This window comes from Euprymna scolopes, chromosome 1 (assembly GCF_053919585.1).
Source record: "Euprymna scolopes isolate OS-2025 chromosome 1, ASM5391958v1, whole genome shotgun sequence".
In the NCBI taxonomy this organism is placed as follows: domain Eukaryota; kingdom Metazoa; phylum Mollusca; class Cephalopoda; order Sepiida; family Sepiolidae; genus Euprymna; species Euprymna scolopes.
The window spans coordinates 199,974,933-200,119,111 of NC_136482.1; the positions used below are offsets into that span (position 1 = coordinate 199,974,933).

Sequence of the window (144,179 nt, forward strand, 5' to 3'; positions counted from 1 at the left end):
CCCGGTACTTGTAGTTTTAGTAGCAGCCTCTGCTTCCGATTTCTCTTCCGTTTGCGACGTGTTGTTGCCGGTCGAGATCTGACTGGTTTACTTGGCTGCTTGTTTACCGTCGTTGCCCTCTTGGGGAGTGTTCGAGGGTGACGGATCCACCATGTCCTCCTCGAATAATGACTGTAAGGAGGCGATGGTTGCACTGAACAGCTCTTCTTCAGTATCCTTAGAGGAGTTGTTCTTTCCCTTTTCTCCTTTGGTTGTTGGGGAGTCCCTCTTTTGGGGAGCGGAGGGGCATTGTTCTGGTGTTGCCACCATTGCTTTTGGGCTCTGGGGTGTCACTTGTCAGTGCCCCTCTTCCTTTTCTCCAACTGGCAAGCTTGAGCCCGCTTTCATATTCAGGTTGCCCTCGTGGGGAGCCGTCTGCTCCTTCTTGGTTGTTTCACTGGGGGTCGCCGCGGGCTGCGGCCCTACCCCGCTGCTTCCATCCAAGGTCGCCGCGGGCTGCGGCCCTACCTTGGCACCATCATCCAATTTGCTCTCCATCTCTCCACTATCCCGGGGCCGGGATTTGGCTCCCTTTTCCGGGGATTTCGTAGGGGGAGCGATGTCACGCATTTGGGGTGGTGTGCCCCGCCTGCTTGGCATCGTGGTGGGGGAGTTGGCCGCTTACGCAGACCAGGCCTCGGAGGGAGGAAAAATAAAAACAGTATGAGGGCCAGAGGGATGGAGGGGGTGGCCAGGGGCGAAAAGAGACAGAGGTTTGACCTCCCCTTGCGGGGAAGTCGGGTTAGTCAGCAGAGAAGATAGACAAAAGTGTTGGCTAGCGGGTCTGAGTGCCGCGTCACAATTAAGGAAGGAGAGGGAAAGGCATCTCTGCCCAGAGAGAAGGCAAAAACGAAGGTATGAACCCCAAAACCCTTCCCTCAAACAACCCCAACAGGAAGCGACAAAGAGACCCGGTCTGCTCGATCCAACAGGAGAGCAGCGAAGGAAGACAAAGACTAGCGGGTCAGAGTGCCGCTAGTTAATTAAGAGGGAGAAGTAGACATTCCTCCCAGAGAGAGGGAGAAAAGAAGAAACCTTATAACTAAAACTTAAAACTAAAACTTAGTCTAAGCTGAAGGTCCTGACTCCCCAAAGGAGGGGGTCTGGTCCTTGCAGATGTGAAAAAATGCCTTGAACCTGGCTCAAGAGCCCGGTGGCAGATCCCCTCTCAGACAATTGCAAGAGCAGAAGTTTCGTATGCTGAAAGAACAGATGGTATTTATTTGCTCCCCCACCGAGCAAATTAGGCACAAGGCCGATTTTTAAAGTGAGGAGTGAAGGGGAAATGGGGACCAACTCCCCGGGGAGTAGGGAAGCTGGATAGTGACAATTGGTATGAAGGGTTGCCCCTACATTGACCAAGGTCTTATATGTGGTGTCGCCCCCACATATGGTCTTTGCTTGCAGTATCTGCCGGAACAGATGGTATTTATTTGCTCCCCCACCGAGCAAATTAGGCACAAGGCCAATTTTTAATGTGAGGAGTGAAGGGAGGGGGAAGGGAAAAAGGGGACCAGCTCCCGAGAGGTGGGAAATGGGAGCTGGTTAAAGGTCAGGCATGTGGGGTTGCCCCCACATCTGGTCTTTGCTAGTCATAGCTAGTCATAGCTTGCAGCATCTGCCGGAACAGATACTACACTTTGATCTTGACCAAAAGGCCAAGAAAGACAAATCATTTTTATTTGCTTTGCCTCAACAGCGACACCAATTTTTGTTTTATATTTCAACTTTCTTTTCAAGGGTGACAAGTGAAACTTCCACTTTCCGGACGGAGCGATAAGCGTAAATAATGATAACACAAATAATAATTTGAACATTTTGAGACTTAAACGATAATAATCCGAAGAGTTTTAATAAAAAAAAAAAAAATGAAGTTAGACAAGTGACGTTCGGCTCGACTAGAGATTTTTATCCTGTGTCCCCAAAATTTTTATCCTGTGTCCCCAAAATCAATAGCGATTAAATCATTCCTATAATGATTATTATTGTTGTTATTATTATTATTATATTATTATTATTGTTGTTATTATTATTATTATTATTATTATTATTATTATTATTATTATTATTATTATTATTATAATAAGAGAGAAAGACAATTTTTAAGATCAGATCTTTTCGATTTTCGATAATTATCGGATGAATTTCTGCACGCAACATATCTACGAACACTGTCAGACATATAAATTACATTTGTGTGAAATTTGCAAAAGATAGACTCAGCCATTTCGGAGTCTATGAAAAAGGAACTCACACACATACAAAGTGACTTTTTATAGAATAGTAGAAATATTTAGATTATTCGAACTATTGTTCTCACCTTGAGTGTTAATCGCACAACGTTTCGTCCGATGTAACCTCCGACCTTAAAGTGTTGTAACGTTGCAGTTACAAAGGAAATAAATAAAAGAATCCGGTCGACATTGCCGTTATTTTCTCGCCTCGTCACCACTTAAGTGTCTCACCATCGTCCATCTCACCTGGATACACTTTCCTCCTCCATAAGCCAGTCCTCACCTTTGCATTTACACGTCCAGTTTCTTCGGCGTCGGCTTTTTACTTATGCCCGACCACGTGGGGCATTTTTCTCCTTTTTTTCCTTTTTCTCCTCGCGTATACTTCCTAATTTGCATATGCCTTTTTTCCGGCTACTGCTGCTGCTAATCTCTTCGCAAGACAGCCATCCTTTGCGGCTGCTGATATTTTCTCACGTGCTTGTATGCACAATGCTATTTTTTTTTTTTTTATTACATTTTCACCTCAAACAAGGCAAATTGCCACTTTGGTGTAGGGGGCTACTATCAGGGGCAACAACTACTGGGGTACTATGTAGGGATTTGGGCAGCAAGATGTCGGTTCACATTACACTTGAACTTCTGCACGTCAGTACTGTTGGGGAAGCAGGGACCTGGAATGGAATTCCAGAGTCTAGCGGTTCTGGAACAGAAACTATTGGAGTAAAAAGATCTTTTACATCTAGGTATCTCTACAGTGTGGGGGTGGGATTTAGCAGCCTGTCAGGTTTGTCGAGGGTGCTCACGTCGTGGGGGCACAAGTGATTGCAGTTCGTCAGAGCATTCACCACTAAAATACTTGTAGAAAAGGCAGAGGGATGCAACATTTCGTCGATGGGACAGAGGCTGAAGCTTAGATGCCAGTTCAGGGTCTATAAGGTTTGTGACTCTCTTTTGAACCTTGTCAAGGAGCGAGAGACTAGTAGCAGATGCACCAGCCCAGATGTGGCAGCAATACTCCATACATGGGCGAATGGTGGCCTTATAGAGGTACAGGATACTTTCGGGTGTTAGTAGTTTTCTAGCACGGTAGAGAGAGCCCACTTTTCTTGCAGCGGCCCTGGCAATGCCTTCAATGTAATTGTTCCAACTCATGTTTCCTGTGAACGTTAGGCCAAGGAGTTTGAAAGATGGACTCTCAGATAAAGAGTCGTTGGCCATTGCTATGGGTGGTAGAGAGGGTTTCTTGTAATTATTGAATGAAACTAGTTTAGTCTTGGCAGCATTGAACGCGACCAACCACTTTTGTCCCCATTCCACTGCAGATTGTGTATCTTATCAAACTCGGGACTTCGAACAGAATTCCAAACAGAACCTTTTATTTATTTCACGGGGGTAGCATGTTCTCGTTCCATCAGCCCTAACCTAGTAGACGTCATAATAATAATAATTGTAGTCTTCATATCGCCCGCGCTGAAGAGTGTCACAATTGAATTTTACCTAGTTATTTTCTCCATTTCATCACGGGTCTTTGCGGGTTCGACAAGATGCATCCGAAGAAGACCGGAGATTACATCGGTGGAAATAAGATTCAAGATGAGAACCTTAGTCCGTATAATCCAAATATACACAACTTTGTTACAATTTGTCGAAAAATAATCAAAGAAAATTTCTTCGACCGACATTGTAGGAATGCGTTTAGGAATCACATCCAGTTTTTATCAAAGTCTGTAGCCAAAGTGCGGCTCACGGTTCAATGAAGGTCGTCTGCAACAACCAGACCTGAAAACAAGGCATGGATCTGCAAAATACAGTGAAATAAAGATCGTGAACACAAAGTAAAACGAATTAAGATGTTAAAAATACGTCAGAAAACAATAATCGTCACGGATATGTTAATTACTGTATTATTCAACCACATTACAACGACAACATAAGGGGAAGTCTAATACCACATGTCCCCCTCCCACAGCCAACCTCAACGTTGTTTCCATGGTCTTTTCCTTCATCTTCTTTTCTGACCGTGTCATCGTCTCTCACATTAGCAACTGTTGCGAGGGTGCAGGTTAGGGTTCACAAGTATAAAACAAAATAAAATAAAGCAGAACACCCAATTTATTTTTATTTTTATTTCTTTACTTTTCAAATCACTGCTATATATTGGGTACAATATAATAATAATTGACTTCATAATAATAAACACGAAATTTGTATAAATTAAAATATCATATTTTATGATCTTTACGATCAGACAACGCCGGCCGCCTTTGCTAGTTAAATAAAGAAAATCATTAAAATTTAAAAATTCTTTAATTAAATGTTATTTCCGAAGCCAAAATTATTTTCTTTCGAAGTAGACTAACCTGGGTGCCCGGCGTTGCCCAGGTGTTTGGAGGTGAGTGTTGAGCAAAAAAAAAAAGTGGTAGTAGGCAGGCAGGCTCGAATCCGTACCGCAAAGGAGGAAAAGAACGTGAAAAAAAACGTGACGTCTTTGCTGTTGTGCTCATCGTCAAACCGGAATTGATGTAGGTTAGTCAATCGAAAGAGGGGATGACTTTCGAAAATATCGGCGAAAACAGCGATCCCTCCCTGTAGAAAAGTGCCCAGTTGAGGGTGAAGAAATTAATGTTTTTGGCCAATTTTTCGATATTTGTCGTCCGAAGGATCGAGCTTCAAAACGATACCGATCTTGTGAAAATCCGTCACCTCTGTCGAAATTCTTAGGTAAACATACATACATTTAAACAGACAGATGAGATTTATATTATAGACCGTATAAACAATGAAAAAACAAAAGCAGATATTGAAAATATGTTTTATTCTTAGGGGAGAGGAATCTTTCATCTCAAGTTTTAGCGTTACAAACAAACATTTGTCTTTTATATATATAGATAATGACAGGTTTTTTTGGGCCCCCCCCCCTCGAAGATAACTGATCAGTTGACCAACTTCTAGCGGTCCGTTTGACGTGAAATTTCGATATTTGTCATCCGGGTGATGGGGCTTCGATATGATACCAAATTTGTCAAGTTTGGTTCCGTCTTTCAAAAGTTTTAGCGTTACAAACAAACATACATACATACACACAGACGTTTGGCTTTTATATATATAGATGAGGCAGCTTTATCATTTTAAAAAAATCAGCCAATCAACAAGTAGCATTTAAAACCTGTTTGGGGTGGCACCTCTACAGATTCTGACAATGGACGTCACTTCCGGTGACCAGGTTCTGCTTTTTCAGCTGTCTGAAACCAATACTCAGAGTGAGACAGTCGTAACTTTACTTTGTCCTTCAGCTTTCACTCAACTAATATCATTTCTGTATTTTCTGTTTGATATATTATTCATTTCACTGTTTCCGAGTCTTCACGTTATTTTTTCCAACATTTACACCATAGAAAAACCATAGAAAGTATTTTGAGTTCGGAACAATTAAAAGAAATGTCTGAGTTGATCAATTATGCACCACTGACCCATTATTTCCGACCCGTTTTTCAAATGAAGGGAGAACACAAAAAAAATAAGAAACTGTGAAACGATTATGTTGGTAAGAATTTCTTTGTATCGTTTTGGATCGTTCAAGTTTGCGCATGAAATTTCTTGATTAAATCTCCTGATACAAGTCAGTTAGTATCATTATATTTTGATATGCTATCTTTATATTCGGTTCATAAGGCTGGAAATAAACAAAAATACCATAAAGTGAGACTTGTACTGGATTCGAACCTCTGTCACAAGCATCGTCTTAGACCACTTGAACGTCTTGAGAATCCGTTATTTCCTAACTTTCACAAAAAGAAATGAGATACGTGTAGGAGAAAATATTAGATCTGTGTAAACGTTTTTGCTGATTTAAAATTTCATCTTGAAAATGAAAAAGTGTTTTTGAAAATCTTTATTCATAGCAATGTTGTCCCCGTAATTAGTGATAATCGGGGGGGGGGGGTAAGGTCAGGAGAATATACAAAATGGTGCCAGATTTCCCAACCGAATTCTCCTAAAAGATCTTTGGTCAGCAGTACTGTAGAAGGACGAGCATTATCATGATGGAAGATGATTACTTTTTTCTGTTGAGTAAAGAAAATCGTTTTAGAGCCAACCTGAGTGAGAATTTTGACCATAAATATGACGGATGCTTTAATAATCCGAAATAAAAAGCAATAAATTATGTATTAACAATGCACCGACCTGATATGAGTTCATTTTATAGTTCATGTAAAGACCAAGCCTCTACGTTACATTACGTCCAATTTTTTCTTTACTGGTTGGTTTTATCAACAGATATATATATATGTATATATATATATGTATATATATATATATGTATATGTATATATATATGTATATATATGTATATATATATGTATATGTATATATGTATATATATGTATATGTATATATATATGTATATGTATATATATGTATATGTATATATATATATATATATATATATATATATATATATATATATATATATATATATATATTGTCTTGAAAGTTTTCTAACCTTTAAAACTATAAAAATAAAACTTATTTAATTTTTAAATTTTTTTATCATTCGTCGGCAAACTACTTACTCATTAAATCATGTAATATATAAAAGACTAACAGTATAATTACATTCCAACTAAGATCTAAATATTTACTGTTCATGCAAAACAGCTCCTCCAGCATATTACAATTTCGGTACCATGTTTTTTACAGATCTGTTTGGTTATGCAGAGCCAAACAGTTATTATTATGTCAATACCGTCTCTTTTCAGTGCATATACTCTTCAGAAAAATTAGAAATTCTTTACTTAGACAGGAAACATGTATGACAATATAATGCTACATAGAAACCCCAATATCGTGTGTTTATTTCGGCAGCCATCTTTGTTCAAATATATACTAGCAGGACCCGTGTATCAGCGTTGACAGGTCGAAATATGCCTCCCACCCCACCTGTAAAAAATAATTAAACTACAGTTGTTAGTGGGAGCCACTACCGGCCCAGTAAAATAGCGGGCACTGGCGCTCATGGCCAAAATGAATGTATCATGCTGAAGTATAAATGTTACGTATATGTCTGTTTGGTGATCGTCTAGCGATTGAAATGAACAGTTAATTCATTTACCAATGAATACGAGACACTTTGTTTTTATAAAAACAGACTTAGTTTATTTTACGATATTTTTAATATATACATTTCAACACAATGATGGCGGTAGGGGGGTTAGTGGTAGGGTGGGTCACGAACTGTGACAAACTGTCCCTCAGCTGGCCGTCTCTCTGACTGTCTTGCTTTGTTTATCTTTTCTCTTTTTTGACCTCCTCGGTTTGACCCATAACCGATTTGACGTCATGGATCCAGGTCGTCACCAGCCTGGGGATTTCATTGTTTATTTTCGTTCACCTGGTCTGACCCATAACCGATTCGATGTCAAGTATCCAAGTAGTTACCAGCCCGGGGATTTCATTGTTTATTATGGTTTGCCGGGTCTGACCCTTAACGATTTGACGTCAAGGATCCAGGTCGTACCAGTGTTTATTTTCGAACGCCTCTCTCCATAACAACAAAGTTAGTATCCATAAACCCATTCTTAACATGAGGATTTGATTATGAGATGTAATTATTCTGTGCTTTCACCTAACGTTTCACCCTTGTGTAACAAGTAAAAGAAACAACCAAAAAACATGAATAATGATTCCTTTAACCTTTAAATTTTTCCTATCATCGAGAAGCAATTTGTAATGATAATATTCTAATAAATGGAATACACACTTTTTTTTGCCACGTCAGTTGTTAATGCTGTCCCTTTTCTGTTGTATACACATTTTTCCAAGGTATTTTGGTAATGTGAAAGGTAAGTGTGTAATCTCTGATAATCGCCATAGAAATGTGCAAAAAACTGAAAAGGAATAATGTAAATTGCTAGTGACAGCATTAACAGCAGGAATATCAAAAAGTGGGTGTCCACTGTAGTAAAACGTTATAATTCCAAATTTAAGCCTGTAAGTGCTGATAATCGCCTGAAAATTTAGGAATAAGTAAAAAAAAAATCAAAAAAATTAAATGGTAGGGGCAGCAGCATTGTTCAGGTTCACCAATTTTTTTTTTTTTATAATTATTTTGCAATCTGAAAGTTATGTTTATTTTTAAGGTTCTCAGAGAGGAAAACGTGTCCAAAAGCTGACCCTAATTGGGTTGACATACTCTACTAAATATTTGAAGGTGAATATTTCTGAAAAAAAAGGTCAAAAAAGGCCAAATTGATAACTATAGCCAAATTGTCACAAACAAAAAAGCCAAATTGAATAAACAAAGAGTGTATGTAAATATATATATATATTATGTATTTTACAAGTCATCATTGTTATTTTTGTCTGCTTGTGTAGATTGGTAATGTTTTAAACCGATGCATTTCATATATATTTATATATTGAAAAGTTTAGCTTCCAAATGTTCAAGGTTCAAAAAAAAGTTTAATTGGTTGTTTCTCATGGCCTTTCACATTCACCTTCATTTGATGACTTTTATACATTTTCGGTTAATCTGTAAATGAATAACAAATAGTCTTGCCATAAGCCAAACAACGCGCGCACGTGCATTGTTTAACTGGTTGTCAGAAAGCATAACGTAAAAAACTATTTGTCGCCGACAATTTTACATGCGAAAATCATTATCATAAAATCGGAAAACCTATAAATCTCATCAAATCACATCGAAAGCATAAAATAATTTATAAATAAACTTCCGTATTTTCTTAATTGATTTTTGTTTTTGTTTTTTTTTAGGAGAAATATTATTATATATAGGAAAATGGTAAAACAATTTATAGCAAGGGTTGTTTAATTTTTTATCTCCTGGTGATGCCATATTTTAATGTTAGTAAGCATTCGTTTATAAAGCATAGAACTGGATTCCAGAATATGAGAATTTTCAGAGCTCGGCCAATCAGTATGGATGGACTTTGGTAAGGGAGCCTTTACTATTTATGAATTAAAAAGATTATGCTAGGTTTATGTAGCTATGAGTCAGTTACAGTCGGTGTAATCATAGAATCTGTGAAACGTGTAGAATTCGACTCGGTGACAACTGGTAACAGTGATAGGACTAAATATTTAGAAGGAAAAATAGGGACTCCTTCTTCTAAAGATGTTGCGATTGTGATGGGGTTGCTCTTAGCATGAAATGTAGCAATTTAATATTATGACTTAATATGTATAAAATGGTGTTTGAAGGCTACATTTGTATGTGGCATCTGTTGTTGCAAACCTACCATACTTTGGTCCAGAGGGGAATTTCTGCATTCATTTTATTATTTATAGAGATATATAACACAAATGCAAGGCTGTAAATTATATTTTCCATGAATTTATTGTTCGACAGAATACCCAAATAAGATATATTAAAATTTCCTTAATCCGTGGAGTTTAAAAAAATGCATTATTCTCATTAGAGTAAAAATATATTATTTGAAACAGCATTACATGAAAACTTGTCACAAATGCAACAAAAATGTTTTTAGTGCAAAAGGTTCATAAATGGGGAAGGAAAATGAAAAATAAAAGATAAATAAAAAATAAAAACTTCAAAAATTCAAATGAAAGAATATGAAAAGGTTAATTATTTTCAAGACGAAATAAAAAGAAATCTGAATTATATTGTTGAAAAATACATCTAAATCAAACATCCAGGTTTGTAAAATAATCCGTTTCGATATTTGAGTATTCTGTTAAACAATAAATTCTGTTAAACATATATTTTTACAATCTTAAATTTGAATTCTCTTTAAGAAGCTCTATTTCCTATCTTGGTTGTATTGAGCTTTTTTTTATTGCGTTGGCATTACTATATTAATATTTATATTCACTTTACAGGAGCTTTTGGTTTAGAAACTTAATTTTTACTTTTTCACATATATATATATATATATATATATATATATATATGTATATATATATATATATATATTACAATGAATTACTTATACAGTATGTTTTGAATAGTAATAAGAGAAATTTCCAGCATGGGCAGTGCAGAATATAATAAATTATAATCCATTGTTTGTATTTTTGAGATGAGGTGTTTTCATTGATTGAGATTGTTGATTGATTTCCTCATCTTGGTTGTTATAGTCACAATGTTTCGGCCGTTTTGCCATCCGGCCTTCATCAGGTGTTTTGTACCGAACTGGCGAACCGTTTGTTAGGAGTCTCGAACCCAACCCTTTATTATTATAAATATAGTGATATATGGCCGAGTGTTCCTAGACGTTGTATCAAAGTTTACAGTTACCCAAAGGTGCTGAGTTCAATCCTGAACGAAGGCAGTGAAAAGTACCATTCAAAACAGAGAATCAGCAACTATGTCCCAGAACCTAGCTGGAGTCCGAACACGGTACCCCCGTAATAATAATAAAGAGTTGGGTTCGATACTCCTAACAAACGGTTCCCCAGTTCGATACAAAACACCTGATGAGGGCCGGAGGGCAAAACGGCCGAAACGTTGTGACCATAACAACCAAGATGAGGAAGTCAGTCCGACAATCTCAATCAATTATAATCCATTGCGTATATATTCTATAAAATAGCTGATTTATTCACGTGCAATAAAAGAATTTGAAAATCGAGTTACAACGTGTTGCAATATGGAATAAATTTATGCACATTTGCACATTATATATATATAAATTATACGAGATATTTTCAATAAGTTTCCAGACTTATTTTTCTATGAGCACGTTTCATTGATAGTACGCACATAAAACTCTCGTCCCCTTAAAAGTAATCTCCTCCAGCTGCAATGCACTTGTTGTACCATTCTAACAACTTCTGTGATGCCTCATAGAAGTCCTCTTGCATATATCAATGACCCTCATCACAGCCTCTTTCATCTTAATTGTTTCATAACAACAGCCGCTAAGGTTTTCCTTGAGCTTAGGCAACAACCAAAAGTCACAGGGAGCAAGGTCTGGACTATAGGGAGGGTGAGGAACTATCTTGATGCCCATGACAACGTCTTTCTGATCTTCTCTCCGCATCCTTCGGACAAACTTTGCGCAAATCTTTCGCATCTTTAGTTCCTCACAAATAATTGTGTGTACAGTTCCCACACTGACATCAAACTGTGCGCTTATTGTCTCTATAGACATACGACAGTCTTTATCCATGAAATTCTTTATTTGGTCAATCAACTCTGGTGTTCTGACTTCCTTACTCCTACCATACCTCTTATCATCCCTCACAGACTCCCTGCCTTCCTTGATTCTTTTATGCCACTCAAAAACTGATGCTCAATTCATGCAAGATGGTCCAAAAGCAGTCTGAAGCATTCCATACGTTTCTGTGGCATTTTTTTTTCAAGTTTAAAACACAATTTTATTGCATATCGTTTTTATAAATTGTCCTCACGTCCAGATTGCATTTTTTTAAATTCACCAGCTGTGGCAATCAGGCTTTAGTAGGGTGTATTCCAATTCCTGCTGTAGCTGTTCATTTGAACTTGAAATCATAAAAATTATCCAGTCATCTCATAAGATGTATAGCAATAAGATATTGAATTTTCAAAAGTCTATGACAATTTTAAATGTGTGTACTACAAAAGTCTGGAAACTTATTGGAGGTGCCTCATACTTTTATTTATATAGGATGTTTTCAGAGGCGGATAACTCAATTTTCTTTAATTGCAGATTTGGCAATTATCAGTTGTTTGGAGTTCAGCTTTGTTTGGCAATCTATCAGGTAGTTTCAACAGAACGAAGCCACATGCCACACAGCGCCCAATGCAATCAAGTTTTGAAGAACAAAAAATTTCATGAAATGAACCTGTTAACTTGCCACCTCGTTGGTGCAAGTTAACCCCATTAGATTATTTTCTTGGAGACTATGATAAACCAGATACAATAGACCACTTGGAAGAGAGCCAAAATTTTATGTTTACTTAGGAGCCACCACTTATCAAGGCCCGAAGCCACTCAAGTATAAGGGTTAATGAATGTAAGGTGGTGTAAATTCGGTAGAACAACCGAATTTAATGCAAAATTTGTAAAAATTGGAATTTTAGGTGATGGGGAAGGGGGGGAGGGTTAGCATGTGTCCGAAATTGTATTTAAATTAAAAATTAATCTTTCGAATAAATTACATGCCTGTATAATAAAAATATTTTTCACTGATTTATTTTAAGATTCGTCATGTCTAAAAAAAAAATTTAAAAAAACTTTTACAAGCATATCAAATTGTTTCGATCATAATTTTAATACGCTAAAATCTTGTCATATTTTTTGTCATTTCAAACAAGTCACAGGACTACTTATTTGTGAGCGGTTACTATTTGAGACCAGATTTGCAGGGATACGGTTTATGGAGTTGAGCAGTGAGATGTCTGTCCACTTTACACTTGAATTTCTGCATGTCAGTACAGTCAGGGAAGCAAGGGCTCGGGAGGGAATTTCAAAGTGTAGCAGTGCGAGGGGAAAAAGCTATTCGAGTCAAAGGTTTTATGGCATCAACAGTGCTTGTTGGGTTTGTCGAGCGTCGGGTTATTGTTGTCGAGCGGGTATTAGTGCTCTGAGTTCGTTAGAGCACTTGCCATTCATATTGTATTAAATTCTGGTCTAAAATCCAGAAAATAATTTTGGACCCCATCTAGGCAGGAGAGGTTACTCTTAGGAGTTCCTCCCCAAATGCGACAACATTACTCAATCTTGTGTCATATTGGACTCTTGTACAAGGATAACATCGGGAGTGAGATATTTTCTGGGGTGGTAGAATCGTCCTTCCATTTTTCTAGTGATTTTCTCAACGGATCTGATGTAGGCCTTTCATTTCAGGTTGGGGGTAAAGGTCAGTTCAGTTTGTCAAAGCAAAATGCTTCCTCAAGATAAGAGCCGTTCATTTTTATAGTGGCCAAGTGAGGATTTGAGCGTTCGTGGTGAAAAAGACAGAACTTTTGTTTTGGATGCATCAAAAATGCCATTTTTTTTACTAATTGTACAACACACTCCAAGTGAGAGGAGAGAGAATCAAAAAGGTCATTGCTGCAGATGGTAGTATTGTCTGTATAGATGTCGACGAAATATCTGAGAATGTGATTTGAGAGATTGTTGAATTTCGCCCATCAACAACTACTTTAACAAACTTATTGGAGAGAAAGGATTTGATGGTTAAGAGTGTGGCACTATTTCTCAGTGCCACGGTTTCTAACACACTCTACAGCATGGCCGAGTGGTGATTTGGCCATGGGCGTAGAGATACAAAGAAATGCCTTCCCATAATTCCCTTTCTAGTTCTGTCTCGTTCTGCACGGACCATCATGAGGTGAGCACACACAATTCTGTCTCTCCGTAAACGAGGGGAGAAGCATCCCCTCCCTCAACATAAGTTAGTTTAGTTTATGTAAATTGTAAAAGTTTTTGTAATATATATTGTATCCATAATGTAAAATAAAATAGTTATGTTTCATATATATTACAATTGTGTCGCGTGTCATTTTTTTGTGTCTGCCATAAATGCCTTCATTGAAACAACAAAGCAGTCCGGAGGACGAAGAAAGAAAATTCCAACCAGAATGCCACCAGGGTGAAGAAGTCATCTTAAGAGAAAGGAGCCACACAGCACATCCAATATCTCAGGTATACTTTTCTTCTTACACAGACCCTAATGACGGCCATCTTCATATCTTCATGAGATCACTCCTAAGACATTTAGTATAACACATCTGTTGGTCGTACACCTGCATGAATATAATTACACGTAATAGTTAACTAAAGATGATCATCCCATAAAAAAAAACGAAAAAACTAATAGGGAATTAATTAAAATGAATGTTTAAAAAAATATGCAAATTAGATCTTTTGCAGATGAATGCAATTCAACGACTCATATATTTTTAAATAAGTAGAAAAAAGACTTGCCTTTTTTCCTATTAGTCTTGGCCTTTGAGCCAGAATTAAAGTGTAGTAGGCCACCTGGCTTTCTTGTTCAGGATCAAAGTGTAGCATCTGTTCCGGCAGATACTGCACTTAAGATAATTTGTACCAGTCAATGGAGGGGAAACCCTCTATACTGGGACAATTATTATTTTTGGTAACCAGAGTGACCCCTTTTAGGGGAGCTGGTTTTTACCTCACATTAAAAACGGCCTTGTGCCTAATTTGCTCAGTGGGGGAGCAAATAAATACCATCTGTTCCGGCAGATACTGCAAGCAAAAACCATATATAAGACCTTGGTCAATGTAGGGGCAACCCTTCATACCAATTGTCACTATCCAGCTCCCCTACTCCCCGGGAAGTTGGTCCCCATTTCCCCTTCACTCCTCACTTTAAAAATCGGCCTTGTGCCTAATTTGCTCGGTGGGGGAGCAAATAAATACCTCAAAGTGTAGTATCTGTCCATCCAACATACGTACCTTTGAAAGATCCCACCACTTGGTCTCTGATTAAGTTTAAGGCGCTTTTGACTTTTTTCACATTTTTTTAACTTTTTGCATTTTGGACCGACCCCCTTTTTGGGAAGTCAGTATTTCAGGACCGACCCCATTATGTGTGGTAGTCAGGACCCAAAAACTGAACCTTTTTTTTTTTATCTTTGCTCCCCTCGAAGCAGAGATGGTCTAATCTCTCCCCACTTAATTTGCTTAGCAGCACTCTGACCTGCTAAGTCTTCCTTTGCTGCTCCCCTCTAACAGGGGATCGAGGCATCTTTCTAGCTTCTGTTTTGGGTTTTTGGGATCATTTTACTTACTTTCTTCATTTCCACTCCACTTTCGGGGCAGAAATGTTGGAACCCTCCTCTTAATTGCTCAGCAGCACTCACTGCGACTTCCTTCTCTGCTCTTCCCCTCATGGGGTATCCGATTTGCTAATCCGCAATTGGAAATCAAACACACTTTCTTGCTTACGATCCTACTCCCCCCATTTCTCTTATCTTCCACCCCCCCCCCACTGTTACACTTTGGTCTATGTCATTGGGTCAGGCGCACGTCTGCTGACTTTAAGGATTCCGGCCAAGAAGAGCCCACAACCTACCGAGCAAGACTCCGCTCCCCAGGAAGAAGACTCCTCAAAAAGGGGAGCCACACCTACCAAACCAGAGGAGGCTGAGAATGGCAGCGCAGGGCTATTACTGGTAATGCTGTCTCTCCAGGACAACTCCCCTGAGAAGGGAGCAGATAAGGACGATGATGCTTTGGACATTCGAGGTGGACCATAGCCGGTGACACCTCAAGCTCCTCACTCCCCAGCACCACTGCCTAAATACACCACTCCTGCTTCCCAAGAGGCCAGCTACCCCACGTTAAAGGGGGAAGAAGATGGTGACATCGCCAAGAGAACAGAGGATCTCATAAACGCCACCATCGCATCCATTCTTTAGTATTCTTTAGGGAAACCAAGCAGGAGGAAAGACCATCAGCAAGCGCTCCCCAAGAGGGTAACAACCCAAGAAAGGGAGCTATAGACAAGAAAGAAGGAACAAAGGTGGAAAAAGGGCTACAGCTGTCAGGATTGGATGCAACAACATCCCAACCAGCATCACCATCCACAGCGCCCTCAGATACCAGTCCCCTATAAGGGGAGGCACCACCGGCTCCAAAATTACCAAGACAAGAAAAACCAACAGTCACACTTTACACCAGGAAGGGTGGACTGAAAACCCCGCAATCTCTGCCAAGGAAAAAGAAAGGGGAGATCCAGAGAGCAGGGTATAGCCAGAAGCAGAATGGCCAGCCCTGAAGCCAAATTCTTCCTCGGACAAATCACCATGCCCTGAAAAAGCTAAATGTCAACAACAACAGAAGACAATGCCAGCAGCCACTTGACCAGGACCAATAAGGATGAGGGAGCAATATGTGGTCCCCAAGAACAAGACCAACTGACGCCAGAGGGATATAGAGAACTCTTTAACTCCACCTATAAATCTGCAGGAGAAGCTATGCTATGTGGGAGGTATTGCTCCCCAGTCAAGAAGAAGCTGAAAAGCTGTCCAGATTTGAGCACTGCTGGAAGAACATAAAACTCCAGCCGGAATATCTGAGCTGCAGAAGAACCAACATCTCGGTATTGAACGTCTCTTGCTACATGGAAGCCAAACAGCTTGGGGCAATCCTCAGCCGATACGGAGATGTGTAAGCAGTAATCCCAGGGCACAAACAATGCTCACTGGGGAGGATGTGCATTTAACAAATTTCCGGCCATGTTAAAGTTCAGGCAATGGATGCTGTCCATAATAATGGAGGGCAGGAGACCCCACTGCTAGCACTGTCAACAGCAGGGGCACATGGCCAAGGACTATCCAAAAAGACACCTGTCCAAAGTCTCCACCAAACCACCAGGGAAGGCGCCCACCACAACTCCAGTCACAGCTCCAGCTGCAGCTCCCACTGCGACCCAGACCGCCTCAGCAGCATCGACTGGATGGTCGATGGTCACTAGGAAGGGTAAACATACCCAACAACCGTCCCAAGAATTAGTGACCAAAGACCAGCCAGAAAACATGCGAGAGCCGCAGGCCCTCATCACAATTATGGAGACACAGGCGCCTGCTTCCTTGAACAAAAGGAAATTACAAGAGTCCGAGGAGGAAGTTGTGTCTGAAGACGACACTCCAACAACATCCACCACAACAACAGTAGTGAAACAAGAAGACAAGGAGGAGGAAGAGTAAAAAGACGTGAACCCTCAATCCCCACCGTCAAAGGCACTACATGAATCGCCCAGGCTGAACCTTCTGCACACTCAACCCCCAATCAGCCAGAGCACCCCACCTCTCCCACCCAAAATCCTGCCGTTACTCTTCACAGGCCACAAAAGCATAACCCAACACTCCTTCTGTGAATATCACTACACAGGAGACACCAGCACCCACACAACCGGGCTGCACAGAGTGGATTAAAAAACTTCCCTTCCTGCAAGGAAGCAGGATATGCGAAACAGACCTACTGCAAACAACACCTGAACTGAAAGGCAAGCAGAAGGTCCATTACAACCAATTGAGGAACTTTCTCTATGTCGATGGCAACAATGTCACTGAACCCACATGTTTCCCAGATGCCCCCATATTGACTACCTTTGTAAGGGTCAATAAAGACTCAAGGACTAAAGCTCACTGGAACATGTTGGAGGTAGCGAAGGATGCGATCTAGGCTAGCAGCTGGTGGATATGGAGCATCCCTCTGTCAAGAAAATTCAAGTGAAGTATAAAGGTAGGGTCCCAATTTATGTACATCCCTCTCTTTATAGGACACTAAAACTAACGTTTCCCTTGGACATGGGAGGCATGGCCAGAGATGGACAAATTTCGTCCGAACTGCTCACGGGCAGTCTTGGCCAGGCCTGCTACATCCTCACTGCCGGGGACTTCAAACCCGTGTGTGACACTGGTTGTTTGATCATGTCTTTGAACCTGGCCACATTGAATGTGAGAGGCATCAGATGTCGAAGCAAAGCCTCAAGCATGCTGAGAGATCTGGTGTTGCTCAAGGTAGATATTGCAGCTATTCAAGAGACCCACTTTGTTTCAGATGGCGATTGTCAGGTGCTGGTAAACGACTTTGATGTTTACTCAGCATATGGCAATGCCTATAGTAGTGGAATCTCCTTGCTAGTGAGGCGCACCCTGTCAGTGTCGGTGACTGTTGTTCATGCGGACAGGGACAGGTGGGCGATTATCGTTGATGTTGCTGCTGATAGCTGTGTGTTTTGGATTGTCGCAGTGTATGCGCCCAATTCTGCGGTAGAGAGGGTTGGTCACCACGTCAATGTCTGTGCAGCTAAACACAAACACGGTGACGTCATCAGTGAACGTGAAAACCCTGGCTCTAATGCCATCAGGCAAGACTGGTATGGCCGTCTCGTCCCTTAACTTGCGAAGGAGGGGTTCCAATGGCAGGACGTAAAGCAGAGGCGACAGCGGACAGCCCTAATACACTGACCTGGAGACGGCAAATGACTGTTACTTACTGTTGATCTGCACCGCTACCGTCTGCCTGTGGTACAGAACAAAGACCCACTTGCAAAATCTGTATTAAAACCGGTGGCCTCTAAAACAGGTTCCAGGAACCGAGGGTCAACCCTATCGAAAGCCTTGGACTGATCCAAACTGATCAGTGCGGTCTCTGTGTCGTCTTCTATTCCCTCTATGATTGTGCGGGTCAAATACAGATTGTCTTGAATCGATTTCCCCTTCACAGCAAAACTCTGGTCCGGTTCGATCAAGTCAGTGATGACAACCTGCAAGTGATTCGCAAGAACTTTTGCCAAAATCTTTAACTCTGTGTTTAGCAGAGTCAAGGGCCTAAAATCATCTAAATTTTCCACCCCACCATGCGGTTTACCTTTCCTCATCAATGTGATCACTCCCTTGGTCACCTGTCCAGCGATGGAGCCCTCAGCAAACCAGGTGTTGAACACATCCTTAAGAATAGGGACCAACATGGCCGACAGCCTCAAGCAGAATTCATAAGGTAGACCATCAAGCTCCGGGGATTTGTTGTGGCAGACCGGCTTCAACACCGTAATGATCTCATGTTCCGTAACAAGACCATCACAGCTAGCTGCTCGACACTTCCATGAGGCGGGGCGAGTCGACCAAATAGCTGCCAAACTCTTCGACCCCGAGTCTGGGTAGTTGGGTGAAGCACTCCGATAGATGCTCCTGAAACTCTTTGCAGATCTCCTGCATCAATACTAGAGTGTGTCCTTCCAAGTTATTTACTCTTCGAATGTACCTGAATCATGAATTAAAGCAGCCTTACGCTCAACAGCATCAACGTTAACGGCTTCGTTCAAGACTTTCATTAACCTAGCCCTATCTGACCTTCATACCACTCGCTAGTCAAGCGGTTGAGGTCTTCTGTAGCTAGGTGTGTTCCCCCATTTTGTATTTTGGTATTAGAGAACCTTTGAGTTTGCCAAACCCATGCTCCATTTTTTTTTTATACCCGGTCTTCCCCCATTTGGAGGTCACCCCCCCACCCCCCACCCTCTAAAGAATTTTTTTTTTCCCAAAGTCCTATAGAAAAAAAAAACCCTAATCCCAACTGTTCCCCAGAAAACAGTGGACGATGTACCCCTTTGATCAAGGTCGGGAAGGACCATACTAACACACCCCACTAGGCATTATGTTTTTCTACCTTCACGGACATTATATTTAGCTTCCCCGCCCCACAAATTTTATATGTATACATATATATATATATATAATATATATATATATATATATATATGTATACATACCAAATTTAAAGACTTTTTCTTAATGAATTGAACTTCCACACACAGAAAAAAAAATTTCTTTGAAACCGAACAAACTATATGAACGAGATCAAAGTGTAGTATCTGTTCTGATGTTTCACTTATATTAAATTAATTGGTCAATGTAGGGGAAACCCTTCATAGTAAGATAATTACTTTTTGGGGGGGATACTGCCAGAGTGCCCCTTTTTGCCCTTGTTTTAGGGCTTTCGTGGTGAAGCAAATAAATCCTTAAATAGAAAAAAAAGGTTTTTAATATGAATATCAATATGAATATCAATATGAATATCAATACACAAACAAAAATAAATTTATAGGAGTATTGATAGATTATTTATAATAAACGATTCCCATATTGTATTAAATTCTATACTAGGTCTACTTTCGAATTGGTTATTTTCATGAATATTTCCTGCTCCTTTGAGTCATCTTACTCTCCCCCGTTCTCCTTTGTATATAATTTTTACTTTGTCCCATAATGGAAGATGGTTACCCTTTTTCCTCCAGATATTGTCAGCCATATCCAATTTTTTAATCTCTTCCCAATGTTCTTCTAACTTTACTTCTAGTGGACGACATATCTCATCTTCATAAACTTTTTCACATTTACATGGGATCTCATATACACAGTTCTAAATCATGATTGTTTTCTGTTGGGGGCTTGACTTGCACAACCAGTTTCTAGAGAGTGAATCGCTCCTGAATATCATGTCCTAATGTCACATGGATTACATATTCTTTAAAGTTTTTTCTAACAAGCCCTTAGTTTTCAAATGATATCCTTTGGTATTTGGTCTTATTTTTTTTTACATAGGCATCACCACTTATCAAGGCCAAGAGGCCACTCGAGGATAAGGGTTAAAGAGTATACAGTAGAAATTGGACAATATAGTAACCGTTAGTAATGGAGATTCAGTAAATAACTTATATGGAACGGCTCATCAGAAACTTGTTTACATTAGACTTGAAGACAACCATATTGTAGTCAGCTGGAAAGCAGGAAAATGGAAGACAATTCCACAGGCGTGCAGTTCTGAGAAAGAAGCTTTTCTCATGGAATCTACGTTTAGGTTTAGGCACAGATAAAGAGTGGGGAAAATTATTGATAGTGTTTTCTGCTAGACGGGTGTTTCTTGTGAAAGTTTGACGAGTGGGGACCATAGAATGAAAATAACGATAAAGCAGACAAATTCGCAACATCTCTTCTGTGAGAAAGAGGTTGCAGGGAAGAGAAAAGGACATCCCCCACAAGGCTATGAAGTCTATTTTGAACTCTATCAAGGCAAGATAAGTCCTTTCTAGCAGCTCCTGCCCAGATGTGGTAACAGTATTCCATCCTTGGACGTACCTGGCTCTTATATAGATAGAGAATTACATCAGCAGTGAGATATCTACTGGATCGATAGAAGGATCCCATTTTTCCAGCAGCCTTGGCAGCGGATTTAATGTATGTATTCCATTTAAGATCAGGAGTAAAGGTCAAGCCCAGAAGCTTGTCAAAACATGAGGCCTCCCCAAGATGAGAGCCATTTGTTTCAATTGATGCCAGATAGGGATCAGAGCGTTTATGATGTAAAGATAAAACCCTGGTTTTAGATGCATTAAAAGTAACAAGCCACCTCTTTCCCCATTGTACCACTTGCTCAAGATCAGAGGAGAGAGAATCAGAGAGAACTTGGTCGTTTACGGTTTTAGATGTGCTACCATAGATAGTAGTGCCATCAGCATAAATGTCTACGAATGATGTAAGGATGTGATTTGGAAGATCGTTAATATAGATCAGGAAGAGAGTTGGGCCCAGGATGGACCCCTGAGGGACACCAGCATTAATACTAAGAGCTTCTGATTTCTCCCCATCAACCACTACTCTTATGAACATAGAAAAAAATGATTTAATAATTGAGAAGACATTTCCAGCTATACCGTAGCTGGAGATCTTGTGGTCTTTGGAGCTGATGTCATGCTTTCTGGATAATTGTTTCGGTGGAGGGTTTCTCTCAGACTGTCCATCTCCTCTGGATATACATTGCTGTTACTACATATTGCTTTTGCTTGGTACTGTAGGCAACAGACGATTCCTTTCTTTACATTGTGTGGATTGTGGGAGTTGAAGTCCAGTGAAAGCAAAAACCGTTGATGAATAATGTGTTATGTTCTTTTTTCATCGTTATGAATAGATCGAGTTCACGTGTTTGAACACCTTGCTGGTAGAGTCTGAATGTGTCATCCACATATCACAACCACATTGTTGGCTTTAATGGTGTCAATCTTTAATGGTGATCCTATCGCCAGACTTTCTGCCGATGTCTGATCCGATTACAAAGTATGTAGTTTCAACACAAAAGCTCAAGTTAAGTTTAATCAAATATTTTTTTTTATTAAAATAGTTGTGGTCTCCTTAATGACTAGACCAACCTCCCGATGTCAAAATTCACGAGAACCGTTTGTTTTCCATCTCACAAAAGATAAAAAAAAATAAAAATAAAAATAAAAACTTAATATTCACCAAAAATATTTCCTGGAGAAAAAAGGAAAAAAAAAAACAATCAAATCAAAATGATTCAACAATTTTATTGATTAAAAAGAAAGAAAAAAAATTCATTTAATATGAAACAGAGTAAAAAAAAAATACAGTAAATTTTTATGTTGTATGTACTTGTTATGAAATGAAAATGTCATATTCCAAAATTCACATAAATTCATCAAGTATTTTTTTATTATTAAGAAAATCATTTCTACGATTTTTAAAAATTTTAATAGTAAATCATATCCATTACAAGGCTGATTTTGATCTCGATAGTTCGAATTAGGTTGTCCCTCCCCTTTTTTATAAAACATAGCAGATCAAAAAATAGTGTCTCACTTCATAAAAAAAGAACCACTTGATCAATTTATGTGATTTTTGGAATATGACATCTTCATTTGTGTGACCAGTACGTACATCATAAAGATTTTTCTGTATTTTTTTAAATTAAGTCGATTTCTAAATAAGAAGCAAATTTTTAAGATAAAAATTGATTGTATTATTCAAACTATTCTCGTGTTGTCACAACATTTCAGCCGATGCACTCATCGGCCTTCTTTGGATACTTTTATTTTTGTTTCAGTTGTGAACCCATAATGAATTATTCAAAGTGAACCTTTTATTTCCAGTCAGCTATGACCAGATCCACAAATTCATGGCATGACAATGGCGGTTGTAGGTTCAATACTTAATTATTTTTATTATGGGCAGTAATTAGAAATAACATAAAAATTAACACTTCTATTCAGTAGCTGGTTGATAGAATGAGAATAATCTAATTCTATGAGTTTTTTTTTTTTAATTCTAAATACGTTCACAAATTAAAAAAATAAGTCTTGAATATTGCATGGTTGAAATGTTATGAATTAAATTTCAGAATTATAAGCAGAATAATACATCATCATCATCATTTGGTTTAATGCCAGTTTTGACATGTGGTGAACAGCTTTTAGAATATTAAATTCCAAACCAAAAAATAATGAAGTATAAAATAATTTGATGAATGAAATTATTAATTATTGAAACTAAAAAATTTGAATTGAAATTTTATTTAAAAAAGAAAAAAAAAACAGAAGAGAAGAAATACTCCTCTGTAGGAATGGTTTTAATATTTGCAATAATATTGTGTCATTCAGGAGTTATTAAAGCTAAAAAAAAAATTGAAGCTTTATAAAAACAAAGAATAAAAAAAACACTGGAGAAACAGAAAAAAAAGGAATGTTTTAAATATTGCATAATTTATGTCTAATGAATTTGTCTACAGCAATTCGTCCACGAAGATTCACCTATAAATTAACGTTTTATATAAATTATAAAGATAAATAAAATGATATTTAGTTCAGAAAAAAAAAATATGCTCGTATATATGTTCAGCTAAAACTTGAAAATACACAACAAACACCCACAGTTTTTATTCTTATTTTTTTAATCATTGTAAACCCGAATGTATAATATACATACAGATCAATAATATTTTTTCGATCACTTGTAGAAGAGATGAAATATGGAATGTTTTAAAAGAAGTAAATATTAAATATTCAATTAAAATGAAAGAATAATTAGTCAATTTAATGAAATTAAACGTAAAATATTAAAAAAAAGGGTTTCCTCCCAACCGACAGAATCAAGTATGCGATAGTACAATAGTGTTTCTAAAACTCATTTCATTGTTTGTTGTTCAGAAATGAAAGCAAAAGTTTTGTAATATTTGTCCAATTTATGAAAAAGAAAAAAAAGAAAATTTGTTCTCGAAAGATAATTAGTTTGTTTTTTTTATTTTGTAATAAATTTATCGCCACAGTCTAGAAGGATCTATCATTCAATGACCGAGGATAGAAAAGTTTAAGTATAAAACAGATACGACGCTTTATTGTTAATTCTATTATGAAATGAAAACCAACAAGAAAAACAGCAGAATAGAAACTCAATTTTATCTTGAAAAACAAAAAATATTTTTTTTACTTGGAAATGTTTTTTTTTGTTGTTGCTTTGATTGTTTACAAATATTGTTGAAAGAATTTTTTCATGGTAAAATTTTCCCAGTTTTATGATTCAGTATTTCAAGAAACAGGTCAAGTAGGGCCATGTATGTTGATAGAAAAAAGGAAATGAATCTAATTTGAGAGAACTTAAATGCCTACTAAACACTATTCTTGAGTATCTAATGTCTCTGTACAGTGGAAGAGTATTGTATTCAAATTCGTTTTTATTTATAGTTTTGCTGGTTAAAATATAATTCATTTATTAACAGAAAGTGCTAAAGTGAAATAATGTTTTTTTTTGTTGTTATTGTTTTTTAAATGAAGTATTTTGGAATGGAAATCAGTAAAATATTGTTTAAGTAAAAGTTACTTCTGATGAGCCTAAAAATCAAAGTAAGACGCCATTTTGAAAATGAAAAATTCGGAAATATATCAAACAATCCTGAATAAGGATTAAAAGTATTATTAATAGCCAATTTTGATATTCACATATTCTTTGAATAAATTCAATATGCAAGTTAGAATGTTTAATAAATGTGAGGAAACATTTATTATTTTTTTATTTAGTGCTAATATGTCGCAATTAGTCAGAGGATTAATGGATGGCGAATGAAACTGGTTGCTACCTGCTTTATGGGACTACATATAAAACCCTAACCTGCTTTATGGGACTACATATTAAACCCTAACCTGCTTTATGGGACTACATATTAAACCCTAACCTGCTTTATGGGACTACATATTAAACCCTAACCTGCTTTATGGGACTACATATTAAACCCTAACCTGCTTTATGGGACTACATATTAAACCCTAACCTGCTTTATGGGACTACATATTAAACCCTAACCTGCTTTATGGGACTACATATAAAACCCTAACCTGCTTTATGGGACTACATATTAAACCCTAACCTGCTTTATGGGACTACATATTAAACCCTAACCTGCTTTATGGGACTACATATTAAACCCTAACCTGCTTTATGGGACTACATATTAAACCCTAACCTGCTTTATAGGACTACATACTAAACCCTAACCTGCTTTATGGGACTACATATTAAACCCTAACCTGCTTTATGGGACTACATATTAAACCCTAACCTGCTTTATGGAACTACATATTAAACCCTAACCTGCTTTATGGGACTACATATTAAACCCTAACCTGCTTTATGGAACTACATATTTGAGAGAAACAGTTTGTTCAGAATAAATGTAATAATTTTAAATGGGAATGAAATGTAAGCATAGTTTCATAAACACACCTTAGAAAGTGCTGTAAGTGCTATTGAAACTATGGGTGCAGAAAAAAAATCAACTTTATTTTATTAATATAGTAATGTGATAGATTCTATTAAAACATTTAGAACCAAAAGACAAATTAGTGTAGACAAATTGTTGTAGATGAATGTACTTAGTCAGTTTTTTAAGGCAAGTCCAGTATTTATAACAGCAATCGTATGTTGTTTTAAGTGGATAACAAATACATATAACCTGAATACATAATAATAATAAAAATAAAACTTGTTTATTATATATATATATATATATATATTTGTAAAAGTTTACAGAAGCTCAGAAAAAATATTGTTACCACCAGTTTATGGTCACGAAGTATTGGATTCTCTTCAGCCTCGGTTTTTTTATCTTTTTTTCCCAGACAGGCGGTACCAATATTTTTCTGACTTTCTGTAAAATTTTATATATATAATAGAATGTGCATAAAACTTGGCACGTTTGTACCTTACGCACTGGATTTCTATAAATGTTCACTCAGGTTTTACTGAAAGCCGACATAAACTTCCAGAATATGCAGAGTGTTGATCAAGTTGATCATCCAATAGAAAGCAAAGTAGATGATTTAATAAATTGTAAGAAAAAAAAAAATTAGTTTTTAATTTTAATCAGTTATAACAATGAAGCATATGACAATGAATTTAACGAGCTTAAATAAATTATTACCAACACAGGAGCAAAATATTAACTACTGTCAAGAAAGTAAATTAATACCATTGGAATTGAGATGCAGGATAGATTGGAGGAAGTGCATCATAAGAAAATGAGCTTTTATTCATTCATGAACCCCAACCTTAAACTCTAACTACTAAAAAAAATTTTTTTTTTCACACAAAAAAATGAATATGTTTCTACTTATTTTCACAAAATTTGTTTTTTAATTTTTATTCATGAAATTTATTTTATATTTTTTCCTTTTTTTTTTTTTTTTTTTTGTAATTCATATCCAATAAATACTATTTTCTGTTTCTAAGCATTTTTTTTTTTAATTTGATCAACACTCAACATATTCTGACTGATTGAGCTTCAGTTGACATTTATTGAAATCCGGTATATAAGGTGTGATATTTGTTATTTTGAAATGTGAAAGTTTTTAACAAGGACGAAATCATTAAAAGTTCATAAAAATATAATTCAATCTGTTATTTTTCAAGGAAAATTTTTTTTAAATGTTTTTTTCCTTCAAATTGTAAGCTATATTTTGGAGAAGTTTCTAGAACTACAGTTTGCTGACGGTTTTCAAAGAACCAATAACAGGATGGTCAGAAAAGATTTTCCACCAATGAGGACGCTCAAAGACATTCTCTCCTTGGGTCATGGCACTGTAAAGATTCTTGTAGATCTGCAAAGAGAAAAACATATTTATTCAACTGGTGTTACTTGGTGTTGCCCGGGTAAAGGAATTTTTTTAAAATTGCTTTTTCATCCAAAACAAGGCACAGTGCCACTTTGATGTAGGGAGCTACTATCTGTGCTATAAGTTGCAAAGACACTATGTAGGGAGTTGAGCAGCAAGATGTCTGTTTGCATTACACTTGAACTTCTGAATGTCAATCAGTTGCGAAAGAAGAAAACTATTAGAGCAGAAGGCTTTCTGGCATCTGGGGATCTCTACTGTGAAGGAGTGGGATTTTGCTGCTTGTCACGTTTATCGAGGGTATTTACATTGAGGGGGTACAAGGGCTTGTAGTTCATCGGAGCATCCACGATTAAAATACTTGTAAAATAGGCAGAGGGATGAAACATAAAATTACTATTCAAAACATTTTGTAATTAACACCTCATCTATTTCTTATAACAGTAGATTTGCGCATTTCTTACATCGTTTAATGCTGCTATGGAGATTGTTTTTGTAAAACACTTCAAGTTGGTCGTCCAACCATAGTGTGACTTCAGAAATCAAGACTACATCATCTGAGAAACCCTTCATGGTTGGGAAGAGGAGAAAGTCAAAAAGTGCAAGATCAGCAGAGTAGGGAGGATGGGGAAGGATTTCATAACCTGATCTGCTGATATGCACGTCGTAAAATCCTCTAATTGCAGTATCTCTCATCACTTCTCCATCTTCAACTTTATTGCCAGATTCCTCATCAATGGCTGAAAGGCGGGAGGGGGGGGGCCAGGTCTGGGAGTTTTCCAGAGGGTTTCCAAATATATTTGAATTCACACCGGCATTTCACAAGGTCATGTGATGAGCCATCGTCACCATACGTTTCTTTTATTTCATCAAAAATCTTCTGTGGTGTGCGTCCTTTCGAATACAAAAAATCGAATCGCTGCGCAATATTCAAGAGACAATTAGTTCAGAGGTGAAAATTTGCAATTTTTTTTTTTTTCATGTCCACCCCTAACAAGGCATATCGCCACTTGGACGTAAGGGGCAACTATTTGTTTAAATTACATTTAATCTTCTGCATATCAGTACAGTTAAGGAAATAGGTAGCAGGAAGGGAATTCCAAAGTTTGAGGAAGTTTTCTACTCTAATTTAGTTTTCATTTAGGGACCTCAACAGTGAAGGTGTGAGATTTTGTTGCCAAGCGGTTTTGTCGAGGATATATGTGTCAAGGGGACACAAGTGCAACAAGTTCATCAGAACACATTCCATTAAAATACTTGTAAAACAGGCAGAGATGCAACATTGTGGCGATCGGACAGGGATTGGGGCTTAGTTGACAAAATGCAACCTATTAGATTGAAAACTCTTTTTTGGGCCCTAGCCAAGAGGGAGAGGTTAGTGGTAGATGCACCAGCCCAAATGTGGCAACAATAATCCATGCATGGGCGGATATTGGCCTTGCAGAGGTACAGAATACTCTCAGGTGTGAATAGTTTTCTAGCTCAATAGAGGGAACCCACCTTTTTTGCAGCAGCCTTCGCAATGTCCTCAATGTATTTGTTCCAGTTCATATTGCCTAAAGGTCATTTTCTAATGATTCAGCCATTCTCTTAGATTTGTGGACATCCATTCTTCCCTCATGCATGTTATAGAGCGTTTTATCATCAACAAATATACCCATTTCGGATACAATATTATATTTATTATACGTTCAGTTATGATATACGATTTAATTTTCATTAGCAACTCTTCATGCCAGATTTGTAAAAGGCCTTAGATATTACCGATCACCATATAATCCATAGAGATATAAATTATTACACATAAAAATGTTGGATAACTGCAACTGGGTCAGGGGAATTTTTTTTCATCAGATACTTTGTTTTGTTTTTTTTACATGGGGGTCACCACTTATCAAGGCCCAAAGGCCACTCAGGGATAAGGGTTATTGCGTGTACAGTAATCAATGAGATAGTATTGTAGTAATCATTAATATTGGGGGTTTTGATAGAATGTCTTACTTAAGGGGGCGGTTTCTCAGGAGTTTGTTTATGTTGGACTTGAAGACGTCCAAGTTGTAATCAGGTGAGAAACAGTCAAGCGGCAGAGAGTTCCACTGGCGTGCAATTCTAAGAAAGAAGCTTTGCTCATAGAATCTACGTTTGGATTTAGGCACAGATAAAGAGTGGGGAAAATTATTGACAGTAGTTTCAGCCAGACGGGTGTTTCTCGTGAAAGATTGGCGAGGGGGGACGAGGGATTGGAGCTCAGACGAGCACCTGCCATGGAAATAACGATAAAACAAAGACAGGCTCGCAACGTCTCTTCTGTGTAATCAAAAAAAAAAACACAAAAAAAACTAACATAAGGCAAACGAACGATGTTAAATGTAAAATTCTGAAAAACAAAAACAAAAAAGAAAACAGAAAAACAAACGTTAAAACTTCTTAAAAATAAAAACCAAAATGAAAAACACGTGAAAAATGGCTTAAATAAGCCTGTTTCAATATTAAAATTTAAAAAATCGGTGGGTACTCTGGTGTTTTTGGGTGTGTGTGATCGGTCGGGGGTGGGGGGTATTAATGAAAACCTAAGAATAAGCGAAGTAAAAAAAACAAACAGAAAAATGAACGTTACATGAAAAATGGCTTAAATAACCCTGCTTCAATATTTAAATTTAAAAAATGGAAAAAAAAAGACATCTCACACCACGATTGAAGCCCAAAACGTTTAGATAATGACCCAACGCTCTAACCAACTGAACTAACACGACGTACATGAAATTGTGTCAGTTCTTCAAATATTTAAACTAAATCAGGTTATGACGTCATCTGACGCATGCGTAGAACCAATCTCGTCATAAGAGGACGATTTTTGCTGACCCTATCCCTGGTAGAAAAATGCCGATTTCAGGGTGAAAAAATTAACGTTTTTGGCTAATTTTTCGATATTTGTCGGGCGAAGGATGGGGTTTTCATATGAGACCAAATTTGTGAAATTTTGTTATTTGTTGAAAATTTTTAGCAGACACACAAACATACACACATACATTTTCACTTTTATATTTATAGATTGCTTTTATTAAGTATTGATTTGTTTATAAATGTTCATATACTCCCGCCTCCCCCCCCCAAAAAAAAAACAAATCAAAAACAAAACAGAATCACACAATCTTAATAAACTGAAGTTAAAGTTCGCATAGTTAGTGTCATCCCTAATTGTTAGATATTAGCAGAAATTTGTTGATTCATTGGGATGAATCTTCTTTGCAGATGTCCCCGAGGATCCATCAAACAAGATCAAGGATGGACTAGGTATGTTTCTCTGATTGGCCTGATGTTTCGCCAGAGAATTGTTATTCGTCGTTTTTGTTAAATGTTTGTTGTTAAAATATATATGTTGTCGTATGTTTGATACCACTAGACGATACGTGAATTCGACACACGTACATAATATATGTTATAAAGAATTCGACGTACATAATATATGTTATAAAGAATTCGACGTACATAATATATGTTATAAAGAATTCGACGTACATAATATATGTTATAAAGAATTCGACGTACATAATATATGTTATAAAGAATTCGACGTACATAATATATGTTATAAAGAATTCGACGTACATAATATATGTTATAAAGAATTCGACGTACATAATATATGTTATAAAGAATTCGACGTACATAATATATGTTATAAAGAATTCGACGTACATAATATATGTTATAAAGAATTCGACGTACATAATATATGTTATAAAGAATTCAACACACGTACATAATATATGTTATAAAGAATTCGACGTACATAATATATGTTATAAAGAATTCGACGTACATAATATATGTTATAAAGAATTCGACGTACATAATATATGTTATAAAGAATTCGACGTACATAATATATGTTATAAAGAATTCGACGTACATAATATATGTTATAAAGAATTCGACGTACATAATATATGTTATAAAGAATTCGACGTACATAATATATGTTATAAAGAATTCGACGTACATAATATATGTTATAAAGAATTTGACACACGTACATAATATATGTTATAAAGAATTCGACACACGTACATAATATATGTTATAAAGAATTCAACACACGTACATAATATATGTTATAAAGAATTCGACGTACATAATATATGTTATAAAGAATTCGACGTACATAATATATGTTATAAAGAATTCGACGTACATAATATATGTTATAAAGAATTCGACGTACATAATATATGTTATAAAGAATTCGACGTACATAATATATGTTATAAAGAATTCGACGTACATAATATATGTTATAAAGAATTCGACGTACATAATATATGTTATAAAGAATTCGACGTACATAATATATGTTATAAAGAATTCAACACACGTACATAATATATGTTATAAAGAATTCGACGTACATAATATATGTTATAAAGAATTCGACGTACATAATATATGTTATAAAGAATTCGACGTACATAATATATGTTATAAAGAATTTGACACACGTACATAATATATGTTATAAAGAATTCGACACACGTACATAATATATGTTATAAAGAATTCAACACACGTACATAATATATGTTATAAAGAATTCGACGTACATAATATATGTTATAAAGAATTCGACGTACATAATATATGTTATAAAGAATTCGACGTACATAATATATGTTATAAAGAATTCGACGTACATAATATATGTTATAAAGAATTCGACGTACATAATATATGTTATAAAGAATTCGACGTACATAATATATGTTATAAAGAATTCAACACGCGTACATAATATATGTTATAAAGAATTCGACGTACATAATATATGTTATAAAGAATTCGACGTACATAATATATGTTATAAAGAATTCGACGTACATAATATATGTTATAAAGAATTTGACACACGTACATAATATATGTTATAAAGAATTCGACACACGTACATAATATATGTTATAAAGAATTCAACACACGTACATAATATATGTTATAAAGAATTCGACGTACATAATATATGTTATAAAGAATTCGACGTACATAATATATGTTATAAAGAATTTGACACACGTACATAATATATGTTATAAAGAATTCGACACACGTACATAATATATGTTATAAAGAATTCGACACACGTACATAATATATGTTATAAAGAATTCGACGTACATAATATATGTTATAAAGAATTCAACACACGTACATAATATATGTTATAAAGAATTCGACGTACATAATATATGTTATAAAGAATTCGACGTACATAATATATGTTATAAAGAATTTGACACACGTACATAATATATGTTATAAAGAATTCGACACACGTACATAATATATGTTATAAAGAATTCAACACACGTACATAATATATGTTATAAAGAATTCGACGTACATAATATATGTTATAAAGAATTCGACGTACATAATATATGTTATAAAGAATTCGACACACGTACATAATATATGTTATAAAGAATTCAACACACGTACATAATATATGTTATAAAGAATCCCCTGACATCACAAACTTTTACATTTCCTGCATATTTGTAAGTTTCAATTTTCATTGACATCACTTTCATCCAAGAAAGTTCATGTATAAAAATTATTCACTGAACAGAAGTTATACCCTTGTTATGTTTCCTGCCTGACATGTTGTGCCCATGTCAGGTTTTGCCTCCTCCCACACGTAGTGCCACAGTCAAGCCCCCTCAGAGTCGTACCTATGTCATGTCCTTATGCAACTTTTTAAAAATATTCTAAAGAAACCAAGCAGAACTTTAACTTTCTTGATTGATTTGGTTTTCAAAATTACGATCCTTGTGGCATCGATTAGAATATTCTCGTCCGAGCATCTTTCATATGTCACACATGATTCGAGAGATTTCAGTTCAACTTCTTTGCTGCATCGTTATATGAAGATGAAGAGGTATCTCGTAATTATCATGTCACATACACCACTTGCCTGGTGGAGAGAGTGGATGATATTAATCATGGAAACTGCTGAATAGTGGCAGATCATGCTATTTCGGCAACGTTTACATAGTTCATCTGCTAAGTATCGGATTATATTGGCAAAACCGACATCAGCAGAATCGATCAATTCAAAATAGAGTAATTAATTGTTGATTAACATGAATTACGGAATTAGATGTTGCGTGTGGAAAAATAAAGTCGAAACATGTTAGATTAAGTAAAGATTTTCCATTTCAGGTAAAGTTGCAGGTTAGGCTGACATGTACTGGAAGTTACGTCATGGGAGGAAATATGTGACAGAGAAATCAAATCAGGTTTGTCTCTTGCGAGTTTAGCATCAGAGTAAACAGATGTTGTTTTTGTTAAATTAAATCCCAGAGCAAATATGGGAGTTATTTGCTTTTCTTTTGTAATGCTCCTATTATTCCAACCACTAAGAGAAAAAATGAGCATGTAGCAGTCGAAACTTGCTGCAATAGCAGGCAGGAGCAAAATCTAGTGGCTCGAGATTTAAATCAACTGTCTCCCTTGCTTGTCCAATCAATTGCTGACATTGATGATTATTATTTTGTTAACTGTTATGTAGAAAGAGTATGCAAAGAGAATGTTTTGAAAGAAAGGAATGTTTAGTAGAATATTTAGGTTAACTTAGAAACAATAACAAGGAAAATATTGTGGTGGACATGAACAAAATAGGTTTTCAAACCTAGGGATAAAAACAATAAATTTGGCTAGAAAATGTGACTGAAAGTCACGTTTGTAGCAGTTGAAACTTGCTACAATAACTTGCAGACGCAAAATCTTGCAGCTCGAGATTTAAATCAACCATCTCCCTGGCTTGTCCAATCAAAAACCAGCTCTCGATCATGTTACCGAGCACATAAAAGGCGAAATCAGACAATCTTCCTACTTTTTCTCTCTGGTTTTGGCTGGCAGCTGACATTTGCCTGGGCCTTTGGCCCTAGGCTAACGTGAGTACAAGCCAACATGGCTCTCTTCAAACACCCACTTATTTCCACACGCGATATCCACACAAACTTTCTTTATCATTTGATACAGAACTGCTTTTGTTGATACAAACGATATGCACACTCCTAGTATCCACGTAAAAGTACTGAAGACTTTGCTCTTTCTTTCTCCTTTAACTGGCCTTCTTCATCCCGACGACTACTGGCTACACAAACGTATAAACTGAACTATTTTCCCCTTCAACAAGCTGGCATAATATTCATACTATCCTTACACATAAGAACACTTCCAGCTACTAACCTGTTTCTCTCTTTTACACGCTACTAATGTCCAAGATGACAAATAAAGTTGTTTTTTCTATGTTAAAATGAGACCTCCTTGCATTCTCTTTATTATTAACTAAAATAGTGACTCCAGAATACGCAGTACAGGCAGTGAATGACATTTTCTTGACTTTATGCCGTTTAGCCAGATCATATTATTTGTGCCAGCGAATAAGAAATACAGTTCTCTGTTGCTAAGCTCATAGCTGTGTGTCCACGCAAACATATTGAAGACTTCTTCATCCCAATGGTTACAAACGCGTATAAACTGAACTATTATTTCCTTCAATAAACCGACACAATATCATACTATCCTTTCACACAACAACATTTCCACCTATCCTCTGCAACCTCTATCTCACAGAAGAGAGAGATGTTGCGAGTTTGCTTTATCGTTATTTTCATGGCAAGTGCTCGACTGAGCTTCAATCTATGGTCTCCCCCTCGCCAAACATTCACAAGAAACACTCGTCTAGCTGAAAACACTATCAATAATTCCCCCCACACTTTATCTGTGCCTAAACCTAAATGTACATTCCATGAGAAAAGCTTCTTTCTTAGAACTGCACGCCTTCCGTTCTCCTGCTTTCCAGCTGACTACAATCTAATTGTCTTCAAGTCCAACATAAACAAGTTCTTGATGAGCCGTTCAACTGGTTAACAAATTTACCAAATTTCCATTTATTAATAATTATTATATTGTTCAATTGACTACTGTACACTCTTAACCCTTAACCTCGAGTGGTCTGTGGGCCTTGATAAGTGGTTATGCCTTTGTAAAAAAAAAAAATCCTACTAACCTGTTTCTCTCTTGTACACGCTACTAACGAAGATAACAAATATAGTTGCTTATTATACGTTAAAATAACACTTCCTTTCGTCTTCGTGATTAAAAACGTCTCTACAACTGCTACTTTCACTATTACTCAGAGCCAACCACTTATGTCAAGAGACTGTCAAGAATAATGTCACAAGTCGCTTAACAACAATGCATAATCCACTTGTCATAAATTTGTGTGTAGCAGTGTGCCTAAATCTAAACGCAGATTCTATGAACAAAGCTTCTTTCCTAGAACTGCCCACCTGTGGAACAGTGTTCCACTGGCCCAGTTCTCAGCTGATTACAATGTGGTAGCCTTCAAGTTTGTGTTGGCCGTTCTCTTTAATAATCAAATTCCATCCAATTTACACTATTAATGATTACTACACTACAACTTACATTCATTAACCCTTATCCTCGAGTGGCCTCCAGGCTTTGATAAGTGGTGACTCCTTTGTAAAAAAAAAAAAATAGTACTATCTTTTAATGCTTATTTCAAAGTGTGGAAGAATGTCGTATTTATTCTGTTGATCATCCTTCCACACATTACCTTCTCCTTTTTAGGAGGAGGGGAATAGTGTGTAGTATGTGTTTGTATAATATCTTTGCAACGATTACCTTCTTTTTTCGAGTGAGTGGAATAGTGATATGCAACAGCTGGTGGCATATTTTAATTAGTTCTGTCATAATTCTTTCAAGGGAAACCTTGAAAAGTGTCAACGAGAGCAAGCATCCTTGTCTCGCTTCTTAGTTTGGAGGATATGCGCACCAGACAGTGATTAAGTCAAGAGGTGCAAAAAAAAGTTTAGCATTTTAATACTCAACTGTAAACATTCAGAGAGGCATCATTATGGCATTTAGCAAATAAATGCGATGTGAAAATATTTGAGAAGCATTTAGCATCGAATATAATCTCATAAAAAGAAGTTTTAAAAACTGCATCCAATATTCGCCGTCTCAGAGTGAGATAGGGATGTTTGCTCTCATCAACACTCTCCAGTTGAAAGAATTATGACAGATGCACTTGAAGGAACAGTCATCATCAGCGGCCGAACAATCACAAACCTGCTTTTTGCTGATGACCAGCTCGCAGGCTCAAAACAAGAGAATCTGATCAGGAAACTACACGGATCCTCCACAGATTACAGCATGGAAATCAGTGCAAACAAAACCGATGACAAATAATAACTGTTGTGGAGACGCCCACTAATTAGCATACGTGGGTGAACAAGATATAGATAAAGGTATCAAGTCAGCAACACCGGGGAGCTGTGTTCGAATGCCGGATAGGCAAGACGTATGTGCCGGTTGCTATATGAAAGACTTTAACACGCCCTCTGCCGGACAATCTTCCAACTGCAGTACTACTGCACCTTTGTAAATATGTATTATCTTTCCGTCTTAATATATTTGTTTTACGTTTACTTTCTGCGTTCGTGTTGTTATTGATACAGACACAACAAAAACAATGAAATCCAAACTGCCAATGAAGAAAAGCTTAAAACCGCGAAGAATTTCAAATACTTTGAGAACAATCACTTCAGATGAGAAGTCCAAATCTGAAGTATTAGTCAAAATTGCAATGACAGCTGCAACACTGGCTAAGTTGAACATCAGTTGGAAAGACAAGTCAATCAAGCTCAGCTCAAAGATAAGGTTCATGTGATCGATTGTCCACCTAGTTTTTCCGTATGGTTGTGAAACAGACCCTTACAGCAAAATGAAAGAGGATTCATGCGTCAGAAATGAGATGCTTCAGAAGACTGCTTGGCATCTCTTACAAAGACGACATAACGAATGAGGAAGTCAGAAACAGAATAAGGCAAATCATTGGTCCTTATGAAGATCTTCGCACTGCAATCAGGATGCGTAAACTAAAATGGTTTGGCTATGTAACAAGAGGAGAGAGGCTTGCCAAGACAGTGCTCCAGGGAACAGTCAGAGGAGGAAGAGGAAGACAGAAGAGATGGAAAGATAACATCCCAGAATGCGCAGGATTGAAGCTGAGTGAGGTGGTCAAACATGCGGAGAACAAAGAAGGATGAAGAGAACTGGTTGACAAGTCATCTGTAGCATCCCGACAGCAACCGCCACAGGGCAGGTGAAGGTAAACTTATTAGTTATTGGCGTTTCACTCACCTCTCCGCTAGAATGTCCGATGGGTGAATTGAGAATGAAATCTGTAGGTGCTATGGTATCCACCAATGAGACGGCATCGTCTTTCAAATCGTGACATAATTCTAAGATGGTTGTTCGAATCAATTTTGCGGGCAACTCACCACTGCAATAACCGCCTGTAAAGAAAAAAAAAAAGACAAACAATCTTAAACCAATTTTGATTAAAAAAAAAAAATTAAAGAATACAAGATTATTAATTATTTTTTTTTGTGTCCATGTCATGGAGGAATGAATACAAATGTGAGACTGGGTGTGACAAGTTCAAATCCTGTTAGTTCTATAACATCACTTTCAATATGGATGTTGGCAACCTTCACCTGATTCCTCCTATAGGTACTTAATTCTGTAAAGAACTGAAGAAACCAATGCCAATAACAGAACTATCATATGATGTCGATTCATACAAATTTATGTTTAATTATTTTATGTTTCAATACATTTCTAGAAAAGAGAGTGAGTTAGTTGTGTGGTTTCTGACATGCTTAAGCATGAAATGCTATTTTCATTGTTAAACAGGTTTTATTTTTAGAAGACCAAAGTGTCTACCATTGTGTGTGTAGTAGACTACCATTCTGAACTGATTTTAGAATTTCAAGCAACAATGTTTAAATAAAAATTGAAAAATGAAATGGAAAATTAAAATCAACAACTTATTTACGCATTTATTAATGTGAAAAAAAAAATGCAACAAAAACAATTATGTCCATGCCACTCCTTTGAAAATGTTTTTGATTAGATTGAAATTAGTCGTTGCAAGTGAATTCCAAACATGAAAGTTTGTGAAATAACAATAAGTCGTCCACAAAGACGAAATATTGAATTACGAGGTTCTTTCAATAAGTTTCCAGACTTTTTTGTACAGGCATTTAAAATTGTTGTAGACTTTTAAAAATTCAGTATGTTATTACTATACATCTTATGAGGTGACTGACCAATTTTTATGATTTCAGGTCCAAATAAACAGCTACAGCAGGAATTGGAATACACCCTACTAAAGCCTGATTGTCACAGCTGGTGAATCTCAAAAATGCAATCAGGACGTGAGGACATTTTAGAAGAACGATATGCAATAAAATTCTGTTTTCAACTTGGAAAAAATGCCACAGAAACGAATGGAATGTTTCAGACACAATTATTTGCGAGGAACTGAAGATGTGGAAGATTTGCACAAAGTTTCTCCCAAGAATTCTATGAGAAGATCAGAAAGTAAGACAGTGCCATGACAGCAGGGAGATGGTCAAGCTGATCAATTCAGATCCCGCAGTTCTTAATGCTCTGGTAACCTGCAATGACGCAGAGACCAAGAGACAGAGTTCTCAGTGGAAACATGCTTTCCCAAACCCAAGAAGGTCAGACAGAGCAAATCCACTAAGAAGGCACCTCGTATATTATTTATTTTTATCCTTTTGTTGTTTAAAAAAAAATGTGATCTGAAAATCTTTCCTATTTCGTTGTTTGTATTTCAGGTGCATATTTTGCATTGATCCCTCGGAGCGAGAGTTATTGATTTGACAAAATCTAAAAAGATGTATCACTTTGAAAATGGGGATCGTTATTTTGTCATTTAGGGAAAATTGGTTTGTGGAATTTCTCTTCAAAATGACAAGACTTTTACGTATGATTCAACCATGTCTGTTGAATCCTTTGCTGGATTTACAACTAAAAAAATATCAAATGATATGTTTGCCCCTTTGTGAGGTGATAATTTTTTCCCTGGGGTCGGCAGAGATGTTTTTCTTCTTCCCAATGTTCTGTTTGTCACCCCCTTCTCATGTATTCACTTTTATATCTCCAAGAGCCCTTTTTCCCCATAGCAATAAGCTTTCTGCGATTTTATTTGGTTGATTTCATGAGACACCCCTCCTTATGATTGGGTAACTTTTGGTTCTTTTATATTTGATTAACAGGGTTAGGGTCACCTGAAATTGCCCGGGCCCAAAATCTGATCTAATTTACTCTTAAAAAATATTTTTTACTAAATTTTATATATTATATATCCAGGGTAACGCTAATCAAAAATATACCAACTTTGTGGGGGTTTGTTTCATATTTTTTAGTTTGGCTGAGAAAATATAGACATACATACACAGACATTTGCACTCTATATTATAGAAGATATATTTTCATTTTAAAATATGAGAACATATGCCAAAAACTCCTTGTATTGTAAGTTTTATGTTTTGCGATAAAAACTCCCTCTATTTAAATTTTTATTTTGGGGTAATATGATCAAACTATAATTGTTGTTAAGGTATTTGATCTGCTCCTAAAATCACTGGATACAAATTGCTTGTTTTAATATGTGAGGATTTGCTCAGAATTTTAAAGCCAGAAAAATGTTTTACTCAACAACTTAAAACAGTTTAAAAAGTAATTCTTTTTTTTTCTCACCTATTAACAAAAAATGAAAATGGTTGATTTCTTTTTGAAGAAACAAAAAATGCATTATGGAGGATTTTATTTTTTAAAGTTTTCTGTCGCACTTTATACTATGGCAGTTTTTTCAATTTCAATAAATAATCAATTAATAGTAAATGAAAAAATAAGGTATACAAAGTCACATAGAAGCGAGAAATACAGACACAGTTTTCAAGGGGAGTAACTCTCCTTTTTATCATAAGAAATTACTTCCTCAACATCTAATTTATAAAACTTAAAAAAATTTTTTTTTGCATTTTCACCCCAAATCTTTCTAAAGATGTAAACAAATAACTGCAGTAAATAAAGATGCACAGCATGAACTCATTGAGGGATGGGTATTCTTGCTTGTATATAAAATGCCGTTCTTTTATTCCATTTCTTTTTTAATGCTACTAAGAGTAAGCTGCTTTCCTTAAACAATTTGAAGAAGTTTCTCAACCACACATTAGCCATGACTAATAACACCTTACCTCAGAGCTCTTTGTTCAAACTCCTCTGCTTAACATTCGCAGGCAACATGAACTGAAATAAATACATTGCAGACATTGCAAAGGCTGCTGCAAGGAAAGTGGTCTCTCTCTCTCTCTCTCTCTCTCTATACAATGCTATAAATTACTCACACCTTGTGGTATCCTGTATCTTTACAAAGCCACCATTTGCCCAAGCAAGGAGGTTTGTTGCTACATCTGAGCTGGTGCAGCTACCACTAGCCCCTCCCCCTTACACAGGGTCCAAAAAATGTCTCAAATCTGATAGATCCTGCGACTAAGCTCCAACCCCTGTCCCATCACCGCAATGTTGCATCCTTGTGCTTGTTTTACAAGTATTTTAATGGAATGTGCTTTGATGAATTTGTTGCACTTGTACAGCAACCAAATTCCACCCCTTCACTGTGGAGGTCACTAGATGACGAAAGGCCCTCTGCTCTAATTATTGTATGTAATTATTGTGGGGTTGTATATAATAAGTGTATACATACATGCATTCATGCACGTCTGGTCTATAACATACATGCGTATGAAACCGATGATTGCGTCATCTAGTTGTTAGAAAGGTTCTTTTTGTGTGTGTGTGTGTGTGTGTGTGTGTGTGTGTGTGTGTGTGTGTGTGTGTGTGTGTGCGTGCACGTGTTTACACATATTCAAACAGATATGTTCGTGTAACATGGACAAGGTAACAATCATTAAATCGTGACAGGTTCAACAAACATGACACATAAGCACACAATGGCCGTTTGATAACCTTAGTTGTGGCTCCCTTCGTCTTTCGGACATTGCAAGAAAACATTTCACTGTGAAGCAATAATAACAAAACTTCTTTTTGTTTTTCCCCGTTTATTCTCATTTTCAGTTAAATGTTCCCCTCAGGAATTTACAACGCTTTCTCCCTTTAGTCTTTACATCGTCTCTTAATTAGCCAAGTCGAACGCTTCCATGACTGACAAAGTCAACAGCTCCCTCATTCTCTTTTTACTTGTATCTCTGGTCTACATATCAAAACCTACTCTTTCTTTATTGTTACCAGGTCAATTCCATTGTTTATAAAAATGAATTCCGTAATCTATTTTATTGCATAAATATTTCATAAACATTCCTAAAGCTAAGTTAAAATTCCTCTGTTAGATTTTTTAAGATAAATATTTTAACTAAACATTCCTTTCTTTCAAAACATTCTCTTTGCATATCTTTTTCCACATAACAATTAACAAATCAATAATAATAAGCATACAGACCTTTAGCGTTGCCCATTGCAACATAACACAGTTACTATGCTGTGATCATAGCCAAAAGGCCCAATAATAGCTTCTTCCCTCTGCCTGCTAGTCTTTGGAATTCCCTCCCTGTTTCCTGCTTCTCTGACTGTACTAACATATAGAAGTTTAAATGTAATGTAAACCAACATCTCGATCATCTCCTTATTTTGTCCTCTGTAAGCATAATCCCAAAATAGTAACAACTTACGTTCAAGTGACAATATGCATTATTTTGGGGTGAACAAGAAAAAAAAAAAGAAAAAAATATGCGTTATTTTGGGGTGAACAAGAAAAAAAAACAAGAAAAAAATATAAGCAAAGAAGTTACCTTGGTAAAGCATGACCATGTGTTTTTCTATGCTCCACAATCCAAACAGGCCAGCCATTTTGAGGAGTACTGAGAGCAGTTCTTCATTGCCAGTCGTACTCTTCTGTTGTTCAAAAAGAAAATCACAAAAATAACCCAACACCGTCAGTTCGATGTATGCCAGAGACAAAGTCCGGCAATAATATACTTGGCTATCATTGCTAGCCGCAAATAATTCCTTCCCACGATTAAATTCACTTTCCAATTTGTCACGACTGTCGAGTGACAATTTACACGCCAACCATCTGTACGCGTGCAAAGCGACTGAAGAGGAAACACAAAAAAAAAAGATTGTTAAATTAGAAATTATATAAAATTATATAAAATTATAAACAAAAATTAGTTCTGAATTTTTTAAAACGATGTTTTGATTATTTGGATTAATCGGACTAATGTTCTCATCTTGAATATTATTTGCACAATGTTTCAGTCAATGTAACTTCACATGTATAAGCTGCCATGTTTAGTAAAGGAAATAGAGGGGAGGTAACTCTACACTTCTGAAGGTTTTTATTTAGGTTAAAGTGAAAATAAATTTACAAAAACTTTTGAAGTCAATAAAAATATCAAGCAAAACACTTTTGTCTCATATCAGGTGTTAGATATTAAAAAACATCTATATAGAAACCAAAAACAATTTCTCGTGAAAATTTAAAATAGGATGAATTAACAATTATGTTTCATCAACTTTAATTTCTTCATTTATTGCGGACTATTACCCTCGTCTTTTAGTTGTTGTTTCATGATCTGACGAAGGCCAGAGGAATAGTTTGCCGAAACGTCGTGAAACAACAACGAAAAAATGAGGATAATATTCTGCAATAAATAAATTAATAAATAATGAATTCCAATTAATTAAATAATAGATAACTTTAGTTTCCTAAATTTTAGAGTTTTAATGTCTAATTTTTTTTTTTTTTTTTTTTTTTTTACACAGTGGTCACCACTTATCAAGGCCCGGAAGCCACTCAGGGATAAGTGTTTGTTACAGATAATTCAGTTTTGCTTTCTTACTCGTTTTTTTTTTTTTATGAATTACCTTTAACAATCATGCAGCCAATCAACAACTTTTAAAAAGATCAACTGCGAAAGATTTGTGACCAACAAAATATAATTCACATAAAATAGTAAATTTAATCTCCTATCTCTTCATCTAATAACATGAAATGCGAACAATGATTGTAGTTTCCTCTTGTGGCAGATCCATACGATGGCATTTTTTTATCAATTCAATCTGCAGATAAATTAAAAAATCAGACTGTTTAAGAAGTTCATATAAATATCCCCATCTAAACCAAGCTTCTCTCCTTTCATCATAATTGCTCTGACCCCATCACACTCCAATTGAAATGAATGGCTCTTGTCTTGACAAACTCTTGGGACTGACCTTCACTCCTCATCTGAAATGGAACACAGATATCAAATCTGTTGCCAAGATTGCTGGAAAAAATGGTTGGATCACTCTACCACTCCAGTAGGTATCTTACTGCCGATGCAATTCTCTATCCGTATGAGTCAAGTACGCCCTAAAATGGATTATTGTTATCACATTTGGGCAGGAGCTGCTCGGCACATCCTATCTTGCTTTGATAGAGTTCAATACCAGCTTCAAAACCTAGTAGGTGATGCCCTTTTCTTTTCCCACAAAAGAGATGTTATGAACCTGTCTCTGCTTTATCGTGATTTTCATGGCAAGTGTGTGTCTGAGCTCCAGTCTATGGTCCTCCCTTGTCAAACTTTCACAAAAAAACACTCGACTAGTTACAACCAATATTAATTTACCCATCTCTCTATCAGTGCTTAAATCTAAACATAGATTCCATGAACAAAACTTCTTTTCCAGAACTGCCCGTCTGTGGAACACTGTTCGACTGGTATGCTTCCCTGTTGAATACAACATGGTAGCCTTCAAATCCGATGTAAACAAGTTCTTGTTAAGCCGTCCCCATAAATAATCAAATTCTACCCAATTTACACCATTAACGATTACTTAATCACCTTACATTCATTAACCCTTATCCTCGAGTGGCCTTTGGGCATTGATAAGTGGTGACTCCCTTATAAAAAAAAATCCCCAAAGAAGTTCCTATGTATTTGATGAAAAAAAGTTTCTTTATTTTAATTTTTCAATCAATATACCATTTCTCTAAGACATCTTTTTTAATTGTGGATATATATATATATATATATATATATATGAGAACATTACAATTTTATACCAAGAATCAAGTTTCTGATAACTATCTACATATTTTTCTTGATTTTTTTTTTTTTGTCATGTACTTTTTGTGAATTAGGCCAGTACAACCCTTTTAAAATAGCTGTAGGAAATCAAAACAAAATCACTAAATAAACCTAACATGATGGCAACATTAATGAAACATTCAGATGACTTTTATAAAGTACTAGCAGGGGTACCCGGCGTTGCCCGGGTGTTTGTATGTGTGTGTGGTGTAAAATAAAAAAGAAACCGGGGGGGGGGGGGGGTTAGGATCGAACCCGAAGCCCTGAGGCGAAGTTTGAAAATAAAATCGGCCAGTCAGAACGAGTTAGTGAAAGATGTTTGAAAGTCATCGAGCGTTACGACGACGACGACGACGATGATGATGTAAGCATTCAACGTTTTAATTAAGCGGGAGGGGGGGGATCAAAACATCAAAATAAAAACACAAAAAAATCTAACGTAAGGCAAACGAACGATGAAAACAGAAAAACGAACACGTGAAAAATGGCTTAAATAAGCCTGTTTCGATATTAAAATTTAAAAAAATCGGTGGATACCCGGGTGTTTTTGGGTGTCGCTAAGAATAAGCAAAGTAAAAAAAAAAAAAAAACAGGAAAACGAACGTTACGCTAAAAATGGCTTAAATAACACAGTTTAAAATTTAAAAAATCGAAAAAAAAAAAAAAAAACATCTCACACCACGATTCTAACCCAAAACGTTTAGATAATGATGAAACACGTTAACCAACTGCGCTAAAGTGACGAAGATGAAATTTTGTTCGGTTTTTCAACTATTTAAAGTAAATCAGGTCATGACTTCATGACGTCATCTGACGCATGCGTAGAATCGGTCATCGTTACGAGAAACCCGTTTTTGTTGACCCCCCCCCCTGTCGAAAATTGTCGATTTCGGGGTGAAAAAGTTAACGTTTTTGGCCAATTTTTCGATATTTTTCAAGCGAAGGATGGGGCTTCGATATGATACCGAGTTTGTGAATTTTCGTCGCATCTGTCGAAAGTTTTTAGCAGACACACAAACATACATACATACATATATTTTCACTTTTATATATATAGACTAACCTTCCAATGGCACATGTCAAAATTTGAACCCAATCATATTATTAGTTTTCAAATTACAATTAAGTGAAACTACTGTTGTAAATTTTCTAAATCGGAATTTTGTGTGTTGATAAATGATAGTAGAAATATTTTTTAAACAATAATAAGTGTTATTTGGGTACTGCTTCATCAGAAACAATTGTTAAAGGCGGTATGCTGATTTTAAATGCGGTCATACAGACACAAATGATGTTGAACACTAAAATAAACCAAATCTGAAAGAAATCTACAAAAAACAAAAGCCACAAACTCGTTCTGATTATAAATTGAAGTTGTGTACAATAGCAGAATTTTAAAAAAAAAATGAGAAAGCAGTGTTCACAGTCGATCCAACCAACTAGTCAATGATTTAGAGCATTGCAACTATTTCAACACAAATAAAAAGAAGTTTTTGCATCAATATGTGACACAATGGATGAAACGTGGATCTGTTGGTTTACTCATGAATGAAACTGCCTGTTGGCTGAGGAGACAATAACAAATGAAAACTGTCCAAAGTGATCAAAGATGAAAACATCAGCAGGCAAAGTTTTGGCACCCGCATTATCATGAGAAAGAAAGAACCATCAATACAAATATTTTATAGCATTATTGGTGCAACACATCACCGAAAACCAGCTTCAAATGAAGAAGAAAAAAATGCTATTTCACCAAGACAAATCAATCACAACAATGGTAAAATTAAATGAACTGCACTTTAAATTGCTTCCTCATCCATCTTATTCTACAGATCTAGCTTCCAGCGACTACTGTTTATAGACCACAAAAAAAGCATACTCCATCCAGAGAAAGAAATATGGCTTCAACGGAGGATTAGTATCAGAAACTGTGTTGTATGTTGAGAGCAAAAACAAATCGTGTTGCAAAAAAAAAAAACAACATGAAACTGTTAAAGATGCATTGAAATCCTAAGAAGACGATATTGATGAATAAAATTGAATTTTGCCTAAAAGTTGTTTTATTAGTAAAACCTGCAACTTATTGAGCATACGCTATAGATAAAATAATTTGCATTTTTTTTTAATCAGAATTTAAAATCTCACCTGCTGGATTTTTACAGTCCTCAACTGTTTTAGCATAAAATTTGGTCTGCAAGATTGCATCAAAATCATTCAAGAAATTCAATGTACCCAAAGGAGTGCTTAACACACTGTCTGAAAAAAAAAAAAAAAAAAAACAATTTAAGAATTAAAAAAAAAATAATTAAGATAAAGCAAACATATGATAATACAAATCATATGATAATAATACAAATCATATGATAATAATACAAATCATATGATAATAATACAAATCATATGATAATAATACAAATCATATGATAACAATACAAATCATATGATAACAATACAAATCATATGATAACAATACAAATCATATGACAATAATACAAATCATATGACAATATTACAAATCATATGACAATAATACAAATCATATGATAATAATACAAATCATATGACAATAATACAAATCATATGACAATAATACAAATCATATGACAATAATACAAATCATATGATAATAATACAAATCATATGATAATAATACAAATCATATGACAATAATACAAATCATATGACAACAATACACATCATATGATAATAATACAAATCATATGATAACAATACAAATCATATGATAATAATACAAATCATATGACAATAATACAAATCATATGACAATAATACAAATCATATGATAATAATACAAATCATATGATAATAATACAAATCATATGATAATAATACAAATCATATGATAATAATACAAATCATATGACAATAATACAAATCATATGATAATAATACAAATAATATGATAATAATACAAATCATATGATAATAATACAAATCATATGATAATAATACAAATCATATGATAACAATACACATCATATGATAATAATACAAATCATATGACAATAATACAAATCATATGACAATAATACAAATCATATGATAATAATACAAATCATATGATAACAATACAAATCATATGATAATAATACAAATCATACGACAATAATACAAATCATACGATAACAATACAAATCATACGATAACAATACAAATCATATGATAACAATACAAATCATATGATAACAATACAAATCATATGATAATAATACAAATCATATGATAATAATACAAATCATATGATAATAATACAAATCATATGATAATAATACAAATCATATGATAATAATACAAATCATACGACAATAATACAAATCATACGACAATAATACAAATCATATGATAACAATACAAATCATATGATAACAATACAAATCATATGATAATAATACAAATCATATGATAATAATACAAATCATATGATAATAATACAAATAATATGATAATAATACAAATCATATGATAATAATACAAATCATATGATAACAATACACATCATATGATAATAATACAAATCATATGATAACAATACACATCATATGATAATAATACAAATCATATGACAATAATACAAATCATATGATAATAATACAAATCATATGATAACAATACAAATCATATGATAATAATACAAATCATACGACAATAATACAAATCATATGATAACAATACAAATCATATGATAACAATACAAATCATATGATAACAATACAAATCATATGATAATAATACAAATCATATGATAATAATACAAATCATATGATAATAATACAAATCATATGATAACAATACAAATCATATGATAATAATACAAATCATACGACAATAATACAAATCATATGATAACAATACAAATCATATGATAACAATACAAATCATATGATAACAATACAAATCATATGATAATAATACAAATCATATGATAATAATACAAATCATATGATAATAATACAAATCATATGTTAATAATACAAATCATATGACAATAATACAAATCATATGATAATAATACAAATCATATGATAATAATACAAATCATATGATAACAATACAAATCATATGATAACAATACAAATCATACGACAATAATACAAATCATATGATAACAATACAAATCATATGATAACAATACAAATCATATGATAACAATACAAATCATATGATAACAATACAAATCATATGATAACAATACAAATCATATGATAACAATACAAATCATATGATAACAATACAAATCATATGATAATAATACAAATCATATGATAATAATACAAATCATATGATAATAATACAAATCATATGATAATAATACAAATCATATGACAATAATACAAATCATATGATAACAATACAAATCATATGATAACAATACAAATCATATGATAACAATACAAATCATATGATAACAATACAAATCATATGATAATAATACAAATCATATGACAATAATACAAATCATATGATAATAATACAAATCATATGATAATAATACAAATCATATGATAATAATACAAATCATATGATAATAATACAAATCATATGATAATAATACAAATCATATGATAATAATACAAATCATATGATAATAATACAAATCATATGACAATAATACAAATCATATGACAATAATACAAATCATATGATAATAATACAAATCATATGATAACAATACAAATCATATGATAATAATACAAATCATATGATAATAATACAAATCATATGATAATAATACAAATCATATGACAATAATACAAATCATATGATAATAATACAAATCATATGACAATAATACAAATCATATGATAATAATACAAATCATATGATAATAATACAAATCATATGATAATAATACAAATCATATGACAATAATACAAATCATATGATAATAATACAAATCATATGACAACAATACAAATCATATGATAATAATACAAATCATATGACAATAATACAAATCATATGATAATAATACAAATCATATGATAATAATACAAATCATATGACAATAATACAAATCATATGATAATAATACAAATCATATGATAATAATACAAATCATATGATAATAATACAAATCATATGATAATAATACAAATCATATGATAATAATACAAATCATATGATAATAATACAAATCATATGATAATAATACAAATCATATGATAATAATACAAATCATATGATAATAATACAAATCATATGACAATAATACAAATCATATGATAATAATACAAATCATATGACAACAGTACAAATCATATGATAACAATACAAATCATATGATAACAATACACATCATATGATAATAATACAAATCATATGATAACAATACAAATACAGAGATTTAGCAGACAAGTAAAAGTTCATCACTATTATCATCAGATGTAATAGGACAAATCCAGATACTTGAGTGCAAGTCTCATGGTCTCACAACATCTATCGTAGAAATCAAGAAAAAAAATCTGCCTTCCATAGAATGAAGTGCATCTTACAAAACAGAAACATAAAACTGGACACAAAAATTAGAAACTTGAAGACGTACATTTGGTCAATTCTCATTTATGGTTGTGAAGGTGGGACAGTAACGAAAGAATTTCACAAACAAATAAGTCGGGTGCAGAGTACACCAGATTACTACTCAACACTGTCCACGCCAGACAGTTAAAGTTCTTCATCCATTTAATGTGGGTGAATGGCTCGGAAAAAGTTTGATGTTAGAAAAAAATTACCAGAAAGAGCAGAGGAAGACAACAAACAAAGGTCACCGGAAATCTCAACATTGGAAGTTTGATTATACGTCTTATCAGAAAGACCAAAATGCAGAGGGGACAGGATGTTGATGTTTGCAATAACAGACTTGATATGTGAATAAAAAGTCACATGACTACTGCTGTTCTGATCGTTATTTTCAAAACGTTTTGATTTTTACCTTGGATCTCTTTAAGATCTTTTATAACATTCACAAAAGGAAGAACGAAAGTAAACAATGCCAGAATCATTCGAAAATAACTATAGTGCAATGGGGTCGCAAATGGATGGTAACATTTAATACTAATAAGACTAAGCTGCTCTCCTTTAACAATTACAAGAAGCCTCTCTAACAACCGATATCCATGACAAATAACGCCCTACATGAGAATTCTTCCTTCAAACTCTTCGGCCTAACATTCATGGGCGATATGAACTGGAACAAATACATTGAGGACATTGCAAAGGCTGGTGCAAAGAAGATGGGATCCCTTTATCATGCTAGAAAACTACTCACATGTGAGAGTATCCTGTACCTCTACAAGGCCAGCATTCGCCCATGCATCGAGTATTGTTGCCACATCTGGGCTTGTTCATCTACCACTAGTCGCTCACTCTTTGATAGGGTCCCAAAAAAGAGTTGTCAATCAAATCGGTCCCGCTTCATCAACTAAGCTTAAACCCCTGTCCCATCGCCACAATGTTGCATTCCTCTGCAAATGTTTTACAAATATTTTAATGGAATGTGTTCTGATGAACTCGTTGCACTTGTGCCCCCTCAACGTACATATCCCCGACAAACCCGCTTAGCAACAAAATCTCACCCCTTCACCGTTGAGGATCCTAAATACTAGAAATCTTTCTACTCTAATAGTTTCTTCCCTCGAACAGCTAGACTTCGGAATTCCCTTCCTGCTACCTGCTTTCCAGACTGTACTGATATGCAGAAGTTCAATTGTAACGCAAACCAACATCTTGTTCATCTTTCCTAAGCATGATCCCAAATAGCAGTCCTTTACATCCAAGCGACGATATGCTTTGTTAGGGGTGAACAAGAGTTTTTTTGTTTTTTTTAAAAAAGCGAAAAAAAATTTACCAGGATTTTTCTGTTTCTTGTTCAGCATGTTGAGGATGAAGTTGCTTGTCTGCCGCAAAATCACGTTGTTGTCGCCTTCATATGTACAGTTTGGATCATTGACGTTACGCATTTCACCGAGACGGTTCACTGAAATTGATAGATTGATGCAGAGAGATGAGGAGAGAGTTATATAACTGCAGCAGACAAATGGAAGCTACAAATAGAATTGCAGTAAAGAATGAGCACGTTAACACACCAGGTCTCATTAGATCACCAAAGTTAAGCAACATTAAGCCTGGTAAGTATCAGATGGGTGAACATTTGGGAACACCAGGTGCCGTATGTAAGAAAACATCTACACCTGCAAGTGCAAGAGCTGTAAAAACCCAACGTCATCATCTCTTCTGACTAGGGACTGTTTTGGAAGTTAATATTCCCATGAAACTTCCTCCTTTTGAGGAAGCCAGTTCAACCTGCCTAGGGTTAGTGTTGTTTCGGTATTTTTGTGCATATGTGATGCATCCATATCACATCTGTTCTTTTTATTTTTTCTTAGAAACTACTGAATCGATCTGGGAGAAATTTTGTATTGATATTTGTTATGAAAAGGTGCAGCAAATCAGGTATTATGGTATCTATTTGGTGCACAGTTAGAGATATACAGATATTAATATTTCATACAAAAATGAGCACAAATTTAAATATATTCAACCATAAATTTGGCATAAAGCACTCTTTCTAAATCAATGGGCTATAACTTTTTCTTGTTTTTAACAGGCTAAAAAGTCTAGTGTGTATATCTATAATTTAAAGCTGAACATCTGTGTGTGTGTGTGTGTATGTGTGTGTGTATGTGTGTGTGTATGTGTACGTGTGTGTGTGTGTGTGTGTATGTGTGTGTATGTTTGTGTGTGGTCACGAATAGGCTCCTATATGGTTGACTATTTTAAAAAACCGATTACATATAAGGATAGAAGATGTATCGAGGATCAGGAATGGGTATGTTTGATCTGGTAGAACGTTGGTTCATAAAATCTATAATATAAAGCTGACCGTGTGTGTGGTCACGAATAGGCTCCTATATGGTTGACTATTTTTAAAAACTGATCACATATAATGATAGAAGATGTATCGAGACACAGGAATGGGTATGTTTGATCTGGCAGAACAGTGGTTCATAAAAATTGTGGGGTCTGCGTTTGCGCCTGGCCTCCAAAGTATGGAAATAATTGAAAAAAAAACGTTTACAAGGATTTTTGATATAGATGTACATAAGAATAATTTGATAAGTATGTTTCAACTTAAATAGGGATGGTATAATAAAATTGTGGGGTCTGCGTTCGCGCCTGTACTCCATGGAAATATGGCACAAACTTTAACAAAGACTTTTCATATCTATTTGCATAAGTATACTTTGATAATTATGTTTCAGTTTGAAGAAATATGGTATAATAAAATTATTGGGTATTCGTTCGCGCCTGACCTCCATAGAATGTAAATATGTCACAAAGTTTAACAAGGTTTTTTTAAAGGGGGTGAGGGTCCACAATAACACCTTAACTTTAATCTTAATTCACGTTAGCTTTTATTTATTTTTTTGAGTTGAATCATATTGTGTCGAATAAATTCACCTCATAAATTATTAAAGTGAAAGCCAAAAAAAAAAAAAGTCGGAACTTTATACAATTCTCGACACAAATTTTGCATAACTGTTTTTTCCTTCGCCACTTGCATGTGGCACTCTTTCGAAAATAGATAAATAGATAAATAATAAAAAATAAGAATGTTACTTGTTTCCATGTCAAAAGAAGGAAAAAATCCTGCTCACGTGATTACATGTCTTTTTAAAAACATTTACATAACCACTGTAAAAGAGTAATAAAAAATGCAAGAGAGCTATATGCCCAGTCTGTTAAATCCAAGGTAACTGATCAGCGGCTTGGTTCCCACCAGTTTTGGCAAATAACAAATAGGATCCTGAACAGAAGTGTGCGTTCTATACCAACCATTATCAATGGACCAGAGATCATCTCGTCAGCGTTAGACAAGGCCAAACTATTTGCAAAGAACTTTGCAGCTAATTCTACCCTATGCGACGAAGGCCATCAACTCCCCGTATTTCCTCCTATAACACAGAACAAGCTCGGTAACATACAAATATCCGTGAATGAGGTCGCCAAGCTAATCAAGAACCTAGATTCCAGTAAAGCAACTGGCCCTGATGGCATCCCAATTATAGTGTTAAAAAAGCTTCAACCAGAACTTGCTCCCATACTTACGAAACTATTTAAGCGCTGCCTTAATGAGAAGTGCTTTCTGACTCCCTGGAAGACCTCATCAGTTTGCCCTGTATTTAAGAATTCAGGTGATAAGTCATCTCCCTCTCAGTACAGACCAATAAGTCTCCTGTGTGTTATGAGTAAATTGCTGGAATCCATATTAAATAGAGAAATAGTCAACCACCTCAGCAGGAATAACCTTCTTAGTGACACACAATATGGTTTCCGCTCTGCAAGATCTACAGCAGATGTGCTGATGGTTATATCCCACAGGATTAGTGAATCTCTTGACAAAGGTTTCCTTTCTAGGGCAATTGCTCTTGACATATCAAAGGCCTTTAACAAGGTATGGCATAAGGGTCTACTACACAAGATTTCCAGCTACGGTATAACTGGAAATGTTTTCTCAATCATTAAATCATTTCTCTCCGATAGGCTCATAAGAGTAGTGGTAGATGGACAAAAATCAGAGGCCTGCAATATAAATGCTGGAGTCCCTCAGGGGTCAATCCTGGGCCCAACTCTCTTCCTGATCTACATCAATGACTTCCCTAAACACATACTTAAATCATTCGTTGACATCTATGCTGATGACACGACCATCTATGGCAACACATCAAAGGCTGTAAATGACAAAGTTCTCTCTGATTCTCTCTCCTCTGATCTCGAGCGCGTGGTTCAGTGGGGGAAGATGTGGCTGGTTACCTTTAATGCATCCAAAACCAAACTCCTATCCTTACATCATCAATGCTCTGATCCCCATCTGGCATCAATTGTGATGGATGGCTCTTGTCTGGGTGAGGCCCCGTGTTTTGACAAGCTTCTGGGTTTGACCTTTACTCCTGATCTGAAGTGGAACATGTACATCAAGTCTGATGCCAAGGTCGCTGGAAAGATGGTGGGATCCTTCTACCGCTCCAGAAGATATCTCATTACTGATGCAATTCTCTATCTATATAAAAGCCAAGTACGTCCAAGGATGGAATACTGTTGCCATATCTGGGCAGGAGCTGCTAAAAACAGCCTATCCTGTCTTGACAGAGTACAAAATAGACTTTGTGGCTTAGTGGGGGATGCCCTTTTCTCTACCCTGCAACCTCTCTCCCACAGAAGAGACGTTGCGAGCCTATCCTTGTTTTATCGTTATTTCCATGGCAGGTGCTCGTCTGAACTCCAATCTCTGGTCCCCCCTCGCCAATCTTTCACGAAAAACACCCGTCTAGCTGAATCCACTGTGAAAAATTTCCCCCACTCTATATCTGTGCCTAAATCAAAACGCGGATTCCATGAACAAAGCTTCTTTCTTAGAACTGCATGCCTGTGGAACTCTGTTCCGTCTGCCTACTTCCCACCGGACTACAACTTGGATGTGTTCAAGTCCAATGTTAACAAATTCCTAATGAACCGCCTCCTTAAGTAAACACTTCATCAAATCTCCACACTAACGTCAAATCTCCACACTAACTTGCAATAACCCTTATCCCTGAGTGGCTTCCGGGCCTTGATAAGTGGTGATCACTGTGTAAAAAAAAAAAAAAAAAAAAAACTTTTTATTTTTATTTATATATCTGTTTAAGCTTTATTTGTCAGTGTACTAGAAGGAATTCAGTTGATTACAACCCTTTCTGCGTGTTCTTTACATTACAATAGTACAATCCTGAATCCGACGGCACAATACTACACCGTTCAATTCTGTAAAACTGAAACGATGCTGTTCTGCTTGAAAAGGGTGCCATTTTCTTCTTATTCATATAGATTCTTTGCTTTGAAAAACTAAAGTAATTACGTGTTTATTTTTTAATATCCCATTTTGCTGTTTCGGATTATAAATATACAAGAAATAAATGTTACCATAGTCAATAAAATTTCAGTTCATGTTTTTTTTTGTTTTGAAATAGGTTTTAATGCTCTTTACTTGAAATAATTTCAGCGAACCGAAATTAAAACGAAATTTGAGGCGATAACTACTTAAATGAATTTTTATATAAACTACACATGCCATAATCGAATATTCCTCAAGCACCAAATAACGGAAAACATTAAAATATGTTTATAAATATTCCTGACGTTGACGGAACTCTCTTAAATTGTTAACACAGAATGCTTAGGTGCCCCTCCTTCAAATTGAAAATGGGGCTCTCCATTTCAAAGTCGCTGCCATTTTGATTTTTTTTTTTAAACCGGTTTGCAAATTAAAAAAAAATATATTTTAAATACAAACCAATGAACTTTTCTACCATAAAAGTAACTTTTATTGACTATGGTAACATTTATTTCTTGTATATTTATATTATTATATATATAACATTTTCTCTTTGTAAGGAAACATTATTTTGTTGGTCATTCTTGGCTACGAATGGAAACAAAGTTGATATAAAAAAATATATTTTCGCAAAGTTTATCTTTACTTTCATCATATTTTGCTTAGGGTAAAATTTTGGAGTATCAAAACCTATCTCTTTACAACCCCCTCCTTTTCATAACCTATCATACTTTCATCAATCACAGTCCATTTTCTGTAGGCTGTTTTTGAACCCAGTCAACGACGGATACTTCTGCTAGTATATATATATATATATATATATATATATATATATATATATATATATATATACACACACACATACACACACATACACACACTGCTAACTAAAACTGGTTTAAAAAATTGATGTCAAATATGATTTTTACTAACATTTTATATAATTTTACATTTTTAAGATTGATAAAAAAATTACAAATTTAAATTATAAAAAGGAATTTACTGTTTGAAACACGATAATAATTTAAGATTAAACGATTAGAAAGATCAGACAAGTGAAATTGCTTTTTAATAAATTTTGTTATTTATTAAAATAAAATTGAAATTTTTTTTTTTAATTTTTGAATAATAAAAAATTCATTTTCATGAAAATCAAATATTTTGACTTAACTTCAAATATCTAAAGTCATGCCAGGGATTACCACCACCATGGCATATAAGAGGAAAAAAAAACAAAAAACTGTCCAATTTCTTGATGAATATTTTACTATTAGAAAATTTGAAAGAATAAAAAAAATGTTCAGTTTTATTTTTAATAAATAGCAATATTTATAAAAATCAATGTCACACTAGTCCAGCATTTCTAACTGTTAAATCTCAAATTTGAAATATTTTTAGCAGATTAAACAAAAAAACTTGAAATGTAATATTCAAATTGCAAAAAAGAAATTAAAAAAAAATAATCTTGGATATTTTTTCTTTCTCTGGAAATTTCTTTTACCTTCAAGATAACCGTTTCCTCCACATGCCTCTCTGCATTCTTGTATGCCATCCCGAACTAACCAACTGCTGAGGGGTTTACTTGCACATGATATTGCATGGATCTCACGGACGACATCTAACTGAAATAAACGTCGAATAAACATTGGATATAAAAATATAATATGTTGGCATTTCATTCCAACAAAGTGATCATTCAAACCAACTGCTAAATTTTAAATCCTACCATCTCTAATAAACAAACTAGCAAGGGAGTGGGAAGGGGCCGTTATCCAGTCGTAAAATACTGTAAAAAAAAAAAAAAAAAAAAAGAACTAGCAAAAACAAAAAATATATAAAAAAAAAAATTTGCATAACTTAAGTTCGTAACAGGTTATCAATCGGACCACAACAACACAGATGTTATGCAGTTTCATATTTAGCTTTGCAAAATGAAAGAATGAATTAACCATTAATGCATTCAAGTTTGACTAATTTTCTTTAATATTTTAACCCTTATTTCAAAGTAGGTCAAATAGTTAATATCAATTTTTATGTTTAGTTTTGCAAAAAAAAAAAAAAAATGTATTTTTTTAGTAGCTATCCTAAACTGAACTTTTATTTAATAGCTATTTTAAATTGAGCTTTCATTTAATAGCTATCTTAAATTGAACTTTTATTTAATAGCTATTTTAAATTGAACTTTTATTTAATAGCTATTTTAAATTGAACTTTTATTTAATAGCTATCTTAAATTGAACTTTTATTTAATAGCTATCTTAAATAGAACTTTTATTTAATAGCTATCTTAAATTGAACTTTTATTTAATAGCTATCTTAACTTGAACTTTTATTTAATAGCTATTTTAAATTGAGCTTTCATTTAATAGCTATCTTAAATTGAACTTTTATTTAATAGCTATTTTAAATTGAACTTTTATTTAATAGCTATTTTAAATTGAACTTTTATTTAATAGCTATCTTAAATTGAACTTTTATTTAATAGCTATTTTAAATTGAACTTTTATTTAATAGCTATTTTAAATTGAACTTTTATTTAATAGCTATCTTAAATTGAACTTTTATTTAATAGCTATCTTAAATTGAACTTTTATTTAATAGCTATTTTAAATTGAACTTTTATTTAATAGCTATCTTAACTTGAACTTTTATTTAATAGCTATCTTAAATTGAACTTTTATTTAATAGCTATTTTAAACTGAACTTTTATTTAATAGCTATCTTAAATTGAACTTTTATTTAATAGCTATCTTAACTTGAACTTTTATTTAATAGCTATTTTAAATTGAGCTTTCATTAAATAGCTATCTTAAATTGAACTTTTATTTAATAGCTATCTTAAATTGAACTTTTATTTAATAGCTATCTTAAATTGAACTTTTATTTAATAGCTATCTTAAATTGAACTTTTATTTAATAGCTATTTTAAACTAAACTTTTATTTAATAGCTATCTTAAATTGAACTTTTATTTAATAGCTATCTTAACTTGAACTTTTATTTAATAGCTATTTTAAATTGAACTTTTATTTAATAGCTATCTTAAATTGAACTTTTATTTAATAGCTATCTTAACTTGAACTTTTATTTAATAGCTATCTTAACTTGAACTTTTATTTAATAGCTATTTTAAATTGAACTTTTATTTAATAGCTATCTTAAATTGAACTTTTATTTAATAGCTATTTTAAATTGAACTTTTATTTAATAGCTATTTTAAATTGAACTTTTATTTAATAGCTATCTTAAATTGAACTTTTATTTAATAGCTATCTTAAATTGAACTTTTATTTAATAGCTATTTTAAATTGAACTTTTATTTAATAGCTATCTTAAATTGAACTTTTATTTAATAGCTATCTTAAATTGAACTTTTATTTAATAGCTATCTTAAATTGAACTTTTATTTAATAGCTATCTTAAATTGAACTTTTATTTAATAGCTATCTTAAATTGAACTTTTATTTAAAAGCTATCTTAAATTGAACTTTTATTTAACAGCTATCTTAAATTGAACTTTTATTTAATAGCTATCTTAAATTGAACTTTTATTTAATAGCTATCTTAAATTGAACTTTTATTTAATAGCTATCTTAAATTGAACTTTTATTTAATAGCTATTTTAAACTAAACTTTTATTTAATAGCTATCTTAAATTGAACTTTTATTTAATAGCTATCTTAACTTGAACTTTTATTTAATAGCTATTTTAAATTGAACTTTTATTTAATAGCTATCTTAAATTGAACTTTTATTTAATAGCTATCTTAACTTGAACTTTTATTTAATAGCTATCTTAACTTGAACTTTTATTTAATAGCTATTTTAAATTGAACTTTTATTTAATAGCTATCTTAAATTGAACTTTTATTTAATAGCTATTTTAAATTGAACTTTTATTTAATAGCTATTTTAAATTGAACTTTTATTTAATAGCTATCTTAAATTGAACTTTTATTTAATAGCTATCTTAAATTGAACTTTTATTTAATAGCTATTTTAAATTGAACTTTTATTTAATAGCTATCTTAAATTGAACTTTTATTTAATAGCTATCTTAAATTGAACTTTTATTTAATAGCTATCTTAAATTGAACTTTTATTTAATAGCTATCTTAAATTGAACTTTTATTTAATAGCTATCTTAAATTGAACTTTTATTTAATAGCTATCTTAAATTGAACTTTTATTTAACAGCTATCTTAAATTGAACTTTTATTTAATAGCTATCTTAAATTGAACTTTTATTTAATAGCTATTTTAAATTGAACTTTTATTTAATAGCTATCTTAAATTGAACTTTTATTTAATAGCTATTTTAAATTGAACTTTCATTTAATAGCTATTTTAAATTGAACTTTTATTTAATAGCTATCTTAAATTGAACTTTTATTTAATAGCTATCTTAAATAGAACTTTTATTTAATAGCTATCTTAAATTGAACTTTTATTTAATAGCTATCTTAACTTGAACTTTTATTTAATAGCTATTTTAAATTGAGCTTTCATTTAATAGCTATCTTAAATTGAACTTTTATTTAATAGCTATTTTAAATTGAACTTTTATTTAATAGCTATTTTAAATTGAACTTTTATTTAATAGCTATCTTAAATTGAACTTTTATTTAATAGCTATTTTAAATTGAACTTTTATTTAATAGCTATTTTAAATTGAACTTTTATTTAATAGCTATCTTAAATTGAACTTTTATTTAATAGCTATTTTAAATTGAACTTTTATTTAATAGCTATCTTAAATTGAACTTTTATTTAATAGCTATCTTAACTTGAACTTTTATTTAATAGCTATTTTAAATTGAGCTTTCATTTAATAGCTATCTTAAATTGAACTTTTATTTAATAGCTATCTTAAATTGAACTTTTATTTAATAGCTATCTTAAATTGAACTTTTATTTAATAGCTATCTTAAATTGAACTTTTATTTAATAGCTATTTTAAACTGAACTTTTATTTAATAGCTATCTTAAATTGAACTTTTATTTAATAGCTATCTTAAATTGAACTTTTATTTAATAGCTATCTTAACTTGAACTTTTATTTAATAGCTATTTTAAATTGAACTTTTATTTAATAGCTATCTTAAATTGAACTTTTATTTAATAGCTATCTTAACTTGAACTTTTATTTAATAGCTATCTTAACTTGAACTTTTATTTAATAGCTATTTAAAATTGAACTTTTATTTAATAGCTATCTTAAATTGAACTTTTATTTAATAGCTATTTTAAATTGAACTTTTATTTAATAGCTATTTTAAATTGAACTTTTATTTAATAGCTATCTTAAATTGAACTTTTATTTAATAGCTATCTTAAATTGAACTTTTATTTAATAGCTATTTTAAATTGAACTTTTATTTAATAGCTATCTTAAATTGAACTTTTATTTAATAGCTATCTTAAATTGAACTTTTATTTAATAGCTATCTTAAATTGAACTTTTATTTAATAGCTATCTTAAATTGAACTTTTATTTAATAGCTATCTTAAATTGAACTTTTATTTAATAGCTATTTTAAATTGAACTTTTATTTAACAGCTATCTTAAATTGAACTTTTATTTAATAGCTATCTTAAATTGAACTTTTATTTAATAGCTATTTTAAATTGAACTTTTATTTAATAGCTATCTTAAATTGAACTTTTATTTAATAGCTATCTTAAATTGAACTTTTATTTAATAGCTATCTTAAATTGAACTTTTATTTAATAGCTATCTTAACTTGAACTTTTATTTAATAGCTATCTTAACTTGAACTTTTATTTAATAGCTATCTTAAATTGAACTTTTATTTAATAGCTATTTTAAATTGAACTTTTATTTAATAGCTATCTTAAATTGAACTTTTATTTAATAGCTATCTTAAATTGAACTTTTATTTAATAGCTATTTTAAATTGAACTTTTATTTAATAGCTATCTTAAATTGAACTTTTATTTAATAGCTATTTTAAATTGAACTTTTATTTAATAGCTATCTTAACTTGAACTTTTATTTAATAGCTATTTTAAATTGAACTTTTATTTAATAGCTATCTTAAATTGAACTTTTATTTAATAGCTATCTTAAATTGAACATTTATTTAATAGCTATCTTAACTTGAACTTTTATTTAATAGCTATCTTAAATTGAACTTTTATTTAATAGCTATCTTAACTTGAACTTTTATTTAATAGCTATTTTACATTGAACTTTTATTTAATAGCTATCTTAAATTGAACTTTTATTTAATAGCTATCTTAAATTGAACTTTTATTTAATAGCTATTTTAAATTGAACTTTTATTTAATAGCTATCTTAAATTGAACTTTTATTTAATAGCTATCTTAAATTGAACTTTTATTTAATAGCTATCTTAACTTGAACTTTTATTTAATAGCTATCTTAAATTGAACTTTTATTTAATAGCTATCTTAAATTGAACTTTTATTTAATAGCTATTTTAAATTGAACTTTTATTTAATAGCTATCTTAAATTGAACTTTTATTTAATAGCTATTTTAAATTCAACTTTTATTTAATAGCTATCTTAAATTGAACTTTTATTTAATAGCTATCTTAACTTGAATTTTTATTTAATAGCTATTTTAAATTGAACTTTTATTTAATAGCTATTTTAAATTGAACTTTTATTTAATAGCTATTTTAAATTGAACTTTTATTTAATAGCTATCTTAAATTGAACTTTTATTTAATAGCTATTTTAAATTGAACTTTTATTTAATAGCTATTTTAAATTGAACTTTTATTTAATAGCTATCTTAAATTGAACTTTTATTTAATAGCTATCTTAAATTGAACTTTTATTTAATAGCTATTTTAAATTGAACTTTTATTTAATAGCTATCTTAAATTGAACTTTTATTTAATAGCTATCTTAAATTGAACTTTTATTTAATAGCTATTTTAAATTGAACTTTTATTTAATAGCTATCTTAAATTGAACTTTTATTTAATAGCTATCTTAAATTGAACTTTTATTTAATAGCTATCTTAACTTGAACTTTTATTTAATAGCTATCTTAAATTGAACTTTTATTTAATAGCTATTTTAAATTGAACTTTTATTTAATAGCTATCTTAAATTGAACTTTTATTTGATAGCTATCTTAAATTGAACTTTTATTTAATAGCTATTTTAAATTGAACTTTTATTTAATAGCTATCTTAAATTGAACTTTTATTTAATAGCTATCTTAAATTGAACTTTTATTTAATAGCTATTTTAAATTGAGCTTTCATTTAATAGCTATCTTAAATTGAACTTTTATTTAATAGCTATTTTAAATTGAACTTTTATTTAATAGCTATCTTAAATTGAACTTTTATTTAATAGCTATCTTAAATTGAACTTTTATTTAATAGCTATTCTAAATTGAGCTTTTATTTAATAGCTATTTTAAATTGAGCTTTCATTTAATAGCTATCTTAAATTGAGCTTTTATTTAATAGCTATTTTAAACTGAGCTTTCATTTAATAGCTATTCTAAATTGAGCTTTTTTAAATAGCTATTCTAAATTTAACTTTTGAAGCTATCATTTATTGAACTTTTACTTAATAGCTATCTTAAATTTAACTTTTTTTAATAACTATTCTAAATTGAATTTTATTTAGTAGCTATCATAAATTTTTTGCATATTATACATATTATAAATTATATTAGTTTAAAATGTCAAGTCTATTAATCAAAAAAAAAATTATGGATTGTCTGAAATCTACATGTTCTAACGCAACGTAACATTTTTCATTTGAATACCAGAGACTCTCAGCTATACTTAAGTTCCCAATAATAAATAGTAATGTACTATAATCTGTTTTTTTTTGTTTTTGTTTCATTTTTTTTCAATTAAATGTTCTTTTGTGATTATAGTATCTTTTCTTAAGTTTTGATCAGTTTTACCTTCATTGCATTTTTGTTATTCAGGTTTTTAGTAGCATATATTGTTAGAATAGAATAAATTATACATAGATAAATCTGCATTAAATTTTTTAAAATATGTAGTGGACTGGTGTAGGGTATAGAAGGAAATGCGTGTTCATATCACGTTGGGGTCACCATTTTGTAGTGGACTGGTGGATATGCTATATGTATCCCCCAGTCATTAGGAAAAATAGGAGAAATGATTTGAATTGGGAAAGGAAAAATGTATTGCTTTGAGGAAGGAACGAACAACGCGTTTATTTGAAGTAAACGAACTAGAATTTATTTTGTGAAGAAACACATGAATGAAAAGGGTACTACACGTGTTTAGTTTGGCGTGCGTCTCTCGCTGTTTACTGGTGAGAAGGAAAGTCTATTGTTATAGAGAGAGAAAATGAGAAAGAGAAAAAGTCAATCCAGGCCATGGAGATAGAAAACGTGCAAGGTGTACGTACTGTCTGTTAACTGTTGCCCCCACACATACAGTAGCAGGGGATGTGACGTGCGCGGGTGCGCGCGCCCCGAAAGGAGTGAATGGTTTGTTGAACCTCTCCACTCGGAAGCCGAATTGAAAAAGGGTAGGAAACAGCTTGTCTCTTCCTTTTATAGTTGTTTCCGCATGTGTGGATTTCCTTTGAAAGGGGAAGTAACGTTGTCCATGTGTGCGTACATGTGTGTACGTTAATGTGTGTGTGTGTATGAACGTGAATGTGGATGTAAGTACATAAATATATCTACATGTGTGTACGTGTGCGCGTATGTATATGACAAGAAAAGTGGCTTGAAATATGAAGTTTAGATCTCTGTCTCTACTATTATATAAAACAAACTTTGTCTGTGTGTGTGAGTTTGTTCCTTATAGATTCTAAAACGGCTGGGCTAATTTTTATAACATTTCACATGAATGTACTTTATGTGCCTGCCAGTGTTCTTAGATAGTTTTGCATCAGAATGTCTTCGATAAGTATTGATAATCAAAACAATCCAAAAAAGGAACAAGCAATTTTCACGAAACTTAACACGTTACACAGACTACTTTAGCTGTGCCAAAACCAAAACGTACATTCCATGAACAAAGCTTCTTTCTTAGAAGTGCACGCCAGTGGAACTCTCTTCCGTCTGCCGGTTTCCCACCTGACTACAACTTGGATATGTTCAAGTCCAACATAAACAAATTCCTGATGAATCGCCCCCTTAAGTAAGACACTTTATCAACTCTTCAATACTAACGATTACTACGATACTATCCCATTGATTACTGTACATGCAATAACCTTTATCCCCGAGTGGCTTCCGGACCTTGATAGGTGGTGACTTCCATGTAAAAAAAACATCACAAGTGCATTTGAGAAGCTTTATTAGCACACAGGCTGAAAGATATGGCATATAAAATCAACAGTAGGTTCTTTGATATAACAGGGGCATGTTGGAAATGAATGTTTTTGTTTAAAGCACAACTGCACCATGATACTTGATATTTTCATTTTAAATTAAATTCAAGCCATTATCACTGCACAAGCAGTAAGGCCAGGCATATAAAATCAACAGTGGATGCTTTGATATGACATGTGCGGCTTTAAAATGAATGTTTCTGATAAGAGCACAATTGAACCATGATACTTGACTTGTGCATTTTAAACTATCATTCAAGACATTACATATTGTTATATTGTTGGCTGAGCAGAAGATTATCAGTTATATGTATATCTATCTAATTATTGATCTATCTATCTATCTGTTTGCCCATTTATATAGAACTGTCGAAATAAACAAAAGTTGTGAAGCTATGTTTTAATAAGGTCATCAAAACATATCAAACTTGGTGACCTCATCAAGTTTGCACTAGAAAGTAACTGACCAGCTGACTGGTGGGACATGTCTGTCACATGCCCCGGTTTGCTGGAGCAAAGTGTTGAGTCGGATTGAAGACGTCAAAGGAAGAACATGATCTGAAAAGGGTAAAGATTATATATATATATATATATATATATATATATATATATATATATATACGTTTTATTTTTTATTACCGTATCTTTCTGTTAAGTTACATTATTGTTTCAGCTACCCGGCCGTTTTTTGGGGCCGTCTGTAGCTTCCTCAGACTTTTACAGAAATGTTCGTTATCATGGGATGAAAGAGTGAATGATGTTAGGGAAGGGGTGCGAGAAGAGCGGAAAAAGAGGAAGGGAACAAGGGGGAAAGGTGGGAGGGGGTGCTTGGTATGTCGGTAATGTTTTAGTTTTGGAGTTTAAGGACCTTGTGGGGGAGGGTCTGGGAAGTTCATTTCTGGTGTGGCTGAGGACATAGAGATACATGGAGCGGGAAGAGGAATATGTGGGAGTAGGAGGAGGGGGGTTACTTTAAAATTCAAGTCATAATGTTAAAGTTTTTGGCGTCTCGTTGGTGAGATGATTTCTTGATAAGTATGTCTTGACCTGTTGGGTGTTCGCTTAGGTTCGGAGGCGGGGGGGGGGGGGAGCTATGATTCGAATTTTTTATTTGGTTTTATTTGTTGTTGTCTGGAGAGGGTTAGCTAGCGGCCGTGCGCTAGCACACACATGCGCATGTACACACATATACAGTTAAAGAAACGTTCACATGTACACATACATCGCCGCCCTGGCGTGCAAATATATGCACATATGTGCGCATGCATGCATAGACACCTGCGCTGCTCCTGCTGACGTCAAATTTTCCTTAAGGTGCTATATATATATATATATATATATATATATATATATATATATATATATATATATATATATATATATATATATATTTTCTTCTTCATTCATTTTTCTTAAATAAGTCGTGTTTTAAATTCTGACATTTCTTTTTCTACGCACATCTTATCTTTCTTTTAATAATATTATTTGAACTCGTCCACTTTTTCCTTATGAATTTGTGAATTATTCCACGGATTTCTGCCTTTTGGATTACTTTGGACCATCTTCCAATTACGCGATTCCCTTGGATTTTACTTGTGGAAATGGAAATTTAATCAACTTTTTTGGATTTTACCATTATTGGATATTTTACCCTTCATCAGGTTATCCATTCACGTGAAATCACTTTTTTATTCACCATATTCCCTCTTTCACTATTTGTTACCAAGTAAGATCTATGACTTATTTGTAGTTTCATTAAATACTTTTGCAAGCAAAATCCAATCCCGCATTTTGCTAAATCCTACCCTCTGATGAGAAGGAAAGTATTTCTTCGAAATTCCGCGGATTAAGGACTACCCACTTATTTTGTGCTTCCTTTTTTAAAATTAAATATGTTTTTAACTCTTTTTCAAAGTGTTTTTTAACATGTTTTATTAACTACTTGTTCTTATCAAATTTTAGTCATTCAATGAATTTAAAAATTTATGAAGTGAAATGTTTGAATTTCAAATCAAAAGATTTTTATTATTCTATGTAAGACAAAGAATACATTTGAAATATTATAACTCCTTATCCTATAGGATTTTGATGTTTACCATCTCTTCAGAAGAGAAAATATTAGCAAATAATTATAATGGTTTACACCTTATTTGCTAAAGTCGGTGAGACATGGAAAATCACAAAAGTTGTTTAAGTATTTAAATGTCATAGAGTAAGGGAAGTTAATGAAAAGGATATAAAAATTCACATTCAAATTGCATGGTAAAATCCGAAGTGAATGTCTTTGATAGCAGTGTGGTAAAATGATCCAAACTGCATTTTGAGTAATCCACATCACAATGTAATGGTCCGAAGTAGGCATTTCCATGGAGCAATTTTCTTTGTTTATGTAATGGGTTCAGTGAAAGAATTTATATATATATAGGTCCGGTGGATCTGTTTATTAATAAACATATAAATTAATATATTTAATATTTTTTATATAATTATAGAACATTCATTGAATGACTAAAATTTGATTTATTTGCTCTATCTTGTATATCGAGCAATTCTTATTTAGGTGGGATAATACTTATAGAATATTACTGCCAGTAATATCTTGTAAAACAAAACTTATAATCATATAATCACAGGTTTCCATACCAGTTGATAGTTAGATAATTTATTCTGAAGTATATATATATATATATATATATATATATATATATATATATATATATATATATATATATAAATAAATAACTAAAAATAAAAATGACAATAAGTTTACCAAGGTAATCAGAATGGTAAACTTAAAATATATTATAAATATCAAAGAGTTAAGTAAAGTAATCTCAAACAGATGTAAAAGCTCAATAAAATCGAAAAGGAAATAGAGCTTATAATATGAACAAATGATTAATAAAACATGTTAAAAGGCATCTTGAAAAAGAGTTAAAAACATATTTAATTTTAAAAAAGGAAGCACAAGACAGACCAAGATGCTGCATATTTTTATATATATATATATATATATATACACAAAAATATGCAGCATCTTGGTCTTAAAACATCTTTGTTTATACAGAATTGCTCTCGCCAAGATGGCCGAAGAGAAACAATAGCAGAAACAGGTATAAAAATATGGGAATGTGAAATATTCATTGATCATCATTCAATCCCGGGCAACACCAGGTCTCCTTGCTAGTGTTGATATATTTGTATGCATATGATTCATTCCTAAACTCATTATAGATGTTGGAATACAGATACTAAGCATAATGGGGTTGTAAATGTGGGCTATATTTAGTTTTATTTAATTTCTTGCAAAAAGATTAAAAAAGAAGTGAAAGTCCTTTATGAAATTCCAATAACTTTGATTTTTGTGAAATTTGACAATATATATTGAACATCAATTAATGAATATTCATTAAATTTCATTAAATTTTACGAGTTTTTTTTTTAAAAGGATTTCAGAAAGCATAATATGGATGCAATAATTTCAAAAGATCCTATTTGTCTATTTAGTAGCATGTTCCAACTCGAGATCCACAAAAAAATAAATGTTAAAAATAAATTTTTTAAATAATTAAATAAATACATAGTGCATTCATGTAAGGCCCTGTAATATTATGGTCGAGTAAATATTGGTGAAGGTTAAGATAATTATCAGCCGCCATTGCAGTTTTGTTTTTCTTTTAGGAGCACATGTACATTTCAAGGCAGCAAAGACACTTATGAAACTGGCATGTTATAGCAGAATGTCTCAGTAACCTCTTCCATCATTCCTTGCAAATAAATCCATCTTAACATATTTCACTTGTTTTTCCAATTTCTACTACCAAACGCAAAAATATAACATGAAAATTCAAATATTTCAGATTTGCATTAAATTTGATCTATAGTAATCAGACACTTATGGAGTAAGATTCACTGAATTTTAATTTCTTAAGCTTTAGACATTTTCTAGAATCAAAATCATGTAACGGATTTTTATCAACATTGGAACAAGGATTCTAGACCTAAGATTTTGCTTTTTTATAACTAGTATTATGGGTTCAAAGAAAAAAACTTGCATCATGACAATCCTGACCATGATAGGCAAACAATATGCATAGTCACATTTGTGGGTCGTAGATAATAAACATGGGGGGCAGGGGAATCTTGAACTTACCAGCTTTTCACTTGTTGATCCCATGATTCTTGCCACTCGTAATCCAACTAACTCAGCAAAAATTACTTTGCTGAAATAATCCAAGCAATAGACGGAAGCAAGATAAGGGATTAGACGCCATTGCTGAAATAGGAAAAAAAAATAACAGGAAATAAATATTTGTGCACATGTTGTCATATTCAATTAAAGGACAGGGACTCAGACGCATAATATGTGAAATTTAAAACAAAATATTAATTTTTTTCTACTTTAACAACCGCAGAATCTGATGAGGTTGTGGAGAAGGGGGGGGGTCACATAAAATTGTCTCTTTCTAAATGAGTTTAACATCTGCACATTCGTGAACCTCTCGGATATGTTAAGCACATAAATTTGCAACGTCATGACATGATCATCACCATGGCCGAATGGGTTGGACAATTATTTCAGAACTATTAGCTTTTGCATTTGAGTTTGTGCTCACCCTACAGTGGATGTTTTTTATTTTTAACATATTTTTGAAAACATTTCGGTAAGCTTTTCCATTTAAATAAGGGTAAAAGATTTTTTAAATACTTTTTTTTTGTATGTTGTATTATTTACTTTTTTTTTTTGTTTTGTATGTTGTATTATTTACTTTTTTTTTGTTTTGTATGTTGTATTATTTACTTTTTTTGTTTTGTACGTTGTATTATTTACTTTTTTTTTTGTTTTGTATGTTGTATTATTTACTTTTTTTTTTGTTTTGTATGTTGTATTATTTACTTTTTTTTGTTTTGTATGTTGTATTATTTACTTTTTTTTTGTTTTGTATGTTGTATTATTTACTTTTTTTTTGTTTTGTATGTTGTATTATTTACTTTTTTTTATTTGTATGTTGTATTATTTATTTTTTTTTTGTTTTGTATGTTGTATTATTTACTTTTTTTTTTATTTGTATGTTGTATTATTTATTTTTTTTTTGTTTTGTATGCTGTATTATTTATTTTTTTTTTGTTTTGTATGTTGTATTATTTACTTTTTTTTTGTTTTGTATGTTGTATTATTTACTTTTTTTTGTTTTGTACGTTGTATTATTTACTTTTTTTTGTTGTTTTGTACATTGTATTATTTACTTTTTTTTTGTTTTGTATGTTGTATTATTTACTTTTTTTGTTGTTTTGTACGTTGTATTATTTACTTTTTTTTGTTGTTTTGTACGTTGTATTATTTACTTTTTTGTTGTTTTGTATGTTGTATTATTTACTTTTTTTTTGTTTTGTATGTTGTATTATTTACTTTTTTTTTGTTTTGTACGTTGTATTATTTACTTTTTTTTGTTGTTTTGTACATTGTATTATTTACTTTTTTTTTGTTTTGTATGTTGTATTATTTACTTTTTTTTTTGTTTTGTATGTTGTATTATTTACTTTTTTTTTGTTTTGTATGTTGTATTATTTACTTTTTTTTTGTTTTGTATGTTGTATTATTTACTTTTTTTTTTGTTTTGTATGTTGTATTATTTACTTTTTTTTTGTTTTGTATGTTGTATTATTTACTTTTTTTTTGTTTTGTATGTTGTATTATTTACTTTTTTTTTTGTTTTGTATGTTGTATTATTTACTTTTTTTTTGTTTTGTATGTTGTATTATTTACTTTTTTTTGTTTTGTATGTTGTATTATTTACTTTTTTTTTTGTTTTGTATGTTGTATTATTTACTTTTTTTTTGTTTTGTATGTTGTATTATTTACTTTTTTTTTTGTTTTGTATGTTGTATTATTTACTTTTTTTTTGTTTTGTATGTTGTATTATTTACTTTTTTGTTGTTTTGTACGTTGTATTATTTACTTTTTTTTTGTTTTGTATGTTGTATTATTTACTTTTTTTTTGTTTTGTATGTTGTATTATTTACTTTTTTTTTTGTTTTGTATGTTGTATTATTTACTTTTTTTTTGTTTTGTATGTTGTATTATTTACTTTTTTTTTGTTTTGTACGTTGTATTATTTACTTTTTTTTGTTTTGTATGTTGTATTATTTACTTTTTTTTTTGTTTTGTATGTTGTATTATTTACTTTTTTTTTGTTTTGTATGTTGTATTATTTACTTTTTTTTTGTTTTGTACGTTGTATTATTTACTTTTTTTTTGTTTTGTACGTTGTATTATTTACTTTTTTTTGTTTTGTACGTTGTATTATTTACTTTTTTTTGTTTTGTATGTTGTATTATTTACTTTTATTTTGTTTTGTATGTTGTATTATTTACTTTTTTTTTGTTTTGTACGTTGTATTATTTACTTTTTTTTTGTTTTGTATGTTGTATTATTTACTTTTTTTTGTTTTGTATGTTGTATTATTTACTTTTTTTTTTGTTTTGTATGTTGTATTATTTACTTTTTTTTTGTTTTGTATGTTGTATTATTTACTTTTTTTTGTTTTGTATGTTGTATTATTTACTTTTTTTTGTTGTTTTGTATGTTGTATTATTTACTTTTTTTTTTTTGTACGTTGTATTATTTACTTTTTTTTGTTGTTTTGTACGTTGTATTATTTACTTTTTTTGTTTTGTATGTTGTATTATTTACTTTTTTTTGTTTTGTATGTTGTATTATTTACTTTTTTTTTGTTTTGTATGTTGTATTATTTACTTTTTTTTTGTTTTGTATGTTGTATTATTTACTGTTTTTTTTGTTTTGTATGTTGTATTATTTACTTTTTTTTTGTTTTGTATGTTGTATTATTTACTTTTTTTTTGTTTTGTACGTTGTATTATTTACTTTTTTTTGTTGTTTTGTACGTTGTATTATTTACTTTTTTTGTTTTGTATGTTGTATTATTTACTTTTTTTTTTTTGTACGTTGTATTATTTACTTTTTTTTGTTGTTTTGTACGTTGTATTATTTACTTTTTTTGTTTTGTATGTTGTATTATTTACTTTTTTTTTGTTTTGTATGTTGTATTATTTACTTTTTTTTTGTTTTGTATGTTGTATTATTTACTTTTTTTTTGTTTTGTATGTTGTATTATTTACTGTTTTTTTTGTTTTGTATGTTGTATTATTTACTTTTTTTTTTTGTTTTGTACGTTGTATTATTTACTTTTTTTTTGTTTTGTACGTTGTATTATTTACTTTTTTTTGTTGTTTTGTACGTTGTATTATTTACTTTTTTTGTTTTGTATGTTGTATTATTTACTTTTTTTTTTTTTTGTACGTTGTATTATTTACTTTTTTTTGTTGTTTTGTACGTTGTATTATTTACTTTTTTTGTTTTGTATGTTGTATTATTTACTTGGCTCAAGAGATTTTTTTATCGACAGTTAATTAAATAAAAACAAAAAATATTTTCAAAAATTATTTAATGGCAGTTGATTTAGATTAAAGATCGAATTACTATTAAATGCATTAATATTATGTATGCAAATCACAAATATTTTTTAAAACATTTTTTCTGCATTCACATTTGCCTACTCCGAATTAGTAGCAGTGGGCCGACGTCAGTAGATTTTTTAATTATTGCATAAATAAATAATTAAAGCAAAAATCATTTAGCAAGTGTAGTCAAACACAACTTCATTTTCTTTTTTTTTATATGGACTTGGTTTAATAATATGACTTGATTGTTAGTTTAATGATATGAGAGTCATTCCAAAAGCAAAGTCTTCTAATTTTTTTTAATGCAAAAAGTTAAAGCGCTATGAAAACAGGAGTGGTACTATTAAAACGAACAACCTTTTGTGTTCCAGTTACTATCAGTCTCAATGCACGTTTGTCAGCCTCTTTTGATGCATTGGTCATCAAAGTCCAGAGCGTGCTTTATCATTCACATCTTTGCTGCCATTTTGAAATTGATGAACCCGTCTCCTGTGTTGATACCAACTACATCAGCTTCATAAACATTCAACAGGCGCCAGTGAATTTTGATCAGTTTAATTTTTCCTGCATGGAATTCAATGATGCATCTCTGCTTCTAGTACACGCCCATGACAGTGGTTGCTTTTTTAGAGTCTTACACCATCAATATCTGCAACAGAGATATGTGCAAACGAGACCACTGACTGGTTCAAAACTGCAATCGAAGCGCATGTTCCCATGCGGAAATTTTATAGTAAGCCCCACTCTCCCCAATGGTTTACGTCGACTTGTGCAACTGCCATTACTCAAAAGCAGCATGCATACCGTAGGTTTAACCGACATAAGTCCAGTTCAAACAGACTGAAGTATATAGAAGCTAGAAATAACGTTAAGAAAGAAATAGCGACAGCTAAGAGAGAATTTACGGAAACCACTAAAAAGCGCATCGAAGCACAAAAACTAGGAACTCGAGACTTCTGGAAAATCTACAACAGTGTAGTAAATAATGGGCAATCAACAATTCCCCCACTAACCAACAATCACGAGGTTGTCTCCTCAGCAACCGACAAGGCTAACATGCTTGCCAGTCGGTTTGCCTCAAACTCCACACTGGACCCTTCCAACCACCCCCTACCTGACTTTCCTATGCGGACAGACGCCACACTAGACGATCTGAAAACCACCCCTGCTCAGGTGCATGCTATCATAAAAAACCTTGACACCTCAAAAGCATGTGGACCCGATCTTATCCCAGCTGTGCTATTAAAAAAGTGCTCAGCCGAAGTAGCTCCAGTTCTCTCCAAACTCTACAACAAATGTCTTAATGAAGCTTGCTTTCCGGGCTGTTGGAAAACTGCTTCTGTTGTACCAGTATTCAAGAATTCTGGCGAAAGGACAGACCCATCAAATTATCGCCCCATTAGCCTCCTCCCACTTTTTGCCAAAATATTTGAGACCATAATTAACCATGCTCTAGTCCATCATCTTACAGATGCTAAACTACTGACTGACAAACAATATGGATTTAGACAAGCCCGTTCCACAGCAGACATCCTCACCGTGATCTCTGAACGTATATACCAATCACTGGACAAAGCGGGGGAAGGCAGAGCGGTAGCTCTAGATATATCTAAGGCTTTTGACAGGGTATGGCATGAGGGTCTCCTCAGGAAGATTAGATCTTACGGTATCACTGGTAGAATACTTAACATAATTAAATCCTTCTTAGATAAGAGAAAAATCCAGGTAGTCCTCGACGGTCGCACATCTAAACAATATGATATAAATGCGGGAGTGCCCCAGGGTTCTATCCTTGGACCTCTATTGTTCCTGATATTCATAAATGACCTCCCCGACAACATTGCCTCTGAGATGGGTATATATGCTGATGACACTACACTCTATGGCAGACACGACAGGAAGACGAATGAACACATTTCTAAAGAAATGGCAGAAACACTAGAGGAAGACCTCCAATCTGTAGTGGAATGGGGACAAAAGTGGTTGGTCGCGTTCAATGCTGCCAAGACTAAACTAGTTTCATTCAATAATTACAAGAAACCCTCTCTACCACCAATAGCAATGGCCAACGACCCTTTATCTGAGAGTCCATCTTTCAAACTCCTTGGCCTAACGTTCACAGGAAACATGAGTTGGAACAATTACATTGAAGGCATTGCCAGGGCCGCTGCAAGAAAGGTAGGCTCTCTCTACCGTGCTAGAAAACTACTAACACCCGAAAGTATCCTGTACCTCTATAAGGCCACCATTCGCCCATGTATGGAGTATTGCTGCCACATCTGGGCTGGTGCATCTGCTACTAGTCTCTCGCTCCTTGACAAGGTTCAAAAGAGAGTCGCAAATCTGATAGGCCCTGAACTGGCATCTAAGCTTCAGCCTCTGTCCCATCGACGAAATGTTGCATCCCTCTGCCTGTTCTACAAGTATTTTAGTGGTGAATGCTCTGATGAACTGCAATCACTTGTGCCCCCACGACGCGAGCACCCTCGACAAACCCGACAGGCTACTAGATCCCACCCCCACACTGTAGAGGTCCCTAGATGTAAAAGATCTTTTTACTCCAATAGTTTCTTCCCCAGAACCGCAAGACTCTGGAATTCCATTCCAGGTCCCTGCTTCCCCAACAGTACTGACGTGCAGAAGTTCAAGTGTAACGTGAACCGACACCTTGCTGCCCAAATCCCTACATAGTACCCCAGTAGTTGTTGCCCCTGATAGTAGCCCCCTACACCAAAGTGGCAATTTGCCTTGTTTGGGGTGAAAATGTAATAAAAAAAAAAAATAAAAAAATGAAACTTTCAGATCATGAATATATAAGTTCAGTCTTCATAACAACGCAATTTGCAATTCCTTTTAATCAATCCGGGCAGAATAAAAAATAGGAGGCATTACTTTTAAAACACCTTTTGTAAAAATAAAAGTAATAGAAAACGAAATAGAATCTGGTTTACACCGCCTCTTGACAAAAAGGTAAAAACACAAAATTTAAACATTTCCCAAAAAACAATAAACTATCAAAAATGATCAAGAGTACATCATTAAGCTTATTGATTGTTGCATAGAAAACATGCAATCAATACTAAAACACAATAAAAAAAAATCAATGAGCAATAGTAACATCATATTGATACAAATACATGTTGGTTGCTAATACCGTTTTTATACAGAATGCATATCTATTATTTCTCTCCTAAAAATTTACCTGTAGTTGGTACTCGAGAATTGGAATCTCTTTGTCGTTTACGGGACCAAATTGGTGTCGGGCAGCCGAATATCGTATAGCAATCGTCAAACTGACCTTCAGCAAAGATAGCACAAAACCTGTAATTCCGACTCGACCATCAGACAAGGCACCAAGTGAAGCACCAAACCTTTTATTCTTCTGAAAAACAAATATGAGCAACAGATTATATCTGATAAATAAAAAGTTTCCGCAGACATATAAACACACACACACACACTTTGCTTTTTATATATATATATAGATTACTGCCACCCCTGCTGCCCTTGCTTAATAAAATATAAATGTTTACCTTGTACGGAGAGACATATTTCCCTTCCACAGTAACATCACCGGTTGCATTCAACAAATATTCTCTCGGGATCCGATAGTTATTAAACGACATGAAACTGAAACAAAACAAAAATTAAATCAAAATTTTATTCAAACACAAAAAAATATTTTTAATATTAGCAGGAAGACCCAACGTTGCCCGGGATTGAATGATGATCAACAAACGTCTCACACCATACTTTTCGATGCCTCTATTCAAACTCAAAAGACACAGGATACCTCCCCCCTGTAGGGAGGGGCTGCGCACGTAATTGTGAGGCAAGGGTTGCACAATCCCTAACCACACCTCTCCTGAATCAGCACTGTTTGAATCCAGTGGCAAGGAGAAGGACTAGACGACTGGAAGCAATGCCGAGATAAGCGGAGAGCACATACAGCAACTGAAAGTCCCAAATGGTCACCCATTTAGTACTGACCAGGTTCAACGTTGCTTAACTTTGGTGATCCAGCGGGAACCAGTGTGTCAACATGATTATGCCATACTTTTATTGCCATTGAATGAAATCGTATTTTAATCAAATCGATTGATCACCTGCGCTAGTTGGGGACCCACTGTCATGCACTGGGAAGAAGTTTCACATGCCTCCCCACAGTGACTTAATCCCCAATACATTGTAGTCTACATTGCACTATAGAGAACTTACTGTTGATTTTATAAAAATAATTTTTATAATAGCTTGAATTAAAGTTTAAAATTCATAGGTCAAGTATCATGGTTCACTTGTGCACTAAACAGAAACATTCATTTTGAATGCACCCCTGTCTTATCAAAGAACCTATGGTTGATTTTATACGCCTGTTTGTGCAGGGATAAAACTTCTCACATCCACTTGTGATGTTCGGCTGTATAACTGTTAACTTTGTTCAAGATCCGACTGCTCCTTATTTAATCAGATTTTTTCGATTATTGATACTTGTCGGAGGCATTCCAACACAAACCCTATCTAAGAACACTCCCAGACACATCAAGTACATTTGTGTGAAATTTTTTTTTTTTTTTTTTTTTAAATCAGCCCAGCCATTTCAGAGTACATAGGGAACAAATTCTCACTCACTCACTCACACACACACACACGCTCAAAGTGCCTTTTAAGTTCCTGCCAGAAAGCTTCCTACTCTAATAGTTTCTTCCTTCGAACAGCTAGACTTTGGAATTTGCTACCTGCTCCCCTGACTGTACTGATATGCAGAAGTTTAAATGTAACGTAAACCAACATTTTGTTAATCTTTCCTAAACATTGTCCCAAATAGCAGCCCTTTACTCTTACATCCAAGTGACGATATGCTTTGTTAGGGGTGAACGGGAGTTAAAAAAAAAAAATGATGAAAAAGAAAATTATATTTTTGTTTGATTTTCTGTTTTATTTTCAATTATTTAATGCTAAGACTATTATAAATACATATGACTTGAGTGCCCTCAGTTAGAATTGAAACCAAAACATAAAGCTCTCTGGCCTTGTTCGTTAGCATATGAGCCACATTCATACACATAAAACATTAAAAACTAATGTTGTTTAACATATAAATGTTCTTACAGCTAATAGTGGTTGTAGTTAAGCAAGTATTTTTTAGAAATGTTTTAGAAAAAGGAGGAATCATAAATTGAAGCTCAATCTGGCACTTGCCATGAAAATAATAATAGAGGAGAGCTAGATTCAGAACATCTGCGAGAAAAAAGGGAGGAGAAAAGGACATTGTTCCCATCATATACAACGGGAAAGAAGTGTAGTTGTTTAAAAAATCTTAAATTACATGAACAGCATAATCATGTCATAATTCTATTAGCGTCACTAAATGTTGATTCTTACCCATTGTCAAGTCCATTAAGTCCGATCTTATGGCCCATATCACCAACCAGCACCCCCGGTAAAGCTCGTAACGTGTACACATCTCGAACGGGAACAAGGAATGAATGCAAGCCATGGTTGACCCCATCTGCAGTGAACAATTGTGCATAGACAATAGCGTGTGTCGCATTCTTACCCAGATTGCCAATCCATACTTTTGTGGCTTTAATGTTCGGCGTGTTTAACACAAATTCCTGAAAAAGGTGAAGAAAAACAGAATTAGTTATATATATATATATATAAGCGAGATAAGACACTGATAGAATTCAGATGAAAAATCCTGATACATATTACTTGAAGTAATACTTTCAAGGTGATCCTAGCCAAAAAGGAAAAGCTCAATATTTAAGAATAGAGCAATATATAAGTTTTGTGGTTAAATTTTAAATTCTGAAAAAATAACATATAGACATATATTCGATTTAAGAATTTATTGTTCGACAAAACATGTCTTTGTCAATACCAAGAAAGCATTTGGACTACATCAACCAACACACACTCAACACAACAACGAATAAGGCTGCCCCGTATACTTTTCGAAAAATCAATAAGGAGCAATACGCTTTCGCTATATGGGAATTTTACTTTCTCCCCTGGGCCTATTTACTGCCCACCTGGATTTATAATCCCGAACGACATTGGACCCCTTCCGATAATGGATTACCCAGGTTGTATCAACTTCTCTTTTAGTATAATTTTTTCCATATAATTATCTACAACCACTCAAAAACTATTTTCAATAATTGTGCTGAAAAGCAAAATTAGCGTCCATTTGCAGCTGAACATCTTGCTAATCACATTTCATTTCCTCTGATGATATGAGCCATTATTGAAAATCCATGGATTAAGGAAATTAAAATAACCCCTTCTATATATTCCTTTTGTCAAACAATAAATTCTTAAATCGAATATATGTCTCTATATGTTGTTTTTTTAGAATTTAAAATTTAACCATGAAATTTGTATATATATATATATATATATTTCAATTTATTATATAAAAATAAATCTTTTTTTTTTTTTTTGCCTGTGTGTCCAGGATAAACTCAGAAACTACACAAGATGCACTTTTAACCTGCACATTCCAATTCAACTTGCCCTTGAGCTGGGTTTTGATAATAAAAAAAGTAATATCCAAAATATTTATTCGCTTTGGTTTCATTTTTTTTTTGTTTTTAAACTCCAAAGGCACTAATTTGACCTCTGATAACTTACCAGAGATTAAATTAGAGCATTTGGAGTTAAAAAAAAAAATTACTTTTATTTATTCAAACTAGGTCAAACAGTCAGCTGGTCTTTCTTTTCTTTTTCTTTCAATACTGAACCACTTTATACATAAAAGGAAACGTATGTTCAAAAACGTGATAGAAAAATTTTATTTTCTTAGTTAGGCTTCGAGTTGCTCTGCTAGTATGAACATAAAATTATTTTCAAAAAGAATCCGGCATTCAATCTGTGTGTTCAGCAATGAAAATGCTGAAAATGAATGTGTCAGAACAAATGACGGACAGTAACTCTTGTGGGAACATGATGAGAATTAGCAGCGAACCGGATGTTAACGCATCCACCATGAGAGACAAATGAAAAAATCGTCATTTGTACATGGCTCCACGCATCGCTTCTGCTTGGAAAGAAAAAAAATAAGATAACCACAAAATAATTATCGACCAATGGCAGAGCTCCGCGCCTAAAATAAACACCTCAAATATCACAGTCGCTGGGAGCCGGTTTGCCACTATAAAATGAGGGATTTGAGGGAACCAAAAAGAGGGAAAAGGAGAGATTCGCCTTGCTGCGTCAGTGAACGCACGAACGGGTTCTCTCACCCGACCTAAAGAGATGAAGAAGAAAAAGAAATAAGGCACCAGTGAACTGAATCCGACTACGCTCTCATGTTATGGGCCAAACACCTTAAATTCTAAGAATTGCCTAATTCATACAAACCAAAGAAGAGAGGAGGAGAAAGAAGACAAAGACGCCGGGCTGAGCGCTGATGAAAGAAGTCACTCGCTTTCCAGTTACAAGCCAGGACACGCATCACTGACAGCAGGATGACCGGCCTACCCTAACCCTCTCCACCGTCCAAAAGATAAGTTACATTTTACGAACATTCATTCCTTGTCAATTAATACATACCTACAAACATTTTACGAACATTCATTCCTTGTCAATTAATACATACCTACAAACATTTTACGAACATTCATCTCCTTTGTTAAATCACATTCCATCCTACGAACACTTTGCCTCTCCTAATACAAATTGTTGGTAGCAAATAAAGTCGGTTCTCAACCTTCAACATTTGTCTGTCTTTAATTATATGGAATAAGAATCTACACACTTCCAACGTTATTCATTTCATAGATTCTTTGTTGTGGCCTCTATGGCATCCTTTCCTACCCCTAACCCTTTTTTATAAAACTTTGAGGCTATACTTTTATACAGATATTTGTGTACATATCTAAAACATTCTATTTAAGAAGAAGCAAGAAAGCAAGAAAGACCTACCAATTGATGGACAAAGAATGGTTTTTGCACAAATACTAGGACTAATCTGATAAATAAAAAAATACTAGGACTAATCTGATAAATAAAAAAATACTAGGACTAACCTGATAAATAAAAAAATACTAGGACTAATCTGATAAATAAAAAAATACTAGGACTAATCTGATAAATAAAAAAAATACTAGGACTAATCTGATAAATAAAAAAATACTAGGACTAATCTGATAAATAAAAAAATACTAGGACTAATCTGATAAATAAAAAAATACTAGGACTAATCTGATAAATAAAAAAATACTAGGACTAATCTGATAAATAAAAAAAATACTAGGACTAATCTGATAAATAAAAAAATACTAGGACTAATCTGATAAATAAAAAAATACTAGGACTAATCTGATAAATAAAAAAATACTAGGACTAATCTGATAAATAAAAAAATACTAGGACTAATCTGATAAATAAAAAAAATACTAGGACTAATCTGATAAATAAAAAAAATACTAGGACTAATCTGATAAATAAAAAAAATACTAGGACTAATCTGATAAATAAAAAAAATACTAGGACTAATCTGATAAATAAAAAAATACTAGGACTAATCTGATAAATAAAAAAAATACTAGGACTAATCTGATAAATAAAAAAAATACTAGGACTAATCTGATAAATAAAAAAAATACTAGGACTAATCTGATAAATAAAAAAAATACTAGGACTAATCTGATAAATAAAAAAATACTAGGACTAATCTGATAAATAAAAAAATACTAGGACTAATCTGATAAATAAAAAAATACTAGGACTAATCTGATAAATAAAAAAATACTAGGACTAATCTGATAAATAAAAAAATACTAGGACTAATCTGATAAATAAAAAAATACTAGGACTAATCTGATAAATAAAAAAAATACTAGGACTAATCTGATAAATAAACAAATACTAGGACTAATCTGATAAATAAAAAAAATACTAGGACTAATCTGATAAATAAAAAAAATACTAGGACTAATCTGATAAATAAAAAAATACTAGGACTAATCTGATAAATAAAAAAAATACTAGGACTAATCTGATAAATAAAAAAATACTAGGACTAATCTGATAAATAAAAAAAATACTAGGACTAATCTGATAAATAAAAAAATACTAGGACTAATCTGATAAATAAACAAATACTAGGACTAATCTGATAAATAAAAAAATACTAGGACTAATCTGATAAATAAAAAAATACTAGGACTAATCTGATAAATAAAAAAAATACTAGGACTAATCTGATAAATAAAAAAATACTAGGACTAATCTGATAAATAAAAAAATACTAGGACTAATCTGATAAATAAAAAAATACTAGGACTAATCTGATAAATAAAAAACGTGTTAAGTTCATTTCAAAACCAAAACAGTTTCATAGCATTAAGTAGAATAGGTAAGTTGATAATCTAATGCTTATTATCATACTTCCAACAATTTTTTATTAGGTTTGTAAGGCTATGGACCCCCCCCCCCTCATCTGAGAATGTTAGGATGTGATTCAATAAACCATGAAAGTTGTCGGGGGGGGGGAGTGAAAAAAAAAACCGCCATGACAAGTGATTCAACAAGGCATACAAAAGCTGTCAGAAATAGGATACGTGTTGAGAGGGTGAGTTATTTTCCACTGATCAATCACTCTTAGGCAAAAGACCGGACATAGGATTTCCAATTTTGAGTCAATGAATTTAGGAGCCAGAGTTACTTGTGACAGTTTTTAGTTTGCAGGTGTTGATGACAGCTGACAGCTCCGAGGTTCTCTGAGATTGGAGAGGAATCTCATATTTTTACAGGTTGAATATGATATTGTATGACCTCATTTTTCTCACTGACTGGATAGGTAAAATTATAAATGACAAATTTGCGTTGATCAAGTAAAATACCATAAAGATAGTAAATCGATTGTTTTCACTGATAGAATTCATCTTGCTGTTTATAAAATAACCAAGATTTAAGTGAAAACGGGCAGCTGAACTATCACTGTGACAGGATGCTAGTCTGTCGCCAATCATGGTTTCAACACATCCATTTATTCACTTGCGTGGATAAAATGTATTTTTGCTGTTTACATTTTACAACAAAATTCAGTAAAAAAAAAAAAGAAAAAACTGATACAAATTCAACAAAAAACCGATACAAAAGTCAGCAAAAAAACGATACAAAAGTCAGCAAAAAAACCGATACAAAAGTCAGCAAAAAAACCGATACAAAAGTCAGCAAAAAAAACGATACAAAAGTCAGCAAAAAAAACGATACAAAAGTCAGCAAAAAAACCGATACAAAAGTCAGCAAAAAAACCGATACAAAAGTCAGCAAAAAAACCGATACAAAAGTCAGCAAAAAAACAAAAAAAAAAAAAACTGATACAAAATTCAGTAGGAAAAACTACATCCCTCATGATCCATAGTGAGAAGGGATGCTGATGGTTGTAAAAAAAGGATGGGGATGTTGAATGGTTTATAGATTAATAATTTTTATAAACTTGCCTGTGTTTGGGGATCATAAGTTGCAGTTGTTTCCATGGCTCGAGTGTTACTGCCGTGGCCCATTTCAGTGAGAGCGAAACAACCACAGATCTAGAAAAAGACAAAATATTATAAAAATCATTGTTTTATCTGTTCAGCTTAAATCAAAGAAATAAACAAAGAGCAGGTCATGCAAGGTGTTTCATGTAAAAAACTAAAACTTGGAATTTGAAGAAAAATAAGTATTTATTGACCTTAAAAATAAAGAAACAAAAATATGATCAAAGGGAGATAAGCAAGTTCTTAATTCAATCTAGTTTACGTTTAAAAGAAAAGATAGAGTTATTGAGAATTAATAACAATAATTCTTTGGTAAGAGAGAAGGTAAGAAAATCTTTATAATTACCAAATGTTCAGTTTTTTTTTTTTTTTTTTTTTTTTAGGGTGCTTGTAATTGATTCGTTTTATAAGATTGCTTTCGACAGAATTTGGATTCCAGGAAACATTGGCCGAAGTTAATCTAGTCAACGTCTGACATCCTGAAGCGGTATAATGGCTAAATCTGATTCACTAACTGAAAAGTTGATGCTATCAGCGTTCATTTTATAGTTTGGTGTTCAAGAAACACTCCAAAATGGAACAGCACAACTTAGAACATTCCAGAAACTTTTGGAAAAGAACATTTTTATATTTGGATTTTAATGTACTATTTTTAATAGTAATAATTATACATTTTAATATTTTTTATGAGGAAAATGTCCTCCTATGACAAAAGGGTTATTCCAAAAGAAAGTCCTCTTATTTTTTTAACTAAAAAACTAACATATTAAAGAGCTACAAAGACAGGAATGAGCAATCTTTTGTGCGCCAGAATTTATTTTTCTACATAGTCACCAGCATTCTCAATGCATTTTTATTCAGCCTCTTTTGATGCCTCGGTCATAAAAGTCTGGAGTGTGCTTTGTCACTCACATCTCTGTTGCCACTAAAATCGACGAACCCATCTCCTTACTGTGCTGGTTTTAATTGTATAGACTTCATAAACGTTCAAAAGGCACTGATGAATGTTGATTGGTTCAATTGTTTTTCTGCATGGAGAAATTCGATAGAGTCTCACACCATCAACATCTGCAACAGAGAGATGAAACTTTCAGGTCATGAATGCATAAGTTAACTCATCATAACAATACAACTTGCAATCCCCTTGATCTATTCGAACATGGTAAAAAAAATAGGAGTCATTAGTTTTGGAACGTCCCTTGTAGGAAAAAAATATTGCAACAAAAGTGTACATGATTGATTACAAAATGTTCGAGTTTTATAGTAAAAAGAGATAGAATCACCTCAAAGTTTTTAGATTTCTCAAAAAAATTCTTGTGTCTGGCACTTCCAGACGATTGCAGAACTCCAGCAAACATCTGAAAGATAAACAAAAAATTGTACAATTATTAAAACTTTGTTATTTTTTTTTTTTTAAATTAAAAATAAATTTTATTCAATAAAGATGTAATATTATTTGAATTCTTCAAACTAAATCATTTTCACAATGTTTCGGTCGATGTCACCTCTGACCTTCTTCAGCTGTTGAACTCAGGAATTTGGACAGAATTTCAAACGGAACCCTTTATTTACTTCACGGGGGTAGCATGCTCTTGTTTTGCAAGCCATAACTGGATAGAGTTCTTAAATTCTCGCGTTTGACAGAAACATTCCCTGGGTTGTTACACGATACATCTGAAGAAGATCGGAGGTTACATCGACTGAAACGTTGTAAAAATAACAATCAAGATGAGAATAGTAGTCAGAAGAATCCAAATATGAATAATCAATCCTCATCTCAAAAATTCAGAAACAAAATATATTTTTCATAGTCTGTCCATCTATTCCACTTTTCATAGTCTGTCCATCTATTCCACTTTTCATAGTCTGTCCATCTATTCCACTTTTCATAGTCTGTCCATCTATTCCACTTTTCATAGTCTGTCCATCTATTCCACTTTTCATAGTCTGTCCATCTATTCCACTTTTCATAGTCTGTCCATCTATTCCACTTTTCATAGTCTGTCCATCTATTCCACTTTTCATAGTCTGTCCATCTATTCCACTTTTCATAGTCTGTCCATCTATTCCACTTTTCATAGTCTGTCCATCTATTCCACTTTTCATAGTCTGTCCATCTATTCCACTTTTCATAGTCTGTCCATCTATTCCACTTTTCATAGTCTGTCCATCTATTCCACTTTTCATAGTCTGTCCATCTATTCCACTTTTCATAGTCTGTCCATCTATTCCACTTTTCCTCGTCCAATCTGGCTTAAATTTTGTGAGGACCTTTGTTATGATAATGTGCAGCAAACTATGTATTATGGTATCCGTTTGATGCACAGTAACAAAGATTAATAACGATTGATCGGGATCAATAGTGATTGAGATTTAATGCACAAATTCAACCATAAATTTTGGCATAAAAACACTCATCCATTTTTTACTGGTTAAAAAATCTAATAAATAACTTAACATTTGATAAAATTATTTTCATTAAATTTTTTATTTCATGAAAATAATTTTTACTTTGTTACGAGTTTTTGAGATGAGAAATGATTTTTACTTTGTTACGAGTTCCTGAGATGAGAAATGATTTTTACTTTGTTACGAGTTTTTGAGATGAGAAATGATTTTTACTTTGTTACGAGTTTTTGAGATGAGAAATGATTTTTACTTTGTTACGAGTTTTTGAGATGAGAAATGATTTTTACTTTGTTATGAGTTTTTGAGATGAGAAATGATTTTTACTTTGTTACGAGTTCCTGAGATGAGAAATGATTTTTACTTTGTTACGAGTTTTTGAGATGAGAAATGATTTTTACTTTGTTACGAGTTTTTGAGATGAGAAATGATTTTTACTTTGTTACGAGTTTTTGAGATGAGAAATGATTTTTACTTTGTTACGAGTTTTTGAGATGAGAAATGATTTTTACTTTGTTACGAGTTCCTGAGATGAGAAATGATTTTTACTTTGTTACGAGTTTTTGAGATGAGAAATGATTTTTACTTTGTTACGAGTTTTTGAGATGAGAAATGATTTTTACTTTGTTACGAGTTTTTGAGATGAGAAATGATTTTTACTTTGTTACGAGTTTTTGAGATGAGAAATGATTTTTACTTTGTTACGAGTTCCTGAGATGAGAAATGATTTTTACTTTGTTACGAGTTTTTGAGATGAGAAATGATTTTTACTTTGTTACGAGTTCCTGAGATGAGAAATGATTTTTACTTTGTTACGAGTTTTTGAGATGAGAAATGATTTTTACTTTGTTACGAGTTTTTGAGATGAGAAATGATTTTTACTTTGTTACGAGTTTTTGAGATGAGAAATGATTTTTACTTTGTTATGAGTTCCTGAGATGAGAAATGATTTTTACTTTGTTACGAGTTTTTGAGATGAGAAATGATTTTTACTTTGTTACGAGTTCCTGAGATGAGAAATGATTTTTACTTTGTTACGAGTTTTTGAGATGAGAAATGATTTTTACTTTGTTACGAGTTCCTGAGATGAGAAATGATTTTTACTTTGTTACGAGTTTTTGAGATGAGAAATGATTTTTACTTTGTTACGAGTTTTTGAGATGAGAAATGATTTTTACTTTGTTACGAGTTTTTGAGATGAGAAATGATTTTTACTTTGTTACGAGTTTTTGAGATGAGAAATGATTTTTACTTTGTTACGAGTTTTTGAGATGAGAAATGATTTTTACTTTGTTACGAGTTTTGAGATGAGAAATGATTTTTACTTTGTTACGAGTTTTTGAGATGAGAAATGATTTTTACTTTGTTACGAGTTTTTGAGATGAGAAATGATTTTTACTTTGTTACGAGTTTTTGAGATGAGAAATGATTTTTACTTTGTTACGAGTTTTTGAGATGAGAAATGATTTTTACTTTGTTACGAGTTTTTGAGATGAGAAATGATTTTTACTTTGTTACGAGTTTTTGAGATGAGAAATGATTTTTACTTTGTTACGAGTTTTTGAGATGAGAAATGATTTTTACTTTGTTACGAGTTTTTGAGATGAGAAATGATTTTTACTTTGTTACGAGTTTTTGAGATGAGAAATGATTTTTACTTTGTTACGAGTTTTTGAGATGAGAAATGATTTTTACATTGTTACGAGTTTTTGAGATGAGAAATGATTTTTACTTTGTTACAAGTTTTTGAGATGAGAAATGATTTTTACTTTGTTACGAGTTTTTGAGATGAGAAATGATTTTTACTTTGTTACGAGTTTTGGAGATGAGAAATGATTTTTACTTTGTTACGAGTTTTTGAGATGAGAAATGATTTTTACTTTGTTACGAGTTTTGGAGATGAGAAATGATTTTTACTTTGTTACGAGTTTTTGAGATGAGAAATGATTTTTACTTTGTTACGTGTTTTTGAGATGAGAAATGATTTTTACTTTGTTACGAGTTTTTGAGATGAGAAATGATTTTTACTTTGTTACGAGTTTTTGAGATGAGAAATGATTTTTACTTTGTTACGAGTTTTTGAGATGAGAAATGATTTTTACATTGTTACGAGTTTTTGAGATGAGAAATGATTTTTACTTTGTTACAAGTTTTTGAGATGAGAAATGATTTTTACTTTGTTACGAGTTTTTGAGATGAGAAATGATTTTTACTTTGTTACGAGTTTTTGAGATGAGAAATGATTTTTACTTTGTTACGAGTTTTGGAGATGAGAAATGATTTTTACTTTGTTACGAGTTTTTGAGATGAGAAATGATTTTTACTTTGTTACGTGTTTTTGAGATGAGAAATGATTTTTACTTTGTTACGAGTTTTTGAGATGAGAAATGAGCTTTCATATTATTGGCATTCTTCAGACTATTGTTCTCAACTTAAGTGTTATTTGCACAATGGTTATTTAAAACGTTTTTCAATTGCAAGGAAACAGTGGTTGTATATTGCGAATCTGCAACCATTTAATTTCAAGGCAAAATTATACAAAACAAGTGCTTTTGGCTGTCCAAAAGAGTCAAATGAAAAGAGTAAGATTTTTGCTTGAAGATAAAATTCATTTAAGTGTGCTTTGGATGGTTGTCGGTTTCCCTTGGCAAAGAGAAGAAAGAAGTACAGCTGTTGATACTAGTGGTGGGATGATTCCAATACAATTACCGATTCTGTTTTAAATTTCCAATTCAGATTTTTTTTAAAGCTCTAAATACAGTGTGACCCAAAAAAACGGGCCCCAACTCTAATTTAGGCTCTCGTTTCTTAGTGTTTTGTCTGAATGAAATAAAACTTTGGTCGTAACTAGTTTATTATATTCAAAACATCACATCAAAACACTAGGGTCTTTGGCCTTTTTTTCTCCGTTCTACAGCATATGTTCTAGATGGCCTCCATTTAGCTTTTGTTTTTTTTGGGGTCACCCTGTATTTAGCTATAGAATGGGGGGGCGTCGGATTACCATAAATATCCGTGTAATATGTGCATCTATTTTCAAAAAGATAAAAATACGCTTGTGTGGAGGGGGGAACGATCTACATTTTAGTTGTATTGGTCATTTAAAATCAATAAAAATTTATTAGTTTATCATTAATACCAACAATGGAAAATTACTTATTTAGTAATAATATATATATATATATATATATATATATATATATATATATATAGTGTTGGGATGAGTAATTAGAATCGGGAACTGGAAAAATTGGAAGTAGAAAACTTCACACATCTGCCGCTATCCGTTATCTCTACAAAGTCACCATTTGTCCATGCATGAAGTGTTATCATATATGGGTTAGAGCATTAACCTCTTATTAGACAGTGTCTAAAAAAAAAGAGTATTCAATTTAATAAGTCCCACACTGTTAACCAAGCTTTAACTCCTGTTCCATCACCACAATACTGTATCCCTGTGCTTGTTTTTACAAGTACTTTAATAAAATGTGCACTTATACCCTCTTTATATAAATACCTGGATGAAAAGCAGCAAAATCTCACCCCTTCACTACAGAGAGCCTCATATGCTTTCGCTTTTTTTTTAATAATTTCTTCCCCCAAACTGATAGTCTTTGGAATTCTCTTATTTCCCTGACTGTACTAACATGCAGAAATTTAAATATAATGTGAACATATATCTTGCTGCTCAACTCCCTACTTAGGATGTTTCTATAAAAATAGTCCGTAGTTCACAGTAGCCCTCTATATCTCAGTGGCAATGCATTTTGTTTGCAGGTGAATAAAAGTTTTTAAAAAATAAATACATAGTAACAACTAAACTAGCAAGTTTGCACTTATATATAAAAGGCACTGTGTGTGTGTGTGTGTGTGTGTGTGTGTGTGTGTGTGTGTGTGTGTGTGTGTGTGTGTGAGTTCATTCCCTATGGACTCAGAAACAGCTGGGTAGATTTTTTTTTATTTCACACAAATATACTTTATGCGTCTGGAAGTATTCTTAGATAGGTTTTGTATCAGTCCGATCTGGACCAAACACCTTTATACAGCCTAACATCACGAGTGCATTTGAGAATTTTTATCATCGCACAGACAAAAGGGTTCGACATATAAAATTTACAGTGTTTGATAAGACGGGCGTGTGTTCAAAAATTATCAAGTACAATTGAACAATGATAATTAACTTTTGCATTTTAAATTTTAATTCAAGCCATTATTTAAAAATAATTTTATAGAATTAAATTTTAATTCAAGCCATTATTTAAAAATAATATTATAAAATCAAACGTAGGTTCAATGTAGACTACAATGTATTATGGATTAAGTCACTGTGGGGAGGTATGTTAAGCTTCATTCCGGTGCATCCCAGTGGGTTCTCAACTTGGGTAGACAATCAGTTTGATTGAAAAATGGCTGATTTCATCGATTCCAATAACAATAAAAGTATTGACAAGTGTGGAGCATTTGTTGATCATCATTCAATCCCAGGCAACATCGGGTGTCCCTGCTAGCAAATGAATAAAAAAAAAAGTGATAAACTCGACTCACGTTAACATGAAGTTGGTATTTGTGCGCCAATGAGAGGTCATACATTGGCATGCAGGTGCTCATCTCTCTGGCTAGCATTGGATTCTCAAAGATCTGTTCTTCTGACAGAACGTTGTATTCAAATAAACGACGGCTACGTAAAAAAGTCAGTTCCCGTTTCTTGCCGATAGGCATGTTGCTTTCCTGGCATCGGTCAAAAATCGGATCCTGCTCTAAGGTGGCAAAGACGGAATTCTGGAAATACACAAAAACATGCGATTTATTTTTTTTAACATAAAATACATCTTATAATCTTCGGTGCTTGTTTACGTTGGCGATCTTTTAGATCAACGCATTTCAGGTGAAAACATGATTATCTACTAATGTGTTATGACGAAATTAGTAGAACTTATTAGTATGACTTTAAATTAGTGTAACCCCTACAGGGCCGGAACAGATGGACAGGCTTGAAAGAAGGATGCAACTGACTCCAATCCCTGTGGCATCACCTTTGTCTCCATCCAGTGGTAGGAGTTGTCCCTGTCGCCGTGGTTCGCTTACTTGTCTCCAATCTTGGTCTGGCTTCCAAATTGTCAACAGGGCCGATATGAAAATAGACTGCACTTCCAAACAACAACGTTTTCCAAACAAACAAAAAAGTCAAGGATTAACTTTTTTCATAACGTAAAATAATTATTGCGTTAAACGTTACAAGTAGTATGTACGCAAATCAGTTTGTCACGTTTACAAATTTTAGGGGTTGGCATCTGTTCACTACAAAGTTATTGGTTTGTTACCATCGGTTTACACTTGAGAAAAAGATTGACTTAGAAAAGAAAACTAACGAGTTATGCTAATTTAAAGTTATACAACTTTAAATTAGTATAACTCGTTAGTAAAACTTTAAATTAGTATAACTCGTTAGTAAAACTTTAAATTAGTATAACTCGTTAGTAAAACTTTAAATTAGTATAACTCGTTAGTAAAACTTTAAAAAATTACAAAAAATATTCAGTAGTAGATGTGCTACATGTATTTTTAAAATCAGCCCCAATTATGTTCTGAAATTTGTTGTTTTAAAAATGGTGGACTTTTAATTTTTCAATTTAAGTCAAGGGAGATAAGTCGGATTAGTGGATTGGGTGCACAACCCTTCCACACTCACACATACAAGATAATTTGATAAATTGCATTTTTAATGGATCATTTTTCCGTAATTTTTGGAATTTATACAAATTTCGCCAGGACACATAAGTATGTAATGTTTTCACCTGAAATGTGTTGGTTTAAAAGATTCTGCATGTAAACAAGCACCTTATGTTCAATTCAATTCATTTGATATATAAAACATATAAAAAAAGGATGCTTCAATTGCCACGTAGAGAAAAGATGGTAGAAAATTACACAAAAAAGGATACAATAGCCGAGCACCTAAATTGCATCGTTAGCAAATTTTTTTTTTTTTTTTTTGCAAATTTATTTCAAGGTTGATAGATCCTAATAGTGAAAGCAACCGTCTTCTGGTTTAATTGAAATCAGCAGTGAAATAGTCTTTCTTTGTCCGTGTGGACCTCTTTCTGCTGCAGGAATAAATGATAGGTCCTGAGGTAAACCATAATAAACACTGAAGAAATTGTAGGCCAAAATAATTATTGCTGCTCAAGGGAGAAAAGATTAAGCTTCTTCAGTCAGCTTTCAATATCCTTTGAGAGCTGCATAACAAAAATCTAATAAATAAAGTACAGCCACTCTTTTTGTGAATATCTAAAAAAAATCCTATTTTTTTTTAGATATTCATTATAATAATAATAATAATAATAATAATAATAATAATAATAATAATAATAATAATAATAATTGATCAGTTTTTGAAAATATAACAATCCAGAATTTATGTTATTTTCATTTTTTTAAAAATCATATCCCATTTTTTTTTTTAAATATATTGCATACATACACACTCATAAACTTAAGCGATTACATAATATTTTTCAAATATTAAATACATACACATTCATAAACTTAAGCGAATACATAATATTTTTCAAATATTAATTACATACACATTCATAGATTCAATTCATTGCATAAGTTTTCTATTTCTATATCCCATTTTTTTTAACTATATTGGTTATATTCAACTTCATTAATTCATCTTTTCGTATAATAAAATGATCTCACTTTTTCCGCTCCAGATTCTGCAATTACAGAGAAACAACTGAAAACTTTTCGGCTCAGCACAATCACAACCATGAACAGCATGTTTAAGAAAAAAATATTCTAAATTTTTACCTAATACCAAAAATTATTACATTCATTCCTACATTTCTGCCTCTCCCAATTTCATCTTCCATCATTTGATATTAGCAACAACTTTACATATAATTTATCTTTTCCTATGCAACCAGTCAATACTGGGAAGCATTTTACATAGATGACAGAATTTCAGAGAACTGCCACATTCCATAGCAATAATATCACTGCATTATTATGTGATAACTATGAATATCGCATTATTATGTGATAACTATGAATATTGCATTATGAGGCGATGACTATCGATATCGCATTATGATGTTATATGACTTTGGATATCACAAACGATTGCACTGAAAGGGACGGCTAGAATCCTGAAAAGATCTCTGGGTTGGATTCACTAAAATAGGGGTAAATGTCAGACATCTGGTTGGATGTTCCACCCCCTAGAAGAAAAAGTTTAAGAAAAATGAAAAATAAAAAAAAAGTGACGAGAAATAAACATTTTATATCGAGAAATGCTGCAAATATATAAACATTTGTTAAAGAATGACAAGTTATCCAAAAATGATCATCTTATTTCAGTTAATTAAAAAAAAAATAATAAAATAAACACCATGATCTAAAGGGTTTACTGAAAGGAGCCAAAAAATTTCTAGAATGATGAAGAAAGTGCGTGTTTCGATTTCCGGTTCATTTTCAGATCACAGCATTTCGCTTTTTACATCAACAAGCCAGAAGCCCAAATAAGACAGCCATATTGGATAACTTGTTATTCTGGTTAAATCCAAAAATTCAGTACCCAAAGTTAATATGCCAAAAGTGGAATCGGTTTAGCTAAAATAGTGAAAGCAATGGAAGTCACTAAACATGAAACAAAATACGAAACCATATGGAAATAATTCATTTTAAAAAATTATTTTAGTTTTAACACTTCTTGTTCTATCATGAAACAATAAAAAAATAAATAAAACTTGATTTTTGTTTTATAATTCAATTGAATTGTTTTATGATACATTATCAAAAAATTATTTGATACAATGTGTGAAAGACATTCTATCTAAGAATTAAAAATTATAGAAAAGAAAATTTTATTTACAGAAATGTAAAAAAAAGATTATTTTTAATTATTTACATATGAATATATTTTAAATATTTAAAAAATTATTTATAGAAATGTAAATTATGAAAAGTTTTAATTTCTTTTTTTAAATAAAATATTTCCAGAAGAATATATCTATAATATAGAATGCAATATATAATTATATTATATATATGAATATATTTTAAATATAATTTTTTTTATATAGAAATATTAAAAATAAGTTTTTTTTCTTTATTTTTTTGTTTTGTTTTTTTGTTTTTTTACATGTTGGTCACCACTTATCGAGGCCCAGAAGCCACTCGGGGATAAGGGTTATTGTGTGTACAGTAATCAATGGGATAGTATCGTAGTAATAGTTAGTATTGGAGATTTGATAAAGTGTCATTACTTAAGGGGGCGGTTCATCAGGAATTTGTTTGTGTTGAACTTGAAGACATCTACGTTGAAATCGGGGAGAGGGGGGGGGAACAGGTAAGCGGCAGAGTTCCACAGGTGTGCAGTTCTAAGAAAGAAGCTTTGTTCATGGAATCTACGTTTTGATTTAGGCACAGATAAAGAGTGGGGAAAATTATTGACAGTGGTTTCAGCTAGTCGGGTGTTTTTCGTGAAAGATTGGCGAGGGGGGACGAGAGATTGGAGCTCAGACGAGCACTTACCATGGAAATAACGATAAAACAGAGACAGGCTCGCAACGTCTCTTCTGTGGGAGAGAGGTTGCAGGGAAGAGAAAAGGGCATCCCCCACTAAGCCACGAAGTCTATTTTGTACTCTGTCAAGGCAGGATAGGCTATTTTTAGCAGCTCCTGGCCAGATGTGGCAGCAGTACTCCATCCTTGGATGTGCTTGGCTTTTATATAGATAGAGAATTGCATCAGTAGTGAGATATCTTCTGAAGTGGTAGAAGGATCCCACCATTTTCCCAGCAACCTTGGCCACCGACTTGATGTATGTGTTCCATTTCATGATAAAACCAGTGTTTCCATATGGTTTCATATTTCGTTTCATGCTTAGTGACTTCCATTCAATATTTAGCTAAAGTAAGTCCACTTTCAGCATCTTAAGTTTATGTACTTAATTTTTGGATTCTTGACCTAATGTTTACATTTTTGCAGTGTGTATTTCTCAATACAAAATGTGTATTCCTCAATAGATTTTAATTCGAAAAGATTGCTCATATAAAATTATTTAAAAAAAACAAAACATTTTTAATGTCTACACAGTCTTTTTTCTTTCAATAAACTCACACCATAATTTAATAACTTTGCTTGAACCAACATGTGTTATACATGAAAATTGAAAGTATTATTGATCGCGCCAAAATTTCAATTTTCATTTCACGTAAAAGAATTTCATAAAATCAATTACAACTTAAATAAAATGAATTTACATACAAAAACATGATAAAATCGAAACTTAAAAGTGTTTTTTTTTTAAACAACAAATAACATTACACTCAAAGGGTTTCTATGTAGAATTACACTTATTGGGTTTATAGCTTGTTTTTTTGTATTACAACAACAAAAAATAAGCATGAAATAGAAACTCCATTTAACACAAGACAAACTATGAACATTTAAGGTTTTAAATAACTTTTATCAACAATAAAAGAATAGATTGAATGTGCGTGTTCAAAAAGGTTCATTTTTATGTGTCGTCACCTTTCAAAATAATATAAATATGTTGGAATAAACAGAGGAAAAAGGGAGAATGTTCATAAGGAGTACTTATTCTGTGTTTCTTTTTTTTTTGGGTTGAGTAACGGTCACAAAGAGGAGTGTTTTCCAGCTTTAACAACGAAAGTGGGGTAATTTCTTGCTTAACTGCAACCATGTTCTGTTTTCTTGTTTCTTTTTTTCTCCTCATTTACAAAAATCCTGAGTTTTTATTTCTTGCCAGCTCCCACAGACATTGGTTATTAAATCTTATTTTTTTCACGGCCCGCTCTCATTGGCTAATTAATTTTATTATCTTTCTCTTTTTGAGCATATGGGTGCATCAAGCCTGTGCATAGTGACGCGTTTACACACTTTTTTCTTTGACAGCCGACGAGTAAACATCCAGTTGGGAGTTTATATTTTCTTCAATATTTTTATTTTTTAATGTCTTGATTAAACTGTACAAGTACCATTTTTATATATATAATTTAGAACAATAAATAATTTAAACAATTTTGATTTTAAATAATTTTTTATACATATAATTTAGAACGATAAATAATTTAAACAATTTTGATTTTAAATAATTTTTTATATATATAATTTAGAACAATAAATAATTTAAACAATTTTAATTTTAAATAATTTTTTATATATATAATTTAGAACAATAAATAATTTAAACAATTTTGATTTTAAATAATTTTTTATATATATAATTTAGAACAATAAATAATTTAAACAATTTTGATTTTAAATAATTTTATATATATAATTTAGAACAATAAATAATTTAAACAATTTTGATTTTAAATAATTTTTTATATATATAATTTAGAACAATAAATAATTTAAACAATTTTGATTTTAAATAATTTCTTATATATAATTTAGAACAATAAATAATTTAAACAATTTTGATTTTAAATAATTTTATATATATAATTTAGAACAATAAATAATTTAAACAATTTTGATTTTAAATAATTTTTTGTATATATAATTTAGAACAATAAATAATTTAAACAATTTTGATTTTAAATAATTTTATATATATAATTTAGAACAATAAATAATTTAAACAATTTTGATTTTAAATAATTTTTTATATATATAATTTAGAACAATAAATAATTTAAACAATTTTGATTTTAAATAATTTTATATATATAATTTAGAACAATAAATAATTTAAACAATTTTGATTTTAAATAATTTTTTATATATATAATTTAGAACAATAAATAATTTAAACAATTTTGATTTTAAATAATTTTTTATATATATAATTTAGAACAATAAATAATTTAAACAATTTTGATTTTAAACAATTTTATATATATAATTTAGAACAATAAATAATTTAAACAGTTTTGATTTTAAATAATTTTTTATATATATAATTTAGAACAATAAATAATTTAAACAATTTTAATTTTAAATATTTTTTTATATATAATTTAGAACAATAAATAATTTAAACAATTTGGATTTTAAATAATGTTTTATATATATAATTTAGAACAATAAATAATTTAAACAATTTTGATTTTAAATAATTTTTTATATATATAATTTAGAACAATAAATAATTTAAACAGTTTTGATTTTAAATAATTTTTTATATATATAATTTAGAACAATAAATAATTTAAACAATTTTAATTTTAAATATTTTTTTATATATAATTTAGAACAATAAATAATTTAAACAATTTGGATTTTAAATAATGTTTTATATATATAATTTAGAACAATAAATAATTTAAACAATTTTGATTTTAAATAATTTTTTATATATAATTTAGAACAATAAATAATTTAAACAATTTTGATTTTAAATAATTTTTTATATATAATTTAGAACAATAAATAATGTAAACAATTTTGATTTTAAATAATTTTTTATATATATAATTTAGAACAATAAATAATTTAAACAATTTTGATTTTAAATAATTTTATATATATAATTTAGAACAATAAATAATTTAAACAATTTTGATTTTAAATAATTTTTTATATATAATTTAGAACAATAAATAATTTAAACAATTTTGATTTTAAATAATTTTTTATATATAATTTAGAACAATAAATAATGTAAACAATTTTGATTTTAAATAATTTTTTATATATATAATTTAGAACAATAAATAATTTAAACAATTTTGATTTTAAATAATTTTATATATATAATTTAGAACAATAAATAATTTAAACAATTTTGATTTTAAATAATTTTTTATATATAATTTAGAACAATAAATAATTTAAACAATTTTGATTTTAAATAATTTTTTATATATATAATTTAGAACAATAAATAATTTAAACAATTTTGATTTTAAATAATTTTTTATATATAATTTAGAACAATAAATAATGTAAACAATTTTGATTTTAAATAATTTTTTATATATATAATTTAGAACAATAAATAATTTAAACAATTTTGATTTTAAATAATTTTTTATATATAATTTAGAACAATAAATAATTTAAACAATTTTGATTTTAAATAATTTTTTATATATAATTTAGAACAATAAATAATTTAAACAATTTTGATTTTAAATAATTTTTTATATATAATTTAGAACAATAAATAATGTAAACAATTTTGATTTTAAATAATTTTTTATATATATAATTTAGAACAATAAATAATTTAAACAATTTTGATTTTAAATAATTTTTTATATATAATTTAGAACAATAAATAATTTAAACAATTTGGATTTTAAATAATTTTTATATATAATTTAGAACAATAAATAATTTAAACAATTTTGATTTTAAATAATTTTTTATATATATAATTTAGAACAATAAATAATTTAAACAATTTTGATTTTAAATAATTTTTTATATATATAATTTAGAACAATAAATAATTTAAACAATTTTGATTTTAAATAATTTTTTTATGATATTTAGAATGACATAATTTAAAAAAAAGTTTTTTCAGAATTAACCAAGGCAAAGTTTACTAGTCGGAACATGACAGTTTAAACAAATTGGTAATGTCCAAGATCAGTGCTTGGAAAAAACAAACTACCAGAAGTGGATATGGAACAGAACAGAGTCAAGACAAGAAAAAAGAAACCATATATTTATTTTAAAAAATACGTTAATTTTAACACTTCTTGCGTTATCACAAAACAAAAAAAAAATGATTTAAAAAAAAAAAACACTTCTTGTACTATCAAATAATAAAACAAATATTTTATTCAAAAAATTTATTTAGTTTTAACACTTGTTTTATGATAAAACAAAAAAAAATATATTAAAGATACTTTATTATATATATATATATAATTTATATAAATAAATGTTTTTTGCGTTGTTTTGTTTCATCATAAAACAAATGTTAAGACTAAATTATTTTTAATAAAATATTTGTTGTGTTTTACAATACAAAAAATGTTTTTTGGGGTGTCTGAAAAATTCGTTCATGGAAAACTCCCCCATCTCTCTAAATTATATTTTTAAAATATACAAATGCATTTTCTTTTACAGGAGGGGGTTCTTTTTAAAAGTATATCTACCTCATTATTTTTTTTTTAATTTTCTATTTTTGAGCGATTATCAAGACTCCCAACACATGATCCTCTCATGTCAGACATTTTTTTGTTCTAAAGTAACACTCGACATTAGTTGTTTTTTTTAACTAAATGAACGCTTTAAAATAAGTTGAAGCACTAAAAACTTACAAAACTAGCAAAAGTAGGTAGAAAACAAACATTTAGAAAAATCAATTTAATTTTTTTTAAAACAGTAAACAAGTAAAAAATTTTTAAATATTATGAGGTGTGCATTCTTTTGTAAAAGCAATATCTTCTTCAAGAACGGTAATAAAATGTGTTTTCAATCAAGGGACCAGTTTTCCTACCTAGTAAAAATGGACGAGTTTTCCGTAGACGAGTTTTCCTAAATTCGTTTTTTTTTTTTTGTTTCGTAATAACGATATTTTTATTAGATGAAAATATATTTAAAAAACAGAGGCTGCGACAATAGTTGTAGAATAATTGTAATTTTTATTTAAAAAAAAACAAAAAAAACTGCGATTTATTATTCATGTTAAAAACTAGATGTTATAAGCTTTGTTCAGTAAAAAAATAAGCATCACCTTAAAGTTAAAGGAGGCTATAACAAAAATTCACCTCCTTACAAAAATTTCATAACAGTAAGGAACCTAAATCACACTCACAAATTTTTCACATTTTTGTCCGTGTTTTATAAAAAGGTTTTGCTTGAAAGAAATTATAGTTTCCTTTCGTCGCATTTTCACGATGCTAAATACTAAATTTTTAAAAACCTTAACATCACGTTTACTTTTTTAAAACAAAAAGTAGTCGTAAAAAATGTAGAAAAAAGTTGCTGCCGCTTCTTTTTTGTAAATGTTTTCATCTAACGACAATATTGTTTGGTCGGTGGTTTTAGCGTCGTAAATGATGATATGAAAACAAAAACGATTCTCTTAATAGTCGTGTAAAGACTACATTTTGTTTTATTAATGTTGTCAACTTTGTTTAGAATTCCTCTCCAACTATCATCGCATTTTTATTTTTTTCTAATGTTAAAAACTAGATGTTAGTGTTATTTATATTATAAGCTTTGTTACAGCAAAAAAAAAAAGAAAAAAACGTTGCAGCTTTAAAAGTTTCATCCTTGTTTTATTAAAATGTTTCATTCTTTGTATTTTTTAAGGTTAAAGAATAATTTTTTAAAAACCTTACCATAACATTTACTTTTTAATTAAAAAAAAAAGCCGCACATGCATGGTCCCCCGCCCCCTGGTGCTGCATGTTAAGAAATGATGAATTTAAGAAGTGTGAAGGGCCAACGTTGCCTTCACATTTTTGCCAAGTTTCAGAAATGGATGAGGCAAAAGTTATATGGTAAAAAAAAATTGGGGGGGCATTTGTGACTCCCTTTTAAGCTCCTGAGAACACTGAATCCCAGTGAAAATTGACAAACGGTGCAGTTTCACACCTTAAGACATGTATATTTGAATTCAACACCATGGAAAACCACTATATAGACATACATATCAAGTTTTTGAGTAATATGAAAAAAGAGCTCCAAAAAGGCATGTTTTTTTAGCCTTAAATGTCCCAGAGGGATGCGAACCAGAATTTTGCCAGGGTCACACATACTGAATTTATATTAAGAACAATGGCCTTCACATTTTGGCCAAGTTTCATGAAAATCTAATGGATGGATCAAACACTATGGGGTAAACAGGGTCATTTTCTGGCCATTTTGGAGCATATTTGACCTCTTTTGAGCCCCTGGGAATGCTGAATCCTGTGTAAATGGATAACGGTGCAGCTTCAAGCCTAAACACATGTATATTTGAGTTGACCACCGTGAAAAACCACTATATTGTCAGACATATCAAGTTTTTGTTGAGAAATATGAAAAAAGAGCCACAAAGGGGGCGTTTTTAGCACTAAAAGTCCCAGGGACGCAAACCAAAATTTTGCCAGGGTCACCCATACTGGATTTATATTAAAAACAATGGGCTCCACATATTGGCCAAGTTTCAGAAAAATCTAATGGATGAATCAAAAGTTATGGTGCAAAATGTGTTATTTTTGGCCATTTTAGGACATTTTGGACCTCTTTTGAGCCCTGGGGACGCAACTCTGTTCCGTCTGCCTGCTTCCCACCTGACTACAACTTGGATGTGTTCAAGTCCAACGTTAACAAATTCCTAATGAACTGCCCCCTTAAGTAAACACTTCATCAAATCTCCACACTAACGTAATGTACTTGCAATAACCCTTATCCCTGAGTGGCTTCCGGGCCTTGATAAGTGGTGACCACTGTGTAAAAAAAAAAAACAAAAAAAAAAAAAACAGGAATTTTTGCAAAAATTTTTTTCAACTGTGCAGTGCACATCTATTTAATGAAATACAATTTGTGGCAAAATTTCAGGAAAAATTAATGTACGGTTATCTGGCAATCGTTCGGACTAACAGATGCCACTTAAAACATAGGTAGGTTCCTCTCCGATAAATCGGGGGACCAACAAAAGCAAAAAACAAAAAACAAAAGCAAAAAAATAAAAAAAAGCCGCAGCTTCTTTTTAAATGTTTTTTTTTTATCTAATTAAAATATCGTTATTTTTCTCTTAATAGTCCCGTAAAGACTACATTTTGTATTTTTAATGCTATCAACTTTTCTTACATTAAAAAAAAAAAAAAAAAAAGATCTGGCAGCTTTTTTTTTTTTTTTAATTTTTGATTTAATAAAAAATATCGTCACGGTTGAGCCGAGCGTCCTAAATTATGAAATGAAAAAAAAATGAACAAATCTCTTAGTAAATGAGAGTTGTCACCCTCTGCTGCACAATGACAAATTGTAAAATAGCGCTAAACCGTATCCACTTTCATTAGCTTGATTTTTTTCCGCGCACTGATCTTGGAGATTACCCAACAAATAATAATGCAGCCATGACTAAGTAATTTAACATATATATATTTTTTTTTTTACATAGGCGGCACCACTTATCAAGGCCGATAGGCCACTCAAGGATAAGGGTTAAAGAGTATAGAGTAGTCAAAAGGACAATATAGTAATCGATAGTAATGGAAGTTCGGTAAATTTGTTAACTTAAGTGGAACGGCTCATCAGAAACTTGTTTACGTAAGACTTGAACACAACCATATTGTAGTCAGCTGGAAAGCAGGAAAACGGAAGACAATTCCACAGGCGTGCAGTTCTAAGAAAGAAGCTTTGATCATGGAATCTATGTTTAGGTTTATATTTGTTTCGGAGTTATGTCTCCTGCGTGTAGACTCTCCACTGTCTACTTTGTAACGTCTAAGAAAAATGAGATTTTACCCAATTTTCCGTAAATATTACTTTCAACTAGAAATAACTTTATACTCGATGAATTACGTAAGTACCTAATATTGTTTTGTTTAATGCGACCTATTTATCGATCTGTCTTAACAAGCACCATAAATTGTTAGGTGAAAGTACAGAATAGTTAAAAACAAAATTTTTTAATCACTATTCCTTCCCCATGTTAAGAATGGCTTGCTAAATAATAACGTTATTATTTCAGCAAAGACAGCTCAATAACTGCATAGTACCGATAAACTAAATGAATCGACATATACTTCTTTTTTGGTACTTTATGCATGCAGTTTACGGACCGTGCTGAAATAATAACGTTATTATTTAGAAACCCATTCTTAACATAGGGAGGGTGGATTTGTTAACTATTCTGTGCTTTCTACAAACAATTTAATAAAAAAGATACCATAATATTTGATTTTAACTTGGAAATCCTTTCTAGAAAATAAATAAATAATAGCATGGTCCCTAAACTGCAGAAGTGAATTCTATTATCAAAAGAAATGGTATTGGGAGTGGGGTTAATACTAACCCTCCAACGGATGATATCTTCGCCGTCCAGAAAGAATTTGAGTTTTTTCCAATTAAACGAAGCTTTCTCCCTGTATTTGGCGAGTGGACCCCCGGGGGGCAAATCGGCAATCACGTCGTTTATTAAGTCGGGGTCGGAAGTGTCAAAACCTGCACAAGTCAGGTTCAAATTAGGGATCAAATCTTCATCTTTTTCGTTGCTGTTGGTAACAGAAGTTCGATTGTTGGTTGACGTAGAATTCATCTTTTTTTTTTATTCACACAAAAAAAAAATCAAGTTCTTTTTGTTTTAACAATGTAAAGTTCTTAAAAATAAAATCTTTCTATTCTGTTGAGGTGTTTAGTTTTAACAGTGAATCGCATTAATTATCGATTTGATAAGATTGTGTGTCGCCCATTCTATGTTGATATTATCTTTTCATGATCGTTTAATGTCCATTTGTTTTGTCATGGCTAGACACTGCGGTCAGCCCAGCCGATCATTCCTTTTTTTTTTTTCTTTTTTTTATCGTAATCAACAACAACAAAAGGGAGATAACTCTCAAAATTTCGATCAAGGAAAAATATTATCTCCCCTTAATACAGAAAAAAAAAAAAAAAAAAAAAAAAAAAAACTCCGATCAACATCATATATGTCAATCTGAAGATTCAAGGTTAAATCCAAAAATTCAGTACACAAAGTTAAGACGCCAGAAGTGTATTCGGTGTAGCTAACTATGGAACGGAAGTCACTAAGCATGAAACAAAATACGAAACCATATAGGAATACTTTTTGTTTTATCTTAACCAGATTCTATTGTTGGCATTGGTTTCCCTGATATTTTTCTAGTCAGAACCAAGAAGGCAGAAATGAATATAGTCGATGCAAATGCAGAATGGAAGCCATTAAGCATGAAACGAAACATGCCATACAGAAATACCCCATTTCCAAAAATTATCCTTCTTGCATTAAAATATTTAATATATTATTTCAAAAAGACTTCATTTATAAAAATGTAAAAAAAAATTTTTTTCTTTTTTGTTGTTTCATGTGCGAAGTGTGAAACCATGTTGAGTTTTTGTTTCAAGAAATTCTTTTAGTTTTGACACTTTTTGTTTTATCATGAAAAAGTGTTGAAGTTACAAATCATCACATTTTTGTTTTGTTTTTTTCATATTAAAAAGTACAATGAGAATGATGAGAAATATTTCAATGAAAAAGTTTACACATTGGTCTTTGATGAGCAGACGATAATGAAAAAGTTAATTTGTTGTGTCTGTGTGTTCATTAATGTCTGCGTGCATATGCTTATGGCAGTGTATGAGTGAGTTGACATAGCAGCAGCCCCAAGGCCAGAGACAAAGAGAGGCTGAGGCAACACCAATCTTAGATTTCTTGTGGACTTTTTCATCAATTGAAGAAAAAATCTGGCTTTTTATGCATTCAGAATGGATCAGAAATGACAAGTTTTATACAGTCAAAGAAATGCATCAGATTGGCTGTAAATGTTTTTATTTGATTTTATTAATTCAGACAGACTTGCACAGAAACTCATTTATGTATTTAAATTTTGAACGTTGAAGTGTAAACCTCGGTCACCAGAAAAGTTCGGTTGACGAAAGTCAACAAGCATTTATCTTCCAGTGAACGTAGCTGATTCTCAGCTGTTCAGTGGACAAATGCAAAAACGAGGAGAGAGCGACGTCCTTCTTCATTGCTTCCAGGAAACTCTGTGATAAGTGACTGTTGTGTGTACGCCATGGGGTTTTGAAATAATCCATTAAAAGAATTAATTCGCTCTAAAAAAAATAATATTCTTATAACAGAGTTGTTCGTGTTAAAAAGAACTCACAAATTATTACTTACATGATGTTAATGCTAACTTTTTTTTTTTCTTTTACTCATGTTCACCCCTTACAAAGTATATCGCCACTTGGATGTAAGGGGCTACTATTTGGGTCCATGTCTAGGAAAGATTAACAAGATATTTGTTTATGTTACATTTAAATTTCTGCATATCAGTACAGCCAAGGAAGCAGGCAGCAGAAAGGGAATTCCAAAGTTTAGCTGTTCGAGGGAAGAAACTATTAGAATAGAAAGCTTTCTGGCATTTAGGAACAACAACAGTGAAGGGGTGAGATCTTATTGCTAAGCGGGTTTGTCGAGGATATGTACGTCGAGGGGGTACAAGTGAAACGAGTTCATCAGAACACATTCCATTAACATATTTGTAAAACAGGCACGGTGATGCAACATTGCGGTGATGGGTCAGAGGCTGGAGCTTAGTTGACAAAGTGGGACCGATTTGATTGACAACTCTTTTTTTTAACTTTATCTAAGAGGGAGAAACTAGTGGTAGATGCACCAGCTCAGATGTAGCAGCAATACTCCATGTATGGGCGAATGGTGGCCTTGTAATGGTAAACGATACTCTCAGGCGTGAGTAGTCTTCTAGCTCGATAAAAGGAACCCACTTTCTTTGTAGCAGCCTTTGCAATGTCCTCTATGTATTTGTTCCGATTCATATTGCTCGCAAAAGTTAGGCCGAGAAGTTTGAAGGTAGAATTCTCAGGTAGGGTTCTATTTGTCATGGATATAGGGGTTTGGAGAGGCGTCTTGTAATTGTTAAAGGAGAGCAGCTTAGTCTTACTAGCATTAAATGTTACCATCCATTTGCGGCCCCATTCCACTAAAGTCTGGAGGTAATTTTCTAACGATTCTGCCATTGTCTTAGATTTATGCACATCTGTTCTTCCCTCATGCATATTATAGAGCGTTGTATCATCAGAAAATCTACCCATCTTGGACACAATACTATCAGGGAGGTCGTTTATGAATATCAGGAATAATAGTGGCCCAAAGATCGACCCCTGAGGCACTCCTACATTAATGTTATTCTGCTTGGATGTACGTCCATCAATGACAACCTGCATATATACTATGCGTATGCAGGTAATTTATGTATGTGAGCGTTTGGTAGTGTGGTATTGTGTGTGTGTTTGTCTTGTTTTTGTTAGAGCGTGTATTGATAAAGTTTTTGCACTCCAGGAGCCCCAAAGTGTATAAGGGGATTGCAGCAGGTGAAAGCCATCCAAAGCGATCAATGATACAAACATCAGCAGATAAGGTTTTGGCTCCTGACACTCCAGTGGCCTCAATGTGTATGAAGGGATTGTGAAGAATACGTTCTGGAGTTCTTTTTGTTGTTTGGTAAAGTCTGTCTAGTTTTGGCTATTTGTTTCCTTGCTTTATAGAAATTTCCAACTTCACACTGGTTTATTATTTTCACATGTATGTGTTACTTTTTGGGGTTTGGAAAGATTTCTACTGGTTGAAAATACTTTTGAGCTCACATGTTCATGTGAAAACTTCCTTGCTTTGATATTGAGAGTTTCCTAATTCTATTTGGTACAATTTAAAACAATAGATTAAATAATTTTAGTTGAAAATTCTATTCAGATTCTCTAGTTTGACAACAAACTCCCGAAGAAGATCGGATGTTACATTTATAAAAGTGTTGTGTTTGGGTATGTTTTACTATAAACAACAAACCGAAAAAGTGTCAAAAAAAATATGTAACAAATAAATGTTACCAAAGGCAAGATAATTTACTTTTCTACATACCTTGATTTGGTTGAAACACAAATAGTGATAGATTGCTAAGTTAGTATGAGAACAAGATGATTCGCATGAGACGGTCCTTTTTGCGGACTCGATAATAGCTCAAAACTTTAAAATGAAATAAAATATTCATAGAATTCCGCCCATACCTCCTTACATCAAGTGGCTTCATGCATTGTCTGGAGCGATTTCCATATAAAAAAAAATTTGGAATACTTAGCCAATAAACAATGTCATTCACTAAAACAGCTGCAACTATGAAAGTAATGTTTGTTTACTCAAATCTTAACACTTATTCAGCAAATCACGCTAATAATTCCTGTCCATGATGACGTGATATTTTTTCTTCCATTTCTCAGTTAGCTTAACACGTCACTCAATACATGCCAGGCTTAACTAACAAAACAACTTTTTGGCAAAATCCAACTTTCTTCGTCAAGGGTGACTCACTGATTAAAACGCTTCTCTAATAATTTGGAGAACAATTTGTTATTGGCCTCAAATGATACTGCAGTTTCTAATATCACATTTTTATTAGAGCCAAATATATTTCTCTGAAGTATTCTTTTAAGGTCTGTAAACAGAAAGTAGTCACTGGAGGTCAAATTTGGAGAATAAGATGGGTGAGGAAGCAATTCATGTAGTTTTATCAACTTGTGACATGGTGAATTGTCTTTGTGAATTACTACATCTTTCTTCTTTGTGTCAGTTTTGGTGGATTTCTTCCCTCAAACATGACAATAATTCCATATAATATTCGCTAGTAATCCTTTCTTTGTCAAGGTAATTACTGAACAAAAAAAATTGTGCATCTAAAAATACGGGAGCCAAAACCTTATCTGCTGATGTTTGCATCTTTGATCGCTTTGGACGGCTTTCACTTGCTAATTTCCATTAAGCTGACTATTAATTTAACTCCGAAGTAAAGTGATGGATCCATGTTTCATCCATTGTCACATAAAAATTTTTTTGTTGCTTTGAAACAGTTGCACAAGTGTTTTGATCGACTTATCGAGCAAACGCGGCACTCATTTTGAAAAAAAGTTTTCTCGTTAACAAAAGTTCATGTAAAATAGGGAATACACTTCCTTCTGATATCTTTAATTCATCTGCTATTTTACAAACAATTCCAGTTTTCCAGTTTGTGGACCTTTTTTATATTTTTTATATTTTTTATTTTTTTTATATTTTTTATTTTTTTTATATTTTTTATATTTTTATTTTTTATTTTTTTATTTTTTATATTTTTATTTTTTATATTTTTTATTTTTTATATTTTTATTTTTTTATTTTTTATATTTTTTATTTTTTATATTTTTTATTTTTTATATTTTCATTTTTTATATTTTTTATTATTTTATTTTTTATATTTTTATTTTTTATTTTTTTATATTTTTTATTTTTTTATATTTTTTATTTTTTTATTTTTTATATTTTTTTTTTTTTTTTTTTTTTATATTTTTTATTTTTTTTTTTATTTTTTTTTTTTTTTTTTTTTTATATTTTTTATTTTTTTATTTTTTATATTTTTATTTTCTATTTTTTATATTTTTATTTTTTTATTTTTTATATTTTTTATTTTTTATATTTTTTATTTTTTTATTTTTTATATTTTTTATTTTTTATATTTTTTATTTTTTTTATTTTTTATATTTTTTATTTTTTATATTTTTTATATTTTTTATTTTTTATATTTTTTATTTTTTATATTTTTTATATTTTTTATATTTTTTATTTTTTATATTTTTTATTTTTTATATTTTTTATATTTATTATTTTTTATATTTATTATTTTTTATATTTTTTATTTATTTTTTATATTTTTATTTTTTTATTTTTTATATTTTTTATTTTTTTATTTTTTATATTTTTATTTTTTTATTTTTTATATTTTTATTTTTTTATTTTTTATATTTTTTATTTTTTATATTTTTTATTTTTTTATTTTTTATATTTTTTATTTTTTTATATTTTTATTTTTTTATTTTTTATATTTTTATTTTTTATATTTTTTATTTTTTTATTTTTTATATTTTTTATTTTTTATATTTTTCCAAATTTGGGTGACCTGCACATTCAGCATCATTTGTGTCAATACGATCACGTCAACATATGACCTTTTAACAAGTGCTTATGACCAATCAGAAGCCAAATAAAACTTATCAAGCTGTTGCTTTGCTTAAACAGTATTTTATTTTAGTTTTATTTATTTATTTTTTATAAAGGAGTCACCACTTATGAAGGCCCGGAGGCCACTCAAGGATAAGAGTTAATGAGTGTACAGAAGTCAATGGGACAATATCGTAGTAATCGTTAGGAGTGGAAATTTGGTAAATGGGATTAATTAAGGAGAACGGCTCATCAAAAACTTGTCTACATTGGATTTGAAAACAACCATATTGTAGTTAGTTGGAAAGCAAGAAAACAGAACAGAGTTCCACAGGTGTGCAATTCTAAGAAAGAAGCTTTGTTCATGGAATCTATGTTTAGGTACAGATAAAGAGTGGGGGAAATGGTTGATAGTGGTTTTAGCTAGACAAGTGTTTTTCATGAAAGTCAGGCCAAGGGGGACTATAGACTGGAGCTCAGATGAGCACTTGCCATGGAAATAGCTATAAAGCATAGACAGGTTCGCAACATCTCTTCTGTGGGAAAAAAGTTGCAAGGAAGAGAAAAGGGCATTCCCTACTACGAAGTCTATTTTGAATTCTGTCAAAACAGGATAAGCTGCTTCTAGCAGATCCTGCTCAGATGTGGCAACAGTACGCCACCCTATGACATATTTGGCTCTTATACAGATAGAGAATTGCATCAGCGGGTAGATATCTACTGGAGTGATAGAATGATCCCACCATTTTTTCAGCAACCTTGGCAACAGACTTGATGAACATGTTACATTTCAGATCAGGAGTAAAGGTCAAGCCCAGAAGCTTGTCAAAACATGGAGCCTCCCCAATTCATTTCAATTGATGCCAAACGGGGGTCAGAACGTTGATGATGTAAAAAATAGAAGCTTGGTTTTAGATGCATTAAAATTAACCAGCCATCTCTTTCCCCATTGCACCATGTGCTGAGAAAGAATCAGGGATCTTGGTCATTTCGTCCTTTAAAGTGCTGCCATAGATGGTAGTGTCGTCAGCATGAATGTCTATGAATGATCTGAGGATGAGATTTGGGAGATCATTGATGGAGATCAGGAAGAGAGTTGTCCCAGGATTTTTTCACATCAGAAAGCAAACTTTTATTAATGCATGGAATTCAGATTTGTCCCTCGTTTTTAAAATGTGCAACTTCACTTACATAACTGTAATTTGTAAGCTAATAATCCGATTGAGCTGAAATTTTCTCTACTCTGCAACCTCTCTCCCACAGAAGAGACGTGGCGAGCCTATCCTTGTTTTATCGTTATTTCCGTGGCAGGTGCTCGTCTGAACTCCAATCTCTGGTCCCCCCTCGCCAATCTTTCACGAAAAACACCCGTCTAGCTGAATCCACTGTGAAAAATTTCCCCCACTCTTTATCTGTGCCTAAATCAAAAGGTGGATTCCATAAACAAAGCTTTTTCTTAGAACTGCACGCCTGTGGAACTCTGTTCCGTCTGCCTGCTTCCCACCTGACTACAACTTGGATGTGTTCAAGTCCAACGCTAACAAATTCCTAATGAACCGCCCCCTTAAGTAAACACTTCATCAAACCTCCACACTAACGTAATGAACTTGCAATAACCCTTATCCCTGAGTGGCTTCCGGGCCTTGATAAGTGATGACCACTGTGTAAAAAAAAAAAAAATTTGATGCATGCTATTTGAAGGTTAGTACTTTGTAAAAAGTTATACAGATTTTATAGTTAATGGCATTAGTTATATGTAGGACAAGGAACTTTTCGAGTTATTTGTGAACAATAGATTTAGGGTTTGTGGCAATGTCTGAGCTGCAAAATAAATAAATAAATAAATAAAAATAAAAAATATACTCTTATTAGGTAAAACAGCAAAGAAGCCAATAATTTCAAATGTGAAAGTTTTCAATAAAAATTATCACATTTTTCATACCATTTTTTTTTTTTGTACTTATTAAGATATTTGACAAATATAACATTTTTTTATGAAAACTGCTCCAGGCAAGACCTCATGTGATGTATGTAAAACAATTCTACTTCAAGTCAAAAACTTGACAACGATAGGTTTTAGATAAACAGATTCCAACACAGAAAACAGCAATTCTTTCCCCTTTGTCAGAAATATCAATGATGGAATGTGAGGAATCAACAACAAAAGGAGGCAAACAAGAGTTACGCGGCCGCCGAAAGTAAGCCCAAGATTTACTTTCTCCTCTCTGTGAGTTGGAGAATTGTCATGGATATGTGGAAGCAATGGCTAGCAGTAAGTATAATAACAGATATTCTATCTATAAAAAGAAATTCATTGAGATGCAGCAAAATAAAGGTGCAAGAAGGTCGAGGTAGGACAATGTAGATTTTGGCAAGAGAGATGAGCATCAGTTTGTTATTAAGAAAGCATAAAATGAGAATCTTCACTTTTCTATTCCTTTCTTCGCTTCTAGCAACCTACACCTAACAGTGTAGACGCCAGTGCCCAACAACCTATATTGTTGGGTTACTTAAAGATTAACAGTTGTACCAAAAACGTGTAGTTGGTTCTGCACAAAGTCTTCACCACTATAAACAAATCATGTGTGTGGATTTTTGAGCAACTTAGTTGTTGTGGTTGAGCTCATACATCAAAATCGATGGGAGAGTACATCACACACACACACATATATATATATATATATAAGTGAACGTGTCTGTGTGTCTGTGTACATTTTCCTTCGCAATAACTTGATAGGGTTCAAAATAGACTTTGTAGCCTCATAGGAAATGTCCTTTTCTCTTCTCTGCAACCTCTATCTCACAGAAGAGATGTTGCGAGTTTGTCTCTGCTTTATCGTTATTTTCATGGCATGCACTCGACTGAGCTTCAATCTATGGTCCCCCCTCGCCAAACTTTCACAAGAAACACTCGTCTAGCATAAACTACTATCAATAATTCCCCCCACTCTTTATCTGTGCCTAAACCTAAACGTAGATTCCATGAGCAAAGTTTCTTTCTTAGAACTGCATGCCTATGGAATTGTCTTGTTTTTCTGCTTTCCAGCTGACTACAATATGGTTGTCTTCAAGTCTAATGTAAACAAGTTCTTGTGAGCCGTTTCACTTGAGTTAACAAATTTACCGAATTTCCATTACTAACGATTACTATATCATCCAATTGACTACTGTAGACGCTTTAACCCTTATCCTCGAGTGGTCTCTGGGCCTTGATAAGTGGTGATGCCTATGTAAAAAACAAAAGGTCTTGAGCTTTCTTTATCTTGAAAAGTTTTGCTTTGTTAAATATAAACTAATTTATATCAGTAAAAATATTAAATAAAAGGTAACTTTATTATATCATCAGATTAATAAGGAAAGAATAAGAGAGGAAACCCTTTCTCATGCTTGCAAACATATTCGTCATTGCAATCCGCCTGTGCAATCAAACATCCCAGATGACCCTTTTCTCCACTGTTGATCCCCAAGAATCAGTCGAGATAGTTTTAGATCTTTCATCTGAAATTCTGCTGCATTCCATTTTTAGAAAGAATTTACCCTTTCTCTCACCTTCAATATATTCAATCAATTGGTTATTGGTATCGACAGTTTTATATTCTCTAAAAAATTCTAAAATAGACTGAACAGCCAGCAGCATTCACCCTAGGCAAGTTGAACCAGCTTTCTCCAAAGGAGGAAGTTTTATGGGAGTATTAAATTCACAAGCAGTCCCCAATCGCATGTATATCCCGATCAAAGAAGATGATGACATTAGATGTTTGCAGTTCTTGCAGGGAGGTGTCGATAGCCTCCTACATACAGCACCTGGTATTCTCAAGTGGTCACCCATCTGGTAGTGAGAAAACAAGATCCACTTTTAAAACTGCTGCAAAAAAAGTTGCCGAGCAGAGGCTTAGTTCTCAAGAATTTTGGAGAAAAACAATGTTGAACATTAATGAGCGCTCATGTTAACCAGAGTCCACATGGACCCTAGGGGTCCATAGAATATTTCTGGGGTTCCACAAGCAAAATATAAAAAAAATTAGTGATCCACAATATTTTGGTGATCCACAATATTTTGGTGATCCACAATATTTTGGTGATCCATGAATAAAATCAACTCATAATTATTATTTACTAGCAGTACCCGCTAACAGGCGTTGCCCAGTGGTAACGTCTCCCCCACCCCTCGCGAAAAAAAGTAAAGTACAGTTGCTGCTGCTGCTGCTGCTGCTGCTGCTGCTGCTACCCAGGACACCCCCAACTCCTATATGGATATTGAGCAAGCCCCAGCAATTATATCAGCGAGGGTAAAAATAAAAAAAATTAGACACAGTAGTCAGCCCAGGTGGAGAGATGGGGAGGGGGAGAGAAAAAGTAATAGGGAGGCAGGCAGTAACCTGTATAGCGAATGATGAGAGGAATATGATAAAGCCATCTATTTAGCTGTCGAGAGAGAGAGAGAGTCTGTAATTTCATCTTGCATTATTTTTTTTGTTTATGTATTAAACAATGTGGTTAATTTTAATTAAATTTTAATCACAGGATTGCATTTTCAATAGTCATGTAAATATAAACAAACTTCTGCTTACAATATATATATACTGGTGTCGACCCAACGTGTCCCTTTTTTGATAACAGGGTTCGAACAAAAGAGAAAGGGAAAGAGAGAGAAGCAATTAATTCCCAGTGGCTAAGTAAGCATTGTTCGAACATGTTTTCCCTTATATACACACACCCACATGTATGCACGCACACACACACATGCACGCATATACACAGCCTCATACACACACTCACATTCATGCGCATACACACACCCGAGCTGTGACGTCACTTCCTTTTAAGTGAAAACCAAACATGCGAACCCAGAACACTAATTCCAATATAAAAGTCAACAAAACCTGTCAACTTCGCTTTTTTGTCCGGACCAGCGTTCGAGCTGCTTAGTCGACGAACCGACCGCGTGCTCTAACGTCACTCTATCTCCCCTTCGCCTTTGGCCCATCAAAACAGACATGTGCGTGACGCTCTACTGAGCTTAACCCTTTCTTTCTACAGACTGGCTTTCAACTTCACGTTTCTCTATCGCATTCCCCTTTTCTTCCGCGCGCGTAGTCGTCAACGGCTGAATGAACACGTGTACACCCAAGACTTTCATTTCTCAACAGAAAATAAACGACATGTTTATTTTATTCCAGCATTTGAGTTCTTTGTTTCCTTCATTCAATTCGTTTCATTATTTTTTTCTTGTAGCGAGTTTAGGGTATTTATATCCTGGTCCGCAACAGCGTGTATCTGTAGATGCCATGTTAGATAGTATCTTGATCATTCGTTTTAGTGTATAGGATTGTATTCTGGAATAAGGTTTCGTTCTGGTGTAAGCCAATGAGAATAGCTGAAAGGTTTTCAGAGAGAATTTATCATTTTTCGAATCGGCAGACGGAAATTTAACGGCTGTGCTATGAGTTTATGAATCAGTTAGGGGTGGGTGGGGGTGAAACCACAGTATCCGTACCCCATGTATAACAATCTGTGGTGTTTACTGGTGGCAGTGGTAGGACTTTAGTGATAGGGGGTAAAAATCAGGACTACTTCCTCTGTAGGTTAATGCGATAGTGATGCTGTAGCTTCTTGGATGTAATCTAGGATTTTATTCAAACACTTGGATGTCTTCATAAAGTTACATAAGATAGTGGCTAATCGGCTAGACATAAGAAGTTTGTATGTGGCATCTGTTGTTTGAAACTTACGGTATTTTGGTCCAGAGGAGAATAATTGCGCCTCTTATTATATATAGGGATTATTAAAAATTTAGTTTCTACTGTAATTTTGGTTTGGCGTGAAAAAAACAAAACTGAAGTAGACATTCAAACAAATTTGAATGTCTTTTCTAGATTTCAAAAAATTTCCTTGAAAGGAATAAAAAAAAAATGATAGAAGCTGCTTTTAAATATGCGCCTCAGGCAGCCGATTCTTTTCCTATTATATTGTCTGTCTGACCTTCGCTCTCCCATACAAATCTAAGGGAATTATTCCAGTAATACTTCAATTTGTCAAACATTCTAGGAAAAAATCTATGAAAATGCAAAATTGACCCAAGCAGGTCACTTCAGTTTAACGTTGTTGAGTTCACCATTGTAGAGTTTGGCATCAGATTATTGCAAACTAAGATTTTTGTTCAGAAGAGAATTTTGGATGCTAAAACTGATGCAACTTAGAGGAATTGTATTTTTTTTAAAAGCATTGGGCGCTTCTACACTATCAGAACGAAATTTCGAAAATCGTAAAACTGAATTTCATATGAAAACAATGGTATCTACGTACTGCTCATATTTTTAAAATGATTATATCCAAAAATTACGAAAATTGATGAGGTAGAAAATTATTTATTAAAGAAAATAAAAAATAGAATTTTATGAAAAACGATCGTAAGACACAGAAAAGTTCAAAAAGGAGGTAATTTCCCGTTTCGATTTAAACAAGATGGCTGAAATTTTTTACCTGCTAACACAATTAAAGTTGCTTTTTTTTAATAATTCAGTAATATTCAGGTAATTTCGACTGCATAATTTGGAAACTAACATTGTAATTTATTAGAATTGACAAAAAAATCAGTTGAAACCATTGTTTTTTATCTGAAAACTCCATTTATCGACTACAAAATTTCGACCTAATAGTGTAGAAGCGTCGATAACAAAATTTCTAACAGCACAAATGTCTTTACAATTACAAACAAGTCAAGAAAAATCTATGAAAGCGTGAATGAGAAGTGTCCTCACACACTCAACAAATTTTTGATCTGCAGTCTTAAAAATTGGTATATAGGGTATTCTCAAAATTGACAAAATTTTTAATCAGTTTTCATAGAAAAAAAAGGGAATCTTAAGGGGTCAAAATTAAAAAATTGTTGAGTGCAGGTCATTGGATTTTTATTTGTTTGTCAACTGTTTTACGAATGTGTATGCGTCGTGGATCATTCACACGACAGATTTCTTATGTTAAGAATAAGTAGGGCTGAAAATACTTTTAAAAATAGTGTCAAGCTGGCCTAATGGTTATGGTACTTGACTCACTGTCTTTAGGTTTTGGTTTTGATCTCAGCCTAAGTATTTTTTTTTATCTACAAGAAATGAACTGTTTAGAAAAAAGTATTTTTTTTCATCTACAAGAAATGAACTGTTTAGAAAAAAGTATTTTTTTATCTACAAGAAATGAACTGTTTAGAAAAAAGTATTTTTTTATCTACAAGAAATGAACTCTTTAGAAAAAAGTATTTTTTTTTTATCTACAAGAAATGAACTGTTTAGAAAAAAGTATTTTTTATCTACAAGAAATGAACTGTTTAGAAAAAAGTATTTTTTTTATCTACAAGAAATGAACTGTTTAGAAAAAAGTATTTTTTTTATCTACAAGAAATGAACTGTTTAGAAAAAAGTATTTTTTTCATCTACAAGAAATGAACTGTTTAGAAAAAAGTATTTTTTTTTTATCTACAAGAAATGAACTGTTTAGAAAAAAGTTTTTTTTTTTTCATCTACAAGAAATGAACTGTTTAGAAAAAAGTATTTTTTTTTTATCTACAAGAAATGAACTGTTTAGAAAAAAGTATTTTTTTCATCTACAAGAAATGAACTGTTTAGAAAAAAGTATTTTTTCATCTACAAGAAATGAACTGTTTAGAAAAATGTATTTTTTTTTATCTACAAGAAATGAACTGTTTAGAAAAAAGTATTTTTTTTTTCATCTACAAGAAATGAACTGTTTAGAAAAAAGTATTTTTTATCTACAAGAAATGAACTGTTTAGAAAAAAGTATTTTTTTTATCTACAAGAAATGAACTGTTTAGAAAAAAGTATTTTTTTTTTCATCTACAAGAAATGAACTGTTTAGAAAAAAGTATTTTTTTTTTATCTACAAGAAATGAACTGTTTAGAAAAAAGTATTTTTTATCTACAAGAAATGAACTGTTTAGAAAAAAGTATTTTTTTATCTACAAGAAATGAACTGTTTAGAAAAAAGTATTTTTTATCTACAAGAAATGAACTGTTTAGAAAAAAGTATTTTTTTTTTCATCTACAAGAAATGAACTGTTTAGAAAAAAGTATTTTTTTATCTACAAGAAATGAACTGTTTAGAAAAAAGTATTTTTTTTTATCTACAAGAAATGAACTGTTTAGAAAAAAGTATTTTTTATCTACAAGAAATGAACTGTTTAGAAAAAAGTATTTTTTTTTATCTACAAGAAATGAACTGTTTAGAAAAAAGTATTTTTTTTTCATCTACAAGAAATGAACTGTTTAGAAAAAAGTATTTTTTATCTACAAGAAATGAACTGTTTAGAAAAAAGTATTTTTTTTCATCTACAAGAAATGAACTGTTTAGAAAAAAGTATTTTTTTTTCATCTACAAGAAATGAACTGTTTAGAAAAAAGTATTTTTTTTTATCTACAAGAAATGAACTGTTTAGAAAAAAGTATTTTTTTTTCATCTACAAGAAATGAACTGTTTAGAAAAAAGTATTTTTTATCTACAAGAAATGAACTGTTTAGAAAAAAGTATTTTTTTTTTATCTACAAGAAATGAACTGTTTAGAAAAAAGTATTTTTTTTTTCATCTACAAGAAATGAACTGTTTAGAAAAAAGTATTTTTTATCTACAAGAAATGAACTGTTTAGAAAAAAGTATTTTTTTTTTCATCTACAAGAAATGAACTGTTTAGAAAAAAGTATTTTTTTATCTACAAGAAATGAACTGTTTAGAAAAAAGTATTTTTTTTATCTACAAGAAATGAACTGTTTAGAAAAAAGTATTTTTTTTTTCATCTACAAGAAATGAACTGTTTAGAAAAAAGTATTTTTTATCTACAAGAAATGAACTGTTTAGAAAAAAGTATTTTTTTTTATCTACAAGAAATGAACTGTTTAGAAAAAAGTATTTTTTTTTCATCTACAAGAAATGAACTGTTTAGAAAAAAGTATTTTTTCATCTACAAGAAATGAACTGTTTAGAAAAAAGTATTTTTTTCATCTCCAAGAAATGAACTGTTTAGAAAAAAGTATTTTTTTTTTCATCTACAAGAAATGAACTGTTTAGAAAAAAGTATTTTTTTTTATCTACAAGAAATGAACTGTTTAGAAAAAAGTATTTTTTTCATCTACAAGAAATGAACTGTTTAGAAAAAAGTATTTTTTCATCTACAAGAAATGAACTGTTTAGAAAAAAGTATTTTTTTTTTCATCTACAAGAAATGAACTGTTTAGAAAAAAGTATTTTTTTTTTTATCTACAAGAAATGAACTGTTTAGAAAAAAGTATTTTTTTCATCTACAAGAAATGAACTGTTTAGAAAAAAGTATTTTTTTTTTATCTACAAGAAATGAACTGTTTAGAAAAAAGTAATTTTTTCATCTACAAGAAATGAACTGTTTAGAAAAAAGTATTTTTTTTTCATCTACAAGAAATGAACTGTTTAGAAAAAAGTATTTTTTCATCTACAAGAAATGAACTGTTTAGAAAAAAGTATTTTTTATCTACAAGAAATGAACTGTTTAGAAAAAAGTATTTTTTTTTTCATCTACAAGAAATGAACTGTTTAGAAAAAAGTATTTTTTTTCATCTACAAGAAATGAACTGTTTAGAAAAAAGTATTTTTTTTTTTCATCTACAAGAAATGAACTGTTTAGAAAAAAGTATTTTTTTTCATCTACAAGAAATGAACTGTTTAGAAAAAAGTATTTTTTTTCATCTACAAGAAATGAACTGTTTAGAAAAAAGTATAAAACTTGTATGCACATGCCTCAGTTTATGTTTGAATTGAAATGTAATATTGTTGCATATTTTATGCCCGAGCAAATGGCGGCCTACTAGTGTTAGAAAACGCCCTCGCAGGGTTCCGTTTGAAATTCTGTGCAGATTTCCAAATTTGACAAGACACACCTGAAGAAGGTCGTAGGTTACACCAGTGAAAACGTTGTGAAAATGACACTCGAGACGAGAACATTAATTGCAAGAATGTAAATAAATCTAAAAAGATTCAGAAACAAAATGTCGTTAAACCGAGTTTCACTGCAGATCTAAAATAAAAATGTCGAATTTGTCGCTAAGTTTGGTGGAAAAAATATTCAAATCATTTTACCATTTGACTCTTGATGCAATTCTCGACAGATACAGAAGTTCAACACGTCTTAAGGTAGAGTACTTCAGCCACATCCAGAGCACTCATTCTTGCATTGGCAAAGTACAAAACAATTTTGCAATCTAGCGAGTGTACATGATCTCTTCTCTCCTGTCCGCTTTCCCCACCTTTTTATTTTTACAGAAGAAATATTATTCTCTACTCTATCATTATTTCCATGAACGTGCTCGACTGAGTTACAATCTCTTCTTCCTCTTGTAAGACATTCACAGTAAGAACTCGTTTTCTTACCACAACTTTATTCTGTGTATCTAACTTCACAATTTCCATAAAAAGTTTTTTTACCCAAAATTTGCCATTTGGAATTTGCTTCTTTGCAGACTAAAATAGTCACCTTTGAAGCCAATATCACAAATAACTGCATTGGCAATAGTTGAGGGCAACCCAAAAGCTCCAATTTTTTCTTCCATAAACATTTGCCATAAACCATCTTCATAAGTAGTGAAACATTTTAATCCTCTCATAAGATTTTTCATCATTAAATTAACCATTCATTCACCTCTTATCAAGGCCAAAAGTCACCGGAGGATAAGGGTTAATGAATTAATAGTATAAATTGAGTGGACTTTGACTATTAATAAGGGACAACTCAACAAAAACTTGTTTACATTGGATTTGAAGTTGTATTCAACTGGGAAGCAGGCTAGCGAAGTTCTGGGAAAGAAGCTTTGTTCATAGAATCTGCAATTAGATTTATACAAAGATGAAGAGTAGGGGAAATCGTATGTAGTGGTTGTAGCTAGTTGAGTTTTTTGTGAATGTTTGGCAAGGGGGAGCCATAGATTGGAGCTCAGTCGAACACTTGCCATGATAATAACGATAGAGCTCGCAAAGTCTCTTCTGTGAGAAAGAGTTTGCAGGGAAGAGAAAAGAGAATCACCCACTAGGTTTCGAAGCTGGTTTTGAACTCTATTATTTAGATAGGGTGCACCGAGCAGCTCCTGCCCAGATGTGGCAACAGGATTCCATTTTAGGGCATACCTGGCTCTTATACAGATAGAGGATTACATTAGCAGTGAGGTACCTTCTGGAGCAGTAAAGTGTTCCAACCATTTTCTAGCGATCTTGGCAACAGATTTGATGTATGTATTCCATTTCAGATCAGGAGTGAAGGTCAGTCCCGGAAGTTTGTCAAGACACGGAACTTTCCCAAGACGAGGGCCGTTCATTTCAACTCTAAACATTTCACAAACATGAATATCTTTTACATTTTATTAACAAATTTGTTTTGTCCGTTGCTCTAACAAGATTTGTATTTTAAGATGGACGACAACAGCATTGTCAAATTTGGGCCAGAATTTGTACTTGTTTTTCTCTATTTGATGTTGTAATCGATGATTACACACACGTGCGTTTCTATTACGCAGTCAGATTAAACAACCGATTTTTTTCTTATTTTAGATTTGTGAGTAACATAAAACAAAGTTCAATAGGATTTTTTCAAAAAATATTTTTTTATATTGATTTAAAAAAGATAACAGCTTTATCCTATTTCCCTAATCTTTTGATAACTGAAGTAGAAAGACAATCATGGACACTGATAAAGGGCGAACGGTGATTGTCGAATGCAGAAAGATCAGGCCTTTCTATTAAATAGCTACAGTCAGAGATCTGTTGCACAGATTTCTTATCTCAGCAAAGAATTACCTTAACAAAAAAATTGACACACAAGAAATATTATTTTTATAATGCAACTAAAATAGTTTTCTAAAAATAGAAATCGAATAGAGTTATCTCCCTTGTTCTTATTACCTCCCTTTGTTCAACTTTTATTTCCTGTGCTTTTCTTAACAAACATAACATTTACGTGTGAATCTAATGACAATTTATTAATATCACGCGGATAAATCCAAAATTTCAGTACATAAAGATGAGACGCCGGAAGTGGACTTGGTTTAGCTAAATATAAAATGGAAATCACTAAGCATGAAACGAAATACGAAACCATATGGAAACACTTCTTGTTTTATTATGAAACAAAAAAATAATATTTTTTTTTTTTTTTTACATTTCAATAAATATATTTTTTAATATTTAAAATATATTCATACGGAAATATTTTATTTCAAAATGTAATTTAAAATTTCATAGTTTACATTTCTATAAATATGTTTCTAAATAATTAAAATATATTCATATGGAAATAATTTAAGATTTTCACAAATTTTATCACATAATTTTATCATAAATAGTCTATGTATCTATAAAAGTGAAATTCTGTGTGTACATTTCCCTAACAAACTACTGTGTCAAATTTCAGTCTGCAGATTCGAGATTTAACATAAGGGGTATAGAGATTTGAGAAAATCTTTTTAATCGATTTTAGGCCAGAAATTTGGCTGTAAACAACAATTTGACCTTTAAAAATTTACCAAACTCCTCCGCCAATTTTGGGTCTAAACACTTGAAATTTTACATAAAGGGTATTCAGACATACAGCAAGGTTTTTAATCAGATTTTGGGAAAAGATTTGGCTGCCAAAAGGTCAAAGTTGAAAAAGTTGACCATTGCAGACTTTACCAAACTCCTCCGCCAATTTTGGGTCTAAACACTTAAAATTTTAGATGTAGATTACCAGGAAATGAGTCAAACTTTTTAATTATATATATATATATATATATAAATATTACATACACACACATACATATGCACATAAAGTAATAAACAGTACATGGGACCCAAGCAATGCCGGACTGAACTGCTAGTGTATCAGAAAATAAAGTTTATTATTTTTTAAATTGTTTCATGATAAATTATTTCCATATGGTTTTGCATTTCGTTTCGTGTTTAATGACTTCTATTGCGCTGCATATTTTAGCAAAATAGTGTCACCTTTCGGCGTCTTAACTTTGTGTGCTGAATTTTTAAATTTAACCTACCATGCTTAAATGACACAACCAAGATAAATCATATATGAATAAAATTTAAATGAGAAATAGTGTAAGAAGGCTATAGCAATGCAGGGAACAGGATGTTAAGATAATGTGACGTATGGACAAAAATGGACAAACGAAAGAATGTTTTGTAGAGTTTGTTTTTTATATCTTCATGTAATGTCCATTCATTTTTATATCTTCATGTAATGTCCATTCATTTTTATATCTTCACGTAATATCCATTCATTTTTATATCTTCATGTAACGTCAATTCATTTTTATATCTTCATGTAATGTCCATTCATTTTTATATCTTCATGTAATGTCCATTCATTTTTATATCTTCATGTAATGTCCATTCATTTTTATATCTTCATGTAATGTCCATTCATTTTTATATCTTCATGTAATATCCATTCATTTTTATATCTTCATGTAATATCCATTCATTTTTATATCTTCATGTAATGTCCATTCATTTTTATATCTTCACGTAATGTCCATTCATTTTTATATCTTCATGTAATGTCCATTCATTTTTATATCTTCACGTAATGTCCATTCATTTTTATATCTTCACGTAATATCCATTCATTTTTATATCTTCATGTAATATCCATTCATTTTTATATCTTCATGTAATGTCCATTCATTTTTATATTTTCATGTAATGTCCATTCATTTTTATATCTTCATGTAATGTCCATTCATTTTTATATCTTCATGTAATATCCATTCATTTTTATATCTTCATGTAATATCCATTCATTTTTATATCTTCATGTAACGTCCATTCATTTTTATATCTTCATGTAATGTCCATTCATTTTTATATCTTCATGTAATATCCATTCATTTTTATATCTTCATGTAATATCCATTCATTTTTATATCTTCATGTAATGTCCATTCATTTTTATATCTTCATGTAATATCCATTCATTTTTATATCTTCATGTAATGTCCATTCATTTTTATATCTTCATGTAATATCCATTCATTTTTATATCTTCATGTAATGTCCATTCATTTTTATATCTTCATGTAATATCCATTCATTTTTATATCTTCATGTAATGTCCATTCATTTTTATATCTTCACGTAATGTCCATTCATTTTTATATCTTCATGTAATATCCATTCATTTTTATATCTTCATGTAATATCCATTCATTTTTATATCTTCATATAACGTCCATTCATTTTTATATCTTCATGTAATATCCATTCATTTTTATATCTTCACGTAATGTCCATTCATTTTTATATCTTCATGTAATATCCATTCATTTTTATATCTTCACGTAATATCCATTCATTTTTATATCTTCATGTAACGTCAATTCATTTTTATATCTTCATGTAATGTCCATTCATTTTTATATCTTCATGTAATGTCCATTCATTTTTATATCTTCATGTAATGTCCATTCATTTTTATATCTTCATGTAATGTCCATTCATTTTTATATCTTCATGTAATATCCATTCATTTTTATATCTTCATGTAATATCCATTCATTTTTATATCTTCATGTAATGTCCATTCATTTTTATATCTTCACGTAATGTCCATTCATTTTTATATCTTCATGTAATGTCCATTCATTTTTATATCTTCACGTAATGTCCATTCATTTTTATATCTTCACGTAATATCCATTCATTTTTATATCTTCATGTAATATCCATTCATTTTTATATCTTCATGTAATGTCCATTCATTTTTATATTTTCATGTAATGTCCATTCATTTTTATATCTTCATGTAATGTCCATTCATTTTTATATCTTCATGTAATATCCATTCATTTTTATATCTTCATGTAATATCCATTCATTTTTATATCTTCATGTAACGTCCATTCATTTTTATATCTTCATGTAATGTCCATTCATTTTTATATCTTCATGTAATATCCATTCATTTTTATATCTTCATGTAATATCCATTCATTTTTATATCTTCATGTAATGTCCATTCATTTTTATATCTTCATGTAATATCCATTCATTTTTATATCTTCATGTAATGTCCATTCATTTTTATATCTTCATGTAATATCCATTCATTTTTATATCTTCATGTAATGTCCATTCATTTTTATATCTTCATGTAATATCCATTCATTTTTATATCTTCATGTAATATCCATTCATTTTTATATCTTCATGTAATGTCCATTCATTTTTATATCTTCATGTAATATCCATTCATTTTTATATCTTCATGTAATGTCCATTCATTTTTATATCTTCATGTAATATCCATTCATTTTTATATCTTCATGTAATATCCATTCATTTTTATATCTTCACGTAATGTCCATTCATTTTTATATCTTCATGTAATATCCATTCATTTTTATATCTTCATGTAATATCCATTCATTTTTATATCTTCATATAACGTCCATTCATTTTTATATCTTCATGTAATATCCATTCATTTTTATATCTTCACGTAATGTCCATTCATTTTTATATCTTCATGTAATATCCATTCATTTTTATATCTTCATGTAATATCCATTCATTTTTATATCTTCATATAACGTCCATTCATTTTTATATCTTCATGTAATATCCATTCATTTTTATATCTTCACGTAATGTCCATTCATTTTTATATCTTCATGTAATATCCATTCATTTTTATATCTTCATGTAATATCCATTCATTTTTATATCTTCATATAACGTCCATTCATTTTTATATCTTCATGTAATATCCATTCATTTTTATATCTTCATGTAATATCCATTCATTTTTATATCTTCACGTAATGTCCATTCATTTTTATATCTTCATGTAATATCCATTCATTTTTATATCTTCATGTAATATCCATTCATTTTTATATCTTCATGTAATGTCCATTCATTTTTATATCTTCACGTAATGTCCATTCATTTTTATATCTTCATGTATTATCCATTCATTTTTATATCTTCATGTAATATCCATTCATTTTTATATCTTCATATAACGTCCATTCATTTTTATATCTTCATGTAATATCCATTCATTTTTATATCTTCATGTAATATCCATTCATTTTTATATCTTCACGTAATGTCCATTCATTTTTATATCTTCATGTAATATCCATTCATTTTTATATCTTCATGTAATATCCATTCATTTTTATATCTTCATATAACGTCCATTCATTTTTATATCTTCATGTAATGTCCATTCATTTTTATATCTTCATGTAATGTCCATTCATTTTTATATCTTCATGTAATGTCCATTCATTTTTATATCTTCATGTAATGTCCATTCATTTTTATATCTTCATGTAATATCCATTCATTTTTATATCTTCATGTAACGTCCATTCATTTTTATATCTTCATGTAATGTCCATTCATTTTTATATCTTCATGTAATATCCATTCATTTTTATATCTTCACGTAATGTCCATTCATTTTTATATCTTCATGTAATGTCCATTCATTTTTATATCTTCATGTAATATCCATTCATTTTTATATCTTCATGTAACGTCCATTCATTTTTATATCTTCATGTAATGTCCATTCATTTTTATATCTTCATGTAATATCCATTCATTTTTATATCTTCACGTAATGTCCATTCATTTTTATATCTTCACGTAATGTCCATTCATTTTTATATCTTCACGTAATGTCCATTCATTTTTATATCTTCACGTAATGTCCATTCATTTTTATATCTTCATGTAATGTCCATTCATTTTTATATCTTCATGTAATGTCCATTCATTTTTATATCTTCATGTAATATCCATTCATTTTTATATCTTCATGTAATATCCATTCATTTTTATATCTTCATGTAATATCCATTCATTTTTATATCTTCATATAACGTCCATTCATTTTTATATCTTCATGTAATGTCCATTCATTTTTATATCTTCATGTAATGTCCATTCATTTTTATATCTTCATGTAATGTCCATTCATTTTTATATCTTCATGTAATGTCCATTCATTTTTATATCTTCATGTAATATCCATTCATTTTTATATCTTCATGTAACGTCCATTCATTTTTATATCTTCATGTAATGTCCATTCATTTTTATATCTTCATGTAATATCCATTCATTTTTATATCTTCACGTAATGTCCATTCATTTTTATATCTTCATGTAATGTCCATTCATTTTTATATCTTCATGTAATATCCATTCATTTTTATATCTTCATGTAACGTCCATTCATTTTTATATCTTCATGTAATGTCCATTCATTTTTATATCTTCATGTAATATCCATTCATTTTTATATCTTCACGTAATGTCCATTCATTTTTATATCTTCACGTAATGTCCATTCATTTTTATATCTTCACGTAATGTCCATTCATTTTTATATCTTCACGTAATGTCCATTCATTTTTATATCTTCATGTAATGTCCATTCATTTTTATATCTTCATGTAATGTCCATTCATTTTTATATCTTCATGTAATATCCATTCATTTTTATATCTTCATGTAATGTCCATTCATTTTTATATCTTCATGTAATATCCATTCATTTTTATATCTTCATGTAACGTCCATTCATTTTTATATCTTCATGTAATGTCCATTCATTTTTATATCTTCACGTAATGTCCATTCATTTTTATATCTTCATGTAATATCCATTCATTTTTATATCTTCATGTAATGTCCATTCATTTTTATATCTTCATGTAACGTCCATTCATTTTTATATCTTCATGTAATGTCCATTCATTTTTATATCTTCATGTAATGTCCATTCATTTTTATATCTTCATGTAATATCCATTCATTTTTATATCTTCATGTAATGTCCATTCATTTTTATATCTTCATGTAATATCCATTCATTTTTATATCTTCACGTAATGTCCATTCATTTTTATATCTTCACGTAATGTCCATTCATTTTTATATCTTCACGTAATGTCCATTCATTTTTATATCTTCACGTAATGTCCATTCATTTTTATATCTTCATGTAATATCCATTCATTTTTATATCTTCATGTAATGTCCATTCATTTTTATATCTTCATGTAACGTCCATTCATTTTTATATCTTCATGTAATGTCCATTCATTTTTATATCTTCATGTAATGTCCATTCATTTTTATATCTTCATGTAATATCCATTCATTTTTATATCTTCATGTAATGTCCATTAATTTTTATATCTTCATGTAATATCCATTCATTTTTATATCTTCATGTAATATCCATTCATTTTTATATCTTCACGTAATGTCCATTCATTTTTATATCTTCATGTAATATCCATTCATTTTTATATCTTCATGTAATGTCCATTCATTTTTATATCTTCATGTAATATCCATTCATTTTTATATCTTCATGTAATGTCCATTCATTTTTATATCTTCATGTAATATCCATTCATTTTTATATCTTCATGTAATGTCCATTCATTTTTATATCTTCACGTAATGTCCATTCATTTTTATATCTTCATGTAATATCCATTCATTTTTATATCTTCATGTAATATCCATTCATTTTTATATCTTCATATAACGTCCATTCATTTTTATATCTTCATGTAATATCCATTCATTTTTATATCTTCACGTAATGTCCATTCATTTTTATATCTTCATGTAATATCCATTCATTTTTATATCTTCACGTAATATCCATTCATTTTTATATCTTCATGTAACGTCAATTCATTTTTATATCTTCATGTAATGTCCATTCATTTTTATATCTTCATGTAATGTCCATTCATTTTTATATCTTCATGTAATGTCCATTCATTTTTATATCTTCATGTAATGTCCATTCATTTTTATATCTTCATGTAATATCCATTCATTTTTATATCTTCATGTAATATCCATTCATTTTTATATCTTCATGTAATGTCCATTCATTTTTATATCTTCACGTAATGTCCATTCATTTTTATATCTTCATGTAATGTCCATTCATTTTTATATCTTCACGTAATGTCCATTCATTTTTATATCTTCACGTAATATCCATTCATTTTTATATCTTCATGTAATATCCATTCATTTTTATATCTTCATGTAATGTCCATTCATTTTTATATTTTCATGTAATGTCCATTCATTTTTATATCTTCATGTAATGTCCATTCATTTTTATATCTTCATGTAATATCCATTCATTTTTATATCTTCATGTAATATCCATTCATTTTTATATCTTCATGTAACGTCCATTCATTTTTATATCTTCATGTAATGTCCATTCATTTTTATATCTTCATGTAATATCCATTCATTTTTATATCTTCATGTAATGTCCATTCATTTTTATATCTTCATGTAATATCCATTCATTTTTATATCTTCATGTAATATCCATTCATTTTTATATCTTCACGTAATGTCCATTCATTTTTATATCTTCATGTAATATCCATTCATTTTTATATCTTCATGTAATGTCCATTCATTTTTATATCTTCATGTAATATCCATTCATTTTTATATCTTCATGTAATGTCCATTCATTTTTATATCTTCATGTAATATCCATTCATTTTTATATCTTCATGTAATGTCCATTCATTTTTATATCTTCACGTAATGTCCATTCATTTTTATATCTTCATGTAATATCCATTCATTTTTATATCTTCATGTAATATCCATTCATTTTTATATCTTCATATAACGTCCATTCATTTTTATATCTTCATGTAATATCCATTCATTTTTATATCTTCACGTAATGTCCATTCATTTTTATATCTTCATGTAATATCCATTCATTTTTATATCTTCACGTAATATCCATTCATTTTTATATCTTCATGTAACGTCAATTCATTTTTATATCTTCATGTAATGTCCATTCATTTTTATATCTTCATGTAATGTCCATTCATTTTTATATCTTCATGTAATGTCCATTCATTTTTATATCTTCATGTAATGTCCATTCATTTTTATATCTTCATGTAATATCCATTCATTTTTATATCTTCATGTAATATCCATTCATTTTTATATCTTCATGTAATGTCCATTCATTTTTATATCTTCACGTAATGTCCATTCATTTTTATATCTTCATGTAATGTCCATTCATTTTTATATCTTCACGTAATGTCCATTCATTTTTATATCTTCACGTAATATCCATTCATTTTTATATCTTCATGTAATATCCATTCATTTTTATATCTTCATGTAATGTCCATTCATTTTTATATTTTCATGTAATGTCCATTCATTTTTATATCTTCATGTAATGTCCATTCATTTTTATATCTTCATGTAATATCCATTCATTTTTATATCTTCATGTAATATCCATTCATTTTTATATCTTCATGTAACGTCCATTCATTTTTATATCTTCATGTAATGTCCATTCATTTTTATATCTTCATGTAATATCCATTCATTTTTATATCTTCATGTAATATCCATTCATTTTTATATCTTCATGTAATGTCCATTCATTTTTATATCTTCATGTAATATCCATTCATTTTTATATCTTCATGTAATGTCCATTCATTTTTATATCTTCATGTAATATCCATTCATTTTTATATCTTCATGTAATGTCCATTCATTTTTATATCTTCATGTAATATCCATTCATTTTTATATCTTCATGTAATATCCATTCATTTTTATATCTTCATGTAATGTCCATTCATTTTTATATCTTCATGTAATATCCATTCATTTTTATATCTTCATGTAATGTCCATTCATTTTCATATCTTCATGTAATATCCATTCATTTTTATATCTTCATGTAATATCCATTCATTTTTATATCTTCACGTAATGTCCATTCATTTTTATATCTTCATGTAATATCCATTCATTTTTATATCTTCATGTAATATCCATTCATTTTTATATCTTCATATAACGTCCATTCATTTTTATATCTTCATGTAATATCCATTCATTTTTATATCTTCACGTAATGTCCATTCATTTTTATATCTTCATGTAATATCCATTCATTTTTATATCTTCATGTAATATCCATTCATTTTTATATCTTCATATAACGTCCATTCATTTTTATATCTTCATGTAATATCCATTCATTTTTATATCTTCACGTAATGTCCATTCATTTTTATATCTTCATGTAATATCCATTCATTTTTATATCTTCATGTAATATCCATTCATTTTTATATCTTCATATAACGTCCATTCATTTTTATATCTTCATGTAATATCCATTCATTTTTATATCTTCATGTAATATCCATTCATTTTTATATCTTCACGTAATGTCCATTCATTTTTATATCTTCATGTAATATCCATTCATTTTTATATCTTCATGTAATATCCATTCATTTTTATATCTTCATGTAATGTCCATTCATTTTTATATCTTCACGTAATGTCCATTCATTTTTATATCTTCATGTATTATCCATTCATTTTTATATCTTCATGTAATATCCATTCATTTTTATATCTTCATATAACGTCCATTCATTTTTATATCTTCATGTAATATCCATTCATTTTTATATCTTCATGTAATATCCATTCATTTTTATATCTTCACGTAATGTCCATTCATTTTTATATCTTCATGTAATATCCATTCATTTTTATATCTTCATGTAATATCCATTCATTTTTATATCTTCATATAACGTCCATTCATTTTTATATCTTCATGTAATGTCCATTCATTTTTATATCTTCATGTAATGTCCATTCATTTTTATATCTTCATGTAATGTCCATTCATTTTTATATCTTCATGTAATGTCCATTCATTTTTATATCTTCATGTAATATCCATTCATTTTTATATCTTCATGTAACGTCCATTCATTTTTATATCTTCATGTAATGTCCATTCATTTTTATATCTTCATGTAATATCCATTCATTTTTATATCTTCACGTAATGTCCATTCATTTTTATATCTTCATGTAATGTCCATTCATTTTTATATCTTCATGTAATATCCATTCATTTTTATATCTTCATGTAACGTCCATTCATTTTTATATCTTCATGTAATGTCCATTCATTTTTATATCTTCATGTAATATCCATTCATTTTTATATCTTCACGTAATGTCCATTCATTTTTATATCTTCACGTAATGTCCATTCATTTTTATATCTTCACGTAATGTCCATTCATTTTTATATCTTCACGTAATGTCCATTCATTTTTATATCTTCATGTAATGTCCATTCATTTTTATATCTTCATGTAATGTCCATTCATTTTTATATCTTCATGTAATATCCATTCATTTTTATATCTTCATGTAATATCCATTCATTTTTATATCTTCATGTAATATCCATTCATTTTTATATCTTCATATAACGTCCATTCATTTTTATATCTTCATGTAATGTCCATTCATTTTTATATCTTCATGTAATGTCCATTCATTTTTATATCTTCATGTAATGTCCATTCATTTTTATATCTTCATGTAATGTCCATTCATTTTTATATCTTCATGTAATATCCATTCATTTTTATATCTTCATGTAACGTCCATTCATTTTTATATCTTCATGTAATGTCCATTCATTTTTATATCTTCATGTAATATCCATTCATTTTTATATCTTCACGTAATGTCCATTCATTTTTATATCTTCATGTAATGTCCATTCATTTTTATATCTTCATGTAATATCCATTCATTTTTATATCTTCATGTAACGTCCATTCATTTTTATATCTTCATGTAATGTCCATTCATTTTTATATCTTCATGTAATATCCATTCATTTTTATATCTTCACGTAATGTCCATTCATTTTTATATCTTCACGTAATGTCCATTCATTTTTATATCTTCACGTAATGTCCATTCATTTTTATATCTTCACGTAATGTCCATTCATTTTTATATCTTCATGTAATGTCCATTCATTTTTATATCTTCATGTAATGTCCATTCATTTTTATATCTTCATGTAATATCCATTCATTTTTATATCTTCATGTAATGTCCATTCATTTTTATATCTTCATGTAATATCCATTCATTTTTATATCTTCATGTAACGTCCATTCATTTTTATATCTTCATGTAATGTCCATTCATTTTTATATCTTCACGTAATGTCCATTCATTTTTATATCTTCATGTAATATCCATTCATTTTTATATCTTCATGTAATGTCCATTCATTTTTATATCTTCATGTAACGTCCATTCATTTTTATATCTTCATGTAATGTCCATTCATTTTTATATCTTCATGTAATGTCCATTCATTTTTATATCTTCATGTAATATCCATTCATTTTTATATCTTCATGTAATGTCCATTCATTTTTATATCTTCATGTAATATCCATTCATTTTTATATCTTCACGTAATGTCCATTCATTTTTATATCTTCACGTAATGTCCATTCATTTTTATATCTTCACGTAATGTCCATTCATTTTTATATCTTCACGTAATGTCCATTCATTTTTATATCTTCATGTAATATCCATTCATTTTTATATCTTCATGTAATGTCCATTCATTTTTATATCTTCATGTAACGTCCATTCATTTTTATATCTTCATGTAATGTCCATTCATTTTTATATCTTCATGTAATGTCCATTCATTTTTATATCTTCATGTAATATCCATTCATTTTTATATCTTCATGTAATGTCCATTCATTTTTATATCTTCATGTAATATCCATTCATTTTTATATCTTCATGTAATATCCATTCATTTTTATATCTTCACGTAATGTCCATTCATTTTTATATCTTCATGTAATATCCATTCATTTTTATATCTTCATGTAATGTCCATTCATTTTTATATCTTCATGTAATGTCCATTCATTTTTATATCTTCATGTAATATCCATTCATTTTTATATCTTCATGTAATGTCCATTCATTTTTATATCTTCATGTAATATCCATTCATTTTTATATCTTCATGTAATGTCTATTCATTTTTATATCTTCATGTAATATCCATTCATTTTTATATCTTCATGTAACGTCCATTCATTTTTATATCTTCATGTAATGTCCATTCATTTTTATATCTTCATGTAATGTCCATTCATTTTTATATCTTCATGTAATGTCCATTCATTTTTATATCTTCATGTAATATCCATTCATTTTTATATCTTCATGTAATGTCCATTCATTTTTATATCTTCATGTAATATCCATTCATTTTTATATCTTCATGTAATGTCCATTCATTTTTATATCTTCATGTAATATCCATTCATTTTTATATCTTCATGTAATGTCCATTCATTTTTATATCTTCATGTAATATCCATTCATTTTTATATCTTCATGTAATATCCATTCATTTTTATATCTTCATGTAATGTCCATTCATTTTTATATCTTCATGTAATATCCATTCATTTTTATATCTTCATGTAATGTCCATTCATTTTTATATCTTCATGTAATATCCATTCATTTTTATATCTTCACGTAATATCCATTCATTTTTATATCTTCATGTAATATCCATTCATTTTTATATCTTCATGTAATATCCATTCATTTTTATATCTTCATGTAATGTCCATTCATTTTTATATCTTCATGTAATATCCATTCATTTTTATATCTTCACGTAATGTCCATTCATTTTTATATCTTCACGTAATGTCCATTCATTTTTATATCTTCATGTAATATCCATTCATTTTTATATCTTCATGTAATGTCCATTCATTTTTATATCTTCATGTAATGTCCATTCATTTTTATATCTTCACGTAATGTCCATTCATTTTTATATCTTCATGTAATGTCCATTCATTTTTATATCTTCATGTAATATCCATTCATTTTTATATCTTCATGTAATATCCATTCATTTTTATATCTTCATGTAATGTCCATTCATTTTTATATCTTCACGTAATATCCATTCATTTTTATATCTTCATGTAATATCCATTCATTTTTATATCTTCATGTAATGTCCATTCATTTTTATATCTTCATGTAATGTCCATTCATTTTTATATCTTCATGTAATATCCATTCATTTTTATATCTTCATGTAATATCCATTCATTTTTATATCTTCATGTAATGTCCATTCATTTTTATATCTTCATGTAATATCCATTCATTTTTATATCTTCATGTAATGTCCATTCATTTTTATATCTTCATGTAATATCCATTCATTTTTATATCTTCATGTAATGTCCATTCATTTTTATATCTTCATGTAATATCCATTCATTTTTATATCTTCACGTAATGTCCATTCATTTTTATATCTTCACGTAATGTCCATTCATTTTTATATCTTCATGTAATATCCATTCATTTTTATATCTTCATGTAATATCCATTCATTTTTATATCTTCATGTAATATCCATTCATTTTTATATCTTCATGTAATATCCATTCATTTTTATATCTTCACGTAATGTCCATTCATTTTTATATCTTCATGTAATATCCATTCATTTTTATATCTTCACGTAATGTCCATTCATTTTTATATCTTCATGTAATGTCCATTCATTTTTATATCTTCATGTAATATCCATTCATTTTTATATCTTCACGTAATGTCCATTCATTTTTATATCTTCACGTAATGTCCATTCATTTTTATATCTTCATGTAATATCCATTCATTTTTATATCTTCATGTAATGTCCATTCATTTTTATATCTTCATGTAATATCCATTCATTTTTATATCTTCACGTAATGTCCATTCATTTTTATATCTTCATGTAATGTCCATTCATTTTTATATCTTCATGTAATATCCATTCATTTTTATATCTTCATGTAATGTCCATTCATTTTTATATCTTCATGTAATATCCATTCATTTTTATATCTTCATGTAACGTCCATTCATTTTTATATCTTCATGTAATATCCATTCATTTTTATATCTTCATGTAATATCCATTCATTTTTATATCTTCATGTAATGTCCATTCATTTTTATATCTTCACGTAATATCCATTCATTTTTATATCTTCATGTAATATCCATTCATTTTTATATCTTCATGTAATATCCATTCATTTTTATATCTTCATGTAATGTCCATTCATTTTTATATCTTCATGTAATGTCCATTCATTTTTATATCTTCATGTAATGTCCATTCATTTTTATATCTTCATGTAATGTCCATTCATTTTTATATCTTCATGTAATGTCCATTCATTTTTATATCTTCATGTAATATCCATTCATTTTTATATCTTCATGTAACGTCCATTCATTTTTATATCTTCATGTAATGTCCATTCATTTTTATATCTTCATGTAATGTCCATTCATTTTTATATCTTCATGTAATATCCATTCATTTTTATATCTTCATGTAATATCCATTCATTTTTATATCTTCATGTAATGTCCATTCATTTTTATATCTTCACGTAATATCCATTCATTTTTATATCTTCACGTAATGTCCATTCATTTTTATATCTTCATGTAATATCCATTCATTTTTATATCTTCATGTAATATCCATTCATTTTTATATCTTCATGTAATGTCCATTCATTTTTATATCTTCATGTAATGTCCATTCATTTTTATATCTTCATGTAATATCCATTCATTTTTATATCTTCATGTAATGTCCATTCATTTTTATATCTTCATGTAATATCCATTCATTTTTATATCTTCATGTAATATCCATTCATTTTTATATCTTCATGTAATGTCCATTCATTTTTATATCTTCATGTAATGTCCATTCATTTTTATATCTTCATGTAATGTCCATTCATTTTTATATCTTCATGTAATATCCATTCATTTTTATATCTTCATGTAATATCCATTCATTTTTATATCTTCATGTAATATCCATTCATTTTTATATCTTCATGTAATGTCCATTCATTTTTATATCTTCATGTAATATCCATTCATTTTTATATCTTCATGTAATGTCCATTCATTTTTATATCTTCACGTAATATCCATTCATTTTTATATCTTCATGTAATGTCCATTCATTTTTATATCTTCACGTAATGTCCATTCATTTTTATATCTTCATGTAATGTCCATTCATTTTTATATCTTCATGTAATATCCATTCATTTTTATATCTTCATGTAATATCCATTCATTTTTATATCTTCATGTAATATCCATTCATTTTTATATCTTCATGTAATATCCATTCATTTTTATATCTTCATGTAATGTCCATTCATTTTTATATCTTCATGTAATATCCATTCATTTTTATATCTTCATGTAATGTCCATTCATTTTTATATCTTCACGTAATATCCATTCATTTTTATATCTTCATGTAATGTCCATTCATTTTTATATCTTCACGTAATGTCCATTCATTTTTATATCTTCATGTAATATCCATTCATTTTTATATCTTCATGTAATATCCATTCATTTTTATATCTTCATGTAATATCCATTCATTTTTATATCTTCATGTAATATCCATTCATTTTTATATCTTCATGTAATGTCCATTCATTTTTATATCTTCATGTAATGTCCATTCATTTTTATATCTTCATGTAATATCCATTCATTTTTATATCTTCATGTAATATCCATTCATTTTTATATCTTCATGTAATGTCCATTCATTTTTATATCTTCATGTAATGTCCATTCATTTTTATATCTTCATGTAATGTCCATTCATTTTTATATCTTCATGTAATGTCCATTCATTTTTATATCTTCATGTAATATCCATTCATTTTTATATCTTCATGTAACGTCCATTCATTTTTATATCTTCATGTAATGTCCATTCATTTTTATATCTTCATGTAATGTCCATTCATTTTTATATCTTCATGTAATATCCATTCATTTTTATATCTTCATGTAATATCCATTCATTTTTATATCTTCACGTAATGTCCATTCATTTTTATATCTTCATGTAATGTCCATTCATTTTTATATCTTCATGTAATGTCCATTCATTTTTATATCTTCATGTAATGTCCATTCATTTTTATATCTTCATGTAATGTCCATTCATTTTTATATCTTCATGTAATGTCCATTCATTTTTATATCTTCATGTAATATCCATTCATTTTTATATCTTCATGTAATGTCCATTCATTTTTATATCTTCATGTAATATCCATTCATTTTTATATCTTCACGTAATGTCCATTCATTTTTATATCTTCATGTAATGTCCATTCATTTTTATATCTTCATGTAATGTCCATTCATTTTTATATCTTCATGTAATATCCATTCATTTTTATATCTTCATGTAATATCCATTCATTTTTATATCTTCATGTAATGTCCATTCATTTTTATATCTTCATGTAATATCCATTCATTTTTATATCTTCATGTAATATCCATTCATTTTTATATCTTCATGTAATATCCATTCATTTTTATATCTTCATGTAATATCCATTCATTTTTATATCTTCATGTAATATCCATTCATTTTTATATCTTCATGTAATGTCCATTCATTTTTATATCTTCATGTAATGTCCATTCATTTTTATATCTTCATGTAATGTCCATTCATTTTTATATCTTCATGTAATGTCCATTCATTTTTATATCTTCATGTAATGTCCATTCATTTTTATATCTTCATGTAATATCCATTCATTTTTATATCTTCATGTAATGTCCATTCATTTTTATATCTTCATGTAATGTCCATTCATTTTTATATCTTCATGTAATGTCCATTCATTTTTATATCTTCATGTAATATCCATTCATTTTTATATCTTCATGTAATATCCATTCATTTTTATATCTTCATGTAATGTCCATTCATTTTTATATCTTCATGTAATATCCATTCATTTTTATATCTTCATGTAATGTCCATTCATTTTTATATCTTCATGTAATGTCCATTCATTTTTATATCTTCATGTAATATCCATTCATTTTTATATCTTCATGTAATGTCCATTCATTTTTATATCTTCACGTAATATCCATTCATTTTTATATCTTCATGTAATGTCCATTCATTTTTATATCTTCATGTAATGTCCATTCATTTTTATATCTTCATGTAATATCCATTCATTTTTATATCTTCATGTAATATCCATTCATTTTTATATCTTCATGTAATATCCATTCATTTTTATATCTTCATGTAATGTCCATTCATTTTTATATCTTCATGTAATATCCATTCATTTTTATATCTTCATGTCATGTCCATTCATTTTTATATCTTCACGTAATATCCATTCATTTTTATATCTTCATGTAATGTCCATTCATTTTTATATCTTCACGTAATGTCCATTCATTTTTATATCTTCATGTAATATCCATTCATTTTTATATCTTCATGTAATATCCATTCATTTTTATATCTTCATGTAATATCCATTCATTTTTATATCTTCATGTAATATCCATTTATTTTTATATCTTCATGTAATGTCCATTCATTTTTATATCTTCATGTAATGTCCATTCATTTTTATATCTTCATGTAATATCCATTCATTTTTATATCTTCATGTAATATCCATTCATTTTTATATCTTCATGTAATGTCCATTCATTTTTATATCTTCATGTAATGTCCATTCATTTTTATATCTTCATGTAATGTCCATTCATTTTTATATCTTCATGTAATGTCCATTCATTTTTATATCTTCATGTAATATCCATTCATTTTTATATCTTCATGTAACGTCCATTCATTTTTATATCTTCATGTAATGTCCATTCATTTTTATATCTTCATGTAATGTCCATTCATTTTTATATCTTCATGTAATATCCATTCATTTTTATATCTTCATGTAATATCCATTCATTTTTATATCTTCACGTAATGTCCATTCATTTTTATATCTTCATGTAATGTCCATTCATTTTTATATCTTCATGTAATGTCCATTCATTTTTATATCTTCATGTAATGTCCATTCATTTTTATATCTTCATGTAATGTCCATTCATTTTTATATCTTCATGTAATATCCATTCATTTTTATATCTTCACGTAATGTCCATTCATTTTTATATCTTCATGTAATGTCCATTCATTTTTATATCTTCATGTAATGTCCATTCATTTTTATATCTTCACGTAATGTCCATTCATTTTTATATCTTCATGTAACGTCCATTCATTTTTATATCTTCATGTAATGTCCATTAATTTTTATATCTTCATGTAATGTCCATTCATTTTTATATCTTCATGTAATATCCATTCATTTTTATATCTTCATGTAATATCCATTCATTTTTATATCTTCACGTAATGTCCATTCATTTTTATATCTTCATGTAATGTCCATTCATTTTTATATCTTCATGTAATGTCCATTCATTTTTATATCTTCATTTAATATCCATTCATTTTTATATCTTCATGTAACGTCCATTCATTTTTATATCTTCATGTAATGTCCATTCATTTTTATATCTTCATGTAATGTCCATTCATTTTTATATCTTCATGTAATATCCATTCATTTTTATATCTTCATGTAATATCCATTCATTTTTATATCTTCACGTAATGTCCATTCATTTTTATATCTTCATGTAATGTCCATTCATTTTTATATCTTCACGTAATATCCATTCATTTTTATATCTTCATGTAATGTCCATTCATTTTTATATCTTCACGTAATGTCCATTCATTTTTATATCTTCATGTAATGTCCATTCATTTTTATATCTTCACGTAATATCCATTCATTTTTATATCTTCATGTAATGTCCATTCATTTTTATATCTTCATGTAATGTCCATTCATTTTTATATCTTCACGTAATATCCATTCATTTTTATATCTTCATGTAATATCCATTCATTTTTATATCTTCATGTAATGTCCATTCATTTTTATATCTTCATGTAATGTCCATTCATTTTTATATCTTCATGTAATGTCCATTCATTTTTATATCTTCACGTAATGTCCATTCATTTTTATATCTTCATGTAATATCCATTCATTTTTATATCTTCATGTAATGTCCATTCATTTTTATATCTTCATGTAATATCCATTCATTTTTATATCTTCACGTAATGTCCATTCATTTTTATATCTTCACGTAATGTCCATTCATTTTTATATCTTCATGTAATATCCATTCATTTTTATATCTTCATGTAATGTCCATTCATTTTTATATCTTCATGTAATGTCCATTCATTTTTATATCTTCATGTAATGTCCATTCATTTTTATATCTTCATGTAATGTCCATTCATTTTTATATCTTCATGTAATGTCCATTCATTTTTATATCTTCACGTAATGTCCATTCATTTTTATATCTTCATGTAATGTCCATTCATTTTTATATCTTCACGTAATGTCCATTCATTTTTATATCTTCATGTAATGTCCATTCATTTTTATATCTTCATGTAATGTCCATTCATTTTTATATCTTCACGTAATGTCCATTCATTTTTATATCTTCATGTAATGTCCATTCATTTTTATATCTTCACGTAATGTCCATTCATTTTTATATCTTCACGTAATGTCCATTCATTTTTATATCTTCACGTAATATCCATTCATTTTTATATCTTCACGTAATGTCCATTCATTTTTATATCTTCATGTAATGTCCATTCATTTTTATATCTTCATGTAATATCCATTCATTTTTATATCTTCACGTAATGTCCATTCATTTTTATATCTTCACGTAATGTCCATTCATTTTTATATCTTCATGTAATGTCCATTAATTTTTATATCTTCATGTAATGTCCATTCATTTTTATATCTTCATGTAATATCCATTCATTTTTATATCTTCATGTAATATCCATTCATTTTTATATCTTCATGTAATGTCCATTCATTTTTATATCTTCATGTAATATCCATTCATTTTTATATCTTCATGTAATGTCCATTCATTTTTATATCTTCATGTAATGTCCATTCATTTTTATATCTTCATGTAATATCCATTCATTTTTATATCTTCACGTAATGTCCATTCATTTTTATATCTTCACGTAATGTCCATTCATTTTTATATCTTCATGTAATGTCCATTCATTTTTATATCTTCATGTAATGTCCATTAATTTTTATATCTTCATGTAATGTCCATTCATTTTTATATCTTCATGTAATATCCATTCATTTTTATATCTTCATGTAATATCCATTCATTTTTATATCTTCATGTAATGTCCATTCATTTTTATATCTTCATGTAATGTCCATTCATTTTTATATCTTCATGTAATGTCCATTCATTTTTATATCTTCATGTAATGTCCATTCATTTTTATATCTTCATGTAATGTCCATTCATTTTTATATCTTCACGTAATGTCCATTCATTTTTATATCTTCATGTAATGTCCATTCATTTTTATATCTTCATGTAATGTCCATTCATTTTTATATCTTCATGTAATGTCCATTCATTTTTATATCTTCATGTAATGTCCATTCATTTTTATATCTTCATGTAATGTCCATTCATTTTTATATCTTCATGTAATATCCATTCATTTTTATATCTTCATGTAATGTCCATTCATTTTTATATCTTCACGTAATGTCCATTCATTTTTATATCTTCACGTAATGTCCATTCATTTTTATATCTTCACGTAATATCCATTCATTTTTATATCTTCATGTAATGTCCATTCATTTTTATATCTTCATGTAATGTCCATTCATTTTTATATCTTCATGTAATGTCCATTCATTTTTATATCTTCATGTAATGTCCATTCATTTTTATATCTTCATGTAATGTCCATTCATTTTTATATCTTCACGTAATATCCATTCATTTTTATATCTTCACGTAATATCCATTCATTTTTATATCTTCACGTAATATCCATTCATTTTTATATCTTCATGTAATGTCCATTCATTTTTATATCTTCATGTAATGTCCATTCATTTTTATATCTTCATGTAATGTCCATTCATTTTTATATCTTCATGTAATATCCATTCATTTTTATATCTTCATGTAATGTCCATTCATTTTTATATCTTCATGTAATGTCCATTCATTTTTATATCTTCATGTAATGTCCATTCATTTTTATATCTTCATGTAATGTCCATTCATTTTTATATCTTCATGTAATGTCCATTCATTTTTATATCTTCATGTAATGTCCATTCATTTTTATATCTTCATGTAATGTCCATTCATTTTTATATCTTCACGTAATATCCATTCATTTTTATATCTTCATGTAATGTCCATTAATTTTTATATCTTCATGTAATGTCCATTCATTTTTATATCTTCATGTAATATCCATTCATTTTTATATCTTCATGTAATGTCCATTCATTTTTATATCTTCATGTAATATCCATTCATTTTTATATCTTCATGTAATGTCCATTCATTTTTATATCTTCATGTAATGTCCATTCATTTTTATATCTTCATGTAATGTCCATCCATTTTTATATCTTCATGTAATGTCCATTCATTTTTATATCTTCATGTAATGTCCATTCATTTTTATATCTTCATGTAATGTCCATTCATTTTTATATCTTCATGTAATGTCCATTCATTTTTATATCTTCATGTAATGTCCATTCATTTTTATATCTTCATGTAATGTCCATTCATTTTTATATCTTCATGTAATGTCCATTCATTTTTATATCTTCATGTAATGTCCATTCATTTTTATATCTTTATGTAATGTCCATTCATTTTTATATCTTCATGTAATGTCCATTCATTTTTATATCTTCATGTAATGTCCATTCATTTTTATATCTTCATGTAATGTCCATTCATTTTTATATCTTCACGTAATATCCATTCATTTTTATATCTTCATGTAATATCCATTCATTTTTATATCTTCATGTAATGTCCATTCATTTTTATATCTTCATGTAATGTCCATTCATTTTTATATCTTCATGTAATGTCCATTCATTTTTATATCTTCATGTAATGTCCATTCATTTTTATATCTTCATGTAATGTCCATTCATTTTTATATCTTCATGTAATGTCCATTCATTTTTATATCTTCATGTAATGTCCATTCATTTTTATATCTTCATGTAATGTCCATTCATTTTTATATCTTCATGTAATGTCCATTCATTTTTATATCTTCACGTAATATCCATTCATTTTTATATCTTCATGTAATGTCCATTCATTTTTATATCTTCATGTAATGTCCATTCATTTTTATATCTTCATGTAATGTCCATTCATTTTTATATCTTCATGTAATGTCCATTCATTTTTATATCTTCATGTAATGTCCATTCATTTTTATATCTTCATGTAATGTCCATTCATTTTTATATCTTCATGTAATGTCCATTCATTTTTATATCTTCATGTAATGTCCATTCATTTTTATATCTTCATGTAATGTCCATTCATTTTTATATCTTCATGTAATATCCATTCATTTTTATATCTTCATGTAATGTCCATTCATTTTTATATCTTCATGTAATGTCCATTCATTTTTATATCTTCATGTAATGTCCATTCATTTTTATATCTTCATGTAATGTCCATTCATTTTTATATCTTCATGTAATGTCCATTCATTTTTATATCTTCATGTAATATCCATTCATTTTTATATCTTCATGTAATGTCCATTCATTTTTATATCTTCATGTAATGTCCATTCATTTTTATATCTTCATGTAATGTCCATTCATTTTTATATCTTCATGTAATATCCATTCATTTTTATATCTTCATGTAACGTCAATTCATTTTTATATCTTCATGTAATGTCCATTCATTTTTATATCTTCACGTAACGTCAATTCATTTTTTTATCTTCATGTAATGTCCATTCATTTTTTTATCTTCACGTAATGTCCATTCATTTTTATATCTTCATGTAATGTCCATTCATTTTTTTATCTTCATGTAATGTCCATTCATTTTTATATCTTCATGTAATGTCCATTCATTTTTTTATCTTCATGTAATGTCCATTCATTTTTATATCTTCATGTAATGTCCATTCATTTTTATATCTTCATGTAATATCCATTCATTTTTATATCTTCATGTAATATCCATTCATTTTTATATCTTCATGTAATATCCATTCATTTTTATATCTTCATGTAATATCCATTCATTTTTATATCTTCATGTAATGTCCATTCATTTTTATATCTTCATGTAATATCCATTCATTTTTATATCTTCATGTAATATCCATTCATTTTTTTATCTTCATGTAATGTCCATTCATTTTTATATCTTCATGTAATGTCCATTCATTTTTTTATCTTCATGTAATGTCCATTCATTTTTATATCTTCATGTAATGTCCATTCATTTTTATATCTTCATGTAATATCCATTCATTTTTATATCTTCATGTAATATCCATTCATTTTTATATCTTCATGTAATATCCATTCATTTTTATATCTTCACGTAATATCCATTCATTTTTATATCTTCACGTAATGTCCATTCATTTTTATATCTTCACGTAATATCCATTCATTTTTATATCTTCATGTAATATCCATTCATTTTTATATCTTCACGTAATGTCCATTCATTTTTATATCTTCATGTAATGTCCATTCATTTTTATATCTTCATGTAATATCCATTCATTTTTATATCTTCATGTAATATCCATTCATTTTTATATCTTCATGTAATATCCATTCATTTTTATATCTTCATGTAATATCCATTCATTTTTATATCTTCATGTAATATCCATTCATTTTTATATCTTCACGTAATATCCATTCATTTTTATATCTTCACGTAATGTCCATTCATTTTTATATCTTCATGTAATGTCCATTCATTTTTATATCTTCATGTAATATCCATTCATTTTTATATCTTCATGTAATATCCATTCATTTTTATATCTTCATGTAATATCCATTCATTTTTATATCTTCATGTAATATCCATTCATTTTTATATCTTCATGTAATATCCATTCATTTTTATATCTTCACGTAATGTCCATTCATTTTTATATCTTCATGTAATGTCCATTCATTTTTATATCTTCATGTAATATCCATTCATTTTTATATCTTCATGTAATATCCATTCATTTTTATATCTTCATGTAATATCCATTCATTTTTATATCTTCATGTAATATCCATTCATTTTTATATCTTCATGTAATATCCATTCATTTTTATATCTTCACGTAATATCCATTCATTTTTATATCTTCATGTAATGTCCATTCATTTTTATATCTTCACGTAATATCCATTCATTTTTTTATCTTCATGTAATATCCATTCATTTTTATATCTTCATGTAATATCCATTCATTTTTATATCTTCATGTAATATCCATTCATTTTTATATCTTCACGTAATGTCCATTCATTTTTATATCTTCATGTAATGTCCATTCATTTTTATATCTTCATGTAATATCCATTCATTTTTATATCTTCATGTAATATCCATTCATTTTTATATCTTCATGTAATATCCATTCATTTTTATATCTTCACGTAATATCCATTCATTTTTATATCTTCATGTAATATCCATTCATTTTTATATCTTCACGTAATATCCATTCATTTTTATATCTTCATGTAATATCCATTCATTTTTATATCTTCATGTAATATCCATTCATTTTTATATCTTCATGTAATATCCATTCATTTTTTTATCTTCATGTAATGTCCATTCATTTTTATATCTTCATGTAATATCCATTCATTTTTATATCTTCATGTAATATCCATTCATTTTTTTATCTTCATGTAATATCCATTCATTTTTATATCTTCATGTAATATCCATTCATTTTTATATCTTCATGTAATATCCATTCATTTTTATATCTTCATGTAATATCCATTCATTTTTATATCTTCATGTAATATCCATTCATTTTTTTATCTTCATGTAATATCCATTCATTTTTATATCTTCATGTAATATCCATTCATTTTTATATCTTCATGTAATATCCATTCATTTTTATATCTTCATGTAATATCCATTCATTTTTATATCTTCATGTAATATCCATTCATTTTTTTATCTTCATGTAATATCCATTCATTTTTATATCTTCATGTAATATCCATTCATTTTTATATCTTCATGTAATATCCATTCATTTTTATATCTTCATGTAATATCCATTCATT

At 30.6% G+C, this 144,179-nt stretch overlaps 1 protein-coding gene across 1 annotated transcript; it reads right to left on the reverse strand.

Moving 5' to 3' along the window:
* Positions 1 to 26,502: 26,502 nt before the first annotated feature.
* LOC145279639 (peroxisomal acyl-coenzyme A oxidase 3-like) lies at positions 26,503 to 101,798 on the reverse strand. The gene is made up of 14 exons (XM_080130871.1): positions 101,275 to 101,798; positions 88,875 to 89,108; positions 83,207 to 83,281; positions 81,885 to 81,974; positions 76,813 to 77,045; positions 74,964 to 75,060; positions 74,633 to 74,812; positions 68,102 to 68,224; positions 56,116 to 56,236; positions 50,592 to 50,720; positions 45,872 to 45,982; positions 41,444 to 41,746; positions 36,903 to 37,057; positions 26,503 to 26,657 (listed from the first exon to the last, which is right to left on the reverse strand). Exons 1-14 carry the CDS (start codon positions 101,515 to 101,517, stop codon positions 26,535 to 26,537), a joined length of 2,217 nt encoding a protein of 738 aa, XP_079986997.1. The 5' UTR covers positions 101,518 to 101,798; the 3' UTR covers positions 26,503 to 26,534.
* Positions 101,799 to 144,179: the final 42,381 nt, after the last annotated feature.

Coding starts and splice junctions, on each gene's coding strand:
- LOC145279639 (XM_080130871.1), bottom strand. CDS start 101,517: ATGAATTCTACGTCAACCAACAATCGAACTTCTGTTACCAACAGCAAC. Junction 89,109..101,274: donor AAGATATCATCCGTTGGAGG/GTTAGTATTAAC, acceptor GTGTATTTCCAG/AATTCCGTCTTTGCCACCTT. Junction 75,061..76,812: donor CTTAATGGACTTGACAATGG/GTAAGAATCAAC, acceptor GTTTTGTTTCAG/TTTCATGTCGTTTAATAACT.